General features: G+C 42.9%; 4 protein-coding genes and 1 long non-coding RNA gene across 8 annotated transcripts in view; 3 read left to right on the plus strand and 2 right to left on the minus strand.

The window, feature by feature from the left end:
• The first annotated feature begins 3,366 nt into the window (after positions 1-3,366).
• NIM1K (NIM1 serine/threonine protein kinase) lies at positions 3,367-78,884 on the plus strand. The gene is made up of 4 exons (XM_070476651.1): positions 3,367-3,633; positions 51,262-52,268; positions 74,605-74,873; positions 78,018-78,884. Exons 2-4 carry the CDS (start codon positions 51,977-51,979, stop codon positions 78,765-78,767), a joined length of 1,311 nt encoding a protein of 436 aa, XP_070332752.1. The 5' UTR covers positions 3,367-3,633; positions 51,262-51,976; the 3' UTR covers positions 78,768-78,884.
• LOC110149743 (magnesium transporter MRS2 homolog, mitochondrial-like) lies at positions 60,140-62,048 on the plus strand. The gene is made up of 2 exons (XM_020912318.2): positions 60,140-60,641; positions 60,718-62,048. Exons 1-2 carry the CDS (start codon positions 60,378-60,380, stop codon positions 61,282-61,284), a joined length of 831 nt encoding a protein of 276 aa, XP_020767977.2. The 5' UTR covers positions 60,140-60,377; the 3' UTR covers positions 61,285-62,048.
• Positions 78,885-87,991: 9,107 nt separating the features above from the next.
• On the minus strand, positions 87,992-115,156 carry HMGCS1 (3-hydroxy-3-methylglutaryl-CoA synthase 1). Of its 4 annotated transcripts, none has more exons than XM_020912319.2 (11): positions 114,936-115,156; positions 102,089-102,149; positions 96,421-96,878; positions 95,980-96,105; positions 95,310-95,474; positions 93,777-93,942; positions 92,796-92,966; positions 92,212-92,318; positions 90,994-91,119; positions 90,718-90,881; positions 87,992-89,782 (listed from the first exon to the last, which is right to left on the minus strand). In XM_020912319.2, exons 1-11 carry the CDS (start codon positions 114,994-114,996, stop codon positions 89,693-89,695), a joined length of 1,695 nt encoding a protein of 564 aa, XP_020767978.1. In that variant the 5' UTR covers positions 114,997-115,156; the 3' UTR covers positions 87,992-89,692. The 4 variants fall into 4 exon arrangements, with proteins under 4 accessions (XP_020767978.1, XP_020767982.1, XP_020767983.1 ...); XM_020912323.2 differs by lacking the exon at positions 114,936-115,156 and adding an exon at positions 107,118-107,248; XM_020912324.2 differs by lacking the exon at positions 114,936-115,156 and adding an exon at positions 107,004-107,104.
• The window catches only part of LOC139038255 (uncharacterized), a 40,207-nt gene continuing 3,537 nt past the window's right edge, over positions 107,510-144,179 (plus strand). The window contains exons 1-2 of the long non-coding RNA XR_011491207.1: positions 107,510-107,629; positions 143,839-143,910. This is a non-coding gene — a long non-coding RNA (uncharacterized lncRNA). The remainder of the gene's footprint in view (positions 107,630-143,838; positions 143,911-144,179) is intronic.
• The window catches only part of CCL28 (C-C motif chemokine ligand 28), a 17,452-nt gene continuing 17,034 nt past the window's right edge, over positions 143,762-144,179 (minus strand). The window contains exon 3 of the mRNA XM_070476652.1: positions 143,762-144,179. This exon is cut by the window's right edge and continues 121 nt beyond it. Within this exon, the coding sequence (XP_070332753.1) occupies positions 144,108-144,179 (72 nt within the window). The 3' untranslated portion in view covers positions 143,762-144,107.

Genomic DNA, 144,179 nt, shown 5'->3' on the forward strand with positions numbered 1-144,179 from the left:
GGTTCTTTAAAAGTGCCTATAAAATTAAGGGAAAAGATTTTAATAAATCCTAATTGTTGTGATTCAATTTGGTTTACTAATTATACTTGCATTGTCAAGGCTTGTGAGGTTACTGTGCCAATTAAACAGCTGATTAATTGCAGTACAAGAGACAATCTGTGAAATAGATAGATCTGAAGAAACTAACCAGAATGTGAAAAAGGTAAATAGAAGATAAAAATCTGGAAAAATGCAAGAAAGACATGAGATAAAATGAGAAGGTCTGACACATAATGTTCAACTGGAATTTCTGAAAGATAAACATGGGACAGGGATCATAGTCAAAGAGATATTGTCTGAGAATGTTTCTGAATTGTCTCTAAGACATGAAGTCTCAGATTCAGGTAGCACTTAGAATCTAAACAGCATAAATAAATTTTCCTGAAACAGGGTATGCCTTTTGAGTTATAGATTCAACTCTGCAGCAATACAGTCTTAAAAACTTTTGCTCTGTGTCTTCTCCCTGACATTTGTCAAATATCCCTCCCATATCTCTCCAAATATCCCTCCCTTCCACTAGCCAGACTTCTGGTTAGTGGAAGAGGAAGGAGAAAAGCAGAGGTAGGAAAACCTCATGAACAGCTCAGGTTCACATTCAATAGGGATGTTCTGTACCAGGTAACTTAAAATTAGAGTAGAATGTACCTATATTTGCTAGAACAGCACTAAAGGTGGGGAGATATGTCAGAACTTGAAATAATAATGCTACCATTTATTAAGCATTTATTGAGGGGGTTCTGACATGTGGGCCCCAACTGCTTAGAGACTGTGATGAAAGGAGTAGACAAATATATTGTCAATGGGGGAGCCTCCTGCCAACCATCCAAGTCCATGGGACTCTGGGTTAAGAAAACTTAGTTCATTGTTTACCAGAAACTTTGTCTCATTAATTTTCACAACTCCCAGATTACAGATGAGAGTACAGATGAAGGTACATGAAACCAGAGTGTCATGTAATTAGTAAGGAGCAGAGCTAAGAGGCAGGGTGTAGCTTTATGACTCAAAACTAAAGTTTTAGCCACTGTCAGTGCTTCTCAAAGTATAGAACAAGGACCTCCTGCATTAGAGTCAGTTCTTCTATTAATAATTAGTTGTTTCTGAGAATGTACTTGGCTATTGCTAACACAAGGGAGCAGGGTTTAATACACTAAATTTTAATGAGCTCTCCAATAACCTGAAACTATACTGTCTTTATAGGTTTTACAGTTTCATCAATTCTTTTGGAAAATAATATTTTTCTGACATTAAAGTTTTTTTTCTGACATACATCCCATTCTAGAAAATGCAAACAACACTGGAAAGTATTAACATTGTTTAGATCACCTGAGGTTCTACCAGATAACGAAAAAGTATTTCTAATGTCTGGTGTATTTCCTTCCAGTTATATATATCACAAATCTGTGTCATTCTGTTTTGTAACTTTTGCTTTCACTTAACATGTTGAAAGTATTTCCCCAAACTATTCAAAAGAAAAATGTTAACTTTTCTATATACTGTTACATTGTAATTAGCCTATTGTTGAATGACCCTGTCTAGGAGAAAAACAGTATTTTTTTCAAGTGAAGGGAATTCAGTGTGAGGTCAGTCCTGTATGGCTGAGTATCCCAGGACCCCCAAGGGAAAGGAAGGCATGAAGGAAAGGTTTATATTTTGAAAAGGAGCAGGCCCTAGCAGTCTTTCTGCAAGAGGAATGCGGGTGACTCCTGCAAAAAAGTCTGGCTAGTGGACTTTAGAAGTGGTTTCTGAAGCTGAGTTTTAAGTTTTCCTTTTCTGTGGTAGCCTGATGTTTTCAGTAACCTCTTAATTCTCTGGAATCCAGGATTGGCTTTGCCAAGCATTGCTCTACAGGGGCACCATGTGATGGCCTATGACAGAGTATGTGTCACCTGGGAAATTGAGGCTCTTGGTTTCTAGGCTGTTTCTTTATGAATTTTTGTTCTGTGTATTGTCATGTTGTAGAATTCAAGGAGTCTTTTGTATTTAAAATATGCAATGATTTATCCTGTACCTCATTGTTTTAGAAAGACTGATAGCACGTACTATTTTAAGATTATTCCTTTAAAAAAAAAGTCCTTTTGTCTTTGAGGAGAAGGCCTCCCTTTAAAGACACTTTTCTCACAGAGAACCTTTATAACCACTCTTATAAAACAAGAAAGAACTTTTTCCAGGTTCTCTTGGTTTTCCTGCCAATCCCAATGGTCAGTCTGTGGAGCTGTCCAAGGTTTTATTTCTTGCCCTTCCTGCTCTGGCCCCTTTAATCATCATACAAAGAGGGAGCACAGGCTACTGAGGGAGACCACCAACCTTGAGTCAGACGCTCAGGTCTGAGTCCCAGCATCAGTACTGGACAGCTGTGTGACCTCGAGCAAGTCAAATAAGTTTCTGGGCCTCAGTTTCCTCATCTGTCAAAACAGGGTGGTAATCAGAACACCTAACTGAAAAGGTTATTGTGAGGATTTAATCAGTCACTCTGTGAAAGTATTTATAACAGTTACTGGCAAGTAGCAAAACAAGGAATCTTTGGATTCCCTAATTTCTACCATAAAAGGGCTTTAAACTCAGTTTATTTTTCTCCTTAGCTGTTTCGCTTTTGTAAATACACCCTAGCAATTATGGAGGATCCAGCCACATGAGGAGGTGGAAAGATTCTTCACAGAGCTGTGACTTAGGGCCCCCAGTCACGGCCTTGCCATTAACCAGCCCTGTGGCCCTTGTCAACTGACTTCTCCGACTCCAATTTCTTCCTCTGTAAAGTGAACGACGTGAACTTCAATAAATCATCTCTATTCTTTAGTATTCGGGGAATCGCATTCTCTCCTTGTTCGTAAACTGGAAAAACGTTTGGCACCTACCATGAACCGGAGAGCCGTAGCTGGGGAGCACACAGGGCACTGGGGATCTACTGCCCAAGGGGCACCCGAGGAGCCGTGCCCAATGTATTCGAGGAATCCGGGCTGAGGGTGGCGTTAGCACTTCTTTCTGCAAAGCTTAAACGCTCCCAGACTCACCTGAGGACCTGTCACGGTGGTTTGCTAGAAAACCCCGTTCTCCCCGTTAGGAAGATTACTGGGTCTCCCAAGGACACGGAAACCCTTTTTATCACGAGGCTGGAGCGACTCAGCACGCAGCGGGAGTTGATGGGAGCCGTGTCGCCTCTTGCCATCCATGCTCCGGAGCGCTCCTCTCTGCGGCAGGGCCAACCCCCCCGCTCCAGTGTGTACGATGGGTGTCCCCGCGCCGCGCACCCCCCCCAACCTCCTTTCAGCCCCTCCCTCCCGGCTGCCATAGAAACCGGCCTACGAGGTCCAGGCCCGCGTCCCGCTGCCCCTCCGGCCTCCCCTTTCCCCCTCCCCCGGGCCAGCCCCCCGCTCCGGATTGGTCCTTCGGGAAACGCTGCGGGGCGCCTGAGTCCCGGCTGCGGAGCCCCGGCCGGGCCGGTGGGCGGGGTCTGCCACTGCCGCCCCTGACAGCTCCGAGCCTTCGGCGCGGCCACTGCGCTCTGACACCGACGCACCGCCCGCGCCAGAGCCCACCGCCCAGAGAGCCAGGCCGGGCGCCGCGCAGCCGAGCCCGCGAGCGGAGCTCGCCACCAAGGTAAGCGAGGGCCGCGGGGCTCGCAGCCGGCACCCCACCCGGCCGCCCCTTCCTCCGCCAGGCTGCCGACTTGGGTGCTGAGCAGGGACGCTTCTCCTCCCTGGAACCCCGGGGCATAGAGAGACCCAACTCCCGGCGGGGGTGGGCGAATTGGGGTCAGGAGAAGATTAGCGCTCTTTAGGGGCGCCCCCTCCGAGGCCCATCGCGCTTGGGAGGCGAGCGCGTTGGAGGCGGAGGCCGGGGTGCGCCGGCGCGAGCAGTCTGCCCGTGCCTGGGGGCGTGCGCCCGGGGTGTGCGCGCCTGTGTCCCCGAGTCCCGGCTGGGTGCAGACACCCGGGTCTGTGCGCGCAGCCCCAGCCTCGCCCCGCTCACCCCAGCTGCGCGCCGCCAGCGCCCTCAGGCGCGAGCCCGGAGCCGCCGAGTTTGAATCGAGTGCCGGGGACCTGCGTGACCCCGGCGGGCAGTCGGTAGTGAAGGGCCCTGACAGCGAAGGGGCGGAGGTCCAGAGGAGTGGACCCTCCATCACACCCCACCCCACGACGCGCCCTAAAGAAAGACGGTCCTTTGGAAAGACTGTACAAGTAAAGAAGAGCCTGTCTTCTTCCTTGAGGTCCCTTCAGGAATATTAGGAGCCCGAGGATTCGGCGACACGACCCGGAAAGGATCGCAACAGGGTTTTTTAAATGCCGTTTCCGATGAGCTCTGTGTGCCGGACCCAGTATCTGAGCAGATGGAGAGGTCAAGGCACCCGATAAAGGTGCTCTTAGCCCCAGTAAGAGCAGCGGAGATTCAGCCATCTGCGCTTTTTTCTTCCCGTCTCTCTCCCTCCTCCTCCGTCCCTTCCCGGCTCTTTTCTCCACCCCCTCCCGGTTTTCGTCCTCCCGACTTTATTAGACAAGAGGGCTCTCTGTTATACCCACCCTCCCCCACCCCCTTCTTCACCCGGTTTCAAACCCAGAGCGAAGGAACCACATTTTAAGCTTTCACCCGTGCAATTCAGACAAGTTTGGAAGTTAAACAAATCGCCTTTGCACTCGAGGCCGCGGGAATCCAGAAGGGAAACAAACAAAACCAGACCGAAGGATCGATTCCAAGGTTAAGATTGCAAAGGGGACTCTAAAACGAGATTTGTTTGTGGCAATATGATTTTTTTTAATGTTTGTAAAATATGTATCACTCAAGCTTGCATCATCAGTATTCAATGTGATTCACTGAAGAGCTTCAAAAGATGGTTTCTGTTAGTGTTGCAAAAGCACTTCTAATTTTGGTTGCCATGGTAACCGGAGAAGTCGCCCGGCACTGTTGAGAGGCTGCTTGGATGGAACCGGGAACCGTTCTTGAGGAGACCTCCCCAAGCCCCTCATGTTACCATGGTAATAATAATTGAGCCTAGTAAGATACTTGTTTCTTTAGGGTACCGAAGGCCCGAGGCGTGGTGGTGTTTAATTTTACCTTTGCAGAGTTTGCAGTTTGTGAAGCAGATCTTCCCTCGCAGACAACTGAGAGTAAACACTGCCCTCGGCCAATTGGTCCCGCCGGCCCAGCTCTCTTCCCACAGTTCAGCTGCCCCACGGAAGGGAGACCGGGGAGAGTGTTTGATGTGAAAGGAATCCTGGCCTGGGACCAGATCTCTCTCCCCATTTAGCGTTAAATTTGGACTCCTAATTAGCTTTCTAATTAGGAGGTGGAGGAATGCGAGAGGAAAGCCCAGAAAGAGGCTAATAGGGAAAAAGTCCAGCTCTCCACGGACTGGTGTTTTGTATGCTGTTGAATTTGCCTAGTAAAGTCCTCATAGGTTTATTTTTGGCTTGACCACTGTTAAGTGGTAAGCCTGGAAAAACCTTCAGAGAGATCTCCTGTGCTAGGGGGAAACGTGGATTGATATTTAGTTTGAGGTGTGTGCTCTTTTCTAATAACAACTGCATTTAGAATAAAGGCAGTTTTGTGTGAAACCTAAATTTCCCAGTAATAACTACAGATAGGCCACAGAGCCCTTTATGCTGTTGGTTTGGCCTTAGATTTTCAGTTAAAAAGGTTTAATTTGGGCAGAGTAATGGTCCCATTCAAATACTTTTATTAGTACATGTTGATGTCTTTAAAGGACCCTAATTCTTTGCACATTCACAAGTCCTAAGCATTGAAACCTATACATTAAATTTACATATTGATAGCATATGATTGGAAATTTTTAAAGCCAGTCCTTACACTTACAGTTTTTTTATTTTTTGTTTTTTTTAAAGAGCGTGGAGCTTCTCTGGTCGTCCAGTGGCTAAGACTCTGTAAACTAGGGATCTGGGGTTTGATCCCTGGTCAGGGAACTAGATCCCACCTGTCCCAACTAAGAGCCCATGCAGCCAAATAAATACTAAAATTTTTTTTTTAATTAAAAAAAGAACTTGTTTTAATAGGTTAATGTTTTCAGCCAAATATCTAGTTCCATTTTGAGAAACTTAAAAATTAAAATATAATGTGAAAATCCAACTGCATTCTTTGAACCTCATTATATAGTATTTCTCTAAGGACTAAAGACTCTTAATTCATTTGCTGATTTTCTTTCAGTTGTTGAAATGACAACTAAAATTAGTTTATAAAATGAGTCTCATTCTATGTTTTCACTTTTCATGGTCATTCTAGAAAATGTTCTCTAGAACTGAAGTTATAAATTTCAAGAAAAGAAGAAAATAGTCCAAGTTCTTATGATGACAGTGTCTACAATTTGAATTAAGCAGATCACAGTTCTTAAATAACTTTTTCTCAAGAACTTCAAAGATAGCTCAACCATTGTCATATATAGCATCCTGAGGAATATTAACCAGTTTTATGGATAGGCAAGTTGTGTTCAAAAGACTCAAGTCATTTCAGGTAACTACTTGGAAAATTAAGAGATGAAAACTAAAACCACCTGGCATGTGTTGGAATATGAGTATCAGGGAGGACTGAGAAAATCTAGGCGAGAAGCGAGACAAGGTACAGTGGCAGGAAGAATTTGGGATTAAGAGAAAAATAGAACAGTAGGGGGAAAAGAGTCTTAAATGCGAAGAAAACTCACAGATTAAAGGGAAGGGAGTAAAAAGAAAAAAAAAACTAGTGTAATGGGAGCTACACAGAAAAACAAAAAAACCCAAGTTGGGAAACAGGAAGCTAAAACAAACTCTACTCTTCGCCTTCCACGGAGAACAGAGAACCTGATGCTTTTCAAGAAAGCTCTTGCTGTCCCATTTAGCCAAATTCTCCAATTTAGAGGCTCTCTGGGAGGACTGAGATTGGACCAAAATTCACTTCCCAGTGGTATGGCCTTCCCGTCTGCTGGCTAGACCTGCTTCTTCTCAACCCTTCAGCCACCAAGAAAGCTTTCTACTCTGCGTTGGCTGGATCATTTAGTCGGGTCATTCTTAACTTTAAGTTGCAAGCTTCACTTTTAAAAACTGCTCAAGTTGTTATCCACCGAGTGCATTCATCTATAATTTTATGGATTAGAGCATGTTAAAAGATTCTAAAAAAAAAAAAACAGTCCCCCTCTTGGGTTATGATTGCTCTGCTCTTTCTTAGCTGTTTGATCACATCCTTCCCTAGCTGGAAATAATGCTCTTATGTGGCTGGTCCTTGAGTTATCAATTTTAGACAGAATCTGTACACTTTCTTTTATTACAGGGGAGGAAATAGCTCTCTTACTCCTCCCCTCCAACTTCCCCTTCCTCCATTTTTGCAACACAGTTGGTGGGAAAAAATCAGCCAGAGCACCATTAGTATAATCCTTTATTTACAAACGCCAGGCAGGGGAATGCTCCAGAGAGGGAAGGAGGACTGGATGTTTCCTAGGACTCTAGCCAGAGCAGCCAAAGTTCAGTTAATTTCAGAAATAGTTAGGGAGTTTGGGATTGACATGTACACACTGCTATATTTGAAATGGATAACCAACAAGGACCTTCTGTATAGTGCAGGGATCTCTACTCAGGGTTATGTGGCAGCCTGGATGGGAGGGGAGTTTAGGGGAGAAGGAATACATGTATGTGTATGGCTGAGTCCCTTTGCTCTTCACCTGAAACTATCACTGTTAACTGGCTGTACTCCAATATAAAATAAAAAAGTTAAAAAAAAAAAAGGAAATAGTTGATCAAGGACAGAAAATGGAGGAATTGCTCTTTCAAGTTGGTAGCCATTGTTTGAGTAAAATGGATTTTCTACAAGGGAGTGGGAAGGAAGAGTCAGGGCCTAATATCTTGTGCTAGGATGGTGAGAAGGGAGGGTGCAGGAGGAAAGAACTTGCACACGTCTCCGTGCAAAGCTCTGCCCTATTAGTGCTTCTCACAAGTGACATCACAATGTTAATTACATCAACATTGCATCTGCATGACAATGACTGTGTAATTATTTTTCACTGGAGCCAGGTTGTGGACTGTGGATGTATTTCTTTTTCTGTACAACTTTTTTGGGGAAAATAGTTTTTCGTTTGTTTGCTTTTTAGAACCTATCACCATTTATTCTAGTGGCTCTTTAAAATGCCTCTTCTTGGTTTTTTTCACACAATGAAATGCATCTGCCAATCCTCTTCCTTCTGGGCCCCACCCCAGCCCTCTGAATGTCCCCCCTCAGTTCTCCAGTCTGAACCAGTTTTCTGATGGCCAGAACATATTAGGGGTCTTCTGAGATTTCTCTTCACCCCGCCTTTGCGTTGATTACCTGTTCTCCCTGTTCCCTTGTCTTTCTTCTTTCTTGGTTTATGCTTTTCATTTTATAAAGCATGTTTTGCTGTAAATAGCTTCTTAAAAGGGGGTATAGGAAGTAAATTTGGGGGACTTTGCATGTCTAGAAAAGTCCGTTTCACTCTCACACTTAATTGATGGTTTGCCTGAGTATAGGATTCTCGGCTGGAAATTCATTCCTGCAAATTTCCGAAGGCATTGATTTATTCTTTTCCAGCTTCCAGTGTTTCTGAGTTCAGTGTCATTCTGGTGCTAGATTCCTGGCATGAGATCTGTTTTTTCTGTCTGGGACCTTGTGGTGGTCTCTCATTTTTGAAATGAAATTTCACTGAGTACAGATTCACTTTCTCTGGGCTATGTTCATTTACCTGGTGGAGCCAAGAAACACGTCCTGCACTTTCGGGGAAGTGATGATGTAGACATACTTGGAAAATTACTCCACTTTATTAGTTTCTTTTCCTTGTCATGTGTTGGTTATTGTTAATTGTATCAGCTCAGGATTTTTACCTTTGAATAAATTGGTTGCTGTCCTTTGGAATCATGCATGCTGCCAGACCAGTTTCTCTGTTCTCACCACTTTTTGTCTTTCAGAAACTGATCTCTTGTGTCAATCACATAGGATCATATCCTTCACTTTACTAATAATTTTGGTGCTTTTTGGGCATTTGCTTTATGTACATATTGGTTTAAAGATGTTAATCTAAGCACAAAGACAGCAAATTTGTTATAGGATATGAAGGCCAAGTCTAAAATGCTGGTATAGCTTTCAAATCTCACGTCAATTATTGGTAATTTGCAGAACTGGTGTCTCTCTAGAATGTAGACTTACATGCCTTCACATTTTACAGTGGAGAAAACCAATCCAGAGATGTTTAGCATGGAATCATTTCTTCTGACTTATTGCTAAACCCTTATTCTTTCATCCTGTCTCTTCTCTCTCCCTGGTTACTTTGTCTTATATTTCTTTTTCTTTTTATTTCTTAATCTTTTAAAAAATAATAATTTATTTTTGGTTGTGCTGGGTCTTTGTTGCTGCATGGGCTTTTCTCTAGTTGCGGCAAGTGGGGGCTAGTTCCCTAGTTTCTGTAGTTGCAGCTGTCTAGTTGCTGTGTGTGGGTTTCTCATTGTGGTGGCTTGTCTTGTTGAGCGTGGGCTCTAGGTGTGCGGGCTTTAGTAGTTGCAGCTCCCCAGCTCTAGAGCACAGGCTTGACAGTTGTGGCAGTCAGGCTTAGAGGCACCACGGTGTGTGGGGTCGTCCTAGACCAGGGATTGAACCCATGTCTCCTGCATTGGCAGGTGGATTCTTTACCGCTGAGCCACCAGGAGGCCCTTATTTTCTTTAGTCTTAAAGAAACATAATTCCTTACTATAAGACATTATAAAATATGTATTCAAAAGCAGTACATATTCCAGAAGCAGCAAGTAATAGTGGCTAAAGTCTAATTCTGGAACCAGCCTACTGGGTTGGAATCCTGTCTCTGTGATTTACTGTGTGACCTTGGCACATTATTTGACCGGTTTACGCCTCAGTTTTGGGGACCTATAGTGATGCCAACCTTCTCACATAATTGTGAGAATTAAATGAGTTGATTCATGTGAAGTTCTTAGAATGGTGCCTGGCATACAATAAATATCAATGTTGCTAGTATTATTGTCAAAAGTACAGAAATAAATGTTAAAAGAAATAATCTATTATTCTGTCTCTACTACCATCAATAATTCCAACTAGAGGGATGACTGTGGTTAAAATTTCAGAGGGTTGTTTTTTGGTAGTTAAAGCAAAAAAAAAAAAAAAAGAAATGTACATATCATTTTATTGTTTATTTTTCCACTTGTCTTTATAGTTTGAGCTTTTTCCCCATATCGTTGATTATTCGGTATTCTTCTGGTTGGTATTGATATATTGGCTTCCTGTATTCATCCTAACACACAGCCTTACAAATTAGGTTCTTCATTAGAACCAGCTGACTGGGAAGCCAGTTCTTCCTTCTGGACCCCTTCGGGTTTAGAACAGGTGTAGAGAGGGGTCCTCCCACCATGAATTTGAGAAGACCCTGTTACCATGAAGAGAGGCCTTCTCGTTCTCTACACAATGAAAGTATTCTGGAGATGGCACCTGAAAAGGTGCATTAGAACAGAGTGAGGGGGGTGCTTGTGTGAAGATTATGGAGGAGGAGGGGAAGGGCTGGGTAAGAACCAGATGGCAGTGTTGGGGTGGCAGTCAGTGGGGCCATCACCCGTGGACCTGTGGGTCTCCCCACCCACACAGCAGAGCCCACATGGAATGTGGATCTGATCTTTTGAATTTTCCTTGGAACCTCAGCAACTCCGTGAGGCTGGGAAGCCAATGAAAAGGCTTCTGTGTGCAAACACATCCTGAAAGCTGGAGCTGCTTTGATCTCCTGGGAGAGCTGACGTGACTTGGCCTCTCCCCAGGACATGATAGTCACCAGCCTGCTGTTCTCACACAGGACCTGTATGGCCAGAAATAGGCAATCTAGCAATGTGTCCAGAATTTTGGAATTGAGCCTTGAGCAGCCCAGTGAAGAGCCATGCCTCTTGAGAGCACTCCATGTAACACTGAGACAAATGGATGTTAGTGGGTGTGTGTTCTGTCATGTCACATGCACTAGAGAGTTACTATCTTCCCAGCAGGCAGAGAAGTTCTGCAGAGGATTGTGGCCAGGTATCTGGCTTTGGATGGAGAGATGTAGACGGTGATACAGAAGGTGAGGAGGGACGCTTCTGTCTTGCCTAAACTCAAGCTTCCTTCAGAGTCACCCTCTCCGGATGGCGCATCATATCCATGTGAGAACCAGCCTGTGTGCTTGGGTGACCACTCCTTGCCAAGAAAAGTAAAAAAAGTTTACCAAAACCACAAAACGAGGGACATGGTTAATATCTGTAGGAAACGGGATGCAACGAGTTTCAAAGGGTAGTATATCGCAGTTCAAAGTCAGTAGACTCTTGGCGTAAAGCTGTTTGTCTCATTGCCGAAATGTCCAGTGAGAGTAGAAAATTGGTGACTTTTTGTTCAGTGCTAGATTGGTTGAAAGTTGCCCATCAGAACAGAGACTAAAATTCAAATACAGACTATTACTCCCATTCTTGGGTAGTAAGATATACTTTGATCATATTTAATTATGAAAAAAATTTAAAACCTTTTAAACTTCTCTGAACTTCTAGTTCAGGCAAATACATCTTGGACATGATCAAACAGCACTAGTTCTTGTAGCAGACAATGAGGTACAGATTTTCCCACCCTTTACATTGTCAAGTTCAAGTTGTACATTTACTAACAAGTTGTACATTGTCAAGTTCAATTGTACATTTACTAACAATAAAACATATTCACTTTCTACTTCCCTGACCTACATTTCCTTATTTTAGCCCTTGCTGAATCACAGGGGCAGATTCTTTCAGGCCAGATCTCTTTCAAGTTTTCCCTGAGCAGGGCCCGTGCCACCTGTTCTCTCTGGGTACCCATCCTTGCTGTATAAATGTCCAGCCCAGTGCTTTGAACATTGTATTTAGTTATCTATTTATGTATTCACCTTGCCCCGCCCCCCCAGCTGATGATTTAATCACATCCAGGTGACTCTTGGGGAGGGACCTTGTACCATTGGCTTAAAGTAGGCAGGCCCTTGAAAATAGTCTGCTGAACTGGACACTTGGTCCTGTTATTGGATGAATATTCCGCAGTGGAGTAAGAGTGTAGCAACCTCCCATTGCTTAGGTGAGAGCAAGAAAAGGGTGGTGCTAGTGGTAAAGAACCCGCCTACCAATGCAGGAAACATGGGTTGGATCCCTGGGTTGGGAAGATCCCCTTGGAGAAGGAAATGGCAACCCACTCTAGTATTCTTGCCTGGGAAATCCTATGGACAGAGAAGCCTGGCAGGCTACAGTCCATGGGATTGAAATGAGCCAGACAGGACTGAGCACGCTGAGAGAGCAAGGAAGTGGGAGAGGATGACCTCTTGTTCAACCCCATCCTTTCCTGCAGCATCTGTTCCGTAAGGGCACCCAGTGAGGCACACAGGGTGTGCTCAGCTGAAGCACAGGCTCTGAGGTCAGAGAAGCCTGGACTCTGATGCTTCTTGCCTGTGTGACTTTAGACAAGTTACCAAATTCTTCTGAAGTTCCTGAAAAAGGAGGAAAACTGCAGGCACCTTTCAGGGCTGCTGTAAGGATGGAAGAAAGTACATACAGACCACTTCTGACTTAGGATTTTTCAACTTTACGATGGTGTGAAAGTCACACACGTTCAGTAGAAACCAGACCTCCAGTTTTGAATTTTAATCTTTTCTCAGGCCAGCGATACTCTCTCATGATGCCAGGCAGGGGCAGCAAGCTGCAGCTCCCAGTCAGGCACACAATCACAAGGGCAAACCCCTGAAATCCTTACAGCCATTCTCTGCACTGACCACCTTCTGTTTTTCACTTTCAGTACAGTAGTCAATCGGTTGCATAGGATATTCAACACTTTATTATAAAATAGGCTTCATATGAAGTGACCTTGCTGACTGTAGGTTCCCAGGTGGTGCCAGTGGTAAGGAACCTGCCTGCCAATGCAGGAGATGTAAGAGACGCCAGTTCGATCCCTGGGTCGGGAAGATCCCCTGGAGGAGGGCATAGCAGCCCACTCCAATATTCTTGCCTGGAGAATCCCATGGATAATGGAGCCTGGTGGGCTACAATCCATAGGGTTGCAGAGTTGGACACGACTAAAGGGACTGAGCAGGTATGCACACAGGTTAATCTAAGTGATTAGACCATGTTTAAGGAGGGTGAGGCTAAGATATTATTTCAGCTAAAATAAGTTTATTTTTCTTGCTGAAGAGCAGTTCTAGATGGATGTATGTGTTTATTCAGGCTGTCATAACAAAATGCCATAGACTTGGGGACTTAAGTGCCAGAAATGAATTTCCTCATGGTTCTGGAGCCTGGAAGTCTGCGATCAAGGTGGCACGCTGGTTGGGTTCTGCTGAAAGTGCCCTTCTTGGCTTCTTGCCATGCCATCACATGGGAGGGAGGGAGAGAAAAAGGCAACACTCTCTGATCTCTTCTTATTAGGTCACTAAACCCATCATGAGGGCCCCACCCATATGACCTCATCTAAACCTAATTGTGGGCTTCCCAGGTAGCTCAGTGGTGAAGAATCTGCCTGCAGTGCTGGAGATGTGGGTTTGATCCCTGGGTGGGGAAGATCCCTGGAGAAGGGAATGGCAGCCCACTCCAGTATTCTTGCCTGGAGAATCCCATAGATGGAGAACCTCGGTGGGCTATGGTCCATGGGGCTACAAAAGAGTTGGGCACAACTTAGAGACTAAACAACAACAGATGGTTGGATGGTATCACCGACTTAAGGGACACGAGTTTGAGCAAACTCCTAGAGATGGCGAAGGACAGGGGACCTGGTGTGCTGCCGTCCATGGGGTCACAGAGGCAGACACAACTTAGCAACTGAAAAACAACAACTCCAGGGGGTTTTCCCAGCCCAGGGATCGAACTCGCATCTCTTGCACCTCCTGCATTGGCAGGTGGATTCTTTACCGCTGAGCCAGCAGGGAAGCCCTCATCACTGCCTGACAGGGCAACCTTATGTCCCAGCTGGTCACGGGAAGCCCTGGTTTACACCTGTTGTCCCAGAGTGATTATTACTATCACTCCCTTCAACTCTCAAAAGTGCCTTGATTTGAATGACAAATTCTATGTCTCCCTACTTATTGAGCACTTGTTATTTATTATAGACTCTCATTAAACAGTAGTTATTAATAAGGGGACTAGACTACAACTATAGATAAATAACACATGATGTTATTTAACACAAGATTTCACATGATGTTCTAACCGCAATTCACTAGTCTTATCGTTTTGACAGTCTGGCTGACTATTCTTCAACTCCACCCCTCCACTCCCATATCTGCTATGACTTCCTTTCTAAGAGACATCCCTGATGTTTTGCAACCATACTTGACTATCACTTTGAATTTTGAAAGGAAAGACTTAGAATTGAGATAATTTGCATGTTCAAACATCCCAACTAGTTTTTGTTTTGGTTTTCCCATGGGAAATATTATGTTACCAAGTAGATGAATATATTAGTATCCCAATATCACACTGCTACTTTAAGGAGTAACCATGTCATAGATTTTGACAGTTAAGTTGCCTATTGAAATGGTAATGCTGGACTGATGTCTTCAAGGTACCAAGGAATAGGAATTCCTGACCCATTCCATGCTCCCATCCCTGACCACCCTTAATGTGGTTTGGAATTATTTTTAGGAATTTTTCTTCCCTGGAAGTTACATCTCTACCTTCTCTGCTAACCTCTCTTCCCCATTCATAAAAAATCATTTATTTTTATGAAATCTTCCTCAGGTAAGATTTTTGTTTCTTCAGCTTTTCACTTATCAGAAGATAGTATCATCTGCTGAGTACCTCCTAATTGAGCAAACTGGTGGAAATACTGAGAAAGATTCCTCCCCGTTTCATGCCCAGGACAACTCATTGCCTTCTTGGAAAGTTGCATAAAACTGCATTTCTGTGGCTATTCTGAATGACTCATGTAACAGTTTTGCAGATACCTCTTTTAGAGGGTACAAAAGATGTTTGCTCACCTGAAATTTGGAGATGAGAGCAAGTGTACCAGTCTACAGCTTGAAAATGAAACAAGTGTGCTTGTGTGTATGTGTTACTGAATACGATTCAATATAACGTTTTAAGCATACTCATACATAAAACCAAAAAAACTGAACTTTGCTAAATTTATAGATTCATTTGGGGATGAGTTTACATGTTTTTGATAGTATTGTCTTATTAATGTCGTATTTTTTTCCCATTTGTTAGGTATTTTTAAAATATTCTCCAGTAAGTTTCCATAATTCTCTTTATTTATGTTTCTCTAACCTCCTTTGTTAGATTGATTCTTAGGTATCTCATGAATTTTACTGCTCCTCATATGAATGGAACATGTCTTATTATACTTCCTTGTTATTACGAGATTATTATTGGTGAATTAAATGTTACTGAATTTGCAGCAATGTTGTCCCCTGCAACACTGTTAAACTTACTTATTAGTTTTAACAGTTTGTGAATAGAGTCTCTAGGATTTTCAATGTTTAAAATCTTTGTGTAGAGAACAGGCTTGTGGACACAGTGGGAGAAGGAGAAGGTGGGACAAGTTGAGAGAGTAGCATGGAAACAATTACATTACCGTATGGAAAGTAGATAGCCAGTGGAAATTTGCTTTAATACACAGGGAACTCAAACTGATACTCTGCGACAACCTAGAAGGTTGGGATGGGGTGGGAAGTGGGAGGGAGTTTCAAGAGGGAGGAGACATATGTATACCTGTGGCTGATTCAAGCTGATATATGTCAGAAACCAACACGATATTGTAAAGCAGTTATCCTCCAATTAAAAATAAATTAAAAAAATTTAAAAAGAACAGCAAAAGAGAAGGTCTAAAAAGAAAAACCTTTGCAAATCAGAATAGTTTTGTTTCTTTTCAGTATTTAGTTCTTGTCTTCTTTCAATGGCTAGTTGCTTCAGTAAATATTGAATAGAAGCAGTGTTAGCAGGCAGTTTTGTCTTCTTTCTGATTTTGTGGGAATGCTTCTAATATTTCGTCATTTAAAAAGATGATTGCTATAGGGTTTTGGTAAATAGCCTTAACTTGGTTGAGCAAGTTCCCCTCTATACCTAGTTTGCTAACAATTTTATTGATAATGAGTATACATTTTTATAGAATGCTTTTTCTGCACCTGCTGAGATGCTTTTTTATTTTTCTCCTTTAATTGATTCATGTGTTAAATATGCACATCTTATATAATTAAGCCATGCTCAAATTCTTGGGGGAAGTTTCAGTCAATCATATTTTTATAAATACACTGCCAGGTTTGATTTAGTACTGTGTGTTTTACAATTTTGGTATTTACATTAGGGAGTGAAATTGGCTTGTAATTTTGCTTTTTTGTTCAGTCTGCTAAACTTGCAATAGATATTCTATTCCAAGATGGCCTGAGCTGTGATCTAACTTAAAGTATAGCTTGTTTCTTTTCTGGTGTATACATATGCAGCAAATATTGCTCTGCATTCTTATTTATTTGTAGCTTTCTTTGAGGCACTAGGACTTGTTCGGCAATCATAATCACTGTGAATTATTATTTGCTTTTTCTCTGGGTAGGTTGTCATCCAATAGCATAGGGCTATCTAGAGTTTCATCAAGTCAGTTTAGATCCTTATGTCGTTGGGAACAAAGGATACTTTCATTTGTATTTGTACTGTCACTGATATTCATCAGGCCCAATGGTTTATTAAAAAGGAAAGCACTTTGAAGACTCTTCATTAAGGAAGGAAGCTCAAGATGGAGGAGATATGTATATATAATTATGACTGATTTGCATTGATATACGGCAGAGACCACCACAACATTGTAAAGCAATCACCCTCCAATAAAAAAGAAAGACTCTTCCTTTCCGATTCTCCTGCCTGCCTTTGCTGTTGTCTCTGGCCCAGGCCCAAGCTTGGACCTCAGGGCAGGGGCCTGTTCCTCTGTAGTGACCCCACGTGGAGGCAACCGATGGAGTCAGGAGGGCCTGGGGCCCAGGCTGGCCCTGACACTCACTTGCTCTCTGAGTTTGGACAAATTGTGCAACCTGTATGTGTGTGTGCTCAGTCACTCGGTCATGTCCAGCTGTTTTCGACCCCTTGGACTGGACTGCAGACCGCCAGGCTCCTCTGTCAGTGGAATTTTCCAGGCAAGAATACTGTAGTGGGTTGCTATTTCCTCTTCCAGGGGATCTTCCTGACCCAGGGATCAAACCTGCTTCTCCTGCGTCTCCTGCATCAGCAGCTGGATTCTTTACCACTGAGCCACCTGGGAAGCTCCACTCAACCTCTGTAAACCTTAATTATTCCATCAGTGCAATGGGAATTTTAGTGTCTGTCTTAGAGTGTTAGTCATAACGATTAATCAATAATATAAGCAACACAGGGTTGGTATATAGTAAATACTTAATAAAAGTAGCTTTTAGTATACCTTCTCTGTTGTATTGAATAAAATGCTAGTAAGACTGTGCTAACACCAACTAAAAGTATGACTGCTTCCAAATGACCTTCCAAAAGTACCATTAGTTTATGGTTTATAGGTTTATATTAGATACATCACCTTTTATATATATTATGTTTTAAGTCTTTTTTTTAAGCAAATATTGATTTGGTGCCTACCACATCCTAGGACTGGCTGCTGGAAAATATTGAGGATGTAAAGTAAACAAGCAGCAGAGGTCAGTCTAGAAAGGCCAAACATAATTAGAATATGACCTGATAAGGGATCAGATATGAGATGTCAAGTTAGAATATCAGAATGAGATCTGAAAATATCAAAAAATGAATTTCAGGGACTTCCCTGGTGGTCCAGTGGTTAAGAGTCCACCTTCCAATGCAGGGGACCCAGGTTCAATCGCTGGTTGGGGAACTAAGAGCCCATATGCCAATGGACAACTAAGCCCACGCGCCACAGCTGCTGAGCCAGCGCTTGCTCCTGAGCAGCTGAGAGCCAGCACGTGGTGGGACACATGTGCACCCATGGCTGATTCATGTCGACGGATGGCAAAAGCCACTGCAGTGTTGTGAAGAAATTAGCCTCCAGCTAAAGTTAATTACTTAATTAGAAAAAAGAACCAACACAGCCAAAGAAGTGAACATTAGAATAATTATTTGGGCTTCCCTGGTGGTTCAGTTGGTAAAGAATCTGCCTGCAATGCAGGAGACCACCTGCAATACAGTAGACCCAGGTTTGATCCCTGGATGGGGAAGATCGCCTTGAGAAGGAAAATATGTAGTAATACTAAATGAATATCTTTTAAAAAATAAATGGATTTCAGAGGGCAGAACAGCTGGTTCTGTCTGGTCTAACACTGAGAAGGTGGTATTTCAGCAGAGCCCTGAAGACTGAGTGAGACAAGGAGCAAGTGTGCCCCAGTCAGGGAAGCTGGGTTTGTCAGGCTTCCTGGGCGTGAAAGGATGCTTTCCGATAGGAAGGGTAAAGATGTAGGAATAAAGTGCATGATAGATTCAGATCTCAGAATACCCTTCCGGGCTGCATAGTTAACTGTGAGTCTTCGGGCTTAGGGCGAGGGAGGAGGACTGCCTTGGAATGCTGGGAAAACACTGACCCTCTAGTGTCCTAGCGGTGGGATTTAATTCACTGCTAATTAGTGTTGGTGTTGGCTTCCCCAGGGAAGAGTAAACACAGAGAAGGCAAGGAGTAGAGAGAAGGGCAGAAGCAAGTGCATGGGTGTGTGTGTTTGCAGAACCATTTTGGAGGAACTGAGGAATGCAGAGAAGGTTTTGAAAATAGAACAGGGATTAGTCCTCATGCTTTAAAGACAACAGAATCTGCTGGAGGCTACTAACGTGTCACATTCTGAAAATAAAAACGAAGGGAGATGGAGCCTTCTTGTTCTGTGATCCTTTTTAACCTCGGTAACCTTCCAAAGGGAAGCCATAATCAGGTTGTTTTTATTGTCTATGGGCAGGAGCAAGCCTTGGTCTGTAAACATTGGATGCTTCCAACTCAAATAGCCTTCTTAGGAATGTCTACCCACATTCGAGGTGTGCTTCACTGGGAACCTTAGAATACTGTACAGAAGCAATGGGGCATCTCATCAAACCCACACGGTTTCAGAAATTTTCCAGCCAGAGGTGCTCGGGTTACGGGCACTTGTAACAAACATGCTCTTGTTTTAGGAGACAGCCTTGAGAGAGTTTTGGTTTTTTTGTTTGGTTGTCTTTTTGAATTTTTACCATATTTTTCTTCATGATACAACATTTGTTTGTGGTGAGGTTTTTGTTTTTTAGCCAGAGAAGGATGTCTATGAGATAAATATCTATTTTTGTATCTCCCAGGATCCACACTACCTTTTAAAGTATCTGTATGATTCAATTCAGTTCAGCTAGCATTTATGGACTCCTCCTGGGTGCTGGGTGCCCACAACCTTGAAATTAATAAGAATAAGGACCTACTTCATAGAAACCCACATTCTGGTTGGGAGGACAAATGTGTACCCAAGTAACTCAAACATCAGACAGGATTTGAAGATGTTGAGAATGTTGGAGTTCATGGGGAAAACCAGAGAAGGAGCTAAATTCTTGCCTGGAGTACCAGAGGAGAAGAGAAGGAAAAGAATGGGAAGAGAATGGAATTTAGTCTATATTTGAATGTGTAGAATTTCAACTATTGGGTGACTGAAATAAGAAAAGCAGTGAAATTAATCTCTTGTAAAATGAGAATTTAAAATAATTTTCTGCTTTTCAACAAAAGAAACCTGTTTTAATTCATTTACTCACTTGTTTACTCCACAAACATACATTGAGAACCTATGATGCGCCAGGCACTCTTTAGAGATAGAGATGAGATAGACCATCTCTGCTCTTAGCTCCGTCATAGTCTAAAGGTGGACAGAGATGTGTGCACATTGACACCACAGATATACACAGAGGAATGCACGAAATACTTTGAGAGCACCATGGATATAAGGGATTCACGGATGGGCTTCCCTGGGGGTCCAGTAGTTAAGACTCCATGCTCCCAATATGAGGGGCCTGGGTTCAATCCCTGGTCAGGGAACTAGATCCCACACGTTGTAAGTAAGAGTTCACATGCTGCAACGAAGACCCATGTAGCCAAAATAAGTAAATTATTTTTAAAAAGAAACTCAAGGAAGACTTCAAGGAAGGATAGTGTTTTGCAGGTTTGATGGTGAGTGGGTCATGGAAACAGTCCATGGAGAGGGCATGTCATGTGCAAAGGGAAAGGAGCATGACGCAGCCTGGGATGTTAATGGGATCTTGGGTATTTTGGTATGCCTCAGGCTTAGGGCTTCCCTGGGGGCTCAGGTGGTAGAGAATCTGCCTGCAATGCAGGAGACCCAGGTTCGATCCCTGAGTTGGGAAGATCCCCTGGAGGAGGAAATGGCAACCCACTCTAGTATTCTTGTCTGGAAAATCCCATGGATGGAGGAGCCTGGCAGGCTATGGTCCATGGGGTCATAAAGAGTCAGACGTGACTGAGCGACTAACACACACAGGGGAGGAAAAGTTCAGCTGGGTCTGGAAATTAAATGATAAAACCAGATTAACAGGAAAAAAGATACACATTTATTTACTATATATTTTATGTGACATGGGAGCCTTGATAAGGAAATGAAGACCCGAAGAAACAGATCTAAGTGTTTTACGCTGGATTTGATGACAAGTGGACAGTCATGGAGGAATGAGATAGGCTGAGGAGGAGAGTTGAGTGTAGTCAACTTAGCAAGACCTGTTTGTTAGGATTCTTCTCTAAGTCCCTTTGTCTTCAGAGATAAGGCTGCACCTTTCCTCCAGATACAGGGAAGGCTGTCTCACCTGAGGGTTGTATAACATGTTTCAGGGAAGAGAGCTAGAGTGACCCTCCTGCTGAAAATACTAGGGTGCCATATTTTGGGGTAGCTTGTCCTGAACCCCATCAGGGTATATGGAGGGGGACAAATGAGAGGGAGCCTGGGAGATGAGAAATGAGGCTGGAAATAAAATCAAGACCCAGACCTTGCAGAGTTTTCTGTACTGTGCAATGGAGATTGAATTTTGTCCTATAGTCATTTTAATAAAGGACTTTAAGTGGGAAAGTAATATCCTCATTTTAGAAAGATCCTGCAGGTGGTTTGCTGCAGAATAAAGCTGAACTGGGCAAGACAGGAAGTAGAAAAGCCTGCTAGAAGACTGTTTCAGCCAAGTAGCTACTAGGGGGATTAAGACCTATAAAGGCTATCACCCTCATCATCTCCTACATGCAAATCAAAATTTAAGCAGAGACTCCGCAGTGAAGAGTCTGCCTGTAGTACAGGAGACCCGAGTTCAATCCCTGAATCAGGAAGATCCCCTGGAGAAGGGCATGGCAACCCATTCCAGTATTCTAGCCTGGAGGATCCCATGGAAAGAGGAGCCTGGCAGGCTACAGTTCATGGGGTCAGGAAGAGTTGGACACGACTGAGTGACTAACACTTTCACTTTCAACCGTAAAATAAGAAAACCCAAGTTCTGATTTTTCTTATAATGATTGTTTAGATGCATTGTAAAAATTATGTCAAATATCAAAATATCTTAAGACTTCTATTGCCTCTTCAGTGCCCTAAAGCATGCGCATCTCTATGAATTGTGAGATCCAGCCCTGCCCTATAGAAGTGGTGGTCAGGATGATAGGTAAAAGGATTGGGGTGGTTTAAAGTGGGAGGATGAACAGGATTGTGTGACTGGGTTCAGGAAACAGAGAAGCCAGAGACAGCGCTGAGATTTCTTTGATACACACACACTCACATATGTAATTTTATTTATTATTTAATATTTTTGTCTGTGCTGGGTCTTTGTTGCTGTACAGGCTTTTCTCTCATTTCTGTGCACAGGCTGCTCATTGCAGTGACTTCTCTTGTTGTGGAGCACGGGCTCTAGGTGCGTGGTCTTCGGTTTTGTAGTGCATGGGCTTAGTAGTTGGCGCTTCTAGTATCCAGAGCACAGGCTCAGTAGTTGTGGCACATGGGCTTAGTTGGTCCATGGCAATCAGGATCTTCCCGAATTAGGGATGGAACCTGTGTCTCCTGCACTGGCAGGTGGATTCTGGATTCTTTACCCCTGAGCCAGGGAAGCCCGGCCCTTAGATTTCTGGCTTGGTTGGCAGAGTGGTGACCATGGATATCTACCATTCTTCACCCCTGACATGTGGCAGAGGACCCTCCCAGCAGGCACGCCTCCAGCATCTGTTCCCCCTGCAGAGTTCCTCCATCCTTTGTGCTTAGTCCAGACTCCCATGGGTATTTTAAAATGCCCTCTTCTTAGGACCCCCAATAATTGTTTACAAACTTGAAAATCCTCACTGTCAGATTTAGCCTCTGACATAACCGCTGTCTCAGCACAGCTCTGTCATGAGGCTCCTGGCTCAACGTTGGCTCAGACAGGAGGGCTCAGCAGGGACCCCCATTTCTTTCTCCCATCTCTTGTCCTCTCCTTATAGGTGGCTCCTCCGGGCAAAGGTAACCCTGTTTCCTTGTTCACTCTGGCACCGTGGCCCAGTGACAAAAGGAGAAGATGCAGCCTGATGGACATAGTCACCCATGGTAAATCCACCACTGGCCCCCAATTTGTCTGGGAACAAGGTCCCAGACAGCAGCTAAATATATCTCTGGGATTGTTCTGAAATATCAAGAACTCAGTTGGGAAGAGAATTCCCCCCATGATCCTGGTCCTCACTGTTCATTGCTCTGTTTTCTTAGGGATTCCCTAAGCCGTAACTTCTAAGAAACAGACAAAAACAAACACACACCAGCACATATTCTCCGTGAGAGCTGGAACTCCCTCTCCAGGCCCGCTGTCCAGATGCTGGCCCCGTAGTGCCATGTATTGTCTTCCATCACCCTGTTCTGCCTGGGGGGTGTATTCTATAGTCCATTGGTTATTATGTCACCATTTCCACCATGCCAGGTGGGTGGGCCAATTTACTGTGTCAGAGATGAGTTACTTTTATATACACAGTCACCAGAGAGAGGCCGCATCCCCCGGACATCAGTGGAGATGAATGTATATTTTAGTCCTTAAGACAATCACTATCACAATCAATCATAAACAGTCCAACTAGCAACAACCACAGAAGTAAGCTGGATGAAATGTGGAAGAGCTTCTTTATTCTCCATATCTACCCCTATTTCATTGCCCTCCTCCCTAGCAACAGTTGGGTACTGCACATCCAGAGCTTTTCCTGGACTTCGTAGGTATCTTTCCTTATATGTGCAATAAGGAAATGAATAGTGACTCTTATCATGAAGGTCCCAAAGATGTGCCCATTTCCTGGGCCTCATGGCTGTTCCCCAGTACACCCCTTATCTTTACAATGATAAATAATTCATAAAACTCCAACTAGAAGGTCGTACAGGGCAGGGTGGAGGGGGAGTGTGAGCTGAGAATCACAGCAGAAAACTTTCTGATGCATAATGCAGAATCTTTCCATGTTCAGTCTGTGATCTTTTCACAGTTTTATACATTTGAATAATACCTGGGTCTCTAGAGCTCATGCTCTACTCATGGGCTGCCCTGTGAGATGAGAGATCTTTGTTATATGCTTTCACTCACCTCCTTGGGGAACTTTTTTTCAGCCAGAAATACCAAGTCAATTAGCTGAAGCACCGTGGAACGGTATGTAATTCTCAGAACTGGCTCTGAAAGCCTCCTGCTCCCTGGTGGGCACCACTTAAACTGCCTCCCAACACTGAGTAATCACTCCTTCAATCAGCCCCAGATTGGTCCTGCTCTGGGAAAGGCGGCATTTCTAATTACATTTGTCTTTCTCCTCCTTAGTCAGCATGGTCCTCTGCACAGACACTGGTGCCCAGCAGTTCCTAGAGCAACAAAGGCACAGCCAGATATGATAAGACCCTTCCTCTCCTTTTAGAGAGCAGTGAATTTTGCTTTTCCAAGCCAAATAGCCTACATGGTCTTTGACTTTGTGACTCATGTTCTTTAATGGGTTTGCCTTATTATTTACTACATTACTCCCTTCACATGGAAGGTCAGTTTGGTTTTAATGTATCTTCTCTTCGTATAAAATCCAGAATGACTGCTTGTACCTACATGATTGATGAATTTCTTGCCTTTCTAGAGAGCCTGCAAGACCAGAGGCTGGGGGGTTTGATCCCTGGGTCAGGAAGATCCCCTGGAGAAGGGCATGGCAACCCACTCTAGTATTCTTGCCTAGAGAATCCCCATGGACAAAGGAGCCTGGTGGACTACAGTCCATGGGGTCGCAAAGAGCAGGGCACAACTGAGTGACTAACACTTTAGAGAATTTTCTGTTTCTCATCAAGATAAATATTTATTTGATTTAAAAAAAGCAACTTAATATTTGATCCTGGTATACCTATGGGTATCAACCTATAAGGACATGTAAGTACCCTTTGTTACCATGTTTTTTCCCAAGGGCATTTAAGAATGTGGGGATGCTGTATTTATATGCACTAAATTGCTCTTTACTGAAGACCTCAGGAATGGTTTTCTGTGAAGTGAGTTGAGGGAATGTCCTTTATGGAAACCGGGTGAGGAGTTTGTCCTGAGTTTGTTCCTGGCTGGTCCAAGGCCAGCTTCCTGTGAAATTTGAATTGTTCATGACAGCTGAAGAAGGAAAAGCTACGGCAGCTGAGACGTCAGATATAGTGGTCATGGAGATAAAACGGCTGCTTTTTTCTCTCTGGGCTGCAAAATTTGACTTTAAATGTGAATGATGTCTTAAGATCAATGCATTTAATACCATTCAGTAGTGCAATAAAGAATGGTGTCACAGATTGGGTAGAGAGATAAGGAAGTGTTCACTCAATGAATGAAGGCTTTTTGGAAGAGGTGAGCCAAAGACAAAGTACTGAGTTAACCAACAAGTTCGTTTGGGGTTTTCTGCAAGGTGTTGTGGAAAAGCCTCTATGAACTTGTTGGCCAACCCAATATTTTGGGAACCAGGGATACGTCATGTAACCTCTCTGGGCCCTTATCTCCTAAGCTCTAAAATGAAGAGTTGGGAGGGGAGGAGCACTAAGGGGTCTTACGTTTCTAAAGAAATGGAATATAAATATATTCCAAGATCGAGTAATTCTTTGTTCCAGCCATTTTGGACAGGGTGGGTAAAGGACTGTAGGCAAGACCTAAATAAAAGTGTGAAAGGGAAGATAGCTATTAAGACTGTGAGCTGGAATGGAAGATATGGTCAAGATGTGAGTGGCAAAAAGAGATCATGAATCTTTGGAATCAGAAGATTGTATTTAATACAAATATATGGTCAGGTAGGGAAAAGATTTGAAGGCAGCTGACTGGGTAGTTTGCATTAAATGAAAATTTTGTAGTATAAGATTTTAATTGCCTTAATTGTTTCAAATGTAGTTTAGCAGCTTTGTCAAGATGTAATTCAAATAGTATACAATTCACTCATTTGAAGTATACGATTCAGTGACTTTTAGTTTATTCACAGAGATATGTAGATTTACATCATCACAATCACCACAATCAACTTTAGAGTATTTTCATTACTCTAAAAAGAAATACTGCTCTGCTTAGCCACATTCCCCACAAACCCTAACCAATCATTAATCTACTTTCTGTTTCTATAGATTTGCCTATTCTCTCATCATTTCATGTAAATGGAGTCATACAATGTTTAGTCCTTTGTTTCTTTCACCTAGAAGAATGATTTCAAGATTTGTCCTTGTCGCAGCTTATATCAGTACCTCGTTTCTTCTTATTGATGACTAATATTCAGTTGTATGGATATACCACATTTTATTTATTTATTCATCAGGTGATGGATGTTTGGGTTGTTCTATTTTTTTAGCTTTTATGAATTATTATATGCCAACATATAATAAAACCTTATTATATGGTTTGGTGTGCACATGTTTTCATTTCTCTGAGGTATATATACCTAGGAGTGGGAATGCTGGGTTATGAGATAACTATATTCAACTGCTTTAAAAACTGACAGACTGTCTTTTCAAGATGCTGTGCCATTTTACATTCCCACCAGCAGTGTATGAAATTTCCAGTTCCTGGGAGGGGGGACCGGGATGGGGAATACGTGTAAATCCATGGCTAATTCATTTCAATGTATGACAAAAACCACTGCAATGTTGTAAAGTAATTAGCCTCCAACTAATAAAAATAAATGGAAAAAAAAAAAAAAAGAAATTTCCAGTTCCTCCACATCCTCTCTAATACTTGTTATCACCTACTTTTTTTATTCTACCATCCTCGTGGGTATGAAGTGGTATGTCATTGTGGTTTTGCATTCCCTGATGGCTTAGGATGTTGAGCATCTTATATATATAGGACATATATGTATATATATATATGTATGTATATATGTGTATATATATATATATATATATATATATATATATATATATATATATAATATGTGCTTCCTATACATCTTCTTTGGGGAAATGTCTATTTAGATCCATTTTTAATTGGGTTATATATTTTTTTTTATTCAGTTATTTTTTGAGTTACCTTCTATTTTTGAGTTATTTTATATTTATTTTATTTCTAGATACAAATCCCTTATCAAAAACGTGACTTGCAAAAAAGTCTTTCTTATCCTGTAGGTTGTCTTTTCACTTTCTCAGTGGTGTCCTTTGAAGCATAAAAGCTTTTAATTGATGATGTCCAGTTTATCTGCCTTTTCTTTGTTTCTTATTTTTTGGGTGTCACATCTGAAAAATTGTTGCCTGCTCCAAGACTGTGAAGATTCATGCCTATGTTTTCTTTTAAGAGCTTTATAGTTTTAGCTCTTACATTTGGATCTTTGATGTATGTTGAGTTAACTTTGGTTTATGATGTGAGGTAGGGGCCTAACGTCATTCTTCTGCATGTGGATAGCCCTTTAATTATTTTTTTACTATATATTTCTACTTATTTTCCAAGTCATTGCTGTAGGGCTTAAAATATACATTTTAATTTATCAGAGCCTAGTTTATCTATTTATGACTGCACAGTGAGGCTTGTAGGATCTCAGTTCCACTACCAGGGATTGAACCCAGGCCATGGCAGTGAAAGCACTGAATCCTAACCAGTAGACCACTGGGGAACTCGCCAAACCTAGTTTAAATTTATATGAACTCAATTTTAGTGAAACCAAAAAACTTTACTCCTTTATAGCTCCATTCCCACCTCCCCTTTGCTGTACTATTATTGTCATAATTATGGTATCTATGTTAAAAATAAAACAACATATTGTTATAATTGTTAGTTTATTTAATTTAATGTCTTTTAGAGAAGCTGAGAAAAGAAAGGAAAACAAATGTAAATAGACTTGGGGGTTATTACAAATCCCCCCAATGAAGAAATGCTCTCTACTTTGCGCAGTCATATCCCCTGCACCTGGAACAGTGTTTGTCACATAGTAGATGCTCATTAAATATATAAATGAATGAATAATGATCTCCATACAGATAATAAATGAACTCCTAGAGAAAGAGAGTCCCAATAAGATGTAGAGATGAATAACAAAGACATTAAGAGAGCAAGGTTGTGTGAGTTGTGCTTATTGGGGGAGAGGTAATAATCATACTGAGAAGAAAGAAGAGAATGTCTTTCTCATTCAGTTTCACATGTAACTGAGGTTTAGCAGTGTTGGCACATAGCAGATGCTCAGTAAATGTTCAGTGAATGAGTGAAGCATCCCATGGCTGGTGCACATCTTGGAGAATGAGGCAAGGGAGCATCAGTCTTGTAAGTCTTTGTGCTCCCCAAACGGGTGCAATCTCTGCCTCAGTGCCTGTGGGTCTAAACTGGGGCTTCTTCTGAGCTGGTCTCGCCTTGTGTCCCACATCCCCACTGGACCACCTGCTCCCTTAGTGGGTCCTAAGCAGGATGTCCAGTTATTGAAGGATGAGACGTGCAAGCCTGTTGGCTAGGTCTGAGCAGAGGGAAGACAAAATACATTTACCATTAACCAAGTTGGTAGAATGAGGGGTGGGCAGTGAGAAAGAGAAGAAGACAGCTATTGGTGATAGATGGAAGCAACCGAGAGAAAACCTGTACTCACTCACTCATTCACCCACAACATTTTGTTGAAAGCTTGCTTTGTACCAGGTTAGAGATGCATAGAACAAAGTGTCAGCTTTCCCTATGCCAAATATTAGATCCTAGACATAAAAACTACTGTATGATAAGAACATTTTGGAAATAACTATATAGTCCACTGTAGTGGTTAAGATGAGTCCTGAGACTGGAGCTTCCCTGACGAGGCTTGAATCCTGGATGGATAAAGTCGCCTGACCTCCCTTTTCTGTAAAATTGAGATGCTAGTACCTACCTCCCAGAATGCATTGAAGGATTAAATGGTTAATACATATAAAGCTCCTAGAATAGTGCCAACCACATAGTATGTAATATGTAAGAGCTAGCTATTATTACTGATGTAATAACATATTAAAGACTAGAATAGTTAGTTGAGATTTTAGACTTCTCATTTTCATACTACCTAGGTACCTAGGCATCTTCTTGTGTGTGTGTGTTAGTTGCTCAGTCGTGTCCAGTTCTTTGTGACCCCATGGACTGTAGCCCACCAGGCTGCTCTGTCCATGGGATTCTTCAGTCGAAAATACTGGAGTGGGTAGCCATGCCCTTCTCCAGGGGACCTTCTCAACTCAGGGATCGAACCCAGGCCTCCCACATTGCAGGCAGATTCTTTATTGTCTGAGCCACCAGTAAAGCCAGGAATCTTCTTAGTAGCAGTCAGTCATATAAATACGGATTTATCATTTTACAGCTTGAGTCGTTATGAAGCAGCTCTCTTCTTAACATTCGCTTATTTCATTTTGTTAAGCAATTACTATGACAAAGAGCTGTTTTCTCCCTTTGGAAAACCGTATCTACTCTTAAGATTACCAGAACAGAGATAATAGATAGATAATTCAGAGAGCAAGAAAGCAGTTGTTTTTCTTTCAAATTAGGTTGCTTTTAATGAATTCCTGCCAGAGATTTCAAAGCTGTGTCAGATCAATGAACTCAGGAATCAAAGTCTCCACAGGTGATGTTCCTAATGTAAATGCATGAGCCATTCACAACACTAATTAATGCCTGTTCCTAGCTGGTTTTATCTTGAAAGACAGCAGCACCATGAAAGTTTCTGTTTTTAAGGCTTAAAAAAATTCTTTAGAAAGACACAGTAGAAAGGTTGGATATTTATTTCCATTACTGAATGCAAGAACCCTCCCCACCCCCCTACTCCGTCACTCCCCATCAGTGTTCTATAACCCACTTGTATTACTTGGACCCTTCAAGTACCATTCACTTGTACAATCAAGATTTGTCTTACTGTAGAACAGCAGGGTCCCTTCCACTCAATTTTCTCTGTAGAAACACAGAACACACTTCAAACTCCAAACATTGGGTCCCAGTGTGCTTATCTGAGCTGCAGATTGCCTGTTTTAAGCCATGCATGCTCATGAGTATCCAGGTCATTGGATCCTTAGTAAACTCATCATGTGGAAAGGGGATTTTTGATACATAACAGGTGTTTAATAAATGTTCGTTAAATGAATGAATGATGGTGGTGATGGTGAGCTGAAAATAAATTTATTATAAATGGGAATCTCATTTCAATTTTTACCCTTAATGATCCCAGATAAGTCATTTAACCAGATCGTTCTCTGCCTCAGTTTACATGTCTTTAAAAGAAAGTATTGATTAGAATATAATTAGTGGCTTTAGGAGTAGAACAGAACTATGTTCATTCAAAATTGATTACACTGAAGACTTCTACTGCTCAATTTACCCGATTAGAGCAAGAAGCAGGGAAGCAATCCAAACATCAGGTTACACACTTGTCAGTAGTCTTACACAGGTCAATAGGACAGTGAGCACTCGCTCTTATTTGGCCTGGAAGGACCCTCTCCTTCCAGGAATGGATGCTAATAGGTCGAAGAAGTAGCACAGTGAATACGCAACTACATCAGAAGTCTCCAACTTTTTGGTACCAGAGACTGTGGAAGACAATTTTCCCATGGGTGGGGCGGGGGGTGGGGGATGATTCGAGCGAATGGGAGCCACAGATGAAGCTTCACTTGCTCACCTGCCACTCCCCTCCTGCTGTGTGGCCTGGTTCCTAATAGGCCATGGACCAGTACCAGTCTGTGGCTCAGGTATTGGGGACCCCTGAGCTACATGATTATCTATCTTCACTGAGTATTCAAACTAAGAGATAGAAATAACACATTTAAGTAAAATAATCACAATATATATCATCCAAACAAGGACACTTTAGTGAATAAAGAGATGATAATTAATCACATTGGGAAACAACTGTACATCTTAAGTAAACCAGAATGTACAGTCAGCTTGGATCTGTGTCATCCACAGAAGCAGTCTCAAGTGTTCAGGATCAGTTTTGCCCTTTTTTACCTAACTAGAAATTTTCCCTTCCTAACTCCACCCTTTGCCTGTGATAGAACTCTCAAGATCTCAGATCTAATCCTCTTAATATCTGAGGTAGATCTCTTGTGAGTGTGTGTTCAGTCGCTCAATCGTGTCCAACTCTTTGAGACTCTGTGGACTATAGCCTGCCAGGTTCCTCTGTACATGGGATTTACCAGGCAAGAATACTGGAGTGGGTTGCCACTTCCTCTTCCAGGGGATCTTTCTGACCCAGGGGTTGAACCAACGCCTCCTGCATCTTCCTGCTTTGGCAAGTGGATTCTTTATCACCGAGCCACCTGGGAAACTCTAGATCACTTGTAGCTTCACCTTTATTGGCTAGTTGCAGCATCTGTGTTTCTCATTATAAAATCATTAGCATTATCGAGGCAACTAAGAGTGAGGCATATGCTTTCTGCTCCGCTTGGTGAAATTCTTCCTGTGTTTTTAGCTAATTTCCTGAAGTGAGTGTTCTCCTGTTACTCAAGCCTCATTTTGTCTGATTTTCTACAGGTCTTGGTGACCTGCACACATTTTCCTGAATTTACTCACAACCCATTGCATTTCTACTAGTGAATCATGATCACTTTCCTTCCTTCAGTATGGTAGATTTCCCCTCTAACTGGCACTGCCCACTCAATAGTCATAGGATATTGATACCTCAGCTGTATGTGAAAAGTAAAAGTGTTAGTCGCTGAGTCATGTCTGACTCTTTGGGACCACATGGACTGTAGCCTACCAGGCTCCTCTGTCCATGGGATTCTCCAGGCCAGAATGCTGGAGTGGGTTGCCATTCTCTTCTCCAGAGAATCTTCCCAATCCAAGGATCAAAACTGGGTCTCCTGCACTGCAGGCAGATTCTTTACCATCTGAACCACCAGGGAAGCCTTGTACTGCTAGAATATTCATGTATTTTGGTGGAAAAAAGTCAGGTGTTTTGTACCTTAGCTCAACAAATATTTAATTGAGCTCTTAGTGTGTGCCAGATACTGTTTAGAGTCTTGGATATATAATCTAGTCTCTGATTTGTCTGTTGGTTTTTCTCTCTCTCTTTTTTTTTAATGCTTTTTAAGTGTGTTTTCTTCTAAAGACCTAAGAAGTTTTTTTACTTAATTTATTTATGGCTAAGCAGGTCTTTGTTTCTGCTCAAGGGTTTTCTCTAGTTGCAGCCAGTAGAGGCTACTCTCTATTTGCCACGTGCGGGCTTCTCATTTCAGTGGCTTCTCTTGTTGCGGAGCACAGGCTCCAGGGTACATGGGCCTCAGTACTTGGGGCACATGGATTAGTTGTGGGACCCAGGCTTAGTTGCCCCATGGCATGTGGAATCTTCTTGGGTCAGGGGTCAAACCTGTACCCTCTGTTACTGGCAGGTGGGTTGTCAACCACTGCACTGCAAGGGAAACCCCTATTGGTTTTCTTCATGGTATCTTTTGATATCCAGACATGTTAAATGCCAATGAAGTTAAACTTAATTTTTGCCCTTTTAAGGTTTATGCTTTTTGTATCCCATCCAAAAATCTTGTCCTACTCGTTCAGTTCAGTTCAGTCACTCAGTCATACCTGACTCTTTGCGACCCCACGGACTGTAGCATGCCACACTTTCCTGTCCATCGTCAGTTCCCGGAGTTTGCTCAAACTCATGTCCATCGAGTCAGTGATGCCATCCAACCATCTCATCCTCTGTCGTCCCCTTCTCCTCCTGCCTTCACTCTTTCCCAGCATCAGGGTCTTTTCCAATGAGTCAGTTCTTCTCATCAGGTGGCCAAACTATTGGAGCTTCAGCTTTAGCACCCATCTCTCTGGTGAATATTCAGGACTGATTTCCTTTAGGATTGACTGGTTTGATCTCCTTGTAGTTCAAGGGACTCTCAAGAGTCTTCTCTAACACCACAATTCAAAAGCATCAATTTTTGGCACTCAGCTTTCTTTATGGTCCAACTCTCAAATCCATACACGACTACTGGAAAAACCCTTGCTTTGACTAGACAGACCTTTGTCAGCAAAGTAATGTCTCTGCTTTTTAATATGCTGTCTAGGTGAAACATGGCTTTTCTTCCAAGGAGTAAGTATCTTTTAATTTCATGGCCACAGTCACCATCTGCAGTGATTTTGAATCCAAGAAAATAAAGTCTGTCACTGTTTCCATTGTTTCCCCATCTATTTGTCATGAAGTGATGATGGATGCCATGATTTTAGTTTTTTGAATGTTGAGTTTTCAATGTTGAGTGAAAAGGCCAGTTTTTTCACTCTGTTCTTTCAGCTTCATCAAGAGACTCTTTAGTTTTTCACTTTCTGCCATAAGGATGGTGTCATCTGCATAGCTGAGGTTGTTGATATTTCTCCTGGCAATCTTGATTCCAGCTTGTGCTTCCTCCAGCCCAGAATTTCTCATGATGTACTCTGCATATAAGTTAAATAAGCAGGGTGACAATACACAGCCTTGATGTACTCCTTTCTCAGTTTGGAATCAGTCCATTGTTCCATGTCTGGTTCTAACTGTTGCTTCCTGTCCTGCATACAGATTTCTTGGAGGCAGATAAGGTGGTCTGGTGCTCCCATCTCTTTAAGAATTTTTCAGGTCCTGGAGATATTCTCCTATGTATACTTATAGAAGCTTTATGGTGCTAGGTTTTATGTTTAAGTCAATGATCTATCTCAGATTAATTTTTATGTATGGTGTAGGATAAGGTTAAGGTTCAACTTTTATTTACACAGACATCCAGTATTTCCAGCACCATTTGTTAAAAAAAGACTTTTCTTTCCCCACTGAATTGGCTTGGTGCCCTGGTGGAAAATCAATAATGGACCATATGTGCGGGTCAGTTCCTGGACTCTTTTTGATCTTTCAGTCTATCCTTCCACACTGTCCCAATTGCTGTAGCTCTTATAGAAATAGTCCAAATAAGAGAGTATGATCACCACCCTGAAGGAGCTTACCATCTGATTTATGAGACAGACAACATAGAAGTCTTAATTGTACAAAGAGATGGAGAAATTCACCATGCCAGCTACAGGTGTTGGACGTATAAAAGAGAACTCCGCCTGGTTTAAGTGGGTGGGTGCACAAGCATCCTGAATGAGGTAACACCTAAAGTGATCCTGAAGTAGTTTGTGGGGGACTGGGCCTGGTACCCTCAAGTAAGAGAGAGGAAGCCAGTGTGGCTGGGGTGACCTGAGTGAGGTGGAGATTGGAAGAGATGACATCAAAGGGGAATTGGACTGTACTGGGCAGAACCTTGAATTCAGGTCATTTTAAGGGCCTCGGCTTTTACTCCAAATGAGAACAGAAGGTATCCAAGGGTTCTGAATAGAGAAGTGACATGATTTGACATCTTTCAGAAGGATCTTCCTGGATGCTCTGTTTGAAAGAGACCATGTCTGAGCTGGTTTCAGAGCTTCTGACTTGCCTGGCCGGGGGGCGCCAGATAAAACAGAAGCTCTGAGACCACCTAAAGAGACTAACTATAATCCAAAAAAAAATCTGATGGTGAGACTTCCCTGGTGATCCAGTGATTAATAATTCATCTGACAATGTGGGGGACATGGGTTCAAACGATGGTCTGGGAGATTCCACATGCCAAGGGGCAACAAAGCCGACTCGGTCCCAACTGCTGAGCCAGCACCCTAGAACCGGTGAGCCGCAACTACCAAAGCCTACTCACTTAGAGCCTGCGATCTGCAACTAGCGTAGCCCTCCCTGTCCTCAACTAGAGGAAGCCTGTACGCAACAATGAAGACCCAGTGCAGCCAAAAACACATACATGTTAATAAATAATTTAAAACATCTGCCAGTGTCTTGGACTCAGTGATAATAATGAGATGATTTGGATGTGAATAATATTGGGGCAAGGGCTTCCTAGGTGGCACTAGTGGTAAAGAACCTGCCTGCCAATGCAGGAGACATAAGAGACACAGGTTCGATCCCCAGTTTGGAAAGATCCCCTGGAGGAGGGCATGGCAACCCACTCCAGTATTCTTGCCTGGAGAATCCCATGGACAGAGGAGCCTGGCGGGCTACAGTCCACAGGGTTGCAAAGAGTCGGACACGACTAAGCACAGCACATAGTTGCTGCTGCTGCTAAGTCGCTTCAGTCGTGTCCGACTCTGTGAGACCCCATAGACGGCAGCCCACCAGGCTGCCCCGTCCCTGGGATTCTCCAGGCAAGAACACTGGAGTGGGTTGCCATTTCCTTCTCCAGTGCATGAAAGTGAAAAGTGAAAGTGAAGTCGCTCAGTCGTGTCCGACTCTTAGCGACCCCATGGACTGCAGCCTACCAGGCTCCTCCGTCCATGGGATTTTCCAGGCAAGAGGAGCGGAGTGGGGTGCCATTGCCTTCTCCGACAGCACATAGTAGACGCCTGAGAATTGATAGCCAGTGGTAGGTGTTCTATGGGAGGATAATGACACAATTGTGAGTGAGACTCTCTTGATCCCACCCCACTCCCATGTCCTACTCTTTCCGTGGCCTTTGCCCTTTCTTCTTTCCTGGGTTGTCTTCTAATGCTTCTATAAGAAACCTTCAAATCTGGCTTTCTAAATTGTTTATGAGCGGAAAGGGGACTCTCCTATTTCCGCATGTCCATGCAGGCTTCTGGATTTTTTTTATCTCACTCATGCGAAGACTACAAAGGCCCAGAAGGGGGCGAAGTGACACTTGGACTTCAGGAGGGCCTTTTTTCCTCCATAAATACTTTGGAATTCATTCTCCATTGTTAAAATCAACAATATCAGGTCAGGGCTGGAATGATCTATCGCTGTCATGGGGTCCAATACTCTCACTTGCCAGTAAAGACGCTAAAGCTCAGAGACCAGAAGGGACTTGCTTATGGCCCCACAGACTTTAGTGGGAGTTGAGATTTGAACCTCATTCTGACCTGAGTCAGTGCTAATTCCACAACCCCATCTGGTCCTTTGATTTGGGAGAATCACTGTCAAAAGCCAAGTTTCTCAAACTTATGTCATGTAGAAATTACTTGTAAAGGAGTAAAATTCTCACAACTCCTTGGACTTAAATTATTTAGATAACTATAAATAAAAATTCTACTTTAAAGACACCAAAAAATGTATGAATATGAAACTCCATTTATATTCTTTTTCCTTGTAGCTTATAAACAGCTATAAAACAAAACAAAGTTTACCAAATTAAATGTAATCAGAAATTTAATGAAATTTAGATTAACAATGTTACCTGAAAATTATGGATGAAATTCTTTTGACGAAGTTGGTTTGTTCCTCATAAATTAAGTAAATATGGTAGTTTTAAAAACAATGACATACTTTTTCATATCACCTTATTTTCTTTCATATGACCAGTCCTCAATAAGTATTTGTGACTTTGTATACGTGATTTGAAATCTTTTGAGATACCAGAAAACCAAAATCTGAAGTCTCTGCAGTTGCTATTTCTATCATTGACCCACATGTTTTCTATCTATCTAGTTAATTTTGGAAGTAATTATATGTTTTATAAAAGATTCAAACAATACAGAAATACATGAAGAAACAAGTTCATTCTGTAAACATCGTAAAAGTTGTATAACATCAGGTCAGACTGATAGTTGAGTAGTAATGTGTCCAGATTTTAAAAAAAAATTTTTTTTGGCCATGAGATGCAGCATAAATAATAAAATAGAAATATTTAGTCCCCTTACCAGGGATGGAGCCCATGCCCCCTGCACTGGAAGCACAGAATCCTAACCACTGGACTACCAGGGAAGTCCCCAGATAAAACTTTAATGTGGTAGAATAGTGGTTTTCAAAGCTGGCTACACAACACAATCACTTGGGAAGCTGAAAAACAGATAAAAAGGCATGCCTTCCTCCAAGACCAATTAAATCAGAATCTTTGGGACAGGGCCTGGGCTTCTGCATCTTTAAAATAATCTCTGAGGTGATTTTGGTTCAGTCAAGGCTGAAAGCCACTGTAAGAGAAGAAAGAAAGAGCAGGCAGAAGGGGGATAACTAGCTTCCTCCACCACACTCCTTTTCACTACCCCCAGTTCTGTACCACCCACTTCCCTGCCCCTTTCCAGTTGTCATCCACTAGTTCAAAATGTATTCTTCCAGACGTTTTTTCTATGAATACCCAAATATACATATATACGTGGTTTGTCCCAGCACCAAATAGTGACTCCTGAATTTGCGTATAGTTGAGTCTTGGGTTAGTAATATTACTGGAAGAGGTGTGTTTCCATGGCCCTTTGCATTCATCTAAGAAAATATGAATAATCTGTATCAAAGAATCGGAGAATTTGATGGAGAATTTAGATGGTAGGAGAGCTAAAGTCTACACAAGTTGCCTCCTGGTTCTGTCCCTACGAGCATCATAAACTGAATCATCTTTTGCCAGTGGTTTGAAATGTCATCTCTAGTACACATTAAATTTCCATATCTATGAAGATTTTTAAAAATTCTCTATTCTATTAGTGCAAATCACTATTGCATGCTGAGATTTGTTCACTTTTTTATATTTAGTCATTTCTCTCTTGTCCCCTGCCACCAACACCCCTTGCTCACTTACCTCCACTGCTGTGTAAATATTTAAGAATGCTCAGATGTGTTGCTTATCCTGTGTAAAGGGAACACTTATGAGAGATGTGAGGATCTTAATAACGATTTCTAATCCACCTGAAATTTTTACGATGATGAAAGTAAAAGCTTTGTTCTCCTGTATGACTAGCCTTCCAGCCCCTCCTGCCATGTTAGACTTTCTGGAGTTCTGCTCAAATAGAAAAAAAACGTTTTCTCGAACATCCCCTACGGCCATCCCTCAAAGTTTATTCCTGCTTCTTAGTGAACACTGCATTAGAGTTGAAGAAAGTTATAAGGCAGTAAAAGAGCAGTTTCTGCTTTGACTTGCAAATATTTTTAATCCCCTAAAAATAAGCCATGAGCTGCAAATAGGCATGAATGTTCCTGTCCTGCATTTCCTAAATTAGTTATTTCTGAGGAAATGTAGAATACATTTTGTTTTTCTGCTCAGGGCCACCTGCTTGTGATTCAACCCATGATTTCATTCTGTATCTTAATGCCTTTCCTTATTTGTTTGGAGGCAGGCATGCTCTCTCAGAAAAGCTGGGAAGACCTGTGTTTTGGAAATGAATTATAACTGAGGTTTATATCTTTATGGGGAAGGGCTTGAGTTTCTGCCATGTCACTACTGGAACATGTCCCCATTCTCTTGCTCATGTGTTTAAAATTCCTGGTTTCACATGTTGTAAGGGTGACTTAAATAGGCACTCTTCACTGTCTTTGAGTAAACTGTCAAGACATCAAGGACAACTTTCTTAATTTCAGATAGCCTTGGTTTTGTTTACTGTTTTAATCGGTGGAAAGGAAGTGACAGTACCTCACCTCACAGGCTTGTCATGTCATTCATCCATTCATTCACTCAGTCATCCACTGCGCTTTTGCCTGTTGTAAAATACTGTAAATATTATATTTTTTGATCTAGTAGATTTTAACAATTTTTAAAACTGCATTATATAAAAATTTAATACAGATACAAAAATGATGTATTTTCTTGTATAGATACAAAATGGATTTGTATCTATACAAAATGTACAGATGCAAAACAGGTTTAAATACAGATACAAAAAAATTTTTTGTACAGATAAAAAAATGATATATTCCCAAGGTTAAAAGATACTTATTTAATCACTAAGAAACTATGTCATCCTACACCTTACGGAGGTGGGCCACCCTCACCCAGTTAGCTACATTTGTGGATTAAACTAGGTTAATCTATTTTCTGTTTCATTTTATAGTGAAGTGTTTTCATAATTTTCCTCTTGGGACCCAAATTTTACAGTTGTCTTACTGACAGTTAATTGAGGATTTTATAACTTTGTCTAACTCTGAAATCAGAGTTGTAAGAAAATGCCAATGAGATAAAGGTATTCCGTAAGAATGAATTCCACGGTCAAATAAACTCTGAGAACACTGAATTAAACGAACAAACAAAAAACAGATTTTATTTGTGTATTTGTTTTAAATACCTCAAGATAGTGAGGTACTAACGCAGAAATCTAAGAAGGGTGAGCAAGCACCATTCCCAGGTATATTTGACTATGGATCTATTGACTCCCCTTGCCTTTTTCTCTGATGATGTTCCTATAAAACCTAGAGCAGAATTGGCAAATTAGCAACCTGAAGGTCAAATCTGGCTGGAGGGTTCTGTTTCACATGGCCACACAGTGTTTTTAAAATATTTGAACCACCATTTAAAGATTGAGAGAATTGACTACAAATTTATTGATTTCCAGTTGCCCTTAAAGGATTAAAACGCTTAGGAAAAGCAAGCTTGCCTTGCAGCGTGGCTGTCCATGTTGTTGCTGGGCCTGGCGGCTGTATCATGCTGGGGTTGGGGGCTGCACTATGCCCCACTGAACATCTGCAGAACCCTCCTGGGCATTGGAGTCTGTGACCTTGATGGTCAAGAGAACCTCAACGGTGGCAGAGCTCAGTGTGGAAAAAGTCGATTGATGTAAGCCCATCAGCCTGGGTGGACGGCCATGGTCACAAGTGTAAGGGCAATGGGGAGACCTAGCCTGGAGGCTGGGAAAGTAGCTTGTGAATGTGTCAAGGAGCCACGTTGCTGTTCATCTCCAGGGCAGAGTCAATACGTTCATTTTCCATTTGCAGTTTCCTAACTGCCGACATCCCTGCTCGTCACCTCCCATGGGGATCTTGACGGCTGTGTTGGGGAATACAAAGCTGGGGCCAAAAGCTAATAAGGTGCAAATAATTTTTAAATGTTAAAATAGATTTTCAAATGGAGCATGTTTGCTAATGATCTCCCCCGAGGGTCCACCGCATCTGAGGAGGATTACAGGAGCTTTGGCTGTCCTCCCATCCTGTCGCCACACGGAGAGAAAACCCAGCTTTTTTTTCTAAGCAAATCCGTGCCTGGCCTTGCCGACCAAAGAAGAGGTTGTCTGTGAGCCTCGCCCAGAAGTTTTATAATTTAAACTCAGACAAAGAGAACAAAGACGAAATGGTTTTCTTTGATATTATTTTCACAGTGGGTTACAAGTCAAGAAAATAAATGACCGAGTAAGCTCCATTTTCTTTAATCTTATTTAATGCATTGCTATGTAGCCACAGTAAGCTAATAATTAAGAACCATTCTGCCTCCTCCAGAGGCTTTGATCTACAGTGAAGCGACTTGTATTTTTGGCTGGTTGGGTTTCTAAGCTCTCATTAATGTCCATAAAAACTGGTTAAAATCAAAAGGGCAGAGAGTAAAACAATAACAGCCCATGCTATCATCTAAGAAAAGGGAGGATTTTGTCTGCAATTAGGTATGTCATAATTTCCATTATTTGCTTATTTTCAATATGATATAGCTTGATATTTTAGAACACTACTAGAAAGCAGTCCAAATATAAACTATAGTAATTTCACAACCTCTAATCAGGATTTCTGCTTCCAGACATCTAAGAGAAGTCTTTAGGAAAAAAAATCCTGCAAAATAAAAATGAATATTCATCGCCAAGCAGGATGTATCTTTCTAGTTAGATTTTTTTCTTCTACTTTTATATTCTGTTGGAATTTGTGAGAATGTGGACTTTTGCCCCATTCATCACTAATTTTGAAGTTTCTGAGATTTGCAGGCAATTCAAGTACAATAGAAACCGTGTGTCTTTATTGGGAGCACAATAGTGTGAGTCCGGGAATTCTGATAATCAGATGTTGGACTTTGTGAATGGATGGTCCTCTGTTTCGCGGTCTCTTTAAACCTTCAATTGAATTCCTTAATTTTGGTTTCCAAGAGCTCTCTTTCTTGTTCTCTGAGGGTTTTGGTTTTGGTTTGGTTTCAGCATTTTGCTCTGGTTTTATGGATGCAGTATTTTATCTTTTGTCCTGTGTCGCTTTCTGTTTTCTTCAGGTTCCTTTTGGTCGCTCCTATTTGGGTTGGGTTCGCTTGCTTGCTTTCATTTGGGAGCCTTTCCTCAGGTGTCTGGTGCCTCTTGACCGGACATTCATTCTAAGCAGAAGGCACTCAGATCTGATTGGAAGCTCCTTGCCTGCAAGTGAACCTGGCTCCTGGGGACTGCGCGGTGGGTGGTCAGGCGGGTTGGAGAACCTCCTTAATATGGGTTTCAGGAGGTCTTTTCTCTTTACCCAAAAGAGAAACCCCCTGCCAGGCAGCTTTTGTACCTGTTTCCCTTTATTCCGGAAGCTCAGAACTTCGGGCCGCAGGGAGAAGAGGGGACGGGAGATCCCACATCCGAGTCTGAGCTAAGGGCCAGTCCCGTGCCTTCTGCGCCTGAGCTGCTCCGTGTGAGCAGAGAGAGCAGCCGCGCTCTGAGGACAGAAAGGCTTGGGCGCCCACTGCTCTGTGTTCAGACAGCCCCCATGGTTTTGGTCTTCTTCACTCCTCCAGACCCTGAGGTAGCTGGTCTCTTACAGTTTGAAGTCTCTCGAGTGTTCAGAATGCTGCATCTCACTGGCATGTCCTGATGTGGAATTCCAACCAGTCCATCGTAAAGAAATCTAGTCCTGCATATTCATTGGAAGGACTGATGCTGAAGCTGAAACTCCAATTCTTTGGCCACCCGATGTGAAGAACTGACTCATTGGAAAAGACCCTGATGCTGGAAAAGATTGAAGGTGGTAGGAGAAGTGGACAACAGAGGATGAGATGGCTGGATGGCATCACCGACTCAATGGACATGAGTTTGAGTAAACTCCGGGTGTTGGTGATGGACAGGGAAGCCTGGCGTGCTGCAGTCCGTGGGGTCACAAAGAGTCGGACACGATTGAGTGACTGAATTGAACTGATGTGGCATTTTAGGTTGCAGTTTTCTCTACCTTCTTTGCGGTCATTAACCACTCTTCAATTTGCTTTCCATCTCCCCAAAACATGTGGACTCCTTGCATCTGTCTATTACTTCTCTTACACTGTTTATCCTAGTGGGTTTATGCTTTTTCCCCTTCCTATTCCTACTGTGGAGTTTTGGAAGGAGCTAGAGATAAATGAAGGACTTCCCTGGTAGCTCAGATGGTAAAAAAAAATCTGCCTACAATACAGGAAGCCCAGGTTTGATCCCTGGGTCGGGAAGATCCCCTGGAGAATGGGATGCAACCCACTTCAGTATTTTTGCCTGGAGAATTCCATGGAGAGAGGAGCCTGGTGGGTTACAGTTCATGAGGTCACACAGAGTCAGACACGACAGAGCGACTAACACACACACAAAGATAAATGAAAGTGTAAAATTATGTATTTAACTGGACAAGTTCAAGTTCAGTTACTCAGTCATGTCTGATTCTTTGCAACCCCATGGACTGCAACACGCCACACTTCCTTGTCTATCATCAGTTCCCGGAGCTTGCTCAAACTCATGTCCATTGAGTCGGTGTTGCCATCCAACCATCTCATCCTCTGTTGTCCCCCTCTCCTCCTGCTTTCAATCTTTACCAGCATCAGGGTCTTTTCCAATGAGTCCATTCTTCACATCAGGTGGCCAAAGTCTTGGAGCTTCAGCATCAGTCCTTCCAATAAATATTCAGGACTGATTCCCTTTAGGATTGACAGGTTTGATCTCCTTGCAGTCCAAGGGACTCTCAAGAGTCTTCTCCAATACCACAGTTCAAAAGCATCAATTCTTCAGTGCTCAACTCTCTTTATGGTAAAACTCACACCCATACATGACTGCTGGAAAAACCTTAGCTTTGACTAGATGGATGTTTGTCGGCAAAGTAATGTCTCTGCTTTTTAATATGCTATCTAGGTTGGACATAGCTTTTCTTCCAAGGAGCAAGGGTCTTTTAATTTCATGGCTGCAATCACCATCTGCAGTGATTTTGGAGCCCAAGAAAATAAAGTCTGCTACTGTTTCCATTGTTTCCCCATCTATTTGCCATGAAGTGATGGGACTGGATGCCATGATCTTAGTTTTTTGAATGTTGAGTTTCAAGTCAGCTTTTTAACTCTCCTCTTTCACTTTCACCAAGAGGCTATTTAGTTCTTCTTCGCTTTCTGCCATAAGGGTATTGCCATCTGCATATCTGAGGTTATTGATATTTCTCCCAGCAATCTTGATTCCAGCTTTTACTTCATTTAGCCCAGCATTTTGCATGACGTACTCTGCATACAAGTTAAATATGCAGGGTGATAATATACAGCCTTGATGTAGTCCTTTCCCAATTTGGAACCAGTCCATTGTTCCATGTCCAGTTCTAATTGTTGCTTCCTGATCTGCATATAGATTTCTCTCAAGGCAGGTCAGGTGGTCTGGTATTCCCATCTCTTTAAGAATTTTCCACAGTTTATTGTGATCCACACAGTCAAAGGCTTTAGTGTAGTCAATGAAGCAGAAGTAGATGTTTTCTTGGAATTCTCTTGCTTTTTCTATGATCTAGCAGATATTGGCTATTTGATCTCTGGTTCCTCTGCCTTTTCTAAATCCAGCTTGAACATCGAGGAGTTCTTGGTTCACGTACTGTTGAAGCCCCACTCGGAAAATTTTGAGCATTACTTTGCTAGTGTATGAAGTGAGTCCAATTGTATGGTAGTTTGAACATTCTTTGACATTGCCTTTCTTTGGGATTGGAATTAAAGCTGATCTTTTCCAGTCCTATGGCCACTGCCGAGTTTTCCTATATTTGCTGGCATATTGAGTGCAGCACTTTCACAGCATCATCTTTTAGGATTTGAAATAGCTCAACTAGAATTTCATCACCTCCACTAGCTTAGTTTGTAGTGATGCTTCCTAAGGCTCACTTGACTTCCCATTCCAGGACATCTGGCTCTAGGTGAGTGATCATACCATCATGGTTATCTGGGTCATTCAGATCTTTTTTGTGTAGTTCTTCTGTGTATTCTTGCTCTCTTTTCTTAATATCTTCTGCTTCTGTTAGGTCCATACGGTTTCTGTCCTTTATTGTGCCCATCTTGCATGAAATGTTCCCTTGGTATCTCTAATTTTCTTGAAGAGATCTCTAGTCTTTCCCATTCGATTATTTTCCTCTATTTCTTTGCATTGATCCCTGAGGAAGGCTTTCTTCTCTCTTCTTTCTATTCTTTGGAACTCTGCTTTCAGATGGGTGTATCTTTCCTTTTCTCCTTTGCCTTTAGCTTCTTTTCTTTGCTCAGCTATTTGTAAGGCCTCCTCAGACAACCATTTTGCCTTTTTGCATTTCTTTTTCTTGCGGGTGGTCTTGATCACTGCCTCCTGTACAATGTCACGAACCTCCATCCATAGTTCTTCAGGGACTCTATCAGATCTAATCCCATCAATCTATTTGTCACTTCCCCTATATAATTATAATGGATTTGATTTAGGTCATACCTGAATGATCTAGTGGTTTTCCCTACTCTCTTCAGTTTAAGCCTGAATTTTGCAATAAGGAGTTCATGATCTGAGTCACAGTCAGCTTCTGGTCTTGTTTTTGCTGACTGTGTAGAGCTTCTCCATCTTTGGCTGCAAAGGATATAATCAATCTGATTTTGGTATTGGCCATCTGGTGATGTCCATGTGTAGAGTTATCACTTTTTGTGTTGTTGGAAGAAGGTGTTTGCTATGACCAGTGCATTCTCTTGGCAAAACTCTGTTAGCCTTTGTCTTACTTCATTTTGTACTCCAAGGCCAAACTTGCCTATTATTCTAGATATCTCTTGACTTCCTCCTTTTGCATTCCAGTCCCCTATGATGAAAAGGACAATTTTTTTCGGTGTTAGTTCTAGAAGGTCTTCAAAGTCATTGTAGAACTGTTCAGCTTCTTCGGCATTAGTGGTTGGGGCATAGACTTGGATTACTGTGATAGTGAATGGTTTGCATTGGAAATGAACAGAGATCATTCTATCATTTTTGAGATTGCACCCAAATATTGTAATCCAGACTCTTTTGTTGACTGTGAGAGCTACTCCTCATTTAACAGGAAGCTCCTTATTTTCTTTTGATTTTAAAAGAAATCCATTAGTATTAGAGAATCAAGTGTGAGGGTGCAGGAGACATAAGAGAGGCACGTTTGATCCCTGGGTCAGGAAGATCCCCTGGAGGAGGGCATGGCAACCCGCTCCAGTATTCTTGCCTGGGCAATCCCATGGACAGAGGAGCCTGGTGGGCTACAGCCAATAGGGTCACAAAGAGTCAGACGCAACTGAAGTGACTTAGCATGCATGCACGGATGGCAGTCTCCCTATATAACCAAAAGTAAAGCAACAATTTTGTACACCAATTGTGTAAGATGGCAACACATTACATATTTTTTCTTTTTTTTAAAAATTATTTATCTTTGGCTGCACTGGGTCTTTGTTTGCTTCAAGGAGGATTTCTCTAGTTGCAGCGCATGGGCTTCTCATTGCAGTGGCTTCTCTTGTTGCCAAGCGTAGGCTCTAGGACCCACAGACTTCAGTAACTGTGCTTCCCAGCCTCCAGAGCAGAGGTTAGTAGTTGGGGCACGAGGGCTTACTTGCCCGCAGCATGTGGATTCTTCCTGGGCCAGGAATTGGACCAGGAATTGAACCCACGTCCCCTGTGTTGTCAGGCAGATTCTTAACTACTTGACCATGAGGGAAGTCCTAACTTTCTTTTGTAAAGGTAAATGCACGCACATGAAAGAAAAAAAGTAAACCATGTAAAAGAGTAATGAAAAACACACACCTTTTTCTCATTCCAATTCCCAATCCAACAACTCCCCTCCCCAGGGGCAATAGCTATTGCTAGTTTCTCAGGCATACCCTCCTGTTTCTCATTTTTTAAAAATATTTTTATTTATTTATTTGCTGCTCTGGGTCTTTGTTGCTGCAGGTGGAATCTTTAATTGTAGCATGGAGGTTCTAGTTCCCTGACCAGGGATCAAACCTGGGCTCTGAGGAAGGAGTCTTATCTACTCAACTACCAGGGAAGTCCCCTTATACTTCTGGTATCACATTATGTATACTCTGCTGACCTCTTAACAATATTTCTTGGATATCATAACTCATTCTTTTTTTTTACAAAAGCACAGTAATCCATTATTTTTGTATATGTATGTAGTGTATCTTATTCAACTGATCCCTTCTGATGGGCATTAATGCAGTGTCTTTACTATTTACTCTACTATGTACAATTACTGTAAAACAATGCAGCAGTGAATATGTATTTTTATATTCAAAATATGTGTGTCAATACACAAAGACAGACGTATCCTACACACGTATAGGATAAATTTTAGAAGTAAAATAGCTGAGACAAAGATTACATACCCTTGTACTTTAATAGCTATAGCCAAATTGTCCTCCAAGGAATTGTACCAATTTATATCCTCAGTACCAATGAATACAAGCTCCTGTTTCCCTCCCTAACCAGTGCATTATAATTTTTTTAGTAGTTTCTAAATATAGTACAAAATCTAATTTCGGGGACTTCCTTGGTGGTCCAGTGGTTAAGACCCTGCCCTTCCACTGCAGGGGACATGGATTCCATCTCTGCCTGGGATCTAAGATCCTGCATGCCATGCAGCATGGCAAAAAAACTCACATAATTTCAGCATAGTTTTGATGTCTATTTCTTTGGTTGTGAGATTGGGCATCTCTTTGTATGATACAAAGCCATTTGTATTTTCTGTGAAATGTCTGCTCAGGCTCTCTGTCACTTTCTTTTGGAATATTGTTTTCTTTCTTATTAATTTGTAAAAAATAGTTCCTTATTTAGAAAATTAGCTCTTTGTCTTTCATGTGCATTGGAAAGTTTTCTCTACCAGTTTATCATTCAGTTTGCTTTGTTTTTTTATGATACACTTTTAGCAATGGAAAGTTATAATTTTAAAAAATTATTTTATTGAAGTATAGTTGATTTACAATGTTGTGTTAACAGAAAGTTATAATTTTATTTAGTCAGACAGTATTTTATTTTATGGTCTTCTCTGAGATCATTAAAAAGTTTCTGATTTTTTTCTAGTATTTTATGGTTTCATTTATTTTGCATTTATTTGGTGATTTATTTTGGAATTTATTTGAGAGTAGGTATGAGATAGGGGTTCAGTTTTTTCTAGTTGGCTTGCTAGCTCTCCTAACAAGTTGAGATTCATTCTCAATACAATCCCACAGCACTATTTGCAAAACTGTAACAACTTTATTATCTGATCTAAACAGATAATTAAAGTCTCTGGACTTTAAGGCAAGACAATTGATTCAAGGCCACTGTGTAAAAAATTTAATGTGTGGATATAGGGGATGTAATCCAAAATAGAGCCTGCCTACACTTGGCATTCGTGTCAGATCCCTCCTCCCTCTCGCTGAATTAGAAAGGCAGGAGGCAGCAGTCCCTGGGGGCGCCTGAAGTCAATCAGGTAGCAAGTCTAAAGCTCCATTGTAAATCCCAGGCCACAGTGAATCTCAAGATATAGACCCCAAAGTGAGAGAGTTGGGGAACCAGGAAAGCAGAGAAGCCCTGGCCAAGCAGTGCCCCAGGGAGTTGGAGGGCAATCCCAGGAGGCATGAGGCCTGGGTGCTTGGGGAGACTTGATCCCCTGAACGGGGCAGGTAGGAGGAAGATTTTGAATTTCTTTTTTTTTTCCCCTCTCTCTTTTTTTTTTTTTAAACTTTGTTTTAATTGGAGGCTAATTACTTTACAATATTGTGGTGGTTTTTGCCATACATTGACATGAATCAGTCATGGGTACACATGTGTTCCCCATCCTGACCCACCCTCCCACCTTCCTCCCCATCTCATCTCTCAGGGTCATCCCAGTGCACCAGCCCTGAGCACCCTGTCTCATGCATCAAAGCTGGACTGGTGATCTATTTCACATATGATAATATACATGTTTCAGTGCTATTCTCGCAAATCATCCTCCCCTCACCTTCTCCCACAGAGTCCAAAAGTCTGTTCTTTACATCTGTGTCTCTTTTGCTGTCTCACATATAGGGTCATTGTTACCATCTTTCTAAATTTCATATTTATGTGTTAATATACTGTATTGGTGTTTTTCTTTCTGATTTACTTCACTCTGTATAATAGGCTCCAGTTTCATCCACCTCATTAGAACTGATTCAAATGCATTCTTTTTAATAGCTGAGTAATATTCCATGGTGTATATGTACCACAGCTTTCTTATCCATTCGTCTGCTGATGGACATCTAGGTTGCTTCCATGTCCTGGCTATTATAAACAGTGCTGCGATGAACATGGGGATACACATGTCTCTTTCAGTTCTGGTTTCCTTGGTGTGTATGCCCAGCAGTGGGATTGCTGGGTCATATGGCAATTCTACTTCCAGTTTTTTAAGGAATCTCCACACTGTTCTCCATAGTGGCTGTACTAGTTTGCATTCCCACCAACAGTGTAAGAGGGTTGCCTTTTCTCCACACCCTTTCCAGCATTTATTGTTTGTAGACTTTTTGATAGCAGCCATTCTGACCGGCGTGAGATGGTACTCATTGTGATTTTGACTTGCATTTCTCTGATAATGAGTGATGTTGAGCATCTTTTCATGTGTTTGTTAGCCATCTGTATGTTTTCTTTGGAGAAATGTCTGTTTAGTTCTTTGGCCCATTTTTTGATTGGGTCGCTTATTTTTCTGGAATTGAGCTGCAGGAGTTTCTTGTATATTTTTGAGATTAATTCTTTGTCAGTTGCTTCATTTGCTATTATTTTCTCCCAATCTGAGGGCTGTCTTTTCACCTTGCTTATAGTTTTTATTGTGCAAAAGCTTTTAAGTTTAATTAGGTCCCATTTGTTTATTTTTGCTTTTATTTCCATTACTCTGGGAGGTGGGTCATAGAGGATCCTGCTCTGATTTACGTCAGAGAGTGTTTTGCCTATGTTTTCCTCTAGGAGTTTTATAGTTTCTGGTCTTACATTTAGATCTTTAATCCATTTTGAGTTTTTTTTGTGTGTATGGTGTTAGAAAATGTTCTAGTTTCATTCTTTTACAAATGGTTGACCAAAGATTTTGAATTTCTAAGCAGTCCTGTAGCAATTCTCAGTCATATGGGGGAATTCAAGCTAAGCTTTTCCCTACAAAAGAAGGCGGGACCAGGAATCCTATTGCCCACTAGAAGGTAGCTTGGGTCTTGAAAATGTGGAGTGAAATATGCTGTCGGAATAACTCAAGTAAATGTTGTAATAGTGTTGTGTTTGTACTAAGTCACTTCACTTGTGTCCGACTCTTTGCAACCCTCTGGTCTATAACCGGCCAGGCTCCTCTGTCCATGGGATTCTCCAGGCAAAAATACTGGAGTGGGTTGCCATGCTCTCCTTCCCGATGTAGGAATCGAACCTGTGTCTCTTGCATCTCCTACACTGGCAGGTGGGTTATTTACCACTAGTACCACCTAGGCAGCCCCATTATCTGTCTATAAATAAAAATATTCACCTGTACTAGATAGATCATACCTGAATATAATGATCGATGACTGGGTAAGTTAATTCATTCCTTCTTCACCAAATGTGTATCAAACAAATGCCAAGGACTGGACTGAGCCCTGGGAGCTGGAAGAATAAGGTGCAGGTTCCTGCCTCCAGGTGCTTATCCAGTTGGGGTACAAGTAGGTCGGCAACGGTGACAGCACCATGGTGAAGTGCTTGGAGGGATGAAGGCCTGGAGTCCTGCAGAAGGCCCAGGAAGGGCATAGAGCCAATCTGCAGGAACACCAGGTGATCAAGCGCTGCATCTTGTCGGAAGGCTGTACTCTCTTTGTGACAGCGAAACTAAAGTTTCTTACAGAATTACTGGGTTGACCAAAAAGTTCATTTGGGTTGGCCAAAAAGTTCATTTGGGTTTGACCAAATGTTCATTCCATAACATCCTATGGAAAAGCCAAAGGAAACCTTTTGGCCAACCCAATACAATTGTTACCCCACTTCCTGTCGGGGTGGTCTCGCTCTGTCAGGAATCTGAGGAGATCTTCATAGCACTTCTTCATCTGAAGTACAGGGGTGTTCTCAGAGGGTCTGTGAACCCATAAAGCTGGATGCAGACTTTGTGTGGGTGCTTCTTCCTGGAGGTAGGGTCACAAACTTCTTTAGAATCTCCAAGGAGTATGCAACTTCAGAAGGCTTAAGAACAAGTGACTTAGATTTTCCTCAAGCGGATCAAGGCTCTTTTTATCTTAAAAAATATTTTTTAAAAAACCCTAATCACTCTTGGGCCTTCCCAGGTGGCGACAGTGGTAACGAACCCTCCTGCCAATGCAGAACATATAAGAGATTCGGGTTCAATCCCTGAGTGGAAAGATCCCCTGGAGGAGGGCATGGCACCCCACTCCAGTATTCTTGACTGGAGAATCCCATGGACAGAGGAGCTGGGGTCAGTCCATGGGGTCACAAAGAGTCAGATATGACTGAAGTGACTTAGCATGCATGCAACCAGACTCTAGCCTGGAGATGTGTGTGGTTATTGGTACCTGGCCCCTTTATCCTTCGTCCAGCTTCTCCTCCCCCATGTAGGAACAGGCACAGTGCTGGCAGCAACCTCCTCTTTCCTGTCCTTATTTCTCTTTATTCAGCAACCCCATACTTACACACAATAGCAATGTAAACCATGCTGTACCTAATTGTAATAATTCGATATCATCAAACAGAATTGGGAATTCCCATCTCCAAGGCAGTTTCTCATGTTTTTGCTCAGGTTTTGTTTCAGAATGCTTAAGTCCAAAAATCAAGTTCAACACACATTTAGTGAACACTTTCTTTATACAGGACATCATGCTCCATGCTGAGAAAGACAGGAGAGGAGCAGGATACACAGGGGAATTAAACCCCATTCCCACCTTCAGGGAAAGGAGACCCATTGGAAACTGTACAGAGTGCTGTGGGGATCCAGAGAGGAAGTGATTATTTCTTCCTGGAGGCTACATAGAAGAAAGCATGAAGATACCCCAGCTGGGCAATATTGCTCATCACAGAGGATGCCATAGACAATTGTCCTCCAGTGACATTACCCTGTTTCTGAACCTTTAAAATAAGCTGCTGGGCCTGTAGACTCACTGCTGATAGAAATCCTAGAAAATAAGCCTCGGAGAAAAATTGGCCTGCATTGTAGAATACCTGTCTTCCAGGATGGTCCAGTGGTAAAGAACCTGCAGGAGGCACAAGAGACTCAGGCTCCATCCCTGGGCCAGGAAGATCCCCTGGAGCAGGAAACGGCAACCTACTCCAGATTCTTGCCTGGAGAATCCCGTGGGCAGAGGAGCCTGGTGGGCCACAGTCCGTGGGATTGCAAAGAGTCAGGCTCAACTGAGTGACTGAGTATGCACATGCATGCACAAAGAATACTACAGAAAGAAAGAGCAGGAGCAGCCCCTATAGGAAAAGTCCTACGAGAACATACAGGGTTAAGGGAATATTTGTTGTTGTTGTTCAGTCACTAAGTCATGTCAGACTCTTTGCGACCCCAGGGACTGCAGTCTGCCAGGCTTCCTGTCCTCCACTGTCTCCTGGAGTTTCCTCAAACTCATGTCCATTGAGTTGATGATGCCATCCAACTATCGCATCCTCTGTTGCCTGCTTCTCCTCCTGCCCTCAAACTTTCCCAGCATCAGAGTCTTTTCCAATAAGTTGGCTCTTTGCATCAGGAAATACATTGTTATTTGAGTCAATGTAAGAACTTTTGAAAATGAATATTAATAGGAAATCTTTATCATCATGACTATTATATAATTTTAAAAGTCTCGCTTTAAAGCAAGCCAAGGCAACCTGAATATTTCCCTAAACATCAAGAAAAAGAAAAATTGTTTTACTAGAAACAAAAATAGAGATGTCATTTTGCTAGAAATACTACAGCCTGTGAGGGATTTTCTGAAATGTTGACAGGTGTGTTTGTGTGCATGTACATTTTCTTCTGACTAAATCATATGTGATCAAGCATTTACTATGATATGAGTCAGAACTGAAATGTGTAGATGCTTTTCAATTGTTGCTTCCCCAGCAGTTCTGCATTCATTATCAATGCTGTCCAATGTGTTAACACGGGCCAATGTATTTTCTTATTCTCTATTCTTAGGATGAATCAGCACCCACCAAATTTTTGAGACCGCTCACGGCTTAGAGGCAAGCTCGTCTAAATTAAGGCCGGCTAAGGTGGCATTGCAGGGATTTAATCCTCTAGCTGCCCGTGTGACCGGAAGGCTGATTTGCAAGTTTCTTCTTTCCTGGAGTCTGGATTGTCAGGTCTCCCGGGACCCGCGACTTGACAGCAAAAGTGCAAAATGAAGAAGATCAGAGATAAGCGCCAGCAGCGGGGACCTGGGGGCCTGCTGGGGGCTTTTACACACCAGGGCAGAAGATTCTCTGACCATCAAAGGAAATAGCAAACTGGAGCCTCTGTTTTGGGACGGAGCCACCTACCACAGAGCATCGGCACAGCCCGCCAGAAAGTTCTTGGAGCCTGAGCAAGGCTAGGGTACCTGGATGTGTGCCTGATGGTCCAGTTAGAGTGGGGAAGTTCACTGTAAAGGAAGGTGTGAAATGTCTCAAGTGAGGTGGGTGGCTTTGGGCTTGGCTGGGTAGGCAGTGCTGGGGTTGGTCTCTGCCTTCGGCTGACTGAAGCCCAGAAGGGGGTTTGCGCATCCAGGAGTCTTTGCCCAGCTCTCAAGGACACAGGGCCCTTATAGCCTTTTAAGTCCCATCTCCCGTCCCCCTTGGGCCCTTCTGCTCCTCCCCATCCTGCCCCTGCTCGGTGCCTCTGCTGAGATGGAGCGGTGAGCCTGCCGTGGACGATGACTGCTGTGTTTGTGAATGGAGGCGGCCTGGTGAATCCCCACTGTGCCAGATGGGGTCGGCGGGAGAGCGAGGAGAGTGGCTGTCAGACGGAGTTGGCCAAGGAGGACGAGGAGGGAGAGCCTCGCCAGCTGACGCCCTTTGAGAAGCTGACCCAGGACATGTCCCAGGATGAGAAGGTGGTGAGGGAGATCACTCTGGGCAAGCGGATCGGCTTCTATCGCATCCGAGGGGAGATCGGAAGTGGGAACTTCTCCCAAGTCAAGCTGGGGATTCACTCCCTAACCAAAGGTAGGAACTGACCTCTGTGGGTGATGTCTAGGGTGTGGGGACCTGGTTTGGGGGGCGGGTTAGGAGTCTGGGGCCAGGGAAGCCGGTGAGCAGCATCACTGAGTCCCTGCTAAGGGCAAGCATTAGGGCAGCTGCTGTCCGTCATTATCGCAGTTCATTTTCACAGTGATGGTATGAGCTCAGTGTTTTTATTTTCACTTTGTAGATAAGGAAACTAAGATCCGAAGGAGTCTAGTGTGGCTTTAGCAGTTTCATCTTAGATGATTTTGACTCCAAAAACTCTTCTGCCATACCGGGCAGGTGAACTCAAACACTGAGGGTGTTCTCTCCAGTTCTGCCTTCGAGAAGCCGAGTGCAGTGTGGCTTGGTTCCAAGGCCACCCATGTTCCAAGTCCTTATTTGTAACGTCTGTCTGTATCTGTGTGTCAATACCAATGGCACAGGGACCCTCCCAGATGGTCAGTGGATAATGGGGTCCAGCCCTTCCTCCTTACCTGAGGCTGCAGCCTCTGTGAGGTTTGGGGAAAAGGCACTTGATCTCAGGATCTTCTCTGCTTCGTCTGCCCTGCACCAGTCCTCACTGTTGTTAGCTCCTTGCTTTCTACAACAGACCCATGCTTGCTTGACTGCTGGCCCCTCTGGGCTCTAGACCAGAAGTGCCCACTCCGCTGGCCTCAGGAGCTGTGAGGAGAACCCACGTGGGCACTTCTCCAAGTTACCTGGAACTTAGCTAAGCTTGGCGATCGACATAATGGCGTTACAAGGCAGAAAAAGAACACCTGCAATTCAGTATCATCTATGGACTTTCTAAAGCCCACGGGCTCTGCTGTCTCCCTGCAAGTCCCATACTGACATTTATTCTCCTTGGACCCAGGCTGCCACCACGTCTTCAAGGGTGTTCTTTCTTATTTTAGAATTTTCTTGTCTCTTCTCTAACCTCCAATCCCACTCCACTCTCATCCCTGTTGGATCCCTATAGAGAAAGCACCATACACCCCCTTCCCCCCACAATCCCGCGCCCACACACACACCCAAGTCACTGCAGCTTTAGGTCCCCTTCTGTCTTGCTCTGAGCCTAAGTGTCTGGGTTCATGCCTTCACATCTTGGCTACTTATCTTACCTACCTGGGTGCATGACAGCATTGCTTGGGTTCCTCACTGACAGAATGCAGCCAGGAGCACTGATTACATAAAAGTAAATCGCACGCACGCACATGTGTGTGTATGTATGTGTGTGTGTTAGTTGCTCAGTCATGTCTAACTCTTTGCAACCCCATGGACTGTAGCTGTCCAGGCTCCTCTGTCCATGGAATTCTCCAGATCTTGTGTGTGTGTGTGTGTGTGTGTGTGTGTGTGTGTGTGTGTGTGTTAGTTGCTCAGTCATGTCTGACTCTTTGCAACCCCATGGACTGTAACTGTCCAGGCTCCTCTGTCCATGGAATTCTCCAGGCAAGAATACTGGGGGTGGGTTGCCATTTCCTTCTCCAGGGCATCTGATCTTCCCGACCCAGGGATCAAACTTGGGTCTTCCATATTCAGGCAGATTCTTTACCGTCTGAACCACCAGGGAAGCCTATAGGATTTAAATCTAAATTAGGATAGATGTTGCTTTTCAATGGTCTAGAGGAAGAGTGAAGGGCAAAAGAATTCTTCAGTGGTCTAGAGCAAGAGTGAGGGGCAAAAGATAAAACACATAGGGAGAGATGAGGGGCTGGAGATTGAGACAGCAGTTGGAAGACTTAATCAGGAAGGGGAGACAAGAAATTGCATAAAGGCAAACCAGGAGAGGAGTTCAGAAAGGAGAGAGTACCCAGGGTGGCAGACAGGACACAGGGGCTGATGTCTGAGCAAAGCCTACTGGATGTGGCCAACTTGGAACTCTTTCCTGAATGTGGGTTCAGATACTTGATTCTAGTGGAGAGGAATCAAGAGAGAGTGGAAAGAATGTGGGCTTCAGAAACAGACAAATCTGAAAACATGGGCTTCAGAGCATGGGCTTCAAATCCTTGTTCATTCACTTGCTAGGTATCTGACTTTGTGCATATTATACTCATTCTTTTGGTCCTCAGTTGCCTTAGCTATAAAACAGAGATAATGATTCTTAGAATTGTTAGGAAAATTAGGAATAACATAAACTACATGGAACATAGTAGCCACTCAATATATGGTAGCTATCACTGTGCACGTCTATTTTTTACTTAAACTTATTACAGATGGGAATTTGATATTAATGTCTTGAAAACCTATGAATAGAAGATAGTGGTAAAAGTAATACAAGGCAAACAAATTTCAAAGTTGTATTTATTTTTCCAGCTTTATTGAGATGTAATTGATGTACAACATTGTTTAAGAGTACAACGTTCTGATTTTATATATGTATATCCTGCAAACTGATTACCTGGATAAGGTTATTTAACACATTCACCCCCTCATGTACTTACAATTGTGTGTGTGTATAGTGAGAACTTTTAAAATCTATTCTCTTAACAACTTTCAAAAAATTGTAATGGGAGGATTCTCTGGCAGTCCAGTCGTTAAGACTCCACATGTCCACTGCAGGGGATACGAGTTCAATCCCTGCTGAGGGAACTGAGATCCCACAGGCCATCCAGGGCGGCCAAATTTTCTTTTCAATTTTAACAATATTTTATTTAATACCCTATGTCCAAACTATTGTCATTTCAACATGTATCCAATATAAGAAATTACTAGTGTGATATCTTACATTAAAAAAACATTTTTAAAGGAAACCTAACAAGTGACTGAAAGTAATTTAAAACATGCCAAAAACCCATCTGAGTTTCTCTTTACCTTACTTAGGAGAGTTGAGGGAGAACTCTTAACTGATACTCTTAACTCTTAAATGATATGAAAATACCGTTTTTATGCTGTGGTTCGGTGCTATTTAAGGCTGTTTCCTTGCACTAAAATCACTGCATGCCCCACAAGTGTTCAAGGTTCCGCTTTGGGAGACACTGACCTCATCTCATCCTCCTGTGTTTTACAAATGGGAGTAATAGAGGTTCAGGAGTGGCTGTCCTGAGGTCACAGACAGAGGCAGGGTTAGAACTCAGCTTCCTTTTTTGCTGCATCCAAGCTGCCTTGGGATTTCGGTGCAGTGACGGGGTGACTCGTGTGCAGGGGATCTTTGTGGCCCCACAGCAGGGTGGTGGAGCCAGGTTTCAGGAATGGAGGTTATCCTCTCCACCTCTCCTTTCTCTGGGGCCACATGGTTTCTCATTTCTACTTCATACTTCTTTCTGCAGAGTGGTTTTCTGTGCTTAATTATCCAAAAGCACATCACCAACAATAAGTGTTTCCCAAACCTACGTAATCTCTCAGCTTTATTGCCCATCTCCATCCGACCAGCCTCATCCTATTGCAGCTCAGAATTTAAAGAGCGAGAATATAAGTGCTCGCTGGCCAGCCAGTGATGGGCCACCGCTGAGTCAAGGGCCTGCCTGCTTCAAGTCAGTGGCAGCCCCTAGGGTCCCATGGCCCACCTCACTGTCAGAAAAGCCCAGAGTCCAAAGAAGCATCCCTGAGAAGGGAGAGCACATCATCATCACACATCATCACAGAGACTGTAACCAGCTAAGCAGGGAACTGCCACTAGCCAACGGCAGCATAGCATCTAATTCTGTAGACAGTGTTATGTGAGGAGGGCAGAAGAAAGCGGATCAACGACAATTGGCATTTACATAGTGACTGCCTTCTCGAATGCCAAAGGCTACTTGCCTGTCGTGTTACAGATTTAACTTAATTCTAGTCCTTTGGACTTCAGAGAGCGTGGCTTTTCCTGCTTGTGCTGACGGTGCCTCCGTGGCCTCACTGTCATGCTCTCCTCACTCCTAACCCTCCACAGAGGAGCCTTGTTATCAAAGGTTCAGTGTTATCCTCTGTTTATGGAACGGTATGGGGGCAAAGGAGGGAAAGACAGGCAAAGGAAAAACCAGTTCAACAAGTTCAACGTATAAACAAAGCCAGAAAATGTAACGGCAGGTCACTGCACACCTGTACAGATGCAACAGGAAAATGAATCCTGGACTTCACCTCCTGACTTGCAGACTTGTGCCCTGATGGCCTCATCCTGGTCCCATGCTCATCTCTCCTCTGGTTCTCCCGGAACAGAGCCCAGGAAAGAATAGGAAGGTGAGAACAAAAGGAACTGAGAGTGTGAAGAAGGGGGACCCAGATGCAAATTGATGTGAGGATGAAGATAGAGCCGGGCAGTTTATGTATTAGGAAGCAAGAACTCAGGGAGGATGACAGAGTGAAGACCAGAATACTGTGGGACTTCCCTAGTGGTCCATTGGCTAAAACACCCCACTTTCAAGGCACGGGGCTCGGGTTTGATCCCTGGTCAGGAAACTAAGGTCCTAAATGCCAAAACTAAGAGTTCACATGACGCAGCTAAAGATTCTGCAAGATTGAGGGCAGGAGGAGAAGGGGGTGACAGAGGATGAAATGGTTGGATGGCATCATTGACTCAATAGATGTGAGTTTGAACAAACTCCAGGAGATAATGAAGGACAGGGAAGCCTGGATTTCTGCAGTCCATGAGGTGGCAACAAGTAGGACATGACTGAGTGACTGAACACCAATGCTGCAGTTAAGACCTGGTGCAGAGTCAAATAAATAAAGAATTTTTTTTTAAAGGACTGTGACTTGTGACAAGGAGGAGGACATTAGGCTACCTGGAGGGGACTGGGATAGAAAGACAGAGGGACATTCCTCTAAAATCTTCACCTCTATAATGGGAGAAGATTCATCAGGGAGTGGTTTAGCCTTGCTGGGAATTCCAAATACCCTGTCCCATTACCAAGCCGTGTCAGATGACATCATCTGAAGAGCTATTTGTTTAAATGTGGTTCCCATACAAAGCCAGCTGGCCCCAAACTGTCATTAGGTTTTCTAGGAAACGTGGACAATCTGGATAATATCACAGAGTAGATTGCAGGGAAGTGGAAGGTTTCAGTGCTGGGGGTAGCTCCCAGGACAGTGGTTTATAAAAAGGCGCCTGCTGCTCATGATCCCTAGAGAGAAGGCTCCATACAGACCTCCCACTGGCTGGAGTTTATTTTTATAGCTAATGGCTCAGATTCTCTTGGGCCTTGCAAGTAGATAGGGCAGGCTGAAACCACCACAAGTCCCCTTTTAGCTGATGAGAAATTTCTCAAAAGAGATGACACACTCGGCTTCTGAATATTTTATGTCCCATCTGTTGCCTCAAACAAAAGCAACAGCGGCCACAGTGCCTGGCCCTTTCTCTGATGCTGACATTCCTGACCCCTTCTTCCCTGCCTTCTTCTCTGTCACTCTGGTCTCATGTTCCTAGAGCCCTTCCTCCTTCTTTCTTGATTTATTTATTCATCGGTTCATTCATTCTTTTTAAAAAAAAGTATAATTAACTCTCCCGTGCCTTGCAGAGGTGAATAAGATACAGTTCTTGCTGGACAGGAACTCTCAGTAAGTAATGGAGATAAACAGGAAACAGTTGACAAGTGCTGTCACAGGGTGAGGGACAAAGGGTGTGCCCGACCGTACCTGAGATCAAGAAAGGGTCAGCTGATCAGGAAAGGCTGTGTTATGTCTTGAGGCTTGCGGAGAAATGATACAAGGGGAAGGGGGATGGCAGGCAGAGAGAGATGTAAAGTGAATGGAGGTATGAGCCAGAGTGAGGAGTGTTTGGAGATTTAAAAGTAATTCAGTGAGGGGGACTTCCCTGATAGTTCCATGGCTAAGATTCTGCGCTCTCAATGCAGGGGCTCAGGTTCAATCCTTGGTCAGGGAGCTAGATCCCACCCCCTGCGACTAAAGATCCTGCTTACTGACAAAAATCAAAGATCGCGGGTGCCACAACTGAGACCCAACACAGCCAAATAAATGAATGAAAAGTGAAAGTGTTAGTTGCTCAGTCATGTCTGATTCTTTGTGACCCTATGGACTGTAGCCCACCAGGCTCCTCTGTCCATGGAATTCCCCAGGCAAGAATACTGGAATGGGCTGCCATTCCCTTCTCCAGGGGCTCTTCCTGACCCAGGGATTGAACCCGCATCTCTTGTATCTTTTGCATTGGCAGGTGGATTCTCTCACCACTGTGCCCCCTAGGAAGCCCCCAAAGTGATTAACTATTAATTATTTTAGTGAGGAAAGTGAACTGAAGTTGAAGCTTGCCAAGAGTCAGGGATGTCAGAACAAAATATTAGTCTAGTGGTCCAGACGAATGACGATGTCCACCTCAACTAAGGAAGTGACAGTGAGGATGGAGAGAAGAGGACGCATTTGAAGACTCTTTCAGAATATTGGAAAACCTGTGGTCGACTGCATGGGGGAGAAGGAGGAGGGGACAGGCAGGGGAAGAATTAAAAATGTCTCCCAGGTTTCCAGCCTCAGTGACTTATACTGAATAGTGACTACTGGAGAAGTGGATTTGAGAGTGCAGATTTAGAAGCCCTGACTTAGAGATACACAGAGGTCATGAAGTAGAGGAGCTGAACGACCATCTTGGAGCCCAAGAGAAAGTATGAATGAATGATAAAGGTTTGGAGCCTAACAAATCCAGATAGAGTGAAGGTCTTGTGTGTCCTGGTCACAGGCTCCTTGGTGTCAGACACTGTGTCTTACAGATCCTCAGGCTTCCCAACCACGTGCAGTATAAGTAATAAACATTCAAACAATACTTGGTGAATGAAGTCAGTATAACAACGTCCTCTGAAAATCCAGCAGTAATGAGAAGAGATGTGGGAGGGAGCCATGCCTGGCAGTTCTCTCTGGTGGGTTCCTATGCTGTAATCTCCCAGGAGAACAGAGCTGGAAAGACTCACACAGGCTCTAGTAAAGCTTAACCAATAAGGCCTACTGGTGTTTATTTTTTTATTGTATTTTTAAAAATTTATTTTTATTTATTCGGCCACATCGAGTCTTAGTTGCTGCACTGGAATCTTTAGTTGCAGCACGTGGGATCTAGTTCTCCAACCAGGGCTTGAACCCGGGCCCCCTGCAGTGGCGGCACAGAATCAGCCACTGGGCCACCAAGGAACCCCCCACTGGTTTTTAAAGGCAATCCCTCCTCTTGGGTACATTCATTAAAATGGCAATTTAAAATGATGCTCACCATGGAATATTACTCAGCCATTAAAAAGAATTCATTTGAATCAGTTCTAATGAGATGGATGAAACTGGAGCCCATTATACAGAGTGAAGTAAGCCAGAAAGATAAAGACCATTACAGTATACTAACGCATATATATGGAATTTAGAAAGATGGTAACGATAACCCTATATGCAAAACAGAAAAAGAGACTACAATGTATAGAACAGACTTGTAGACTCTATGGGAGAAGGCGAGGGTGGAATGTTTTGAGAGAACAGCATCGAAACATGTATATTATCTAGGGTGAAACAGATCACCAGCCCAGGTTGGGTGCATGAGACAAGTGCTCGGACCTGGTGCACTGGGAAGACCCAGAGGGATGGGGTGGAGAGGGTGGTGGGAGGGGGGACCAGGATGGGGAATACATGTAAATCCATGGCTAATTCATTTCAATGTATGACAAAAACCACTACAATATTGTAATTAGCCTCCAACTAATAAAAATAAATGAAAAAAAAACTAAAAAAAAAAAAAACTGTTTTGGAAAAATGAAAAAAAATAAAATAAAATGATGCTTGCTGGGTGCAACTAGAGATTATTGTACTAACTGAAATAAGTCAGAAAAAAGAAAGACAAATAATGTATGATATCACTTTTCTGTGGAATCTAAAATATGATGCAAATGAACCTGTCTGTGAAGCAGAAACAGACTCATAGACGTAGAGAATAGACTTGTGGTTACTGGAGGGGTAGGGTAGGGAAGGGATGGACTGGGAGTGTTATTACACATCCCAAACAGGTGAATAAACAAGGTCCTACTGTATGACACAGGGGACTACATTCAGTGTCCTAGGATAAACCAAAATAGAAAAGAATATTAAAAATAATTAAAATAGAGTATGCCTCGGTCGCAGCTCGGGCGCCGGCGCGGGGTCGCGAAGTGCAGGCCGCCGCGCCACTGTCCGGCATGATGGGCTGGGGTCCCGCAGCTCCCTCCTCCTCGCTCCAGCGCCATGGAATGCCTGCGGAGCCTGGCCCAGCTCCTGCCCCACGTGGTGGGGCTGCCCAGGCGCAGCCTGTGCGCTCTGGCCTTGGGCCTGACCCCAGGCACTCGCCCCGTCGTCGCCTACGGCCGCGCCACCGAATTGCTCGGAAGGAGGCGGGCCGCACCGCTGTGCTGGCCCCGCCGGCTCCCCATGACAGGTGAAATTTACCGGAATAGAACTTCTGATGTGTCTCAAGCCACTTTAGCCAGTGTATCCCCGGTGTTTACTGTGGTGAAATCATTGTCTACCAGGAACACTTAAGACAATCAGTTGATGCTATTTGAAATAATGTGAGTTCCTTTACAAGACAAAATTTGACAAAGAAGGAAAGGTGACTTCTTTTGAAAGGAAGAAAACTGACTTATATCAAGAATTAGGTCTTCAAGCCAGAGATTTGAGGTTTCAGCATTTAATGAGCATCACAACCAGAAACAATAGGATTATCATGCGAATGGAGTATTTGAAAGCTGTGATAACTCCACAGTGTCTTCTGATACTCGATTACCGTAATTTGAACTTGGAGCAGTGGCTTTTCCGGGAGCTCCCTTCACAGTTGGCTGGAGAGGGCCAACTTGTCACATACCTTTTACCTTTTGAGTTTAGAGCTATAGAAGCACTCCTGCAGTATCGGATCAACACCCTTCAGGGGAAACTTAGCATTTTGCAACCACTGATCCTTAAGACATTGGATGCTTTAGTGGATCCCAAACATTCTTCCGTAGACAGAAGCAAACTGCACATCTTGCTACAAAATGGCAAAAGCCTGTCAGAGTTAGAAACAGATATTAAAATCTTCAAAGAGTCCATTTTGGAGCTCTTGGATGAAGAGGAGCTGCTGGAAGAGCTCTGCCTGACAAAGTGGAGTGACCCGTGAGTCTTTGAAAAGAGCGGCGCTGGGATTGACCATGCAGAGGAGATGGAGTTGCTGTTGGAGAACTACTACCGATTAGCTGAGGATCTTTCCAACGCAGCTCGGGAACTCAGGGCACTGATCGATGATTCACAGAGTATCATATTCATCAATCTGGACAGCCACCGTAATGTGATGATGAGGTTGAACCTACAGTTGACCATGGGAACCTTCTCTCCTTCGCTCTTTGGGCTAATGGGAGTTGCTTTTGGAATGAATTTGGAATCTTCCCTTGAGGAGGACCATAGAGTGTTCTGGCTGATCACAGGAATTATGTTTATGGGAAGCGGCCTCATCTGGAGGCGCTTGCTGTCATTCCTCGGACGACAGCTGGAAGCTCCGCTGCCACCTCTGATGGCCTCTTTACCTAAGAAGACACTGCAGGCAGACAGAAGGCTGGAAATGAAACACAGTTTCAGGCCGGATGGACTTGGATCAGGCAGGGGTGTCCTAACAAATCGTTAGGAATAACCCAATGGAAACTGAACTATTTTTTATGGTAGTCACAGGGAAATTCTAGTATCTTTTTATTATTTTATGGAATCAGAGACTTGAAAGAAAATCACTGACACTTAAATTATAATGTCTGATGATAAAAATATTATGGCAGTCAAGGTACTAGAACTTAATTGTATTTTTGTGCTTGCTTTGTAAAAGACCAAAATTCTATTTCCTACAAACTTAAAAGACTGTTTTTATAGATGTAAGACATGGAGAGATTAACTTAATCCAGGATTAGATTGTGGTATTGATTTTATTTAATTTATACATGTTAACAAAACTGCAGCCTTATGCCAAATGAAGCCTGGAAACTTGACAAATCTGTAGTTGTGAGATTAGGTAACCACAGTTCTTACTGTAAGGAATCATGTTCTTGTGAATTTCCTGACTCTCAGGTGAAAAAGCTAGCATAATATATATTAACCATAAACTTTAAATAAAAAATAAATAAATAAAAATAATGAAAATATGTGTACAAGTCATTTTGCTATACAACAGAAATTAACACGATATTGTCAATCAACTGTGCTTCAGTTACAAAATAAATCAAAGGGACTTCTCTAGTGGTCTAGTGGTTAAGACCCTGCCTGCCAGTGCAGGCAATGTGCCTTACAGCAGCTTAGTCCCAGCACCACAACTACTGAGCCCGTGCACTCTAGAACTCTCGAGCTGCAACACGAGAAGCCACCACAATGAGAAGCTCACACACCAAATCGAAGACCAGCCCCCACTCCCTGCAACGAGAGAAAGCCTGAGCGCAGCAATGAAGATCCAGTGCAGCCAAAAAAATAAAATGAATATAGATAAAATTATGTTTTCTTGCTTTAAGAATAGTTATTGGCTTTGGTGAATCCATCCTAAGAAAAAGTCCAGAATTACTATAACAAAAGAATGTTCTATATTTATAATGCAAAAGACTAAAAATAATTTATATGATCCAACGATACAGGCATGCTCAAGGACATTAAAGCATATATACTGGATGGAAGTCACACAAATATTAAAAAAATCACGATTATGGGGAGTCTGTAGTAACATGGAGGATGCCTGGGACATGATAGTAAATGAAAAAGAAAAATTTTACTTCAATGGGGATACTTATCCTGGGCTCTTGTGAGCATTAAATGAGATCATTTATTCAACAAATATTTGTTGATCACCTCCCATGTAACAGGCAGTTTTCTAGGGACTGGAAATACAGCAGTGAACAAAATAGGTAATGGTCTGTCCTGTGGAGCTTATGCTCCCGGGGAGAGAGACAGACAAATGTGAGCCAGGAAAATATTCATTATGTTATGTAGTGATAAGAGGCAAGAAGGAAGATAGAGCAGAGGGAAGGAGGTGGAGCCTTGGGGACTGCAGTTTTAGACAAGATGCCCAGGGACAGCCTTCCTGAGGATCGCTGATCCTCAGTCCAGTGATCACTGAACTGAAGAGAATGAGGAAATTGGCCACGGGGCCCATGGGGGAACGTGGTCAGGCAGAGGGGACAGTCCGCAGAAGAGCATCAAGGTGGAGAGTGCCTGTAATACTCTAGAAATGGCCGAGGCAGGTCGTAGCAGAGAGCAGCAGGGACCAGATTATGGAGGGCTAGTGTGCAATACAGCATTGTCAGGACTTTGGCTTTTCCTGCAAGGGAAACCAGAGCCCTTGAAGGGAGCAGAGAAATGATGCGACCTGGCTTATGCTTAATAGGATCACCCTGGCTGCTCTGTTGAAAATAGGCTGCAAGGGGTCAGAGGCAGAAAAGGAGAGATCAGCTGGGAGCCTATCAGAATAATCCAGGCAAGAGAGAATGGTGGTTTGGGCCAGGAAGAGGGCAGTGAGAGGCTGAGAAGGGGCTGGCTTTTGGCTATATTTAGAAGTAGAGATAATAGGATTTGCTGACAGATTGAAAGTGGAGTGTAAAAGAGAAGAGTCAAGTACTCAAGGTTTTTGACTGCAAGGATAGTTTCCATTTACCAAAACTGGGAAGACTAGGAGGAACGGATTTGGGGTGGAAGAGATCAGTATTCAATGTACACGTTGGACGTGCCTATTACACAAGGACAGTAGAGGCTGTTGGTGCCTCACTTGTGCCTCTTTGGGTCTTACCATCTCAGTGCATGCAAGCCAGACCTTTGTCGCTCATCTCTTTGCCTCTGGGCTTTCTCTAGCTGCTGAGGTGCTTTTCCTGCATGCATGGGAGGCCAAAAATACAGGGGAATTAACATCTGTCAAGAGCATCCAACAACCAGTTACTGGCAGTAGTTGATGTACCCCCGCTCTCTCACTCTTCTCATAGTAAGACTCAAATGATAACTTGCAGCAGGATTTTTGGAGGATGGAGGGAACAACAAAAACAACAAAAAACCCCACAGAAAAATGAAGCAGTCAGGTCCATAAACCTTATGGATCAGTTTATTAAAGGGTAACTTACTCATAAGGTGGGAGCAGGATTGGACAGACAATGATCTGGAAGCATTTGTAGGATGTACTCTGCACTGCAGGGCCACTGGGACAATTTTAGAGCTAACCTAGGATATGGGGTTACGTATGCGCTTAAAACAGGAAGTGTGTTCCTAAATCAAGATGATTGAAAAGGTAATGAGTCTTGTGGGAATATGTCAGCAAAAATCTTTATCATTATTTGGGAACTAACAGAGCATAGAGGCCATCTGAACTTAACAATCCTTAAACAATATCTATGGGGTAAAAAATCCGCCTGCCAATGCAGGAGACCTGGATTTGATCCCTGTGTTGGGAAGATCCCCTAGAGAAGGAAATGGCAACCCACTCTCATATTCTTGCCTGGAGAATCCCATAGACAGAGTAGTCTGGCAGGCTACAGTCCATGGGACACAAAGAGTCAGACACAACTTAGTGACTAAACAACAATGTTAACTACAAAGCTCTTGACAACAGAAAAGTAATTTACTGCATGGTGAAGTCCTGGATAGGGTCAGTGGAAGGACAGGAGGAATTGTATGGGCCCAGGATGGTGTCAGTTATGCCAACAGTCATGCAGAATTAACTGATAACTTGCTTAGTAACACATCCTTAATTGGCTGCCTTTCCTTTCCTCTCTCACTTCCTCATTCTTCCACCACTGTTTGCTGGTACAGTTGTATCATTCCTAATCAACTGTTTGCAGTTGAATCACCACCTAATGACCTGCTCCGGAACGCAAACTGAGGCAACCCCATGGAGAGGTCTTATAGGCAGGTGTATTTATGCACCTGGGATCACCGAGGAAATGATTGTAGAGATGGCTGAGGACTAAGCCTTCAGGTGTCCAACATTTAGAGGCTGGGCAGATGAAAAGAACACAGCAAAGGAGCCTTAGAAGAAGTGGCGGGAGGTAGGAGGAAAACCAAGAGTGTGTGTTTTCTCAGAAACTAAGTGACAAAAATGTTTCTAGGAGGACGGATGAAGCCTGAGAACTGGCCATTGTTTTTAGCAACTTGGAGGTCATCGGTGACCCTGAGAAGAGCATTTTTAGTAGCATTATCTCTTAGGTTCAAGATATAACGAGGGTGGGACTTCCCTCGTGGTCCAGGGGTTAAGCATCTGCCTTGTAATACAGTGACACGGGTTTGATCCCTGGTTGGGGGACTAAGATCCCACGTGCTGAGGGGCATCTAAGGCAGCATGCCACAACTAGAGAAGCACGTGTGCTGCAAAGAAGAGCCCGAGTGCCGCAACTCAGATTTATTTGGCAACTCAGCCAAATAAACAGATAAATTAAAAAAAAATATAGTGGGAGAACCGGAGACAGTGACATAGAACCAACTCTCTAAGGGAGCTTTTCTATACAGAGAATGAGAAAAAGAGGTCTAATGCTGAAGGGGGAAGTGAGGTCAAAAGAGGTTTTTCTGTGGCTTCTCAAAAACTTTTAAAGATGTTCAGTGTACATAAATACAAAAATGAAGGTTTTAAATCTGAAATATTCAGTTAAATGAATTTTCCAAACTAAAAAAGACCTATATAACCACCACCAAGTTCAAGAGAAAACATCCCCAGTACTTCAGAGGCTCCCCATCCCCACTTCTATTTACTACATCCCCATGTATAACTGGGCTCTCCTGGTGGCTCAGTAGTAAAGAATCCACCTGCCAATGTGGGAGACCTGGGTTTGATCCCTGGGTCGGGAAGATCCCCTGGAGAAGGAAGTGGCAACCCATTCCAGTATTCTTGCCTGGGAAATCCCATGGACAGAGGAACCTGGTGGACTATAGTCCATGGAGTCTCAAAAGAGTAGGACATGACATGGCGACTAAACAAGTGTAACCACTATTCTGACTTTTAACATCACAGGTTACCTGTCAAACTTGATGTAAATGACCTCATAGAGTGTGTCTTCTTTTGTCTTATTTCATGTGCTTAATAGTAAATTTGTGAAAACCAGGGACTTCCCTGGTGGTCCAGTGGTTAGGAGCCAACTGCCAGGGTTCCAAGTTCAATCGCTGATGCAAACCGCACAGCACAGCCAAAAAAAAAAAAAAAAATTGGGGGAAAACCATTTCCATTATTTTTGTGTAGTTTAGATGCTTCATTCTTATGCTATACAGCAGCTCATTGTATGAATATATTATAATTTATGCAATCTACTATTGATGAACATGAGGATAGCTTCCAATTTGGGGCTACTATGAATAATGTTACTATGAATATTTTAGTAGTCTTTTGCTAGCGTGTATGTATTTGTGTTGGGAAGATTTTTTGTTTTTTTTTTAGATGGGTAAATAGCATGAGTGTATGCAGATGGAAAAGATTAAGTACAAAGGTTAAAGCTGATGATGCAGGAGAGAAGGAAGAAATTTTGGATGCCTATTCTTGAGTAGATGAGAGTAGATGGAATCTATTCAACACATAGAGGCATCTTAGCCAGGCCTTAGATAGGAGCAGGGACCATTTATCCAGAGGAACAGAAAGGAAGACAGTTTATGAGCACAGATTCAGGTAGGTTGGATGATTTGAGGAAATTCTCTTCTATTGCTTTCTTTAATCAATAAAATAGAAAGCAAAGTTACTCAGCTATGAGCAAGGAGAGAAAGTATTAAAGAACTGATGGGAGAAAAGAAGCCATGAAAGTATCATCTAAAAGTGTAGGAGTGTTATTGGACCAGACAAAGTGTTTACCAGGAGCATTAAAGATGCACCCAAGGTAATAAATCATGAATTCAGAGTGAGACAAACCATCATCATCACTGCATGGGCACATCGCAGAGAGTAAGTGAGAGGCTGGGTGTAACCAGGTATGTTTTAGCTGAGTGAATAGGATGAGAGAGAGCAGAGATGCTGAGGGAACACACAAACCCATGCCAACAACAATAGAGATGCTTCTCCAGCACATGCCCTCATCCTCCCAGTTCCTCAACCCAGAAACCTTGACCTCTTCTTCAACCCTAAACCTTAGCTGAACCCTCCGTCCTACTGACTCCGCCTTCTAAATATCTCACGCTTTCCTAGTTGATTAAGCTGTTGTAATCTGTCTCCCTCATCCGTGTTTATCCACACTGCAGCCAGAAGTGATCTTTTAGAAAATGCAAGCCTGGTCATGTAAGCGAGCTCTGCTTGAAACTTTCTAGTGGTTTCTTTTGGTTACCAGAGGGGAAGGGTGGGGGGCAGGGGGGATAGTTAGGGAGTCTGGGATTGACACTGCTATATTTCAAATGGGTAAGTAACAAGGCCTTACTGTGTAGCACAGGGAACTCTGCTCAATATTATGTAACAACCTAAATGGGAAAAGAATTTGAAAAAGAATGGATACATGCATAACTGAAATCACTTTGCTGTTCAGCTGAAACTAACACAACATTGTTTATCAACTATGTGCTGCCCTGTGCTTAGAGACTCAGTTGTGTCTGAATCTTTGCAACCCGGTGGACTGTAGCCCACCAGGCTCCTCTGTCCATGGGGATTCTTCAGGCAAGAATACTGGAGTGGGTTGCCATGTCCTTCCCCAGGGGATCTTCCCAACCCAGGGATTGAACCCAGGTCTCCCCAGATTCTTTACCGTCTGATCAATTACACTCCATTATAAAATAAAAAAAAAAAAGTAAAGGAGCTTTCCCATGGTTTCTCAATGTCCTTAATCTGAGGTCCAGAATATGACTCAGGGACTTTGGTCCTGACTGACTGTCCAGCTTCATCTTGGCTTATCTTTCCCTTTATTCCCCGTGTGCCAGCTCCACTCTCTGCTTTCAGTTCCTCAGAGGCAGTGGTCTCCAAAGTAGGGTTCATGTACCCCAGGAGGTGCCTAAGTGGGGGTGCCCACTGGAATGAGGGAGGAAAATATTAAAGCCTTTTTAATATTTATTTGTAATTGCCTGGTTTTTAATATCTATGATTACATATATTAACAGTGTGTATATTTATAGTTACAGTTCAGTTACAGTTCAGTCACTCAGTCATGTCCAATTCTTTGTGACCCCATGGACTGCAGCACGCCAGGCCTCCCTGTCCGATCACCAACTCCTGGAGCTTACTCAGACTCATGTCCATTGAGTCGGTGATGCCATCCAACCATCTCATCCTCTGTCATCCCCTTCTCCTCTGACAACATGTGGCCCACTGGAAAAGGGAATGGCAAACCACTTCAGTATTCTTGCCTTGAGAACACCATGAACAGTATGAAAAGGCAAAAAGATATTAATAGTGCATGCATCTAATTTATAAATATACATATATTAGAGCAGTGCTTAAAAATGTTTTATTAGTAAGGGAAGCTAATCAAAAAGGTGTATAGACCAGTCCCCTAAGGTGTCAGGGGCTTTCCTGCCTCAAGGTCTTTTCTCCTATACATCCCTATACACCCCTATATATATACCCACCTCCATATATATATCTCCTTATTGCTTCTCCCCTCCTTCCCTCTAGTTAGCACTTAGACTCCAGGGAAAGTGTTAAAAAGTCTTCCCTGACTCCATGACTCGGGGTACCTCCCCTTGTTTTTCACTCGACTGCATCCTGCTCTCTCACCCTCCAAGCCTGCTGTGCTGGACGTCTCCCATCTGCTTCCCCAGGTCCATTTTCCACCCCTCATTTTCCTCTCTGTCCCAGCCTGTCGTCCTCTAGGTTCCAGCTGGCTTTGGTTTGTAGGGAGATCTTGCAGGGGATCAAAGGAAGGAGAGCGAGAATCTGAGCTCTGTCCCCCCAGCCTGGCTGTGAGGTTGATTTGGGTCAGCTGTACTCTGGAAGAATGGTCTTGGCTCCTCTCAAGGCAGCTGTCTCTACACAGCGCTCTCTAGGTTCTAGTATCTTTTCCTTCCCCTTATCTCTTTGGTCCTAAAGACAGATTTTTTGTTAATCCACTGTAGGTTTGAAAACTTTGAAGTAGTTGTTGACACTTAATGATTAGAATGATTGCATTACATTCCAATGTCTCTTGAAAAACATTCAATTTGACAACACTGAGTCTACATTCCCAATAGTAACAATTGTCTGAAGTTGAGTAGCTGCTGCCCCTTTGCTCTGAGGCATGTATTCCTCAGGACGCCACAGTCCCCACTACTCCCTGTTGCCTTACAGTAAGCCTGCCACCTTATTTCCACCCTAGCCTCTAGAGACATTTGAGTTTGCAAGTCCTTGTTTAAAGAATGTGCCAGTCTTTTCACTAAATTTAGAGAAAGGGGAGTAACCTTTCAAATTTCTCTGCTTCTTTCTTTCCTCTCTGCCACTCCCAAGAGTCCTGTCTCTGCCATTGCCATCATCACCTCCGAAAACACTGCCCTGCCCTTAGGCATCCTCTGCTCCTATCCATTCCCCACACTGCAGCCTGAGTACCCATTTTAAAGTGGAAATCAGGGGCTTCCCTGATGGTCTAGTGATTAAGACTCCACCTTGCAATTCAGGGGACGTGGGTTTGATTCCTGGTCGGGGAACTAAGATCCCATATGCCTCAGAGCAGCCAAGCCCTCACACCACAACTAGAGAGCCTGCACATTCTAGAGCTTGTGCTCCACAACAAGGAGAAACTTTAAGCTGCAACTAGAGAAATCCTGCTCACTGTAAGGAAGACCCAGTGCAGCCAAAAAAAATTTTTTTTAAAAGAATAAAATGGAAATCAGATTATGACAATCCCTTAAAACCTTAAAATGTCTTCCCACATTTTAAGAATAAATGTTAAGAATAAAATGTCTTATTCTTCTCTAAAAATAAAGGCAATTTTTCAAAAAATCTGAAGTACAATTAACTTACAATATTATAATGGGCTTCCCTGATAAAAAGAAATTATATTACTTTCAGGTATACAACACAGTGATCCAATATTTTTATACAATATAAAATGATCACCATAAGTCATCTGTCACCATATAGAGTTATTATAATATTATTGACTATATTCCCTAAACTATATATTACATCCCTGTGACCTTTATTTTATAACTGGAAGTTTGTACCTCTTAACCTGTCCTTGTCAACTGAAAATGAAAAGCACAGCCTAAAAGTTGAGAATTATCTTTTATTCAGCAGACAAAACCGAGGACTTAAGCGGGGGACACAGTCTCTCAGATATGTCTGAGAGACTGCTCTGAAGTGGTAAAGGAGGAGCCAGGATATATAGGAGTTCTTGCAAGAAAGACCAGATAGTCAGAAGTTCAAAAGATTACTCTTAAAGAGAACCAGATATCCCAAGTTAAGGAATTCAGCGCTCTTCTATGTCTGGGAAGATGCGAGTCTGGACTCATTGAAATCTTTCCTTGGATATGCACCTCAGCTAATGGAGCCAATATCCTGTGCTTTCTCATCCTGAGTCTCCTCGGGTGCAGGGGGCTGGGGCTGCGGATGGGGGTGATTGCAGGGCTGACTGCTTGATGGCTGGCATCCCATTTCCATCCTCAGTTCCCTCAGGGCTCACCTTCCGCGGCTGTAATGTGAAGGCTTGATGGCTGCAACGTTCTTTGTTTATTGATAGGTCAGGCAACATTTTTTTTTCATGTATAACCTATTTCTTCATTTCCTTCCTTCAAAGCTACATTTCTTTCTTTCTTTTTTAAAAAAATATTTCTTTATTTGGCTGCATCAGGTTTTAGTTGCAGCATGTGGGACCTTTCGTTGAAGTGCACAGGCTTCTCTCTAGTAGCAGTGACAGGGTGTGGGCGGGCTGGCTTAGTTGCCCTGAGGCACGTGGGGGTCTTAGTTCCCCGACCAGGACTCGAATTTCCCCTGCATTGGAAGGCAGATTCTTAACCACTGGACCACCAGAGGAGACCCAAGGCTACATTTCTTGAAAAAACTTCTAAAGCTCTGGGTAATGTGACACCTGCCTGCTGCTCCGGGCTGGTTAGTGACTCCTTCCCCTCCACCCCACCCCTCCAATTCTCAGTGTCCAACAGTGGGATCCTCAGACACAAACACGACATCTTGCCCAGACCTGGCACACCCTCTCCTTCCCGAGGCCAGGTATTGGGCCTCCTTCCTCACCGCCTGGTCACAGGGCGTGTCACTTGAGTGGGGAGCTCTCTGTTCTCCCGTCTGCACCCCTTCCTAACACGGGCCACAGTGCACTAAGGTTTTTCTCAAAGCCCCCCTGTCTCACATGGCTGTCTGCACCATCTGGAACACCCCAGGTACTGCCCGAACATTTGTTGAAGGGGTGGCCTTAGAGACCTAGTTCTTCATGGAACTGCGATTTCTACCACTGAGTGGCAATCCAGAACACCAGCGCTTTTTAAATTTTCCTATGATTGTACATTAACGTTAGAGGAGGCATGGCTAGAATCTGATTGAACAGGAAGTGGAGGCAGCAGGCTGGGACTAGAGTGAGCAGGCAGAGGGTGTGGAATTTCAGGAAGGGCTTCCCCCCACAGCTCCTCTCTTGCCTCACTCTGATCCCGGCCCCGGGAGGGCAGCCTCTGCTCACAACCACTCAGGTATACAATTGAAAAACCAAAACCGCAGTGGTGTTAAAGGGCGGTTTGAGACAGCCGCCTGACCTGCACGCAGTGCGAGGAGCCAGCGTGCCGCTCCCGGGCGGGAGGGGGCGGCAGAGAAGGACCCGCGCCTGAACTGAAGCCGGGCGGGCGCTGGGAGGACCGGGCGGAGAGGCGGCCTCTCCTAGGGGCAAGCTGCCAGACTCAAGGACGGAATTCATTATTCCAGCCCTTAAAAAGAACAGCTCGCGCCCTACATCCAGGTGATCTTCCCGACCCAGGGGTCAAACCCAGGTCTCCTGCATTGTGGGGGTGGCTTTACAATTCCAAGTGTACTAAAAAAAAAAAAAAAAACCATGGAATTGCACACCATGGGTGGATTGTGTGCTGTGCGAATTACAAAAAAATTAATAAATAAAATAACAGCTTGCCTAACGGGCTACGCAAAACCAAAATTTCTGTTTCAAGTGAACAGCTGCCCGGATTCTTAATCCCAAAGACTGAAGAATAGGAAAGCCACGACGGGGGCGTGGGTAGGGAGGGATGGTTGAGGGGTAGGGCCCCACCCTACCCCGGGGGGGCGGGGGCTGGCCGTGGCCGTCAGTCCCTCTGCCTGGAGGATGGCCTGCGGAGGGAGGGCGCGGGAGCCCTCAGGGTTCCGCTCGGTAGAGCCTCCAGGATGATATTACAATATTGCGTACACCCTGAGCCAGCGTGTGCATCCCAGTACATCAGGCACCGGGAAACCCTGCCGCTGTCTTCCGGGCAGGAAGACCTACTTTAACAAAACCGCTGACACTCTTACTTTAAACTAGCTGCTTCCATGTTCACGCCTGTAAGATAGAAGCTCAGCTGGTAGCTCAGCTGGTAAAGAATCCTCCTGCAAAGCAGGAGACCCTGGTTTGATTCCCGGGTTGGAACGACCCCCTGCAGAAGGGATAGGCTACCCACCCCAGTGTCCTTGGGCTTCCCTAGCGGCTCAGAGGCCACCCGCAATGCAGGAGACCTGGGTTAGATCTCTGGGTCGGGAAGATCCCCTGGAGAAGGAAATAGCAACCCACTCCAGTATTCAGCCTGGAGAATTCCATGGACAGAGAAGCCTGGTGGGCTACAGTCCATGGGGGTCACAAAGAGTCAGACATGACCGAGCGACTGAGGACAACCACTGTGCCAAAGTTCTTCAAAGAAGTTGTTTTTCAAATAGGTCACACAGGTGCCTTGCCGTCCTGTGTTCTCCGAAGTTTTCTTGCCTAGAAAGTTCTTATCAAAGTCTGGTCCAGTTTGAACAAAAAAAAAAATGAAGTGTCAGTTTTTAGTAGAGATTCATTCATTTTCAAGCATTAACCATTTTTAATACATAATTTATTGATGTTAATTGTATAATTAATTGTAGGAAAATTAACAAAGGAAAACCATCCATGATCCGCCTACTAATAACTATTCTAAGCACTTTGGTGTATTACCATCTTGCCAGATTTTTTTTCCTATGCAAATGCATATTTGTGTTTTTCCTATGTTCTTTGTTTTTCATGTTTATTTATTTGTTGGTTGCGCTGAGTCCTTGTTGCTTCACGCAGGCTTTCTACAGCCGCACCGCAAGCGTCTCATTGCAGTGGCTTCTCTTGTTGCGGAGCACAGGCTCTAGAGTGTGGGGTTCAGTAGTTTGGCTCATGGGTCTAGTTCCGCAGCATGTGGGATCTTCTAGCACCAGGGATCCTGCCCATGTACCCCGCATTGGCAGGCAGATTCTTAACCACTGAACCACCGAACCACCAGGGAAGTCCCCTCACATGTTCTATGTTGAATATCTTTTCATGTCCATCAATAAAGATCAGCATCATTATTTTAATCACTGTACATACCATTTTGATAGCTCTGTACCATTGTGGAGATAGGTGAACCACACTTTAACTATATCTCTTGCTAGACACCTAAGCTGTTCTCTGTATCACCAAAGTCTTCTTACACAAGCAATCTTGTATATGCATCAGATTATTTAAGATTAACTGCCAAAATGGAAAAAGTCTGGGTCAAGTGTTCGGCCATTTTTAAGGCTCTCAAGATGTAAAACCAAACTACAATCCAGAATCATCTTACCAACTAGTCCTCCCACCAGCGGCACCCTGCAGTGCGGATCTCCTCATAGCTCTCTAACACTTCACCCACACTGAGCACTGATGTTTCCAATGCTGGTTCATGGTGTGCCAGGCACTGACAAAGTCAAATCAGAACACAGCCCAGTTAGGGAAGGGGGTGGGAGGAAGAAACGAGTAAGGAGTCATCGTTTACAGGGCAGGGTGCTGAGATTATTGTACAGAGAATTCACAGAAATTGGATGTCATCTTCCAGGGACAGGTGTCATAGAAGGCTTCCTGGAAGAGGTTGTTTCTGAGGCTGGCCATGAAGACTCATCTGTCATTAACTGAGTAAAGTAGGGAAGGAGTGATGAGCCGGATAGAGAAATAGTCCTGGTAGATGCAGGTAGAGAAGAGATCCCGGGTGTGAATGTACAAGACCTTTTCAGTGAGCTGCAAAACATTCTGTAACAGACTGAAGGGTACATGGGGCGGTGGGGACCGTGGACAGGAGTGATGGACAGTGAGGCTGAAGGGGTGGCCTGGACCTGATCAAGAGAGTCTCTGTTGGCTACGTAGAAGTGCTTTATCCAGAAAACTGGATAAACCTCCCCAAACTGAAACCTCCTTGGGAGGCAGAAGTTGGCATTAAAACCTATACATGGTAGAGTCACACCAATCCCAGGGACCAGCATCGATGTTGAACTCGAAAATTGCTAGGAGCTCTCTGAGCTAGAAACAGCCACTTAACCTCTGTGTCTATTAAAATAAAAATAAAAGACTAGGTTCCTTCCAGTTCTAGGCAGCTATGAACTCAGGCACATCCTTTGACTTTTTTTCTTTTTTTCCAGAAAAGGTGGCCATCAAGATCCTGGATAAGACCAAGTTAGACCAGAAAACCCAAAGGCTACTATCCCGCGAAATCTCCAGCATGGAAAAACTGCACCATCCCAACATCATCCGCCTTTATGAGGTCGTGGAGACTCTATCCAAGCTCCACCTGGTGATGGAGTATGCAGGGGGAGGGGAGCTCTTTGGGAAGATCAGCACGGAAGGGAAGTTCTCAGAACCAGAAAGCAAGCTCATCTTCTCCCAGATTGTGTCTGCCGTGAAGCATATGGTGAGCGGGGTGAGGAGGGAAGATCTAGCTCCCATTCCCCCACGATGGAAGCATGGGGCTTTAGTTTACCTTTGTGTAAGCCAGCAGTCCCCAAACTTTTTGGCACCAGGGACCAGTTTTGTGGAAGACAAGTTTTCCATGAACCAGGGAGTAGGGGGTGGTTTCAGGATGATTCTCATTAGGAGCTTGCAACCTAGATCCCTCCCATGCACCGATCACAGTAGGGTTCGAACTCTTTTGAGTGTCTAATGCCCTTGGCAGAGCTCAGGCAGTAACGCGAGTGATGGGGAGCAGCTGTAAACACAGGTGTTGCTTCACTTGCTTACCCGCCACTCACTTCCTGATGTGCAGCCTGGTTCCTAACAGGCCACAGGCCAATACTGGGGGTCGGGGCCCCCTGATCCAAGTGTCCCTGAGGGCTTCAGTCCTTTATAAGGGCAAATAGCTGTCCCTTCTGTGAGAGTCCGGGATGTGCTGGGATTGTGCTCCTGACCTCCTAAGCGATGCCCAGGAGCCTCAGTTACAGGGCAGCCTCCTGGCTTCTGCGGAAGTTGGCAGGTGTCACTCTGAGCAGCTGGATGACTGTCATCCATTCCCTGGCCACACCCACTCCTCCATCCCCGTCTCCTGGTACTCGGAGAGCTGGCTTCTGGCTGCTTCTTGGCCTTGCCTTCCTTCTGCGTCTAGGATGCCCTCGCCCCTCTCCTCACGCCTCACATTCCCGATCTCATCCGAGCTCACCCAGCTCAGCTTGTCTCTCTCTCTGAAGCTTTCTTCAGTCTGGGCTCAGCCCGCACTGGTCTTCATGCGTTTGGTGAACTCTCCTAGCTCTCCACACCAACACTTCGTGCTCAGCACACGAACACTTGCTTGTGTCTTTCTGATTTTAGGTCTCTGATTATTTCTTTAGATAAATCTGGAACTCCTTAAGCACACTCCCCAGGCCCTCCATGAACTGATTCTCCTGTGTCCTCTCTATCAGCAGCCATATTCCTGGGCACACAGGAGGACTGGGACTTGCAGTCCTGACCACCACTTGTACCACTGTTAGTGCAGAAGTTTTGGCCGCCCTGTTTGCCCAGCTCTCAGTGTAACTGGCAGGAAGAGACACTTGTCTGGGGTCTGTGTTAGCTGGGAAGCTGTGTCTAGTTTGCTCCCTGCTTGGATGTCGTGAGATAAGAACTGGGATCAGTGAGCTCCTGGCCAAATTATTAGCAGGTTATTAGTGACCTAGGGACCCTGAGATCACGTTTGGGAGGGAGAGGGGGAAGAAAAAGAAGTGAGCAAGGGAGAACCTAAGCTTGATAGTGGTGCCTGTTTCAGACCTGTGGTCCCACCAATTGTCACCTAAGTGACTCTCTGCTGGGATGGACTTTCCCCAGGCCGAGAACTAAGCCAGACCTATACCACGCATAATGCTGAAGCTGAAGCTCCAGTACTTTGGCCACCTGATTCAAACAGCCAACTCATTGGAAAAAACCCTCATGCTGGGAAAGTTTGAGGGCAGGAAAAGGGGATGACAGAGGACGAAATGTTGGATGGCACCACCGACTCAATGGACATGAGTTTGAACAAACTCTGGGAGACAGTGAAGGACAGGGAAGTCTGGAGTGCTGCAGTCCATGGGGTCACGAAGAGTCAGATATAACTGAGCGACTGAACAACAAATACGAAGCACTGGAGCAGATGGTCAGAGTCTTCCATATTCTACTTGGAAAAGAGATTGGGCAGGAGAGCAGAGAGGATCCAGCAGTCGAGAATGCAGGCTGAGTCCTCTGAGGCTCCATACCATGACTTTCTCCAGCTCTCGGGTCTCCAAGAGAGAGGATGACAGGCGTAGATCTGGATTTTATTGGGTTTGCCTGCTCTATGCCGGGACCATGCTGGACACTGCAGATACAGCATCACTTACAGTTCAGCATCACTTAACAGTTCTCACAAGCATCACTTACAGTTCTCACAAGACCTTTGTGTGTGTGTTAGTCCCTCAGTCGTGTCCGACTCTTTGCCACCCCATGGGGTCTAACCCAGGCTCTTCAGTCCACAGGATTTTCCAGACAAGAATACTGGAGTGGGTTGCCATTTCTTTCTCCAGGGGATCTTCCCGACCCAGGGGTTGAACCCGGGTCTCCTGCATTGCTGGGAGATACCATCTGAGCCACCAGGGAAGTCCATACAAGAGCCTTAGGAGGTGGTACTCAGTGTTCTGTTTTACAAAGAAGGAAGCTGACACTCACATACACGGCCGGTATAGTTGAACCTAGAACTAATCAAAATGTCAGGCTCCAAAGCCTGGATTCTTACCCCAGAAGGTCCACCCGGAAAAGTAGCATAAAACCATTTCCCAAGTGCCCTTGGCATTAAACTGGTCAAGAGTCTTCAAGGTTGTCTGGATCCAGAATGCAAGGGTGGGATGGGATCTGCTGCCAGAAACTTGCCCACTATAACTTGCTCCCTTCTCCTGAATTGTATAAAGTTAGAGGAGCCCATCCAAAGGAGCAGGGGTAAGGGGTCGGAGGAGGGCTCTTTTACTTCTTGAGGTTGGCCCTAGTCAAGAGATTGCTCAGCCAGGAAAACCCATATATGGTCTCAGAGGTGAAGGATTACTGTTTCATCGTGTTTCACAAGATCTAGGTCTTTCTCTCTCTTTAGTTGCTAAGTCATGTCCGACTCTTGTGACCCCGTGGACTGTAGCCTGCCAAACTCCTTTGTCCATGGAATTCTTCAGGCAAGAATACTGGAGTGGGTTGCCATTCCCTTCTCCAGGAGATCTTCCCAACCCAGGAATTGAACCCAGGTCTTCTGCATTGCAGGCAGATTCTTTACCAACTGAGCTATGAGGGAAGCCGATCTACATCTTACTTCTGGCACTCATTCCTGAGGCCATGTGTGTGGGACAGACTTCAGTCTTGACTCCATAGAACGGAATCTTTGGTCTGCTTGGAGGGTTCAGGTTTTACATTTGGCTAAAGATTATACCAGGGCAGCTCGCAAGGTCTGAGGTCTGCCATGACTTAAGTTGATCTCCATTAAATTTCTATTGTTATGCCAACATCACCTCACTGTTTCAGAGCAACTACTGTATCTTTAATTTGGTTTTTACTTTGAGAATGATGACTTTCCCTTCTTTGTCTTCTTCCACAGCATGAAAACCAAATTATTCACAGAGATCTGAAAGCAGAAAATGTGTTCTATACCAATAATACTTGTGTGAAGGTGGGCGACTTTGGATTCAGCACAGTCAGTAAAAAAGGTGAAATGCTGAACACTTTCTGTGGGTCTCCACCCTACGCGGCGCCTGAACTTTTTCGAGATGAGCACTATGTCGGCGTTTATGTGGACATCTGGGCCTTGGGGGTGCTTCTCTACTTCATGGTGACTGGCACCATGCCATTTCGGGCAGAGACGGTGGCCAAACTGAAGAAGAGCATCCTGGAAGGCACCTTCAGCGTGCCTCCGCACGTGTCGGAGCCCTGCCTCCGCCTCATCCGGGGAGTCCTCCAGCCAGTACCCACGGAGAGGTACGGAATCGACTCCATCATGAACAATGAGTGGATGCAAGGGGTGCCATACCCCACCCCTTTGGAGCCTTTCCAGCTAGATCCCAAACATTTGTCAGAGACCAGCAGCCTCAAAGAAGAAGAAAATGAGGTCAAAAGCACTTTAGAACACTTGGGCATTACGGAAGAGCACATTCGCAATAACCAAGGGAGAGATGCCCGAAGCTCCATCACAGGGGTCTATCGAATTATTCTGCATAGAGTCCAAAAGAAAAAGGCTTTGGAAAGTGTTCCAATAATGATACTACCAGATCCTAAAGACAAGGACCTAAAGAAAGGATCCCGTGTTTATAGAGGCATAAGACACACATCCAAATTTTGTTCAATTTTATAAATTGCGTTAGACTGCTGGTAATTAACTAAGATCGTTGTTGCTGCTTTTAAATTTTTTTCACCAACTTGAGTGGAGACTTTTTGTAATTTTTAAATAAATTTAAATTGAAGATATGCATTTCCCCCTGCCCCTCCCAAATGTTTGTTAGCTCAGATTCTAGCTTGGTTTGCAATCTTGTCTTGTTCTCAAACTCTAGCCTTCATTCAGTTAAGTGAGGAATATTTACACAGTGCCAACCACGTGCTATGCATGCTTTAAGGTGCTGCAAAATAGGATGGCCAAGCAGTCCAGGGTGCTGTGTTCAGGTTGCAGTCTCCCCTGGAGGTGTGGATTTGAATCCCACTGCTGAATGAATTTCCCAGCTAGCTCAATGGTAAAGAATCTGTCTGTCACTGCAGGAGACACAAGAGACATTGGCTCTATCCCTGGGTTGGGAAGATCCCCTGGAGGAGGAAATGGGCAACCCATTCCAGTATTCTTGCCTGGAAGATCCCCATGGACAGAGGATCCTGGCGGGCTGCAGTCCACAGGATTGCAAAGAGTCAGACAGGACGGAGCACACACATTGTGTTACATTACCATATACCAGGTATTGTTTAAGATCCTGCAAAATCAAAAATAGGCCAAGTCCTTCCTCTCCTGTGTGGAATAGTCTCGTGCTAAACAAAGGTACTAACAACAGCAACAACATTTTCTAAAATATCAGATAGTAATAGATGCTACACAGATAATTCAAATACAGTAATCTGATGTCAGAGAGCTGCCACTTTGTATTAGATGTTGGGGAAGGCCGGTTTGAGTAGCCGACGATCTGAGACCTGAATGAGAGCAGGAGTGACTCTTGGAAAGCCAGCCGTGAGCTTTCCAAGCAGCAAAGCATTTGAGACGGGGTTCCTTCCAAACAGAGCCTAGGACAGAGGCTCCATGTAGAATGACTGATTTGGGAAGTGATCCTAGAGAGCAGGAGGGAGGGTAGAGGAGAGAAGCAGGGAGGATCACTACAGGGTGGCCCGTGCTCCAGGTGACTGTTACCCAGTCCTGTGGATGCTCTGAGGAGCCTTAGGAAACACATCTGAGGAGTCTGCGCAGGGTAGGCAAAGGGAAAGTGTCTATCCAGCAGCTCCTGGGGCCCCACAATCCCACCTGCACCTCCAGATTGTGATGAGAGAGGGCCACGGGGGTTCCCCATGCTTCTCATGCCTTAGAGCCAGGGCAACCCCAGGGCAGGAAGTAAGAGGTACACACAGTTGGCCCTGAGACAAGATGCGGTCAGGTGGGGCCTGCATGAAGCCGCCCGACTTGCCCCAATGGTTGCTGCATCAGTGGCTGGAGAAGGAAGTGTGGCTGAAAGGATCTGAAGTCTGTGATCGGACACAGCCCACCCCCAGCCCTCCTCATATTCTTCCTCCATTAAATCTGATCCATTGCTGTCAGTCTCCTTCATGGGGTGAGAGCTGGAAGGACTTAATGCAGTAGGATTAGTCAAATAAGTCCCAGGAGTGATTCTCAAGTTCCAGGTCAGAAGAATCACCCAGAAGGCATGTTAAAACAGACTATGAGGCCCTGCCCCCAGTTTTGGAGTCAGAAGTGAAAGTGTGAGTTGCTCAGTCAGTTCAGGTCAGTCATTCAATCGTGTCCGACTCTTTGTGACCCCATGGACTGCAGAATGCCAGGCTTCCCTGTCCATCACCAGCTCCCGAAGCTTGCTCAAACTCATGTCCATCGAGTCAGTGATGCTATCCAACCATCTCATCCTCTGTCTTCCCCTTCTCCTCCTGCCTTCAATCTTTCCCAGCATCACAGTCTTTTCCAATGAGTCAGTTCTTTGCACCAGGTGACCCAAGTATGGAAATACAAAGTCTTCAAGAGGGTCCTTGACTGTCATGGTGAGTGGGTGAGTGAAAGTCACTCAGGCATTTCTGACTCTTTGCGACCCCATGGACGATACAGTCCATGGCCTTCTCCAGGCCAGAATACTGGAGTGGGTAGCATTTCCCTTCTCCAGGGGATCTTCCCAACCCAGGGACTGAACCCAGGTCTCCAACATTGCAGGAGGATTCTTTACCAGTTGAGTCGACAAGGGAAACCCAAGAATACAGGAGTGGGTAGCCTATCCCTTCTCCAGGTGCTCTTCCTGACCCAGGAATCGAACTGGGGTCTCCTGCATTGCAGGTGGATTCTTTACCAACTGAGCTATCAGAGACTGTCATAGTAAGAAAAGTCTATACTGCTTCTACCCATTGGTGCCCAGACTGGTATATTTTAACAGCAAGGAACATATATTTATGAGCCAGTGTTAAAGCATGCATACTGAATCCTGGGGGTCACCACCCCAGCCCTGCAGGATGCTGTCCTATGGCCAGTGTCTTAATTGAGCCGCTCCATCACTCTGTCTCTGCTGGCTGCTTCTGCTGCTGAGATACTTAGTAAGAGAAGTACATCCCATGGTCATGTGCCCATCGCCCCCTCTGCTTTTCCCAAAGATGTGGTACTTGAGGCAGTGTTATGTAATATACATGACAATGGATCAGGTATTCTCTAGGACCTAGCATGATGGTCTTGGAGGATTCATGGAAGACAGGAAAGGTGAACCTATATCCTGTGTAGATATCAGCTCTGTGAGGATGAATGATCGCTTTGTCTATCTGAATGTATGACTGTGGATCTGATAATGCTCAGCTCATGAGGAGATCTGCTTGGTCCCTTGGTGACCCATAATCAAGTGTTCAGTCTCTCCTAGGGCCCAGAAACATGCCGAGAGCCTGAGAAATTTTCTGTTGCAGAAAGCGTGGCCTCACTCCCAGATCCTGCAGGGTTGTGCTATAACCTTCTGCAGGGGTGGCCAAAGAACACACCATGTTCTTAAGCACCACTTAGACAGTCAGAGTAGCAAGGCAACTTGCACTGAGGCCTGAAACTACTGTAGGTCTTTTTTCTGTGGCATCCCTTGAAACCAGCAGCCCTGATAAATGGGTTGGAGGAATATACCAGGTGCAACATGTGTGTTTCCCAAACCCAGAGAGGCCTGCTAAACCCTGTGTCTCTATCTCAGTGATAGAGGGTACAAGGTGCAACATACAGAGATGTGCCTCAAGTCACTTGTCCCCTACACACTTCATCAGTGTGGCCTGGTCCCTGCCTTTTCATAGAACTTAACACCCACACTCTGACACACACAGGCCTCTGGAGGACTGGCTACTTTCTGATGCCACATCCGCCTAGAATGCTGCGGCATGGACCAGCATAAAGTGCTGCAGGGCCTCAAGATGATGAAGGTCCTTCTAGACTCTCTTGTGACGTAGAGCAGCAGATTTCACCTTGCCTCCCGGCAATAGAATAGATGAGAATTTCTGTCTATCCCAGGAAACTGTGACCTGCTTTTTGTCTTAATTTTATTTATTTTTTAATTGAAGGCTAATTGCTTTACAGAATTGTGTTGGTTTCTGCCAAACATCAACATAAGTCAGCCTGAGGAATACACATGTCCCCTTCCTCTTGAACGTCCCTCCCACCTTCCTCCCCATCCCATCTCTAAGTTGTTACAGAGCTCAGGTTTGGGTTCCCTGAGTCATACAACAAATTCCCATTGGCTATCTGTTTTACATATGGTAACTAAGTTTCCATGTCACTGTCTCCATATGTCCTAACCTCTCCTTCTCCCCAACCCCTGCCCCCGGTGTCCATAAGTCTGTTCCATATGTCTGTGAACTGTTTTTAATCCTCCCTTTTGATGTAAAATGAGAATGAAAATTTTCCCCCAAATAGCTGCACATCGATGCTAGAGTCTTTGTGTAAAATTCACATCCAATATGGCAGTGAAAACTGAGACTAACAGCGGTCTGCCGTCATCCTTCATTAGCCATCTGCTCTCTTTAGGAGTCTGATGGGTAAATTAAAGTACGTTAACGAGGTTATGATGGAACCCATAACCTTTGGGTCCTTTATTCTCCGATGGTGACCCTGACAGATGCATTTCCTCATGTGGTTACTTACGAGTTATTAACATGGCTGGGGAGATGACATACTTTCAGAGGTCTCCATGTGGTGCCTCCTCTCAAAATGGTTCTTACTCCACAGGTCAGGAGTCTAAATGTGTTTATCCCAAATAGGTACTTGGAGACAAAGGAAAGGACCCCAAGATGAGCCCCCCAGTGTGACACAGACTTTGGCCAGAACTCAGCCACCACCTGGTGTCCACAGGTCTCCATCCCCTCTATCTACACATAGGGCTGTAACGGTACTTGGGTTCTCTGGTGTCTACTTCAGTTCACACTTTTTATCCAACAGGCCTTAAACATTCGGGGTGCACATATCATATGCACTTGTAGCACAGCCTTTTGTCACGGAATCTTGGCTGCCCCCTCACTGTGCACTGGATCTCTAAATTAACTCAGATCTGGAATCATCATTTTCTCATTGTGACAGGCTACACCAGCCTTCTGCTCACAGCTTGTCTCTTTCCTTTTTGGTTATAAAAGTCAAGTAACGCTCTACAAATTGTCACTCAGAACTCTGATCTGTTAGCCATTGTCCCAAAGCCCTGCAAACCAAACACCCTGACTCCCACTCTAGCCTCACTGCCCATGTCCACCTTGCCTCTGACCTTTAAGTATGATACATGGCCTCTGCCACTCTGGAATCCCATGCATGCCCCGTTTCATGATGGCATTTCCTACCGTCATCCCTGCCTGCAGGGGGCGATCGTCACTGAGCTTGTGGGAATTGGGGCCCCCCTCCCCACTGCAGTCTTTGTTGCCTGTGTGAAGGCAGTAGCCTGGGAACTTAGGTGGTTCTTCAGACACACATAATGAATCCATTCTAACAGTCACACCTCTTGGAACTTTCTGAGCCTTTCCTTAATCGTATAGCACAGCAGTTCCACCATCTCCACCTCGCTGGTATGCCAGACTCACATCCAAACCTCAGCAGCCATCCCAGCAGTAATATTAGGACCAGCTTCAGGTGTCCTTCACCTCACGGGGACAGGCTCCCATGATAATAAACTCTCCGTCATCCTGCCTCCACCTCCATCCCCGGCTCGCTACCCTCAGGATCCACTCGCACACATTCCCCTCTGGTTCCTGACAGTAGCATATTAGCCAGGTTGTGTAATCCCCTCAGTGTCCGGGTACTTTCTCCCTGATAGAGGTTGTATTTCTCTGCTCAGACTATGTTGAGACAGGACCAGTTCCTTGTTTGGAGAATAAGGGTGTTGGAAGAACATCTTGAGGAGGTCAAGCATCCTCGGGTGTCGGTCTCACCAGAGGTCTCGGCAGGCTCTTCAGGAAAGGAAGTATGAGCCGTTCCTACCAGCCTCACACTCTCGGGATCCTGGTGTTCAGCATTTGCAGGATCATCTACCCAGTTTACCCTGCCTTGTCCTACTCTTGTTATTGAGGCTGCAACTTTGATAAGGAATGGTCAAGACAGAGTATTTTATTTCCTTTGCAGCTCAGCCTGCCTTACAATAGACCCTGTGCCTGTTTTATGTAGTTTTCTCTCTGCTGCAGGAGAGAAGCTCTCCTTAACTCACTTCAAAGGCCCGTGGGCTTTCAGTATACCTTGAGCTGATTGTTGTCATTGTTCAGTTCCTCAGTCATGTCTGACTCCTTGTGACCCCATTGACTGCAGCACGCCAGTCTTTCCTGTCCTTCACTATCTCCTGGAGCTTGCTCAAACTCGAGTCCATGGAGCCAATGATGCTGTCCAACCATCTCATCCTGTCACCCCCCTTTTCCTCCTGCCCTCAACCTTGAGCTGATAGTTGACTTAAACCTGTCATTGCCCCCCCAACCCCCCACAGGTTTCCAAAACAGTTAACAAAAGCTGGCCAGATCCAGAGGCTTTATCATTGCCCCATTCCATCAGGTGCCACAGGTGCCACATGATCCAGTATTTCATCTTCCGTCTGTACCTACAGACCACAGTCTCAGTAGTAATTGTGCTGCTCCTGCAAGCCAGGGTTGTCAGCACCCTGCTTACCAATAGCATATTAGTGTTCTATTGACAGTGCTGTGAGAGGGAAGTCCATCATGTGTCTCTTTGGGCTAAGATCCAGGTGGCATCAGGCCTGGTTCCTCATCAGGGGAGCACCCACTGCCTTGCTTTTACCTGCTTGTAGAGGTGGCCCATATGCCTTGGCTTGTGATCTCCTTTCCCCATCTTCAAAGTTAGCAATGGGCCATCTCTTTGGTCATCCTTTCAGTCACATCTCATTCTGACTATAGCCCAGAAAGGTTCTCTGCTTTTAACAGACTCTGTGATTATGTCGGGCCTATCCGGACAATCTAGGATATCTCCCCATTGCAAGGTCCTCAACCGTGATCACTTCTGGTTTTGTCATGTAAGGTCACATATTCATAGGTTCCCAGAGGCAGAGATCTTTGGCTAGGGGGCAGCAACCATTCTGCCTACTACAAATAGCAGTGGGGTTTTTGCCATGACTGTCAGTAAACCAGCTCCAACCATCTATCCTGAGGGTCGGGCTGTTCTGGGTACCAACTGTATTAGCCTGGCTTCTCCAAAAGAACAGAGCCTGAGACAGAGGCTTCCATGTAAGTCATTTATTTGGGAAATGTTCCTACAATGCAGAAATGAAATATAAAAGAGGCAAGCCAATAAAAGGATGTATTGCCATATTGGCTGAAGTGAAGTGAAAGTCTCTCAGTCGTGTCCGACTCTTTGTGACCCCATGGACTGTATAGTCCATGGAATTCTCTAGACCAGATAACCGAAGTGGGTAGCCTTTCCCTTCTCCAGGGGATCTTCTCAACCCAGGGATTGAACTCAGGTCTCCCATATTGCGGGCGGATTCTTTACCAGCTGAGCCACAAAGGAAGTCCAAGAATACTGGAGTAGGTAGCCTATCCCTTCTCCAGGGGATCTTTCCAACCCAGGATTGAACCAGGGTCTCCTGCATTGCAGGCAGATTCTTTACCAAGCGAGCTATTAGGCGACTGGAGTTCAGCAGAGGAACTACCAGCCTGGAAGGCTCCCATGCCCAGGCGAGGGAAAGGAGGACGCATTTATCGACCAGCAAGTAAGGGTCCACTGTTGTCAAGAGTGGCCCTGTGGGAACTTCTCTGTACTTCTGGGCCATGAAATTATGAGTTCCAATGACCTCTGTTTGGACTTCATATCACAGTGAGACCAAAACGAGGGGTGTGCAGCAGGAATCCCAAGAGAGGTACCATCATATTCTCTGAGATCCTGGTCAGAGACTGCATGGACACAGCTGTCACAAATGTGACTGCTGTAGAAGGCAGGGCAAAGGAGGCCTGAAGTGGGGCCCACAGATGGAAGGCTCTAAGGCTGGAGTAAGTGAAGTGAAAGTGTTGGTCGCTCAGTCATGTCCAACTCTTTGTGACCCCATGGTCTGTAGCCTGCCAGGCTCCTCTGTCCGTGGAATTCTCCAGGCAAGAATACTGAAGTGGGTAGCCCTTCCCTTCTCCAGGGTACCTTCCTGACCCAGGGATTGAACCTGGGTCTCCTGCACTGCAGTTAGATTCTTTACCCTCTGAGCCACCAGGGACGCCCAGGGTGGAATAAACTTGGCATATCTGAGGAGCAGAGAAGGCGCAGCAATGAAAACATGGGAGGCCTATACTGAATAGGCAGGGGCCAGATGCCTCAGTACTTGACAAGTTTGAATAAGGAAATCTGATATGTAGGGTGAGAAGTGCTTACTACTCAGGTAGTCCAGGCAGCCTTCAGGGAGGAAGCAGATCTTGAGCAGAGATCCCCAAAGGTCAACAAGGCTTTGCTAAGATGAAGTGGAGGTGCTAGTTTAATAGCATGCAGAAAGAGTTGGCGGCAAAAGGAAGCTTTAATTCAAAACTTTCATTATTTTTTACTCTAGATGCCTGCACAGTAATGAAATAAGACAAAGAAAAGGTGAATTCTTTGTTTTGCACTTCTAAACATTTAAAAGTACATTTTTTGTTATAAGCTAGACCGCTGATAATATATAAACTTCCTGAAGCTTGGTATTCATCATCTTCAGCACCACAGTATTGACTTTGTACTAGTTTGGGGGGGGGGAAACCCACAGGTCAATTATTTCTTTCTCCCACTAACTAGGAAAAAAATAGGAACTTCTAATTTAATTAAGAGTGGTTGCTAGAAATTTTAAAGAAAGTGTTTGCTTTTATATGAAGATTACATAGCTCTAAATTATTTAAAGATCCTGTTACATTCCTTGGTCTCTCCACTTCTACTTTAGTGCGTCAGGACATTTCAAACAGCAAACAAGAGATGAAGGGTTTCAACCAAGTCCCAGGAGGATCAGAAGTAGCAGTCTGCATCTGTTTGAGTTCTGTCTAGCATTCCTCTTCAATGTACCCATCACTATTCATGAAATAAACAAAATCCAGAAGGTAAAAAAAAAAAAATTAAAAAATTAACTGCAAAAATTCCAAAAAGCAGAAGGGGAAGGATTGAATTCTCAAAGTCATATTAATTAGGATCTTAGACTTTGCAGAATCAGGATCTAGAATTCCTAGAACTGCAGGATTTGAGAACACAGGCCTTATCTTCTAAATCACCCAGAGAAATTGGGAGGCTGGCCCAGAAAATAAAATCATTACTAAGTATTGAATCTAGACATGACAGCATGATAAAATAACTGATCAGTACTAGAAAATATTCTGATTTAATTCCCGGTTCACATAATCCTAAAAGTTCATAGCGATTGAGATTATCTCATCCAATATTACTGCCAATGTAAAAGTTCTCTCTATAAAACATCTGGGAGAACACCAGCATCCTGAGACACTCAGGGTGGAGGCTCTAGTTGGTAGCAGGCTGTTCTATATTGGATATAAAATCTGCTTTTAATGTTTAATTGCCAACCCTTAATCTTTGGTTGTTGTTAAGAAAACACAGTAACTCTCTTCACAACTATTTGTGGAAAAATTTATACATGTTAATTTGGGAGTTAATTTCTTTGTTTGAAGTATAAGAATAATAAACTATCAGTATATGTTCCTCCATACTAGACAATTGCTCCTTGAAGGCAAAACCATATATCTTGTAAATCTTTGTTTCTGACGTAAGTGATGTAAGTAGAGTACCCTGCTTATATCAGGTTTACAAATTTTGGTGAAAGAGTTACTGAATCAGTGAACTGAAATGAAATGGATGCCTGCATTTAAAAATAGCCTATTAGCTGCTTTCTTGCCTAAACTGTTAGTTCAGGAGGGAAAAAAAAAGAATACTCAAGTATCTGAAATATTTCTCTAAAACTTTATTCAAAGTTATCCACCTCACTGTTAATAAGGTGTACAATTAATGTTCTGTGCCAGTATTACTAGGCCTGCCCATTGCCGGCAATGGACTTTGAGAAAACCCATTTCCTGACACCCCAAAAGTTAAATTACTCTTTCAAAACTTACTGAACTCCCGATACTTGCAAAAAGTATTACATGCACCATTTCCCCATCAATCTTTAAATCTGAACTTACATTATTAATCTACATCAGTGTATGTTAAAATGAAGTCATTTCAACAAATCATGACTGTACAAATCAAAACACCACTAGTTAATATTGAGTATTTTACAAACACTACATTACATATTACCTTGCAATCTGAAACATTACATTTCATATTTGTGTAAGTTTATTTTAGATAACTGAAACTTCACAGAATTCAATGGCAAATAAAGTTTAAAAAATTTAATTCTGTACATTAGTTCCAACTATCTCTATTTTACAATCTATAAGGCTCATGTCATAGTTCAGCACCAGAAAGATCTAAGAAACTGTCGAACCAGTCTTCTTATTCATTCCATGTGATAGTTTGCTATTGTTATTTTTAAGGTAAAAGTCTGAGAAAATGCTTTATATATCCTACTTCCAGACCTTGAGAAGTGGAATACTTTTTGGCTGGTCACACTATGTAAAAAAGTTGAGTTGAATCTTTTAATTTTCACTGAACAGATACAAAAACAAAAAAGGAAAGGAATACTTACAACATGAATTTAGGCTGTCAGTCTTAAAAGTTGAATTTATAATACTGAACCATTAGAAATAACTTCACAATGCCCTGTCCCTATCCTCCTTTTTGTTTTAAATTTTTGAAAGGCAGCCAGAAAAATGTTTTATTTATTCCTCAAAATAAGGTACAAGGGAAGGATCACAGCCACAAGCTTTCTCATACACAGCTCCAATAAAATCTCAAGGCTCTTCCACAAAATACACTTTGAACTGAGTCAGGAGCAGACCTAGGGAGCAGATCCATAGCCCTCAAAGGTACCATGTTTTCTATACCAGAGTCTGCTCAGTGCTGGCATCCCTCTGTTCAGAGGTCATGACAGTAACTCATCACTGCCGGCCTGGATTTAAAGCAACAGTTACCAGAACGAGTGTTACCATCCCAACTCTTCCCTCTCTCGAGAATTCACAAATTCTAGAAAAAGAGTGTGTTTGTCTTGTCATTTTCAAACCGGGTTTGTGCATATTACATTAAAACACACATTCCCTAAACTAAAAACTTTTTTTTCAAAAACCACAGGAACCTTCAGGAATCTTGTTTGTTCAAAGTATAAAATTCTTACATGTTTAAAAAAACTAAAATCAGAGACTAGTACCACTGCTTTCCTTGCCAGAAGTGCACGATTTCAGGCTACATTTAAAAACTAAGCTTCATGCATACGTATGGCCAGAGAGGTATGAAGTCTTACAGAGCCCTTAACATCCATCATTCGGGTACAGCAAGCATTGGCTAGACCACAACAGGAAGCATGTTAGCAAACTGAGCAAAGAGACTTTCTCAAGAACACAACAGTTTTCCAGGCTCCATGTCAGTCACGTAAAAATTTAAGCAACATGTAATCTTTTAAAATTGACCCCAGATGTCCCGTTCCCCTAACCGTTCCCATACGCTCCCCCAACCCCCCCCGAAGTCCTCCACCTCACAGAAGTATCTTAATGCTCCCCATTACTGATGACAGCTGCTTCAGGTTCTGCTGCTGTTGCAGGGAGTCTTGGCACTTTCTTAGCAGGGCTTGGAATATGCTAAAAACAAGAGAAAAGAAAAATGTGGTTGCCCCTTAAGAGTTTTCTTCCCCCAGGAAGAAACATGTTGCTAACCAAAGTTCTAACAGGAAAAGGGCAGCTCTGGAAAGGCTTATGCTAAATATATATTCTATAGAACTTTTCATGGAGGGAGGAAAAATGTCCATTCTTTACCTTATGGTGAACCTATGATATGATTACCCCTATAGCAAGGGATAGGAGGGCCACGGAGATCTATCTACCATACCCAGTATTTCCCTTGTTATATCTTGCCTTTGATTTCAAACACTCGTGGCTTGATCTGCTACCTCAAAAAGCAAGACTACGCATTCAGCACATTTGTGCTGAGTGGATAAAATAAATAACCTCCAAGTTTTTAAAGTCTGTAGTTTGAAGCCTGGCTTGGTCAAGTCATTTAACTTCCTTCAGCTTCATCTCTAAAATGGGTACAGTAGCATTTACCTCAAGGGGGTTTCTCTAAGGGTTTACGTAGACAACCTAAAAAGTGACTAGCATGTAATAGGAATTCCAGTCAGAGCAATTACTATTCCTTCTTGACACATGGAGATAGATTAGACAACGGCCTGAGAGAAGGGATGTGAGGGGCTCAACACCTACGCCCTGCTTAATCTCTCACCAAGACACAAACTACAGGTGAGCCTTCTCAGTTTTGCTTTAAACTTTGGTATTGCTTAAAAAAAAACCTAGTACTTACTATTCACTAAAAAATACTAATAACTGCAAAGCACTGCATACAACTGGAAAATGGCACAGTTGGAACCCACTCCCCAAGCCCAGGTTCTGAATCACCCTGATTTATTGACATTCCTTTAAGTGGATAAATCTCAGTGAGGTCACCTCAGTCAGGAGGTCTGGGGATGGAGATTTTCTTATCCAACCAAAGCCCAAGACCCAACCCAATGAGCTTTACTCACCTCGGCTGTACTGCTCGAGTGCACAAGACCTACTCCCTCCTCCAAAGTGTCGTCGTTCAGCGAGGGGCGCCGAGCGTAAGTTCTCCTGTGTTTTTCATCTACTCGAACCAGGTACCATGTTCCTTCAAAGAGGGACTCTATGGAACTCTGGGGAATATAGTTGGCTAAAGGAAAGGCAGAGGATATGAAAAAGGAGTTATAACACATAACTCATCTGGTAATAAAAGAGCCCTCCAGTAGGCTTCTGGGTGTATATTAACAATTTAATGCTTTTACCCAAGTGATGAGTGTCCTCTCGGAGCTTCATGTTTTCAGCAAAAATATCTGGTGCCACACAAGTTCTTGAGTCAAGCCTTGACTTAAGATCACATATGCTTGCTACTATTTTATCAAGAGCGGACCCTAAAATAGCAAATAATTGCAACATTAAAACACTAAAAATAGTATACATATCCCAAAGCCTGAACAGAATGCTGCCAAAGGGAAAAAACAACTTTTCATTTCTTTCAGAACTACAGGCTATTGTTTAGTTAAAAGATAAGATGTTATTTATTTGACATGGCTTCCTATGAGCCTTGACTAGACATTTGTTCAGCCTTGGCCAGTAGACAGCTGAGGAAATAGGTGGGATGTGAAACTATAAATAACTTGTCTAGAGTCAACCAACAGTTTCAGAATAATGCCAAGTCCATTTTTCTCTGTATTTTTGCTCCTTCCTGCTCAGGGAGGGCACAAAAGTATCCTTAAATACAGCTAAGACCACATCCCTATAGACATTAGATAACTTAATAAACCACCAAGCCTACAAGAAATGGCCTGGTATTATTCACTCCTATGATCAGTCTCAATTATTAGTGTGAAGACTCAAAAGCTGCCCGCCTTAAATAAGGACACTTCCCTTTCTCTATCTATGCTTTAAAAATGCCATAAAAGGGACTTCCTGGGTGGTCCAGTGGTTAAGAAACTGCCTTGTGATGCAGAGCAAGTGTTTGATCCCTAGTTGGAGAACTAAGATGCTACATGCCTCAGAGCAACTAGGCTGGCATGCTGCAACCACAAAGCCCAGGCACTGGGGAGCCGAGCACAGCTCCGGAGCCTGCACACCACAACTAGAGAGTCTAAGCACTGCAACTAAGACCCCACGTGGCCCAATAATAAATAAATATTTTTTTAAATGAGATAATAGATAAAATAAAATTACTTGCCAAAGAAAGAAAAGTCAAACACTATACCATTAAAAAAAAAAAATCTTTAAGCTCATTATACAGGTTTTTTTCCTGACTTGGAAAGAAGGAAAGATATTCTGACTCAGACATAATCCTGCCATTTACCCAGTTAAAGCAGAATTTTTGGGCAGAGTGTTGAAAGAAGTAATAAAGATTAAAATGTCATAAACATCTATGGAAGAGAGTTAAGCGTTCACTTGAGAAGCCTGCTGTCAGCCTTACCACAGTAGGTTCTCAATACATTGTTGTTAAAAGACTCAGCATTTACCTGGTGTGGCATCTTGTGTGACTTTGAGGGAGTAAAGAGTGGCAGCCAGACCAGAGCCGTAAGAAAACACGCCAATCCTCTTTCCTGCCAGCTGCTGAGGTGAGTACCTATGTAGGAGGGAAAAAAGCTCTTAAGTTAAAGTTTAACTCATCCTACTACAGTGGGCAGAAAACCACAGCTGGAATAAACTTCATCCTAAGCCTAGGGATCTGACCTAAAGTTTTACTGTTTACAGTAAGCAGACTGAAAACAAAAGAGTTCTCATCTCTCTAGGAATGATGGAGTTGAGAAAAGTTATGCTCTAAAATAAACTACTTTGTCAACTGGGGATTTATGGTTCAACTGTAAGTCAAGAAAAACAAGACCATGAGAACAACAGCAGGGAAAGCTAGTGTGAAATTTAGTACTCTGGGATAAATAACTATAGCCTCATTCCATATCGCCTTCAAGTCAATAGAGAATAGGTTAGAGGACCTGAAAGTAAAAGACCATTCTGTGCCACCAACATGCTTGATACCAGATCTGGTCTCAGAAATGTAACATCCCCAAACAAGGGGACTGAAGCAATGGAAATCTATACTTACTGAGCAAGAACAGAAGCCAGGGAGCCGTACACTGAAGATGTGTACATATTTCCATTTTGATTCGACACAAGCAAAGATGCCTTTGTTTTCTGATTGAAGAGTTCTGAACTAGCTTTCATAAATGCCTTTTCCACATCTCTGTCAAAGTAGGTGTCTTCTAACTTAACATCCCTGAAAATTTTAGAAAAAAGATAATATTACAGTGTCCAAAGACTCTATTTTTACTATATTAATTACTGGACCTAACTACTATTCTAATAGAAGTATATGATGCTGATTTCCCATTTATTAAACACCAAGTAGCAGTATGCCAATTGCTAGGTAAGACCTAGCAGCTGTACAAATATGGTCCTTTTTCTGAAAAGTTTTTTTTCTTTAATAATCAAGAGAACATAATTCTAATGGGTTAATAATCCACTACAGCTCTGTCATTACCAAACGGAATATACTACTATTTCAAGTCCATAATATTGTCTATTTAGTTAGAAGAGTCACATTCATAGGAGCCAAGTGTTAAACAGTTAAAAAATACTTTATCAGATGGAGAAGGGACACAGGAGAAACAGCAAGAGTTTAACAGGCATAGCAGGCCAGGAGGCCCCAAAAGTGGGGAAAACGGAAGGATTATGAGAGCAGATATCAGGAGTGGCCAAGGGCAGAACGGATGTGGGCAGAGGAGAGGCAGGGAGAAGAATGAAGACACTGCTGTATAAATACAGGCACTTGAGGGGTTATATTATCAAGGTGACAACAGGAACAGATCTAAAAGGAGGAAATAAGAAAATCTGAGTTTGGAAAAGACTGAAGAATTCACATAGGTGAGTGACCACCTCTCTGGGACTCGGTTTCTTCACTGATTAAATAGGTTAGACAAGATGACTTCTTTTGACTCTAAAATTTTCATGTCTGTATAAACAGTGGTTTAATTAATATAAAAAAATACTCTCACATAGAAGGGAGAAAAATCGTAATTCCTCTTACCCAAAGGCCTCTAGGCCACTGTAGATACTATTTTTATCTCTGTTCTGGTCATTCAGGAAGTCGTTCAGCAACATCCGAGCTAGAGATTTCTGAACCAGCTTACAATAGGGTGAGTGGAAGATCATGAAACCAAAATCATTCAAGGTGAAACCTCTGTCATTCCCCTCTGAAATGACAAAGGGAAATCCAAAGAAATTAGGAAATCCACCTAAGCCACTAACTTTTGAAATCTGGTTTTAGAACAGGACCGGGGTGTCTTTATATCTTTAAGTAGCAATAAAAAATATAGTATATAATGAAATATCTCTATGATTTAAAATTTGTGTCAAAAAGACATCCAGAAATAGAACAACATACACTATTATTGGTTTTCAAACTAAAGTATCACAATCCATTAGTGGGCTGTGTAATCAATTTAGTGGATCAAGGCCAGTATTTTTTTTTTTAATCTTAATAAATTAAGAGGTTGTCTTTTTGGTTGAATGAATAAAAGTAGAAAAGAGTAAACTAGATAACTTGCAGCATGAGCAAAAAAATTTGATGACATTAGTTTCCATGTAACTGCATGTAACAATGCAAAGTCTATTTCTTACTGCAGATTCTAATAAATGTTAGACAATCACTGTACTGTTAAATACTGGTAAACAGTATATATTACATACTTCAAGAATGCTTCTTATCTAAAGCCACTATGTTTCCTAATATCTGTTATTGAATCTTATTTTTAACCCTCTCTCACAAACCCTATAAAGCAAACTTGGACTATGGAAAAAGCATACTTTATATAATACTATGTGCTTTCATGGTTTTAATTCAAATACTGTCCTTCTCAGTATCTCAAGCACTTTCTCAGGGTTAAAGATAGAGATTGATGATGACACTAAAACAGCAAGTTTTAGTTCACAGAAGTGAAGTGAAAGTCACCCAGTTGTGTCCAACTCTTTGCGACCCCATAGACTATACATACAGTCCACGGAATTCTCCAGGCCAGAATACTGGAGTGGGTAGCCTTTGCCTTCTCCAAGGGATCTTCCCAACCCAGGGATCAAACCCAGGTTTCCCACATTGTAGGAAGATTCTTTACCAGCTGAGCTACAAGGGAAGCCCATGAATTCACAGGTCAAGTACAAAAAGACTATGTGGGGAGTCGGGGGTCACTTTGGTAATTTATTTCCATTCATTTTCTCCGGATCACAGTTGCAAACTAAAATTTATTTGCAACTGTCTACCTCTCTCAGAATATGTACCAGATTCAAGTTACTTTCTTTTATCTTACTTTTGATATTCTTACTGGGTTAAGTCATCCTAAGTATTTTTACAGAAATAAACTTCATTTGCAAAGTTTACCTGTTCTCTTAAATTACATGTTACCAGAAACTGTGGGAAAACTATGCTATTTGGTGGGTGAGGAAGCAATGGTTAAAGGAAAACACTAAAAAAGGATGCCCACGAAGCAGTTTCTCACTAAAGACAGTGAGTACGTTACACTACCCTCGACAGATAGCAAAACCAAGGAAAATTGATAAAGTCCACCTTTCTGCCACCGGGCACGGATCTTCTTGCGGTAGACAGAATAGCAGCGGTCTAATGCACTGAGGTAGCACTGTATGGACAGTTTTCCATCTACTATAGGATATTCAGAAAGCATATCAGGCTTGTAAAAGTCATAGGCATGTTGCATATGTGTCCCACGAAGTCCTATTAGAACAAAAAAGGAAGAGGTCCATGTAACTCTGCTTCCTGATGTATGTTAGTAAGCAAATTGCATTATCTGGGAACTTTTCTTAAATCTAGTCAACTCATCACTTGCAGAATAGAAATCACAAGGTGAAACGAGTATGTGATTGAAGTGAAACATAACAATATCCATGGACAGGCCTAGGCCTCCTGATATACATTTTATGCAAGTTTCATACACCTAACTGGGAGATCACAATTGCTCTGAATTGAAAACAAATTACTATATGACTATGGGCAAGTTACTTCTCCCAGTTGTTAGCAACCCTGCTTAAACCTATTTTACTCCTCTGTAAAATGGGGATGACATCACTTATGTCACAGGATTGCTATGAAGACTAAATATGATAATGCACGTAAAGCTCTTAGCAGGTAGTGCCTGCATTTAATGAACACCAAGTACAAGCTTCTAATTTTTAAGTTTCTCAGCATATTGTACAAATAAAAAAAAATACTTCCCACTCACCTCGTTCAAAAATTAAAGGTGCATTAGGCCCAATTAGCATAGCAACGGCTCCAACTCCACCTGTAGGTCTGGCATTTCCTGTGGCATATACAGCAATATCCCCTGCAACTACCAGGGCATACCGTCCTGAAAAATATTATTTGTTAGTATACAAGGAGGTGATTGACACCCTATCATACATACAAACTGAAAGTATTGTATTTTCCCAGAATGTATCATAATTTCCCATCTTTGGAAAAGAAAAAAAAATATTCTGACTAAATTTTGATAGATAATTTTATCCTACATGATAAAGAGAACTAATTTGTAAATCAAATAAGTTGAAAGTCATAGCTATCTTTCTGAACACGTTCAAACAAGCATAACTGGTAAAAGTCTGCAAATGGTATTTGGGCCTATTCATCCTCAAGGAGAGTTTCTTTGGAAAAATATGCAACATACCATCCCAAGAGCTGGACTCAATCCAATTAACAGCATTGAAGACAGCGGCTGTGCCTCCATAGCACGCATTAGTTGTGTCTATTCCTTCTATATCTGTATTCCCAGACTCCTCAAAGAGCTGCATCAAATTCGTCTTTACTGACTTTGATTTGTCGATGATTGTCTCCGTTCCAACTTCTAGCCTCCCAATGCAGTCATAAGAAAGGCTATTTCTCTCCATAAGATTCTGGACCACAGTCATGCACAGAGAGTTGATATCTTCTCTATCTGTGCAGAAGCCCATCTTGGCCTGGCCCAAGCCAATAGTATACTTTCCAGCATCTACACCATCGTATTTTTCCAACTCTGCTTGATCAACATATTGAGAAGGAAAATAGATCTCAAGGGCAACAATTCCCACATCTTTGGGCCAGCAGGCTTCTGCATTCAAAGGAAGTGACCCAGGCATGGTGAAAGAACTTTAGAAAGAAAAATAGAAAAAACAAAACATTGTTTTAGATTATAGGTTGTAGACTGTCAAGTTCAAACTTGAGAAATCAACATTGATATTAATTTCTAAATTTAGTATATTCTTAGGACAGTCAATTTTAATATGTGGAGGTAGCAATGGTAGTATGAGCAGAGTTACTGACTCTATTATTATTTAAAGTTATCATCTTTTAGAAAGACTTACAGGTTATTCAAAACTAGGTATCTTTAGATTGATGGGGAGGGAGGTGAGAGGGGGAATCAGGATGGGGAGCACATGTAAATCCATGGCTGATTCATGTCAATGTATGGCAAAAACCATTACAACACTGTAAAGTAATTAGCCTCCAACTAATAAAAATAAATGAAAAAAATGATTATTAGAGGTAAAGAAAACTGAAATAAGACTCATCTATGTTGTAAAGAACTATAAGATAAAATGAGAATTTAGTAACATGGCCCACAGATCAGAACTCAAGTATCTGATCTATTCCTGGCCACTCAAAAAGTTTAAGTCATTCATTCATTTCCATATATGGATTATTCACAGCTATTGACTTTATGGGACTTTAAATACTCACAGTTTTAGTTAAACTAACATACTAAACCATAAACCTGTTACATACTAACAGTTTTAATTAGATCAAACAGTATTGCATTCTTTATTGATCTAAACAATCCCAATATGTAGAAAAGCCACACTGTCAAGTCTGCCATGGCACTCTATTTAAGGCCCCTGCTATTAAAGTCTCAGCCTTCCAAAGTAACCCCCACCCCCAACCTACCATCTAGAACCCAAATGATTACAATTTAAAGCAAAGACAAGTTCCCGGACCCATAACAGGTCAAAAGTCAATATTCTGTACTTTCCACAGCTAGTGTACAGGTGATAAATGATCATGAGAGCACAAGATTATCATTTACCTTCTACATTGGGCAAAACAATACAACTGATCCAAATCTGAAAACTGGTACCATAACCCACATGTTATTTGCATGGCATCTTAGACAACACCTCTTAAAATAATCCCTTTTTTTAAAAAAATGGCCTTTAAAAGTTGCACTGTTGCCACACCAACGTTCAGTAGTGTTTAGATTTATTCACCAACAGTGCAAAGAAAATGTGCCAGCCACTCAAGAGTGTTGCTATGACCTATGGGCAAGTCACATAACCTGTCAGAGCCTCAATTTCTTTAGAGGTTAGTTCAATCAGAAAAAGAGAAATTACTAGAGATGTTTCTAACAAGGAGGAGGATTTTAATATAGGGAAATGGTTACCACTCTGTTGGCCTGGCTACAGGAGCAAATGGGGGGAAGACCGTTACTATTCGGATCCCATGAGCGCACACTCCTACTGAGGCTGCACCCCGGCTGCTGAGTGAGAGCCAAAGCCCCACACTCTCACTGCTGCTCACCGACAAAAGGCACATCCTGTATTTATGGCATTTTTCTTCTGCCAGTCTGCCAACACAGGTGGAGCACTGGAGATAAAAGAAATCACAGGCTGCTGCCATAGTGAGTTGTTAATTACTGAAATCTTGAGAAAATATCTCAAGCAGAGATGCTGTCCTTAAATCACGAGATCTACCCTTAGCCTGTAGGTTATCAAGATATGAGTGTATTAAAGCCTGAAAAATAAGCACCTGGAAACATAGTCACAAAATCTTAAGTTAAAGGCCTTAAGGGACACCAGTTGAATCTTCCTTCTAAATATTAGAATCTTATTTATATTTTTTCATCCATCCAAACAATGACAACATGTTAAATGCCAAACATTCGGGATAAGTTTTATAGGAGGTAATCCTTGCCCTTTCAAATATTCACTGTCTGGTGGGATAGGAAGCTACAAATATAACAATAAACAAGTGAAACAACAGAGACATTCCAGTCTCATTCTGTTAGAACTACCTAACCCAACCAGGGAAGGAACGAGAAGAAAGGCTTCTTGGTTACTGGGGCCTGACCCAAGTCTTAGGAATGAGTTGGAATAATCAGTAAAGTTCTGCAGAAGCAGATGGTAGTAGTTTTCACAGGATGGACAATATAAACAAAGGCACAACACAAGGAACCATGAAAAGTTATACTAATTAACTGAAGTGAAATGTGAGCCCAATGAGTAGATCAGGCAAGTAGTGGGTCAGGAGAGCCAGCTAAGGGTTGAGTCATAAAGGTTCTGGCATGTGATGTTGGCGAACTTCAGCATCATCATGAAGGCAGCAAAAAGCCATCGAAAGAGTTTTAAACAACATGGTTACATTAATGTTCAGATCAGTCTTTTTCCAATTCTGGGATCAATTTAGTGAGTGTCAAACAACATCTTTTAAAAACAAACAAAATATCAGATTGCACAGCACATGGTAAATGCCAAGAATTTTTCATGAAAATTTTGTTTTAATTATTCATACGTATCCTGGGTTGCAATACAACGTGGATTCCTTACTGAGGGTCACAGCCAGAAAAGTGTGAGTCTCCATTTTACACAGTCACTGGTGCTACATGGAGAATGGATCCGAGTTAGGAAGTTGATATGGAAGCCCAATGAGATATAGGTCATGAAACAGAGTAATTACTACATGAACAGAAAAGGAGCAACTTCAGAAAATTTTGGAAGCAAAAAAATGGCAGAAATTGTGATTGACCAGATGGTAGGAAAAAGATGAAATATTTAGGGTAGATAACTCCCAGATTTCTAGCCTCCACTGTTGTAGTTCTTGACAGAATCACTCCCTGTCAAGATACACTAAAGTGAGCAGAGAACCACCTCTCCACTTTGTCCCATCTCTTCCCTCTTATAGGCAAACCCATCGATTTTACAATAATCTAAACTCAGCCACACTGAGGTTGAAATGAAGACCTAAAGAGACTAATGTGTCACAAGGCATATTCTAAATTTATAATAAAATATGTTTAAGTCATCTGCATAGTCCACAGAAAAAAACTAGTGTTAAAAACAAAAAGCAGTCCATATACTTATAAAAAGAACCCCTCCTATATGCTACCCTTTAAATCACCAAAACAGAGGTGGTAGGATTAACCACTTTTCCAGCCTTTCCCACAAGGTTACCCTTTACATTCTTTTCAACTCTTCAAACTGCTCTAAACATGATGAGGACAGTATAATTTTCCCTGCCTGGTCCAATAGCTTGCAGTGCTATTGGAAATAAAGTGGAAAAATACATATAATCTTCTGAAGAGATGAACCAGTTTACGCCATAAAGCAAAGCTCTAATTCCAGAATTAATCTATGTTTATCATAACCAAACCAGCTCTGATTAGTTCTTATTATATGGTACTTACTAAATAACGTATAACTATTATTAAGTCTCGTAGAGTTAAAACAAGTGACTTGTTTCACTTTGGGGGGGAAAAAATGTACCTAAATTAACCCATACCCATCAAAGTGAATCATGAAGTAAATCATGACTGACTTTGGTGTGGAAAATTTTTTATATTATCTAATTCAGTCAACATTGCTCATTCTGTGAGGATTTTTGATAGCCAAAGTATTTTTGTTACATCCTTGATAAAAGTTAGTGAAGTGAAAGCTGCTCAGTCGTGTCTGACTCTTTGCGACCCCATGGACTATACAGTCCATGGAATTCTCCAGGCCAGAATACTGGAGTGGGTAGCCTTTCCTTCTCCAGGGGATCCTCCCAACCCAGGGATCAATCCCAGGTCTCCCACATTACAGGTGGATTCTTTACCAGCTGAGCCACAAGGGAAGCCTTGGTAAAACACCATCTAATTTTAAAATATTTACCTTTTGGTTGAAATTGAGGGAGAGTGAGAAAAGTAGAAAGAGAGGAATATTAAATCAGAAAGTAAACTAGCTTCATGGCATTTAAAACAACAAAAAGATTGATATAGTTTCTGGTCTAAAATCTTTACTTTATTCTATTAAGTGTGTGCTCTTATGTCATCCTCTCAAATGTCTTCTGATATAGGCCAGACATAAACTAGAGAAAGAAAAAAAGACCAGCTAAAGATCTGAGATTTTCAATAAAAACACATAAATTTTCATTTAAAATTTCTTCTTTACAAAGGAGGAGAAAAATACACTTTTACCACAGAACTCTGTGAACCTTCCAAAGCTATCTTCCAACAAAGACCAAAAGAAGACTCAATCTGTCCTAAAGTGAAAGCTCACCCCCTCTGGTGGACAGGAAGAGCTCCAGGTCCCACCTTCCTTGTGAACAATTTGTGAATGCTTCCTGCCTAGGAGGACACAAGACGGACCAATACGATCCCCTGAGAATCTTTTAAGTTTGTGAATGACAGACAGATGGGAAAAGAAAAAGGAAAAAAAAAAAAGGCAAAAAAGCAGGGAAATCAGCTAAGGATGCTGATATAAGGGCAAACCTAGCTCCTCAGCGCCCATCAGGGAGGGACCTTAGCATCAGTTCCCAGGACCATGATGCCAGCCTCCTAACTGAGCCTCTCTGCCTCCATCCTTCCCCTGTCCTAGGATCACCTTTCTAAAATGCACATCTGACCTTTAATAAGATGCTATTTAAAACTATTCCAAGCCTCTTCCTTGCATTGCACAAGGAGCTTCTGGAAAGCAAGAAGTGTTACCTTGTTTGTCTGTGTCCCTAGTCTCAAGCCCAATGCTTGGCATAGGATAGAAGCTGGATGTTGAATAAATGAAATTCTACTAGCCTTCTAGTCTAAAATTAGTAACAACCATAAGAAATCATAAAGCTGAAGCATAAAAAAGCAGAATCATAAGGGGAGCTCCATGGCTACAGAAGTAAGCAATAGCTGCAAATAATTAGATTATTGGTTCAAACACATTTATAACTACTGTCCAGTCTCACATAATTGTAAACATTCATCCATAGCCCAGATGGATATCTTTTGAGGCTGTAATTCAACATGCACTATTAGTACACGGGCATACCTGTGACTGTTTCTGATTAAGCAGTTTATAGGATAACATTTTATTCTCTACATTTTTTTCCTCTTATGAGCAAACACTAATTTTGAAAATTAGTTTCTAGATTTTAAACATTAGTCTAATAAAACACAAAATTAGTCTTCTGAAGCATTATGGCATTAATATTTAAAAGAGAAAATTCTATAATGGGTTTTAAGAATGTGTAGTGCACACAATGGTTATTTGTCCTAGCATAAAAATAAAAAATTCCCCCTTCCATTAGAGAGGAAAACTCTCCTTTAGCAGCATGACAGGATGCCATACCTGTGTGAGGGATAAAGAACTGCAGTCTCCAGGTCTGTCACTCTGTCTCCTCCTTCAGGCACTAGGAATTTCAAATAAGAACCTCTTTTAAAGTCATATATCAAATAATGACTCCAATTCAAAGCAAGTTAAAATAAACATTTCCTGATCCAATTACATTATAGAGAACAGAATTTGACTTTGCTTAAGGAAAAAAAAATGGTACTTAAAGATTATAAAACTTTTCTCTCCTCATTTTATTAGCTCTTACAGTGGTAGTTTCAGTCCTGGTAATAAGTTGATACATGTAGTTCATATGACTGATTCAGGCTTTAAACCAAATATGATGCTGGGAGAGTTGTAATCTTCTTTACTAAACTAAAGAGTTTTCAAGAATTGGGGGAGAGGAATATAAGTTGTACTAGGCTAACAAATCTCTGGAGTAAAGAGACTTACACATTCAAGAGCTTGCTCTGCACTTAGGAGCTTGAGACTTTAATGACAGTCTGTGCCTTTCTGAGCTTCAATTTCCTCATCTGTAAAATGGAGTAATACCCGCCCTCCCAGTTCATTGTAAAGGATGCTTGAGAAGATAAAATTTGTAAAAAATATAAAGCACCAATACACTGATTGTTATCTTACTTCTTAGTATTTTTCAAACAAAAACAAATCTTTCTAGCAAGAGCTAATTACCTTCATTTATTTAATCTTATGCTCCTGGTTTTCAACATGGTCACTTCCACCTACCCCAACCTTTTAGAAAGTGATTTTCCTCTTAGAGCTTGGGTTAAAAAGGTAGATATTTGATATCAAGACCGAGGATCATTAAGCTTTATCATCATTTAAATTATGTGGAAACAAAATGGAAGGTGACCTTGGAGCATTTTCCTCTGTCCATTTACTTTGGAGGGTTGTTACTTGGAACAGTTCCTGTTGGACGCAAACACAATTACCTTTGGTCTCTATTTAATTGTTGGCGAATACAGCATCTGCCCTTGCCTGATTAACTGGAGAGTACTCTCAGATGCTATTCAGTAAAGCTCTACTGCTTTCACATAATTAGATCATTTAAGAGCTTATAGACTTAGTTCCTTTTACTTCATTAATCTCCCCCCACCTTAAATAGATTCTGAGTTTTATCGGAAAAGATAAGACTACTGTATTCCAAAAACCTGATGACAGGACAATATATACAATGAGAAAAGAACGAATTTTGTGTTCTTGATTACCTCAAATTATGCTTTTGTAATCTGCAAATTAAGCATTCCCTGAAGACTAGTTGGGGGGGGGGGGGGCATGGTTACCTCCTCTCTGAAAAATGTTGAAACTATTTAAATAACACAATATTTCTTCTTGAAACCACGTATGTATATGCATTTGACACTACTTTAATCAAGGGAATTTCTCCTGAACTGCCAATATTCCTTCTTTCAATTTTGATTATCTACATCAGGGAGGGAGCTTAGGTGGGAAGGCATAGAGCAAGCAGCAGGGAGAAGGGAGGGAGTGAACTCAGTGCACAAGAGAAAGGAGGAAAGACACAGAAGATAAAAGATCTGCACTGAACTGCCAAGCTACTCAAGTTCTCAGGAGAAATAGAGGCCTGGAGTCGACAGGAAATGGAGGCCACAAATGCCGCTTTGGGAAAGAATCAATCCGAAAGGGACCTCCCCCCAACCCCGCAGCTTTCCATTCTCTTCTGCAGCTGCTAGGAGGCTTCTCTATCTACCGGGACAAAAACAGCAGTGCCAAAGGCTCAAGCAGGTCATCAGTTTATTTCTAACAGGTCTTTTCAGAGCAAGCGATAGAGGCAAGCGGTATGGCTCAGGAGGCAGTTAATGAATCATAGGCATTTTGAGTTTGGCAGAGATCTCTAAAGATGGAGAAGGAACTGGCAAACCACTCCAGTATTCCTGCCTGGGGAATCCCATGGACAGAAGGCCTGGAGGGCTGCATTCCATGGGTTCACAAAAAGTTGGACACGACTTGAGTGACTAACACACATACACATACCCCTGAAGAATGATGAGACTGCCTAGGGCCAACCAACTTTCTCCTGGGGTTTATTCAGTGTTCTGAATTCCTCCTCTGGCCCCCTTGTTAGCACGGATTCAAAGAGGTGGTCAGAGAAGTTCACCCAGTACATATTCTGGTACAGAATAAACCACACGCAGTTACCTGCTGATCCTTTTCACCATTACAGGAAAGAAATTCAGGAATCCTTTTTAACTGAGAATGAGCTGGCAACGTTTCCTCCTTAGGAGGGCCGGCAAGCAAAACTACTGTTAGGAAAGCCTTGCTCACATCTGTACAACTCTGGTCTAGTTCCCTAAGAAAAAAATACAGACACCCTGCCTCCCCCCAGAGGTACCGGTCTGCTTATCAGATACTCTACTCATATTTCAAGGTCCTGTTCTAGACTCCCTCTCCCAGGAAGAGCTCGAGCTTTCCAATCAGGCTCTGCATTCACAATGACACTGATGACTTCACAGTCTACTGTCAGTGGAAAGCTAGTTTCTGGCCGTCTTCTTAAGCATACGGGATACTTAGACTCCTGTTGGGAGTAGGGCTATATTTTGATTCTTTTAAAATCCCTTTGAGATGCTGGAATAAAGGGCAAACAATTGCATTTTTTGAGTGGCTGAATTTGGAGTTATAATAATTAGAGGAAAAATCTTTTAGATTCAAGTAGTTACAGCAGCAGCCCTCATTAGTGAATTCTTTTCACTATCCCTTTAAGATGAGCTGCAGCCCCAAATGGTGTCCAGAAGCTTAAAAAAAAAAAAAAAGGTTTTTTCTGCTGCTCTTCAAAGCAAATGGTAGGTTTCAATTATTCCCTGAAAAGTGTAAGGTATTCATATGGAATCAGAAGAGAACACTTGTTGGTCTTATGTCATTCCCAAATGCACACTCCCCCAGGTCCATGCCTTTCAAAGATGAAGCCTGTAAGCTCTGAAAGACTAGCTTCTCTACTGCTCTCACTACACTTGGTTAACAAGCAGCAAGCGGGCACTACCACAAGCCCAGCATTAGGATGACTAGATTACTAAGAACTGAGTCCTATAGCCTTCACATTAGATTGGGTAATATGTTTTTAATCTATACCACTGTCTTGAGAAACAAAGTATCACATCCTATGATGCTTGGTTTTTTAATAAACCCAACATAAAATTATGACTATTTTCTTTTCCAAATAAAACTAAATAGAGATTCTGATATTTAGCCCATTAAACTCCTCCATCCACAGCCCCAATGCATCTCGCTGCATTCAGTTCTACTGGATTGCTGTTTTAAATAATGCTAGCATCCCCAGGAAACACATATTACACCAGTATCAGGGTTTTGCATTTCCCGTGAGAAAAGCTATCTAAAACGTCAATCCAAAAAAAAAAAAAACAAACCTCAAAATCAATCCCTCAGTTAAGAGAAACAAGATGTAAAAGCACTCTGGAGAAATATTAAAAAAAAAAAAAAAAAAAATGAAAAAACAAAGGCCCAGATTAGTTCAACAAATGACGTGGACGTCTATGGCCCCAAACATAATATCCATATAACTCTCCCCATCTGAAACACCTTTTGAGAACTGGGATTATTTACTAAACTAGAATTGAACTGAACTACACTGGAACTGATTTACGTGCAAATTTACAAACTTAGGAGAGAGACCTGCAAAGTTTAGACACACAGAAAATAAAGTCTTTCTCCTTTCCCATAAGATATGCTATCCCTGCCCTCCTCATCCACACAAAAAAACTAACTCAAATTTTAAAAATAAAAAACCACAGACCTTGGATATCTCAAGCTGCAAAGAACCATTTGGCCCAGATACAGGGTAAGGACTTTCAGTTAGCCTTCTAACAGAAATCTGTGCGAAGAAGTCCAAACTCCACCTCAGAAGGAAAGATCTGCTTACTAGCCCTTCCTTGTGTCTTAATCTTGTCATTTATCTTGCCATTGTTTTTCATAATTCATCCCTGAAATACAGCAAATCTTACTCAGCAGCGGCTAGAACATCTCAGGTGCAGCAGGTTGGCAAGAGCATCAGTCTGAGGGAAGAGTTGCTGCAGAGGTAAGCAAAGAAGCCTGTGATGCCCTAAACCAAGGCCGCTGGGCAAGTGTAACCAGCCGGGACAGCCTCACATTACCTGTTGTCCAAAACTCTCCTCCAGGGTGGGTCAGCGTAATCCCTTCTCTACCACTGGTCAAGGCAGTTCACACGTTTTTCAAAGACTCCATATATCGAGTTTTGAAAAGTCCTCGGTTCAACCCAAAGCCTACTGTGTGTGAAGCCCTATTGGTGCCTGCCCATTACATCATCATAACAAGCTATTAATATTAGCAGGAGGGAGATACGGACTTTCAGAACACGGAGGAGACATATATATGGGCTTAAAAAATATGGAGGGAGGAAGGTGGGAGGCAGGAACCTGTGATACTGGAAGCAAGCACAGACCGAAGCGGTCAAGAATTTGAAGTACTCAGCCAGGTTAAACCACGGTTGTGATGCTTTCCCGCACCTGAGCTAGGGACTAAGAGCAACGCTGCCCACTTCCCTTCCTCCCAGTCACTCTCTTTAAGTAGCAAGACGACACACCCCCTGCCAACCTACAAGGCTCCAAGTGTGATCCTCCGCATCCTTCGGCGTCCACCCTGAAGCCAAGGCTCAGCTCCTTTCTCGTCCCCCTCATGTACCCACCCCCATCCCCTCAAGGTGGTCACAGCCACTCCCCTGGCACCTCCAGCTCCTGACTATGTCCTCAGAAGCCTACCCCTTAATACCCTCTTTCTCCCCTCTGCAACTCGCCTGCCCACATTAATGCCCCCGCCCTCAAGGACCCACCGCGGTCGGCCCCAGGTCCCTGGCAGGGGAAGCCCCGCACGGCCCCCGCTCCCGACGCCCTATCCTCCAGGTCCAGGTCCAAACCTTAGCACTGACCCGGACGGAGCCGGAGCTCTTTCGGGCCTAGTCAAGGACACCAATCCGCCGTGCCCTCACGCTGCCTGCGAGGACTCAGCAACCAGGGTCGCCTCCTCCACTCGGGACACTCACCCAAATATGACCGGGCGGCGGCCGTAGAAACTGAACGACCAACGAAGGGGCAGTGCGAGACGCCTCCCCTCCGCCACTAGCTTTATAGACGCGGACCCACCAGACTCCGGCGAGGCCGGGAGTCCGTGAGAGGCGGGACAGTGGCCCCAGCAGCCAATCGTGGCCGGCAGAGGAGCCCCGTAGTGCCCGCCCCCTAGTCCGGCTTCAACCAATCCGAAGGAAACTAGAGGAGGCACTCGCTGAGGGTTTTCCCTCGTGGCTGGAAGGGCGGGGGAAGGGGCGGGGACAAAGCCGGAGGGCCGAGAAAATGGGGTGAGAGAATGACGTGTGGTGGCCCGAGAGCCGGCCTACCAATGACAGAGCGGCGAGACACGGCGAGAGCCAACGGGAGCGGAGTGAGAGGTTCTCCGGCCAATTGAAGCTCAGCGAGAGGAGATGAGAACCAATGAGGCCTCCGCGTCCCACCACTGGGGAGAGATGGTCTAGTGTGGGAGGCAAGTTGGTCCCTGCTGGTGAGTCCGCCAGGTTGCCTAGCAACCAGAGCTACGATTCACCTGTAAGATTTCTAAAATACATGATTTAAATTCAATCTTAACGTTTTCTAGTTTCCTGGAGCAGCCAGGCGTGCCCGCATTACAAGCTGGAGCAGAATACATCACCAAGAATTTGTAAACTTATTCTAAATACCAGATTTGTAGATAGTATTGTAGCCTCTATACAGACTAAACCTCAAAGCATGTTGATTTGGGATTAGACACCAGTGAGAAAGGTACGGGGCTTGCCTAAGCAGGGAGTTTGTCCTAATCCTTGGATTTTTGCTAGCCCATATCATATACTCTGAGGGAAGTGACTCCACCTGGCCCATTCTCCACTGTATCTGCTGAGCTTGGTATGTGGTAGTTGCCGAATAAAAGGTTGTTGAAAGAAGGAAGGGGTCTCGTAATTCTCAGTATAGCAAACCCACAGGATAAGCACCATCTAGTTCCCCCAGGAAATAGAGAGGAGCAGTTCAGGCTGCAGGAAAGCACTGAAACACTGGGAGAATCTAAAGGAGGATAATTATGGACTTAAGTAAGACTCTGTCTCATCTCCTCAGATAGGGAAACTGTAGTACTTTGGTGGGAAACGATGAGAGTTTCTGAGTTGTTTGTATCTCCCCTTCAGTTTCATTATGACACAGGAATGCTGTTGATAAGCGGTCACTGATGATTCTATACATCACACAACTAACGTCATGTGAAATTTCTTATCCACTATAGATAATAACCTAGTAAGAGGCATTCTCAGCAGGAAAGTGGCAATGGAACCACTGTGGAGTGGTGGTGTAAGTTACTTGGCAGAGAGGACCACTCAATAATGGTTATACTCCATAATGTTGCTCATGACATTCGTTCTGTTCCAGAACCAATGTCACTGATACCTTCATAAAGTAACTAGGTGATAGAGACACCATTTGATTGTGACCAATAGCAATTTGAGGATGGGATTTAAACATTTTGGACATGCTAAAATTCACTGAAAGACAGTAAGGACAGACACGAGAAAGAAGACAGCTTTGTCCTTAGAAAAATATTTTTAGCAGTGGAGCAAATATTTCCAACTCCAGGAGAACACAATAGGAAATAATTAGCTAGATAGTCTTGAAGATTATTTTGCACAACAGGAAATTCCCACTAAGTGCAGACTGCCTTTTTGATTGAATTAATCTCCAATTGAGCAAAGTGAGCATGGTTATTGATTATTGGGAAGTCAAGCAATAGACAATGAAACAGGTTGATAATTAAATATAGAACTTGTCAATTGAATTTTAAAACACAAGCCTCTGTGATTCTGTGAAATATAATCGTAGATTATACCAGGCTACATATGTATTAGCTATCCATGCAACTGAGGACAAAATATACATACATTTATTTTGGTTGCAAGTGTAAGGATTTTTTGAGCTACAATTTGACATAAGCATGTCACACATGAATGTGCATTTTTAAGCTTGTTAATATATGTTTAATTATATTGTTTCTAAATTTAATGCCAAGTAGTATCAGTAAATCACTGTAGATGATATATATCAAAGGGAAAGTATACTTTATTGTTCTGCCTTACTTTTAATGGAACAAACTTTAAGAAGCAAGAAATGAAATATTGCCTGCCATATCAGTAAACAAAGTATGTCACAGTCGTCACTGATTGTAGCCAACTGCCATACATGAGATGGTGAGCCTTGAGGGAACTCAGGAAGGAATGAATACCTGCCAACTGTAGCCATGTGACTGCAGCCACTCCCTATGGTGAGCCCTGAGAAAACTCAGAATTTTAAAATATAGAATACTGGCCCCAGATAGCTGAGCTTGCATATCAGAGGAATAATTTCAGTGAGTCCAGACTCTTGCTTCTTCCCATACACAGAAAAGCCCTAACTTCCTTAACGTGGGATATCTGTTTTTCTTTAACAGTAAACTTTGGAAGTTCTAACTACATGGTCTTTATTGCAAAATTTCTGTATAACCTGGCTCCCCCATTGATGCCTCAGAGCAGTTTTTTCAGGGTTTCTTAAGATGCTGCCTCCCAGGCTTAAAGTCATAATAATTCCTACCAAATAAAATATAACTCTCAACTTTTAGGGTGTTCCCAGGTAACACTAGTGGTAAAGAACCCACCTACCAATGCAGGAGACAAAAGAAATGGGGGTTCAATCCCTGAGTTGGGAAGATCCCCTGGAGGAGGGCATGGAAACCGACTGCCGTATTCTTGCATGGAGAATCCCATAGACAGAGGAGCCTGGAGAGCTACTGTCCACTGGGTCACAAAGAGTTGGACATGACTGAAGTGACTCAAACTCTTGCACGCTCAAGTTTTAGGTTGTGAATTTTTCTTTTGGTCAACAATGTAATGATAACATTTAGTATTATAAATTTATCTATTGAGCAAGCATTTACTTTTTACTCTGTGTCATGAATTGCGCTAGACCTATGCTGTCCAATAAGGCAAGTGCTACCTATACATAGCTTGTGAGCACTTGAAGAGTGCTAGTCCAAAGTAAGCTGAGCTGTACTATAAGTGTGACATAAACACCAAGTTTTAAAAACTTAGTACAAAAAAGGAACTCTCTCACTAATAATTTTTATATTGATTACTTGTTGTAATGATACTTTAGTTATATTGTGTTAAATAAAAATTATTAAATTAACTTCACCTGTTTATTCTTACTTTTTTGCATGGCTGCTAGAAAATCAAAAACTACATATGCAGCTCCATTTATGACTCCTAATGAGCTACAGTAGAAAGATACAATTGGAAGACAGACTCTGTCATTAAACTGTTTATAGTCTCAAGAGTGAAGGAGAGAAAAACAAAGGGCTGAGTTTCCAGCCACTGTCTCACTAGATAAAGGGCAGGAGAGGATGGGATAGAAGAAATCCTTAGATTTTTCAGTTAAAGTTATCTCTGTCTCTTCAGCTCTAAGCAGCTTTATTTGGCTTAAATATTCTGTCAGTTCAAAAATCAGTTCCCTATCAGGGCTCTATCTCTTGAAGCCCTTTTGCTTGGCAAGATGGCCATTGCCAGGGCTCACCAGGTTGTTCTACATCAGAAGAGGGCTCAGTCCTAGCTGTGGGTTCTTGTACTGGCCTCCCTTTGATGAATAGGACTTGGCTTTGGTACTGTCTTGTGCTGCAAAATCCCAGAGCTCACTTTCATTTATACCCTACCCAGTAGTGTGCACTCAGCAGCCCACTACTAGGCTCATTCAGCCCCTTTTGCAGCAAAACTCCTCAACAGTGCCAGCCAGAGTTTCAGCTGGCTTCTTTCCTCTGCATGGCCTGGGCATCTCTGTAGAGATAATCCTTCTACATGACTTAAGAAGCTGAGGGAGGCTTAGGGCCCAGTCCCTACCTGACTGCAGACTGACAGTCTGACAACAGCAATTCTGCTGCTACAGCCAGAGATTATTCTCTCGCCAGAACCACTTGACCACCCCTCATGAGAACTTGATTGAGAACCCACCGATTTAGCACTCCCACCGAAAAAGCCATTCCTGTTTCCAACACTACTCCCCTCCAGGGTTTTACCTCTTACTCTTCTCACCTCTGAAAGGGTTACTACCATTTGAGGATTCTGAAAAATATTTTTAAAATAGCATAATTAATAATTATAATACTACAGTACAAGTGCTACATAAAGCATGATGCCCAAGGATTTCCCTGGCAGTCTGCAGGGGACATGGGTTTGATCCCCGGTTGGGGAACTAAAATCCTGCATGTGGTGCAGCATGGCCAAAAAAATCATGCCCAAATGACAATGGAGGTCCAGAGAAGTATCTAGTCAATCCCAATAGTTAAGGCAGGCTTTCCAGAGCAGGTGATGTTCCTTCATTTATCATGTTCAGGAGTCTCTACTGAGCACAACTGTGTGCCAGGTTCTGTTCTAGGCTCAGGGCATTCCCCGTGCTAAACAAGACAGACACAATATCTAAGCCAATCAAGTTTAGTTTGTGGAGACTAAACATTGTGTGAGAAAATCAGTTGCAGTATCGTCAGGTAATGATAATGCTATGAAGAAAATAATGCAGAGTAGTGAGACAGACACTGGCTGTGGGATGGGAATGCACTCAAAGTGGTTGGGAAAGATCTCCCTGAGACAGTGACACCTGGAGGATGGGCAGGAGCCAATGTACGAAGCTCTGGAGGCAGAGTGATGCACAGGGAGGAACTGGCCTCAAAGTAGGAAACAGAAGGCCTATGTGTCCCAGCTGAGTTTTGAAGAACTAAGAGGTTATCTGGGTTGTAGACCAGAGGGCAGGAAGGAGAGGGATGGGGAGGAGAGTCATTTCTGGAAAAGGGATCCATCAGCTATATATGCAGGAGCTGCAGCTTTAATCAAGAATGATAAAAATAAGTGGAAATTATGGTAACAGTGAGCTCTCCCTTGAGCTGGACTTTTCAGGTAAAAGGAGTGTTAATGGATCAGGGTTAAACATTTTTCTCTGTGTTATTGGGAAGAAAAGGAGTGAGTTCGATGGAACTTCTTCCCACACTGTAATCTGGAGGGCAGTCTGCAGCACCCTTGTCAACATCTGTAAAGAGAATTTACTGAGCATCTACTCTCCATTTAACCCCACTGAATAAACCCCAAATTACAAATTTGGAAATTGAGGCCCTGAGTGGTTAGATAGCTTGTTTCAAGTTTATTACAAAGTAACAAGCTGGGATTAAAACCTAGGTCTAGCAACTTCCCTGGTGGTCCAGTGGTTAAAGAATCTGCCCTGCAATTCAGGGGACACAGGTTCAACCCTTAGTTTGGGAACTAAGATCCCACATGCCTCAGAGTAACTAAGCACGTGCACCTAAACTAGAGAGTCTGTGCGCCACAATAAAAGATCCTGAGTGCTGCAACTAAGATGTAACACAGTCAAATAAACAGATACTAAAAAAAAACCCTGAAGTCTTAGGATGCAAAACCCATACTCCTTCCACCATTCTATGTACAGAAACATATTTGTACTCAAAGTTAGAGTGAAGTGGTAAACGTCAAATAAGGAAAGGTGGGTAACTTCTCCTAGGACAGCACTATAACCCTTGGGGAATCTTATTACCGTAGAATAGGTTTGGTGCTTGGTTCAGGAGCTCAGCAGACCTCTTTTATCAGCTTGCTCTAGAAGTAAGTCCTCTGAGGAGTGTAGCACATTAACCAAGTTGATAATGCACAAAATCAGAATGCCAGCCTATTAGTTATAGTACAGAAGGGACCATAACCTTCCAAGTCTACATGACTCACCCTCTAGATTACACAGAGAAAGTCAAGTCATCCTCAGATGATTGATTGGTAAACATGGAATTGGGAAGATGTTAGAAAGCTCTTTCATGCTACTGGGTTAAGATAACATGAAGTATCCATTTCTCAATAGAATGGTCTTCCCAGTAGGAGGGGACATATGCCAAGGCCATAAACCATCAATTGCCTTCACCTAGGCCCCTTTAAGACCTGCTTTGCTGATGAGACTAGAATACTTGAAATTTACTCCTAAACTCTCTTCTTCTGTGGACTGTGCTTAATCTGACACTGTTTGCCTTCGAACCTACGGCTTCCCTTTCTACAAGTCCATGGTTGATCATTTCCTTCCAGAGTTCAGTTCTCTAAACAAGTCAGTATAATCAATCAGGTTAAAGTCAAGTCTTAATTGCCTTAATTCTTTCAACTAACTTTTTCTATCTCTGCTTTGGTATGTGTCAGCTTTCTAAGGCTTATTCCTCTGCAGATATTCTTAGGGGGCACTTCACCATAGACTCACCTACCTGGCCCACACAACTGCCCTCATTCTCCCTCATGGTGGGGTATGGAAGTTACATATTAACAGCATCCAGTCCACAAACAGCCTGAATTATGCAATGCGGTTACCAGTGAGTAACCACTGCCTTCTAAACTGATGAAAGAAAACCTTTCTAAAATCAACCACAACCTGCTTTACCTTCACAACCTAAAAAAGGTGGGGTGCTGAGGGTAGGGAGAGAGAGAGGTCAGTGTCATCAGCCCTGGGAGGAGTCCAGTGTTTGGGGAAGAAGATAATTTCTTCCTGCCCTGTGGAGGAAGGGAGGGTAGGTATCCACTCTGCCTCCCCACCCCCAGGTTAAATCCAGGTTTGGAGTTGTTGATAAGAATCAAGCATTATGATGCAATGATCATAATTAGCTTTAACCTCCCCTAAAAATTGGATTCTGTTCATCAGGAGGATGGAGCAAAGGATTAAAGATAGGCAGGAAGGGTATCTGCCAATGTGGGGGAGTCTCCAGCTGGAAGCTGTTCCACTCGAGCACCCACACTTCCTATGTGTGGGTGTGGGTCTCTGAGGCTACACAGAGGGCCAGCAACCACAGGATTCTGCCAGCCAGGCTTGTAGCTTTATGACAGTTCATTCCTTTTAAACCCTAATTTGTGGCTGGTTGATCTGATTTGGAGATTCCATTTGTTGGTGTTTGAATCACTGTTCTGGTTGCAAAGGATGGAAACCAACAGGAACTAGCCTAATCAATTGGTTTCCATAAAAAATCCAGGAGGTTGGTTTTGTTTCAAGGATAATTTGATCCAAGAAGTCAGTTGATGTCTTTTATTATTTTTGTGGTCTCCATGTCTCAAGAATGCTTTCCTTGGAGCTGGCATTTTTCTCTGAAAGTCTCCTTCCTTGCTCGAGATTTCCATCCTTATAAGGTTAGCAGTTGGAAACAAGACAGAACAAGTCTTTGTTCCCAGAGGGCTTATTTTCTAGTGGAGTGGGCTAGAGAAAATGCATGGGCTTCCCAGGTGGCTCAGTGGTAAAGAATCCACCTTCCAGTGAGGGAGATGCAGGAGACTCCGTTTTGATCCCTGGAGAAGGAAATGGACAGAGGAGCCTAGCGGGCTACAGTCCAGGAGGTCGAGAAAGAATCAGACACAGCTGAGACACTTAGTATGCACTAAAGAAAACAGTCTTGTGTGTTTCCTCCACTCTCAACACTCTGCTATAACACAGCTTCACTTCTGAAACCAGACCTGGGTTTTCTACACATTAAGCAAGCCTTCAACATCAGCTGGGTGCCCCACAGTTTAACTCAGTTCTACAGGTTAAGGACCCAGTCCCACAAGACTGCCCCCCACCCCAAACCACTTCAGACACCAATCACATGTTTAGCTGGTTAGCTATGTTTCTGACTTGCCAGCTATGAAGCAGAAATTCCCATTCTGCATCCTCAGGTTCAGTTAATTTGCTTGAGTGTCTCATGGAACTCAGGAGAACAGGTTATTTACTGGATTACTAGCTTATTACAAAGGTTAGTAAAGGATACTCACCAACAGCCAGATGAAGAGATGCACAGGGTGAGGTCCAGGAGGGTCCCAGGTACAGAAGCATCTGTCTCCATGGAGTTTGGAGTGGGCCAGCCTCCCAGCATGTGGCTATGTTCTTGTTCACCAATCTAGAAGTCCTTCAAACCTTGTCCTTTGGGTGCTTTCTGGACACTTCATTTTTTAGGCATGGTTGATTAAATCATTGGCTGTTATTAACTGGATTCATCACCCAGCCCCTCTTCTTTCCCCAGAGGTGTTGGGGGTAAGTTCTGAAAGTTCCAACTTTCTAATCACCTGGTTGGTTCCCTTGGCAACCAGTCACAGCCTTAGATGCTTTTTAAAAATTCACTTTATCAATATAAACTCAGGTATGGGTTGAAAGAGGTTTGTGATTGAATAGCAAGATACCTCTATCACTCTTATGATATAGGAAATTCCAAGGGTTTTAGGAACTCTGTGCCAGAAACAGGATGAAGATCAAAAATATATTTCTGATTATAAATCACTATCTCAAACATGCAGAGGCACCAGGTAAATATATATATATAATATATATCCATAATAGGATGGAATATTTCCACATTGTATATTATTAAAAAAATAAAACAGGATAATAAGATAAAAGCTGATTGGCTGGGAGGAGGATGGTGATACCTGAGGAAGTTAGGAAAAAAATTCATTTCTGGGACAACTGATCCAGGAAATCAATGATGAGAAGAAGCCAGCCGTACAAAGCTCTGGATATTGCAAGAACAACAGCCAGTACAAAGGTTCTGAGATAGAAATAAACTCTGCCTGTTTGGAGAATGGACAAAAGGCAAGTCTGACTGAGGTGAGCTTTGAAGAACTAAAAAGAATTAGCCAGACTTGGAGCCACACATTTAACCAGAAGAGAAAAAGTTATCTTAAAAGTAACAGTGGAACTTGAGACTAGGGGAAAATGTGGAAATTATAGTCAGCAGCATAAAAATCCTCCTGTGTGTGGGTTTTTCCTCTTCTCTAATCTGGACAGAAAAAATGAGTTCAATGGCATATTCCTCCCTCACTGTGATTCTCGGCGTTACTTGCCAATCACTTGAAAACATTTTAATACTAGCTATCATTTATTGAGCATCTACTATTTTCTAGGCATTGTAATGGGCAGCTTAGGTACATTATCTTACCCACCAACCTGTAAGCAGATATTATTCCCAATTTACAAGTGAAGAACTGAGCTGCAGACAGTTAAAGTAGTTTGCCCACAGTAAATAACAAAGTTAGGATCCAAATCTAAGTCTTCTGTGTCAAAACTCACTCTCTTTTCACTATCCTGTGTACCACTCCCCCCCACACACACAAAAAAAGCACGGTTGTGGCCAAGGACAGAGCGAGGTGGTAGACGCTGGAAAAAGGGAAGGTGGGCAGCTTCTCCAGAGAGGCCACACAAGCCCAGTTTTCATTTCTTTTAGAAACGGTACATATTCAAGGACTTGGCACTTGGCCTTGCGGGCTCAGAAGCCAACTTCTGGTAAAAGGTAAACTCATCACCCAAAATTCTGATGTGTATTATAGTCAGAATGCCAGTTTTAAATACGGCTGCCTAGAAAAGCACAGAAAAATAAGTATTATATGTAATCAAGAATGCGTGTGCCTGTGTGCTAAGTTGCTTTGGTTGCATTCAACTCTCTGTGGCCCCACAGACCGTAGCCCGCCAGTTTCCTCTCTCCATGGGATTCTCCAGGCAAGAATACTGGAGTGGGTTGCCATGCCTTCCTCCGGGAGATCTTCCCAACCCAGGGATCAAACCCATGTCTCTTATGTCTCCTGTACTGGGAGGTGGGTTCTTTACCACCAGCACCACCTAGCGGAGAAGGCAATGGCACCCCACTCCGCTCCTCTTGCCTGGAAAATCCCATGGATGGAGGAGCCTGGTAGGCTGCAGTCCATGAGGTCGCGAAGAGTCGGACACGACTGAGCGACTTCACTTTCACTTTCCACTTTCATGCACTGGAGAAGGAAATGGCAACCCACTCCAGTGTTCTTGCCTGGAGAATCCCAGGGACGGGGGAGCCTGGTCGGCTGTCATCTATGGGGTCGCACAGAGTCGGACACGACTGAAGCGACTTAGCAGCAGCAGCACCTAGGAAGACCGTAAACAAGAATATGACATGCCAATTCACAGATGTTTAAAAATCATTGTTTTGAAGGTATCTTTGATGCACGGGGGTGTGTCCTGTCCAGGAAGGATGTGTTTCCTTTCTTCGGGAGAAGTGCATGGAGCTCTAAACTCTCCCAGCTGCCAGCCTAGCAGATGAAATGTTATTCTGCAGAAGTTATTTTCAAATACTGTTTATATTCTCTTATAATCTTACTCTGAAAATGAGTCCCCAGTTGTAGTAACTGTTAGGATAATTGGGATAATTATGGAGCAATATGCCCAGAACAGTTATCAACATGATTACCAAATCTGAGTACTTCAGAAAAAGACAGAAAGGAAAAAAAAATGAGAGCTTGGTGGCCATTTTTAATATTGGCTTGAGGTTCACTTTATGAACTGAGAAAAGAATGTTAAAGCACTGTCCCCACATACTGTATATGTACAGTTTAAAAACTAATAAAAATGTATGGTATAATAAACATAAGAACTATTAATATTTCTTGGTTTACATATTTTCTTGATTTGCAGTTGGAATGAAGGTAAACATTTATTGCTGTATTAACTTTTTATCTTATGGACTTTAATTTTTTAAAAGTCACACTTCGTGGGGCGTTCTCTGACAGTCCAGTTGTTAGGACTTGGCATGCTCAATGCTGTGGCCCTGGGTTCAATCCCTGTTGGGGAACTAGGATCCCACAAGGCTTGAGGCCAAAAATAAGTAAATATAAAATAAAATTCACTGTGCATTTTTAAAATTTGATTTTTAATTGGAGGATAATTGCTTTACAATGTGTTGGTGAATCGGCCATAAGTACACATATATCCCCTCCTTTTTGAACCTTCCTCCCACCGCCCGCTCCATTTCACCAGTAGGCCATCACAGAGCACTGGGCCGAGTTCCCTGTGTTACACAGCAGCCTCCCACTAGGTATCTAGTTTACACACAGTAATGTATATTTACTGTATATATATATATATATATATATATATATATATATATATTTTTTTTTTGGAAAAGTCATGCTTTGTGTTTCATCTCTCTGGTGATCATAAAGCTACTACAGAATACAAAATTGTGGGTTTCAGCATGACCTACTTTAATCCATACAAACATTTGGTTAATTTCTCCAATGCCAAAAATAGTTGGTTATCTGCACTAAAGCCAAAAAGGACAGAGCACATTTGTCATTCTTTCCTCCTGACTTCTTAGCATGCGGACTGCTTTCCTATAGTTAGGGAATTCCCCATGAATGTTTCTTTATGTCTTCCCCCGAGAATCAGATGAGAACAGCAGCTAATCACTTTTCCAGAGCACCTAAGAGTTAGGGAGAAAGGCATCCGTCAGATGCATCCACCTGGGAATTGAGCCTGGAGCTAGTGCTGCAAAGAAGTGGAGATCTGATAGTGGCCGGGCCGTAGGTTTTCCAAAGGTGAAGTCCAAAAGTGTATTCATGATCACTTCCTGACTGGCATGACTCTGGCTGTGGTGCTGACTGGCTGACCTCCCTTTCTGGTTTGAGAGGATGGGCTAGTTCAGAAGGAATGGGAATTCGAAAGCATGCAGGAATAGCAGAGAGAAGGAGCTGAGAGAGAGCACAGAAGGGGAAGCCCTGCTCCCCCAGGCTGTGATCCCTACATTCTGTTGGAGAGAGCTTGGCTGTGGCTCATGGAAGGACAGAGAAATCGCTGTGGTGCCAGGTCCTTTAATAATTTGCTGAAAATTAACTGTCTGGAGTGGTGGGGAAGTAGTTAGGGCTCGCCAGAGGCACTGGGCTACAGAACTGCTCAGGACTGGGGAGCCAGTGTAGGGGAGGGGGACAGCTACTGGCCTCTGGGGCCCACCCCCATGCACCCCACCCTCCCACACCCGCCACCATCCCCCATGCACCCAACCGCCACCCTCACCACCTTCCATGCACCCTACTCCCCACGCTCCTAGCCACCCCCCATGCACCCCAGCCCCCTATGCACCCCCACCCCACACACCTCCCATCTCCCCAGGCACTGTGTCCTTGGGAGCCACACACAGAATCAGGAAGTAAAAAACCTTTTTCCTCCTCCAATGTCTTTCTACCACTCTCTCTGCTGACAAAGCTTAACATCATGCCAGGTGGCAAAGGAAAAGTATCTAAAGGAACCAGAACAGTTTTCAAAGAGCAAACAAAAATGGTGCATTTGGAGCCAAGAAGCAGCAAATTCATAACTGGCATACCTTGATAATAATTTGATTGTATTTTGTGGTGATATCAAGTCAATTATATTTTCTGACACTCTTAACTGCTTTAAAAATTCAGGGTAACTCTCCCTAGTGCCTGGTTTCTTAACTACAAAGAATATCAGAAAAATATTGTGATACTTCTTGCAAATTTTGTGTGAAATATCTATCATTGGTATGTGTGTGTGCTCAATTGCATCCAACTCTCTGAGGCCCCATGGACTGCAGCCCACCAGGCTCCTCTGTCCTCAGGATTTCCCAGGCAAGAATACTGGAGTGGGTTGCCATATCCTTCTCCGGGGGATCTTCCCAGACCAGGGATTGAACCTGAGTCTTCTGCATTGGCAGGAGGATTATTTTACCACTCTCAGTGGTCCCACTGAAGCCTCACCCAACTTGAGGGAAGGAAATCAAAGCATACCTCCCTCCAAAGAAACTGTCCTCACTGTATTCTTTCTTAAGTCCTCCTCTGTTAACCCTTTGTCAGGTTTCAACCAGAGGTAGAGAAATAATAGGAGATGTATACTACAGGTTAATTCCAAGGTATCGACGTGGTTGTAGAGGCCAATCCTTAGGGCAGGCCTCTGGGAGGGCAGGCTGGAACTCCCTGGCAGGAGCTGAAGCTGTTCTGCAAGAGGATTCTTCAGGAAGCCCCACCTGTGCTCCTCAAGCCTTTAAGCTAATTGAGTCAGACCCACCCAGATAATCACCCTAAATGTCAATTGACTTTGGATTTAAATTACATCTACAAAGTACTCTCTCGGCAACACCTAGATTAGTGTTTGATTGAATAACTGGGGACTGTGGCCTAAGTTGACACATAAAACTGGCCATCACACCCTTATTATGGCTTGAATGCTTTTGGAATTCTGAAACCAGTGCTTTAGTATTTCCCTTGAAAAGCTGCATCTTATTCTAGCACTCACTTTGGAATTTTCAGTTACATCAGTTTAATTTCCTTCTATAACCCCATGATGCCCAGCACGAGCAAGTGAATAGTGCAGGGACCTTGCCAGCAGTCGGGTGTTTAAGACTCCATCTTTCAATAAAGGGACCACAAATTCAACCCCTGGTCAGGGAACTAGGTTCCATATGCCATGGGGTGTAGCCAAAAATTTTTTTAAAAAGAATGGACAGAGGAGCCTGGTGGGCTACAGACCAAGAGGCCACGTGACTTAGTGACTAAACAACAACAATAAATGAGCCTCTTAGAGTTTGCTGAACCTCCTAGTCTTACTATCATCTTACTCCATAGCTCACTGCTCAGAAAAATCTCTTGGCCTCCCTGGTTCTTAAACTGGCTGTAAGTTCTGTCCATTCTTACTCTGATGCATGTCCCCTTTCTCCAGGCTCACACATTTCCCTGGCTATCCTTGTGTTGTTCTACTTAAGCCCCATATTCTCATAAGACACTGTGGTTCCCCAATGTGTTCCCGCCTCGTTCAAGGGGCATTCTCTCCCCGAGTCCATTTTATGCTCTGATTCCACACTGGGGGTAAGCGTGCCTCTGACCTTCTTAACACTCTGCAGTGAAAGCACCAACCCAAGCCAGATAAAGGGCCTCCTCTTCCCTACCAGCAGCACAAATCAGGCACTGCTCATCACTTACCGGGCTTCCCTGATAGCTCAGTTGGTAAAGAATTCACCTGCAATGCAGGAGACCCTGGTTCGATTCTTGGGTCAGGAAGATCCCCTGGAGAAGGGATAGGCTACCCACTCCAGTATTCTGGTCTGGAGAATTCCATGGACTGTATAGTTAGACACAACTGAGAGAATTTCACTGTCACTTTCATCACTTACAGAATTAAATACCAAAGTCACAGGCATTTAAAGACCTAAGTCACAAGGCATTCAAAACCCTCTGTGATATTATCCTGGCCGATTGCAGAATTTTCTCCCCAAACCAGTGGATTTGCCCTTGCTTCCCTCATAGCTAAGTTAGTAAAGAATCTGCCTGCAATGCAGGAGACCCGTGTTCGATCCTTGATTGAGATTGAAGGATCTAGAGAAGGAAATGGCAACCCACTCCAGTATTCTTGCCTGGGAAACTCCATGGACAGAGGAGCCTGCCATGCTACAGTCCATGGTGTCACAGGAGTCGGACACAACTTAGCATCTAAACCGCCAACACAGTCTGTGCGCCCATGTTTCTGACTTGGCTTGTACTCTTCTTCTGCCTAGAATGTCTCCCCAACCACCATGTGCACCCATCAGAATCTCACCAAACCTTCAAAGTCCACCACGGATGATGTCGCCTCCATGAATCCTTTCTTGATATACTTAACTGGATGTCATACCTCTCTCCTTACTACTTTCTACCTCTTACTTCACATGCAACTCTTGCTTACATTACAGTTGCCCACATGCTACTGCTCTTTCCCACCCATCCCTATATTGGAAGCTCCTTGAGGATACCTACTGCTCTAGCTCATGTTTCTATTACCTCTTTGTCCAAAGTAGAGCCTTGATAACTATATTCTGATACAAATATAATTGATCTGGGTCATTAGCTCTCTATGAATTTTGTGTCATGAACTGTACATATGATATCTGAATCTGGAAACCCAGCTTTTTCAACCTTATTTTTTCTGGCCCTCATTCTCTTTATCTTTAAAATGAGAGTTTTGGGCCAGATGATATTCAGAGTTCCCACCATGTTCTTAATTTCTAAGATTTTTTAAATGCCTAAAATTAGAATGCTTTCTTGTTTTCACAGCTCCTTAAAGAAATTTCCAAAAAAAAAAAAAGAAATTTCCTTTGCTCTGAGAAGAAAGATAAGCTATTTAAGGTGACAAAGTTTGAGTTGTTGATAAGTTGGCAGTCTTGACCTGCCAGGTCTTATCCAGCCTGGGGCATCATGCCACTCACATCCACCAATCTGGGAGAGCTAGAAACAGGGTCAGATGTGCTAGGATGACAGCAGGTGACATGGGAACAAATGCAGGGAGAGAAGAGAAATTAAGGGCACCATTTCAAAGACAGGCAGGAGAACTCGATTTTGCAGGACTTGAGGAACGAGAAGAAAGAGATATGCATAAGTGAAACCAAAGCTAAAGAGCCTTTTGGAGAAAGTGATAATTTGGTTCAGATTATCTACTTTTCTAATTTTTAAAATACATTTTTTAGATTAATTTTACATTTATTGAAAAGTTGCAAGTCTTATACAAAAAAGCTCCCCTGTTCTCCACATTCAGATTTCCCTATTGTTAATGTCCTACATATGATACATTTATCACAACTAATGAACCAATAACAATACATTATCATTAATTAATTTATATTTTTTAGCCTTTATCTAATAATCCTTTTCTGTTTTTGATCCTAACCAGGATACCACATTATATTAAGTGGCTGTGACAGTTTGGGCTGTAACAGTTTCCCAGACTTTCCCTGTTATAGCTTTGTTGTTGTTGCTTTGCTTTCAAGAATTTTTAAAAAATTTTGCTTATTTATGTCTGTGTTGGGTCTTTGCTGCTGCTCAGGCTTTTCTCTAGTTTCGACAGGCAGGGGATACTGTCTATTTCTCGTGTCTAGCTTCTCTTGCTGAAGAGCGCAGGGCTCTAGGGCGCCCTGGCTTCAGTAGTTGCGTCTCCCGGGCTCCAGAACATGGGCTCAGCGGCTGTGGTTCATGGACCTAGTTGCTCCTCAGCATGTGCGATCTTCCCAGATCAGGGATCAAACCCATGTCTCCTGCATTCACAGGCTGATTCTTTGCCACTTAGCCACTGGGGAAGCCCTTGGGTATTTTTTTTTTCTTTCACTTTTATTGAGATATAATTGAGATGTAGCACTGTGTAGTTTAAGGTGTACAGTATAATGACTTGACTTACATATGTATACTTATTATGAAATGATTATCACAATAAGTTAGTTAACATCCATCATCTCATACAGACACCAAAAAAGAAGATAAGTGGTTTTTTCCTTATCATGAGAATTTTTTGGATTTACTCTCCTTGCAAATTTCTAATATATAAAACAGCAGCCCTAACTAGAGTCACCGTGTTGTGCAGTTCATCCTCAGAACTTATATATCTTAAAACTAGGAGTTTGTACCTTTTGACCACCTTCATTCAGTTCTCTTACTCCTCAGACTTTCCCTGTTTTTGATAGGTTTGAGAATGCTGGTCAATTATTTTGTAGAATGTTCCTCAGCTGGGATTTGTCTGATGTTTTTTCCCAAGGTCAGACTAGGGTTATGGGATATTTTGGAAGAAGACCAGAGATCAAGGTGCTATTCTCATCAGATCATATCAAGGTTACTTACTATCAACATGACTCACCACTGTTTTTTGTTTTTAGTTTGGTACATCATGTGGGATCTTAGTGCCCTGACCAGAAATTAAATCTGTGCCCCTTACAGTGGAAGCACAGAGACCTGACCAGCAGAGAATTCTCCATGACTTCTCACTGTTGACGTTGACCTTGATCACCTGGCTCATGTTCGTCAAGTTTCTCCACCTTGGAGTTGCTTCTGCTGCTGCTAAGTCGCTCAGTTGTGTCTGACTCTGTACAACCTCATAGACGGCAGCCCACCAGGCTCCGCCGTCCCTGGGGTTCTCCAGGCAAGAGCACTGGAGTGGGTTGCCATTTACCTTCTCCAACCATGAAGTTGAGGCAGGAGATACATGAGCCCCAGGGCAAATAGTTGGAGTTCATTCTCTGTGAACTGATACTCAAAGATGAAAATAGCAAGATGATCGAGGGAAGAGGCTGTGTCTGACCCAGATAGAAGATTATTGTGTTGTTGTTCAATCACTAAGTCACGTCTGGCTCCTTGCGACCCTATGGACTACAGTATGCTGGCCTCCTCTATCCTCCACTATCTCCCAGAGTTTGCTCAAATTCATGTCCATTGAGTCAGTGATACTATCTAATCATCTCATCCTCTGTCAACCTCTTCTCCTCCTGCTCCTTCTCCTCCTCCTCAATCTTTTCCAGCATCAGGGTCTTTTCCAATGAGTTGGCTCTTCTCATCAGGCGGCCAAAGTATTGGAGCTTCAGCTTCAACAACAGTCCTTTCAATGAATATTTCAGGGTTGATTTCCTTTAGGATTGACTGGCTTGATCTCCTTGTAGTCCAAGGGTCTCTCAAGAGTTTTCTCCACCACCACAATTTGAAAACATCAATAGATATTTCTCATTTTTGAAATATCTCAACATATTTCTCATTCTTGAAGTCAGGAGATCACTCCAACTACACATGTGCAGAAAAGCTCCTTGTAGGTCAAAAGGGGAATGATGCTAAGTGATGATAACCACCCTTAGGCCTCCTCAGTAGAATTCATCTTGGCTAAGAGAAGTGTGGCCATACATGGAAGGATCCTCTGATATACCAAATATGGACTCTGAACCAGACAAATAAGAATGATTGACCAGAGAAAACCCAGAAGAAATGCCCCATGTAAGTGTTTAAAACTCCCACCAGAATGCAGACTCTCTGAGTCCATCCATGTGTCTTTCCACACGTACCATACTCTTTTCCCTCCTAATAAGCACTTTATTTGTTTCATTCCTTTCAGTCTTTGTGGGAATTCTTTTCTGCAAAGCTGGAGCACCAGGGCCTTGTCACTGACCACTGGTATAGAGGCTAGGATCTGGTGTGCTAACAACCACAACCCAACCTCAATCTCTGTTTCAACTCGCTACATGCCGAGGCCACCTGAGATCCATTCTACTGTTCTGCTGGTGAGCAGATCCAGGTTTGGTTTCATAATAATACTCCTTTGGTTTTATTTTCCTCTTATCCACCAGATTAATCTTGTTATTCTCATAGCCTCTTTGTCACTCTAACCCCATCACAAAGTTTCTTCTACTCCATTCCTTGATATGGCAACCTTTTCCCTGTGATATATTCCTATGAATTCCCATGAAAACAGTACCCCTTGCTCTCTACCTCCTTTCCACGGAAATATGAGATCAAATCAGTCAGTCGTAAAAGAAATCAACCCTGAATATTCATTGGAGGGATTGATGCTGAAGCTGAAGTTCCAATCTTTTGGCCATTTTAATATAAAGGGCTGACTCACTGGAAAAGACCCTGATGCTGGGAAAGATTGAAGGCAGGAGGAGAAGGTGGTGACAGAGGATGAGATGGTTGGATGGCATCACCAAACGTGAATCTGAGCAAACTCTGGGAGATAGTGAAGGACAGGGAAGCCTGGTGTGCTGCAGTCCATGGGGTCACAAAGAGTCGGACACGACTGAGGGACTGAACGATAACAATGCTGCATAGATCAACTAGCACTGATATGAAATCATCCCAAACAGCAACCATCTATTTGCTCAAATGTCTGAGTGTTAGTCAAGGATTAACTGATTCAGGCTGGACTCAGCAGAACAGCACTGCTCAACTCTGGGTCTGGCCAGCTCATATCTCTTCTGTATGCGTTTTTAGCCTGGGACCTAGAATTGAGGGAAACACTATCTAGAGTGGAGGATTCTTCTTCAGCGACAGAGGGCTAGCCCCATGCTCAAAGCACTTTTTAAGCTTCTTTGCAACACATTTGCTAACCTGTCAAGGTAAATCATGGAATCATGACCAAGGTCAAGGGGAAGGGAACACACTCTGGTTTTGCGAGATGAGCTGCAGCGTCACCAGGCAAAAGTCATATCTGCAGGGAAGAGTAAGAATTGGGACCAGCAATTCAGCATTTCATGGATGATCCAAGTAGACTCCAGTTCTGGCACTGTTTCTCCCACACCACACCTTCTGTGGATACAGGAAAGGGGTTAAGAGTCACAGTCACTGATCTCCATCTGTGGCCTTGAGGAAGTAGTCTCTGGCAAATGGAAGCAGATGGAAACCAAAAACAAAGACAAGAACACTGTGAACATACCCAAATCTTGTCCTTATCTCAAAGAGCTCCAGCTAGAGTTGGCCGTTTGTCTCCATAGTTTCTGTACCTGAGGATTAAACCAATATTTTGAGGATCAGAAATATTTCGAAAAATAATTCCAGAAAGTTTAAAAAGCAAAAAACTTGAATTTGCCATACACTGGCAACTATTTAATAGCATTTACATTATAGTATAAGCAATCTATGTATTATTTAATGTCTATGGGAGGATGTGCGTAGGTCATATGCAAATACTACAGCATTTTATATAAAGGACTTGAGAATCCATGAATTTTGGTACTCATAGGAGTCTTGGACCCAATCCACCCTCCCCCGACCAGTCCCACTCTCAGGCAAAAGGATACCAGGAGACAACTATACTTTATCCTTTCCTGGATATCCTTTCCTGGGCTGGGATTTCTCCCCAGTCCAGTTGAAATAAATGAAACAAAAGCTATATCCTTGGTGTAAAACAAATAATGCATGTGACTAAAAGACCGGGACACATTATTTTGACGCCCAATTAGAATATTTTGTAATCCCACCAACAAGATAGTCATGTTGCTGCCTCAGCTACAATGTCGCATGTGAGGTTGCTGCCCTAAGGGGCACAGACACTCTCTGTTCTATTAGTAACAGCTCCCACATCACCACTCAGGCCTTGTGAAGACACTGTTCTCCCTTTAGTTATTTTTTCTAAAGCACAAACCTAAAAAAAAAAAAAAAGCACAAGCCTGTTGTTTAGTCGCTAAGTCGTATCTGACTCTTCGAGACCCTATAACCCTGTAACCCGCCAGGCTCCTCTGTCCATGGGATTCTCCAGGCAAGAATACTGGAGTGGGTTGCCATGCCTTCCTCCAGTGGATCTTCCCCACCCAGGGATCGAACCCAAGTCTCCTGCTTGGCAGGTGGATTGTTTACCACTGAGCCACTAGGGAAGCCTGCACCTGACAGATCTTCCCGCAATTCTTCACGACATGATTGAGGTCAGGTTATAATGTCCAAGTGCTAGGAGTCAGAAAGTGAAAGTCAAGTTGGAGAGAATGGCTTCACCCTCAAAGATTTTTCTCACTTAAATCAGAATGCTGTCTTCTCAAAAAACAACAAATAGGGGCTTCCCTGGTGGTTCAGTGGTTAAGAATCTGCCTTGTAATGCAGGGAACATGGGTTCAACACCCTGCTGAGGGAATTAAGATCTCACATGCCTTGAGTCAACTAAGCCCATGAGCTGCAATTGGGGAACACGCATACCATAACAAAAGATCCCAGAAAGGTCCTGCATGCTGCAACTAAGACCAGATGCAGCCAAATTCTTTAATTAATTAATTTTAAAAAAGAAATGAACAAATAGTTCCTGAGTACCTCTTATATAGCCAGCACAGTGCTTTACATTAAACCCTCACACCAATTTTTTAAATGACTTCTATTAACATAAATTTATTATCAAACTGAAGTCTGAAGTCAGTCTCACTAGGCAAAATTCCAGGTGTCTGCAGGTCTGCATTCCTTCTGGAAGCTCCAGAGAAACATTCATTTCCTTTCTTGCCTTTCCAGCTTCTAGAGGCTGCTCACTTTCATGGATGGTGGTCCTCTCCATCTTCTAAGGTAGCCGTGGTGGCTTAGAATTTCTCACAACACACAATCCTTCTCAGAGATAGATTATTCTTCTGTTATCACATCGCCTTTTGTGACTCCACAACAACAATCTTTAGAGGCTGATTTTACTATCTCCATTTGTAAATAAACAAACCAACATTCTGTGTTGTTGGTGTTCAGTCACTAAGTCATGTCATATTATTTGCAACTTCATTTACTGCAACAAGCCAGACTTCCCTGTCCTTCGCTATCTCCTGGACTTTGCTCAAACTCATGTCCATTGAGTCAGGGATGCCATCCAACCATCTCATCCACTGTCATCCCCTTCCCCTCATGCTTTCAACCTTCCCCATCATCAGGGTCTTTGCCAATGAGTCATCTCTTCACATCAGGTGGCCAACGTATTGGAGCTTCAGCTTCAGCATCAGTCCTTCCAGTGACTATTCAGGCATGTCTGACCAAAACAACCCAGTGCTTTTTCTACTACATAATTCTACACAAACAAACAAACAAAAACAAATGTCAGCATTAGCTTTTTAAAAAATTACATTCATTTTGTCCAAGTTTTTCTGTAGAAGTTTCTTTAGGTAAAAAACTGTCCTGGGGACTTCCCTGGTGGTCCTGTGGCTAGGACATGGCACTCCCAATGCAAAGGACCTATGTTTGACCCCTGGTCAGGAAACTAGATCCCATATACTGCAACTAAGAGCTTGCATGCTGCAACAAGTATATCCTGCATGACACAACAAAGACAGAAGATCCCACATCCTGCAACTAAGACACGGCACAGCCAAATAAATAAATTAAAAAAAAAAAAACTGTCCTACTTCCTTTAAAGTACAGTTCAATTTATAAAAATAAATTGAATAATGACATTTGGGGGAATATTTGGTTTATAAAAAAAACAGATTCACATATAGTTTCCAAGTTTTGTATGTTTTTAAAATAGCAATTACTAACACCACAAAACGCATGTATGATTATTAAAACTAATATCTATTTGAATTATTTACATAGCTCTCATCATGAGTATACTAGCTCCAAAAAACATAATATCTGCTCTACCTTCAATATCTCTGATTTCTCAGTCTGAAAGATGGGGAAATTGGCCTGATTTTGAGATTCGGTTTGGGGAACTAGAAATGTCAAGTTTCCACTTTAACCCCTGGAAAGTAACTTGAGCCCTGGATCATGGAGCTGTTTCTAACAATAACAACAACAACAATTGATGTGCTTATGTTGCGGGAAAGAGTGTGGCTGCACAGGATGGTTATGTCCCAGGTCTCAGGTGAGCCCCTGGGACTGCCGCCAAGTGTGGGTTCTTGGCTTTCATGCAGGAAAGAACTCAAGACTGAACCATAGTGAAGAGAAGGAAGGCTCATTCTGGGAGATGTGCACGCCAGAGACAGAGCGTGGCCATCTCAGAAGGCGAGAGACCCCAGGTAGGGGTTGTCAGTTCTTATAGCTCTAGGTAATTTCATAGGCTTAGAAGTGGGACAGTTATTCCAGCAAGAGGATTATTCTGGCTAAGGTGGCTTAGATGGTAAAGAATCTGCCTGCAGTGCGGGAGACCCAGGTTCAGTCCTTGGGTTGGGAAGATCCCCTGGAGAAGGGAATGGCTACCCACTCCAGTATTCTTACCTGGAGAATCCCATGGAAGAGGAGACTGGTGGGCTACAGTTCATGGAGTCACAAAGAGTCAGACACCACTGAGTGACTAACACTTTTCACTTTTCACTTTGGAGAAGGGATGGGAATTACTGGGAATTGGGCCCCACCCACATTTTGGCCTTTTACAGTTTTCTCAGAACTGTCATGGCATGTTGAGGTGTTACAGTGAGGATATATGAGTTTCAAGATCTAGTGGAAGTCGACTTGTCCACCATCCTGGATCTAGTTCATTCTAACGAGTTGATATTGTGTCCTTGGGCTAAGTCATTCTTTTATTTATTTATTTTTTTTAAGTCATTCTTTTAAAGGTTATATCCTCCTCCCTACTTGTCTCATTTATTTAATATGATAGGTTGCACCCTGTTGAAATAAACCTTGTTCAGACCTGTCCTTTTGGGGAATCAGAACCTTGCAATTGGTCACCTGTGATCTACAAGATTTAGATATCTGAAATAATATCTTATGCAGCCAGAAAAACTTGCTCCACTGGATTGAAATGTAAATACAGTCACATTTCTTTTATGCTTCCAATCAACTGATTGCAAATCAATTTACCTTTATTCCTTCTCAAGGCTACTCTATCTCTTCTATTTGAATAATCTAAGAATTCAATTCAAACAAGGCACGCCTGCTTTCCAAACACCAGGTAGAGAAACTAGCATCTGTAGTTGGTGTGGCTGCTAGGGTGTTGTCAATGGATTCTGGGTCCTTTATTAGTATATTTTATGCTCAACAACTCACCAAGCATCTGCTATGTACCAGTCGCTGCACCGGACACCAAGGACATAACTGGGAACACACTAGACCTGGCTTCCATTCTCATGAGACTTTCTCAATACTATGGCCCAGAGGATGACGGCCTTACTGAACCAAACCACAGACCAGAGTAGGGAGATGCTCTATGCTTTACTCCACAGTTGCGGCTCTCCTGGGTCACACAAGGGCTCAGATACTATGCCAAATTGGCCAGGCCCTGAGTGCTTTGATTGTCAACTACAATTTTACAACTACTTTTTACTGAGGTAAGAAGGATATACTTTGCCCCCAAACATGGAGCCCTTGGTATCAAGCCTGAGTCATCAGATGAGAAGAATCCTGTGGCTCAGATGAGGTTCCCTCGGTGGCAATTGGTGATGCGTTTGCCAGCAGACCTTGAGAAATTACCTTGACATTAACTCTCGTTCCAGCATTTACTAGAGTATAGGTCTCCTCTGGTCTCCTTCTGCAAATTGTATACTCATTCCCCAGAGTTTTACATAGATCAGTGGAAGAAACTGCTGCTAAGCCATAAAGGGAAGTGCGTGCCTGCTAAGTCCCTTCAGTCATGTCCAATTCTGTGCGACCCCATGTACTGTAACCCACCAGACTCCTCTGTCCATGGGATTCTCCAGGCAAGAATACTGGAGTCGGTTGCAGGGCCCTCCTCCAGGGAATCTTCCCCACCCAGGAATTGAACCTGTGTCTTCTATGTCTCCTGCATTGGCAGGCAGGTTCTTTACCACTAGCGCCATCTGGGAAGCCCAATAAAGGGGAGAGAGAGCCCTTATTGTGATCTTTGCCTATGCCCACTGATCTTACATTCATGCAGCAAATGAAAGCTACTCAGGAAACCCTCTGCAGAACCATTGAGACTAGCATATCATCATCCCAAGGTGACTTTCTGTCTGCCTGAAAAGAAACAGGCTAAAATCACTGAAACCGTAACAGCACTGTTTTATCTGTCTTCATCTTTGGGGACAGGGGGAAAGAGGAAAGTTTCTTTTCTCAACTCCAGAGAATTCTTACTTATAGGCTTCATTTTTTAATAAGCATTGTGGGTTGTTTTTTTTTTTACTAAGATATAATCAACAAAAAACGTTATATTAGTTTTAGGTGTACAAAGATGACAGTTTGACCCACATATATACTGTAAATGATTAACAGGCATCATCACACATAGTTACAATCTCCTTTTTCTTGCGAGGAGAACTTTCAGGATATACTTTCTCAGCAAGTTTCAAATAGACAATAAAGTATTGTTCGCTATAGTCACCACGCTATGTATTACATCGTCAGGACTTATTTATCTTATAATGGGAAGCTTGTAGCTAGCTTTTGATCACCTTCACCCATTTTGCCCACTGCCCCTCTTCTGCCTCTGCTGCTGCTGCTGCTAAATCGCTTCAGTCGTGTCCGACTCTGTGCAACCCCATAGACGACAGCCCACCAGGCTCCCCTGTCCCTGGGATTCTCCAGGCAAGAACACTGGAGTGGGTAGTCATTTCCTTCTTGAAAAGTGAAAGTGAAGTTGCTCAGTCATGTCCGACTCATAGCAACCCCATGGACTGCAGCCTACCAGGCTCCTCCATCCATGGGATTTTCTGGAGTGGGGTACCATTGCCTTCTCCGCTTCTGCCTCTGGCAACCAGCGATTTGCTCTCTGTTTCTACACATTTTGGAGATTTTTTAGGTTCCGTATCTAAGAGATCATATTTGATTATTTTTTAACTCAAGCAACAACTGAGCAAAGTGATGCCCTGTGGGCAGAAGTAAGGAGTCAAGAAAGAAAGGATGGTGTTGCAAAAAAGAAAGTGGGCACAAGAGGAGGCTTACGTCCCACGTCTCAGGTGAGTCCCTGGGACGGCCGCCAAGTGTGAGTTCTGGATTTCATGCAAGAAAGAACTCAAGATTGAGCCATGGTAAAGAGAAAGAAGGTTTATTTAGGGAGATACACACTCCACAGACAGGGTGTGGGCCATCTCAGAAGGGGAAAGACTCCAGGTACAGGCTTGTCAGTTTTAATAGGGCTGGATAATTTCATAGGCTAATGAATTGGAGGAGTATTCAAGCTATTTTGGGGAAGGAGGTGGGGATTTCTGAGAACTGGGCCCAGCCCACTTTTTGGCCTTTTATGGTCAACCTTGGAGCGGTCACGGCACCTTGTGGGTACGCTGTTTAGCTATTACGATGGGCATATACTGAGGCTCAAAGTCTAGTGAAAGTCAGTTCATCACTATCTTGGACCTAGTTGGTTTAACCAGTTTATGTCATATCCTCAACAGCTGTCATTCTTCTAAAGATTGTGCCCTGCCCGCTTCCTGTCTCAATAGCAGTTTTCCACAAAAGCAAAGTGTGTGTGTGTGTGTGTGTGTGTGTGTGTGTGTGTATGTATGCGCACGCGCATGCATGCGTGCGTGCGTGTGCCGTGTATTGTGTAGGCTGTTTTATATATATATGTATATATATATATACACACACACTATATATATATATATTTCTTTATTTATTTATGGCATTGTGTTCTCTATATGAAATTTTGGTTGCCCATCACTTTGCTAACCTATAAAGTTTAGAAATGGGCATTTCTGATGTCTTCCATACAAATCTTCAAGTCCCCATTCAGAACTGAGGCTGAAATGAACTGAAGTTGAACAGTTATCAGTGAGGCTGGCATGCTGAGATCTGCTGGCCAGGGTTCGGGATACGGTGGGTGTGGTGAAATACATCAGGCTTCAGCACTAGACAGAATCCTCAGCTAGATTCTTGGCTTCAGCATTTAATAGGTTCAGTCTGGGGCAGGTTGCTTAATCTCTCTGAGCCTGGATCTCATCTTTTGAAATACATGGGAGAAAAATATCAAATTTTCAGAGTTATTGTGAGAACTAAATATTACAACATTTCTGGTACAATAGGTAGTATTGAAAATAAAGACTAATTACCAGTGCAGTTTGGAGGCACAAGTTAGCTCTCTGCTGCCTAAGATTTTTGCAAACTATAATGGGTCTAAAGCTACTGGTCACCCTAACATCCATCTTCCCATTCTTCCCCTATTAAGAGTTTTAGTGGGGCATGTGACCACCAGCGAGGAATGTATGTCCTTTTTCTTTTTAAAAAAATAATTGTATTTATTTTTGGCTGTGCTGGGTCTTTGCTGCAAATGCAGGCTTTTCTCTAGCTGAGGTGAGCCGGGCCTACTCTCTATTGCGGAACACAGGCTTCTCACTGCAGTAACTACTCTTGTTGGGGAGCGCAGGCTGAAGGGCTGGGGGCTCAGTAGTTGTATCTCCCAGGTTCTGGAGCAGAGGCTCAGCGGTTGTGGGGCACAGGCTTTGTTGCTCCACAGCATGGGGCTTCTTCCCAGATAAGGGATCAAACCTGTGTCTCGCATTGGCAAGTGGAGTCTTCACCACTGAGCCACCAGGGAAGCCCTTCCTTTTTTTTTGAAGTTGGGGGTTTGTGTGGTGAATTCCCAGCAATGGATTCCAGGGAGTATGGTATTTAACCTCTAGGTCATGCCCTTAAAAGAAAAGAGCATCTCCTGCCTCACTCCCGCCTCACTCATCCTCACTCTTCTGGGTTGATTGTCTTCCCCACTGCCACATCCTTGTGTTAAAGTCCTAGCCCCTCCTCCTCAGTACTCAAGAATGTGACCTTATTTAGAAATAGGGTTGTTGTAGATGTAATTAATTAAGGTCACTGGGGCGGTCCCTCATGCACTATAACTGGTGTCCTTACAAATGGGAAATTTGGGTACAGAAACAGGCACATGCAGAGAAAAGATGATGGGAAAAGACACGGGGAGACAAGGGCCATCTGCAAGCCGAGGAGGTTGCCAGGAGCTGCTCCCTGCCCTCACAGACCCCAGAAAGACCCAAGAATACCAACACCTTGATTTCAGACTTCTAACCTCCAGAACAGGGAGAAAATAAATTCCTGTTATTTAGGTCATCCCGTTTATGCTACTTTCTTATGACAGACCTAGCAAAATTACTGCAGCCTGGGAGTGGCCCCAACTCATGGTGGTGAACCATGGGGCAGGCTCCCCTGCGGACGAGAGGACCACAGAGAAACAAGGCAAATGACACCACGGAGCCACCATTTCAGCCTCGGACTGAAGGCTGCTCTTACACCTGGAGTGCTCCGCAAGGAGAGAGAAACAAACTTCTGTCTAGTTTGGACTGCTTTTATTCCAGCATCTGAACCAGAATGCCAACTAACAATGATGCCTATACAGCCTGTTTACTGCAACTCTTAGCTAAGGGGAATGTTCTATTTTGGATGGAAGATATTTATAATTTGGGGTTGGATGAGGGGAGAAAATGGGCACACTCACTCCTGTGAACTAAATACAGCCATTCAAGAACCACTGGTCATCCAGTGGTTAAGACTCTGTGCTTACAAACAGGGGATGTGGGTTCGATCCCTGGTAGAGAAGTTAAGATCCCACATGCTGTGCAGTGTGGCCAAAACCAAACAACAAACAACAACAAAACAACTATTTAAAGGCTCGAAGTCAAAATTCTGTGAATTGGTCTCATGGCATTTCGTGGTTGATCAAAATGGTCTTGTCTAGAAGCTTTCTTCAAATAACTGGTTCTCACGCCACTCAAATGAATTCCTATACTAATTACTATTATTATTGTGTTTACTAACTATTATCCTCCTCCCCATTAGACCTTTCTTTTTTGTAAGTGTATTTTTTTAAAAAACATTTTACCCTCTGGTTTGAGCTTTGAACTTCATGGGGAACTGCCATGGATAAGGCTTCTTGATCAGAATCCTAAATCAGCAGAATTTAGGCTAAGTCTGATAAAAAAAAAAGTCAAGTAATTGTTGGGATTTTTATGTTCAGATGTATGACGCCATGTCAATGTCAATAAAAGATGTTTGATTCGAATATTTGGCTTTTATATAGTCAGAAATGAGATCTCAAATTATTATTTTTTTTCTCAAATTATTAAATAAGAAACAATTCCTCTTATTCCTCAGTGTCTTTCCTGGCATTTCAAGATAATAGCAGTTTTTCAAATCTAAATATTGCATTAATCTTCACTCCATTTGGCTTCAGATATCCTGTCACTTAGGTTTCTGCCAGGCTTGGCATACCTGTGTTTGAAGTTAAGCAGTTCCCTTTTCCTCAGTTTCTCTCGGCCTTTTATATCAATAGCTCTCACTGTAGCTCTCTACCATATTTTCTATTAAAGCATTTAAAAGAAGCTACCTCACCTGATTCCCAATCCTCAGTGTGTGTTCTTTAACTGTAGAATTTGTTGGACTTCCCCAGCAGTCCAGGTTTGATACCTGGTTGAGGAACTAAGGTGCCACATGCAGCGGGGTGCGGCCAAAAATTAAAGAAAAAACAAAAAAGAAGAAGAATGAGACTTCCCTGGTGGTCCAGTGGCTAAGATCCCATGCTCCCAATGCAGGGGGCCTGGGTTTGATCCCTGGTCAGAGAACTAGATCCCACATGCTGCATCTGAGAATCCAAAAGCTGCAATGAAAGATCCTGCGTGCTGCAACTAAGACCCAGGATGCAACCAAATAAGTAAAAGAATAAATAAACATACTTTATTTATTATATATATATAATATATATAAAAATATAAACATTTATATAAATAAAAATACTTTAGGATTTGTTACCATTTTCTCTGATTACATTATCTCTTTTATATTCATTATCTACTGCTGCATAACCAATTGCTTCAGAATTTATGGCTTGACACAACACACCTCTATTATCTTGCAGTATCTGTGGGTCAGTAATCCAGATACAGCTGAGCTTGGTCTTGTGCTTCAGACTCTCTCAACAGGCTCAAACAAGGGTGTTCTGAGATGGCCTACACTCTGTCTGGGAAGTGTGTCTCTCTATCCACGGAGTCTTCCAGGGAAGAATACTGGAGTGGGTTGCCAGTTCTTCCTCCAGGGGAGGAAGATCGAACCGGCATCTCCTGCATCTCCTCCATTGGCAGACAGATTCTTTACCACTACGCTACCTTGGAAGCCCATTGATAGATCGTATGGTAACTCTTGGGATTTTTAATTTTTATTTTAATTTCTAAAGGAACCTCCATTGTTGTTTAATCGCTGAGTCATGTCCAGCTCTTGCAAACCCATGGACTGTGGCCGGTCAGACTCCTCTATCTATGGAATTTTCCAGGCAAGAATACTGGAGTGGGTTGCCATTTCCTTCTCTCTTTTAATTTTTTAAGGACCTCCGTTCTGTTTTCCACAGTGGCTGCACCAATTTACATTTTCAACAACAGTGTAGGGGGTTCCTTTTTCTCCACACCTTCTCCATTAATGAATGTAACATTTTAAATCTATCCATTCTACTGCAGATGAGCACTTAGTTTTCATTTGTTGCTATGAATATTCTTATGTATGTGTTTTGGTGAACATATTTATTTAACTGGATATTGCTTAAGCATAGAATTTCTGGGTCATAGGGTAGGTATCTAGCTTTAGTACATATTACTAGACAGTTTTCCAAAGTGATGTTATTAATTTACATCCCCACCAGCACACATGAGTCCCAACATTTAGGATCTTCTTTTTAATTTTAGCCATTTTGGTGAGTCCAGGGTAACTCTGAAAGCTGAGACTCAAATAGGAAGTCACCTCTTTTCTTCACCTTTTATAATTCCCAAGACCCCCACTTCCTCCTAAACCTAGCTTTTCTTGGTGATTATACAATTTGCCTTCAGTGTGGTCTGGGTTCAGCAGAGTCAACCTGTCAGAAGCCGTTTCTTCTGCCCTATTTGCTTCTGCAGAGAAGGTTCTGTAATTCACTGATACAGATAATTATGACCTGGGAGAAAGGTAAACAGAAATGGAGATAAAGTTCATTTTATGGACAGGCTGATGTCAGAGCTAGAGAAGAGGTAAAAGACAAACATTCTGAGATATAGAAAATCTTGAAAACAATGGAGCCCAGTAACACTGGGTTTAGTTATTGTCACATCCCAGGCCAGGACCCTGCAGCATTTAACCCTTAGTATCCCTCTCACTCTTCAGTAGAGGCTGGTCATTACAGGAATGCAGGACTCTCGTGGTGTCTTATTTTCATGGTAATTGGCCAAACAAGAGGTCAGTTGCCTACATATTTTTTTTTAGTACATATTTATTGAGTGCCTACTATGTGCTAAGCTCTGGATGAAGGAAGGGGATGTTTATTTTTTCGGTAGTTTTTGCAGCAGTAGCATTGCAACAAGATGGATAGACTACAATACGTTAATTGATCCAATTATCTGTCAGTGAATTAAAAGATAGAGCATAGTCATAGTATTGGGGAGAGAATAGGATGAACTTGGAATTCTCTTACATTTATTTTTTTTTTCTTTTTTTTCTTTTTTTCTTTTTTCTTTTTTTATTTTTATTAGTTGGAGGCTAATTACTTTACATCATTACAGTAGTTTTTGTTATACATTGAAATGAATTAGCCATGGATTTACATGTATTCCCCATCCCAGTAGGAATTCTCTTACATTTACTACAGGGAACACCTGATTTTACAAAAATAAAAAAAGAAGAAAATTGCTACAATTGTCAAAAGAGCATCAGATCGGTTATATAAATTATGAAATGTGTCAGAGTTCTATTTGTTCATGATAGTGTAAAAATCCAGGGCTCACAGGGAGGCCTGGCCAAACCTGAGAAAGAAGTCAAATATCTAAAGCACACAAATAATGTAGAAAGTAGTTGTGTTTTATCAGGCTCAAGTTGCCTGAATAGAGAATTATGCAGGGTTCATTTTTTTGAGAAGGATATTAAACTCTAGCACACAACTTGACCTGGCAAGCGAACAATACTTACGTAGTCAGGAGGGTAAAAGAGCCACTCATTTGTTGTGCTAGCTTATTGTTACGTTAAAAAAGTTCTATGAACTTAACCACTTAAAAGAAGTGAAGTGAAAGTAGCTCAGTCGTGTCAGACTCTGCGACACTACAGACTGTAGCCTGCCAGGCTCCTCTGTTCATGGGATTCTCCAAGCAAGAATACTGGAGGGGGTAGACTATGCCTTCTCCAGGGGGTCTTCCAACCCAGGAATTGAACCGGGGTCTCCTGCATTACAGGCGGATTCTTTACCAGCTGTATTACCAGGGAAGCCCACTTAAACCACACCCATTTAGTAGCTCAGAATCTGTAAGCCAGAAGTCCAAATGGATGGTGTGACTGGGTTCTCTGCTTAGGGTAGCAGAAGGCTGAAATCAAGATACTGACTGGATTGCATTCCCTCTGGAGGCTCTGTGGGAGAATCTGCTGGAAGCTCATTCTTATCCCTGGCTGAATGAGGCTCCTTGTAGGTGGTGGTGGTGATGGTTTAGTCACCAAGTCATGTCCGACTCTTGTAACCCCATGGACTGTCACATGGGATCAGCAAGGCTCCTCTCCATGGGATTTCCCAAGCAAGGATTCTGGAATGGGTTGCCATTCTCTTCTCCAGGGGATCTTCTCGACCCTGGGATTGAACCCGGATCTCTTGCATTGCAGGAGGATTCTTTACCATCTGAGTCACCAGGGAAGTTTCTGTAGTTATAGGACTGAGGCCTCTATTTCTTTGCTATCTGTCAGCTGGGGCCCTCTTTTAGTAACTGCAGGCCACCCACATTCCTTGGGACTTGGCCTTTCTCCTGTCTTTAAAGCCAATCGTGGCATATTGAATCCTTCTCATGTTTTGAAACTGACTACTCTGTCTCTGACCTGTAGGCTCAGTCTTACAGGGCTCCTGTGATTAAGTCATTCCCACCAGATAATCTCCCTATTTTACAATCAACTGATTTGTTACCTTAAAAAGTGCAACACCTAGATTAGTGTTTGGAAGGTATATGTATACCAGGGCAGGGAATTATGGGGGTCATTTTAGAAAATTTCCAGCTACAGAGTTTTCGGTTTTAGAACCTATCTTAGATTCTAGGCTAGTGATTCCCAACTGGGGTTGAGAGTAAATTTACTCCCCTCTCCTAGAACATATTTGGCAATATCTGGAGACAGCTTTGAATGTCGTGTAGTGGATAGAGGTCAGAGATACTGCTAATTCACCTATAAAGTATGGGAGAGTCACCATAGTAAAGAATTAGCAGCCAAAGATGTCAGTAGTGCTAGAGTTGAGAGACTCTTTCTTAAAGCATGAAAAATGATTATTATTTTAGTACAGAATTATAGTTACATTAAATGTAAAAATATAGGTGATATGACACAAAATGGAAGGAACAGAAGGAAAAAAAAGGAGAATGGGGTATTTACATTTTACATAAAGAGGAGACTGAAATTCTAGAATTAATGGACTAATGAAGGAAGGTGGGTATAGTATTCAAATTATAAAGATAAGGAAAAATAACAGTGATAAAACTATCAAGATGAGGAAGGAGAAAGAAAGGGAAATAGGATGCAATGAGGAGACAATAGAAATTGCCTAAAATTGATAATAAGTAATATTTTAAGTTTTCATTTGAAATTATGGAGGTAACCACTGATGGGGTTCAGAACACACTACCCCAAAACACGGCACCTTAAATATTAAATATTTTAAGCTGAAGGAGTTCAAGAAAACAGCAGAGGCATGAAGATCTTTCTGACCTTCCCCCATCTTTCCTCCCTGAAACAGGTCATAAAACCCTCAGGTAACAGGTATCCTTCCTATATGTGCAGGAGATGAGCAGCCTTATCTCTGAAGATAAAGGGACATAAAGAAGAATCCCAGCAAACAGGTCTTCCTGGTGGCTCAGACAGTAAAGCGTCTGCCTGGAATGCGGGAGACCCTGGTTCGACCCCTGGGTTGGGAAGATCCCCTGGAGAAGGAAATGACAACTCACTCCAGTACCCTTGTCTGGAAAGTTCCATGGACAGAGGAGCCTGGTAGGCTACAATCCATGGAGTCACAGAGTCGGATGCGACTGAGCGACTTCACTCACTCTCAACAAACAGGTCTTGCTACCTTTCCCCAAGCTGGCTACACTGCCTTCATGTTCTTTGATCTATCACACTTATTCCAATGAATGACTACCCATTCGCCATCATACTCGGCGTAAAACTACTCAGGTTTGCTTTTTTGGGTTTTTATTTCCTTTTGAAGGTTCCCATGTCACACAAAATGTATATTAAATAAAGGTATAGGCTTTTTTCCCATTAATCTGTGTTTGTCAATTGAGTTTTCAGACACAGTCAGGAAAAATAAGAAGGTGGAAGAAAAAGTTTTCCTCTCACATACTACCAGAAGAACAAAACTTAAAAAGTTTAAAAGAAGTCGCATCAAAGAAGCAGGTCTGGGAAGAGGGAGGACAGAGAAAGAGGATGTTATTGTTCATGATAAATTCTGCTGCACTTTTTTTATTTTTTACTACACACTTGCATTGCTTTAATAAAAATGTAACCTAAAAAAACGTTAGAGGGTTAACCTAGGTGATTTACTCATAGTGCGGTATTGGTGACACAGTAATGTTAAAATAAGCACACATGATACCCTGTCAAATGGAATTTATTTAAGAAGCTGATCTCCCTTATAGAAAGTTTCATTTATTTGCATTGCAGTAAAATAAAAATTCTAAAATATAGCATAAAACTTACTGTCCTAATAGCTACAAAAAAGTATATAGAATTCTGGATCTGGACAGGAAGGAAAACAAAACTGAAAATAGTTCAAGTTTGTTGACAGGATTAGACACCAATGTTTTCATTTTAGCTTTTCATTAATGTTGTTCATTACTGATTAATAGTATTATTCCCTATGTTATGATTAATTAATTAGATCAATTAATTGACTTTTAAGTTACTCTCAAGTTATTATTTTATTATTTTAAATTTAATATAACCTAGACAGCATATTAAAAAGCAGAGACATTACTTTGCCAACAAAGGTCCATCTAGTCAAAGCTATGGTTTTTCCAGTAGTCATGTATGGATGTGAGAGTTGGACTATAAAGAAAGCCGAGTGCCAAAGAATTGATGCTTTTGAACTGTGGTGTTGGAGAAGACTCTTGAGAGTCCCTTGGACTGCAAGGAGATCAAACTAGTCAATCCAAAAGGAAATCAATTCTGAATATTCATTGGAAGGACTGATGCTGAAGCGGAAACTCCAATACTTTGGTCACCTGATGCGAAAAACTGACTCATTGGAAAAGACCTGATATTGGGAAAGACTGAGGGCAGGAGGAAAAGGGGACAGCAGAGGACGAGATGGTAGGATGGCATCACCAACTCAATGAACATGAGTTTGAGCAAGCTCTGGGAGTTGGTGATGGACAGGGAAGCCTGTCATGCTGTAGTCCATGGGGTCACAACAAGTCAGACACGACTGAGCGACTGAACTGAGATTTAATGTAATTACATTAGATTATTTAATTTTTAATTTACAATACATTAATTAATATTATATTTACATTACAAATTTAGTGTGAGTTTTATAAGTTTTTAGAACCTGAAACTTGAAGACACTTGGATGATAGGACTATGAGATCAAAAAAGAGTATTTAGTGTTACAGTCTGAATCTTTGTGTCCCCCGACTTGGGTTCAATCCTTGGGTTGGGAAGGTCTCCTGAAGAAGGGAATGGCAACCCACTCCAGTATTCCTGCCTGGAGAATCCCATGGACCAAGGATCCTGGCGGGCTACAGTCCATGGGGTCACAAAGAGTCAGACACGACTGAGCAATTTAAATTAAAAAAATCTCATATGTTGAAATCTTAATCCCCAAAGTGGAGGGTATTAGTGGGTGGTGTCTTTGGGATTCCTGCCCTGTAACAGAGGGTCCAGAGAGCTCCGTCTTCTCCACCACGTGAGGACATAGAGAGGGAGGAGTCAGCAGTCTTCAGCTCCGAAGACAGCCCCCGCACCCAGACACTGAATCTGCCACACCACCATCCTGGACTTCCCCACCCCCAGAACTGTGACAAGTAAATGTTTGCTGACTATAAGTCCCTCAGTCTGTGGTATTTTATTAAAGCAAGTGGAACAGACCAAGCTATTTAGGAATCATTTTCCTCAGGATTACCCATTTTATCGTATTATATTAAAAAGTATGATGGAATTGAGTGGGGGAAAAGCCTGTATTTTTGGACAAAATCTGTCTTTAGGTTGGAAAGAAGACACTAGTGAGGGAGATTTTGCAAAACAAAGGCCATGAACAGTGTGCAATTTCCTTCACTGTCTTAACTCAATAAAATTTCCTTCATTGTGCTTAACTCAATAAACTCGGGCTGGGGCACTTTCTAATTTATGAAGACGGTTTTTGCCAGGATCAGAGGCCACCAAGGCCAGGAGCAACGTGTCTTCATTCTAGACCCAGGTAAAACTGTCCGCAGGCATGCCTGGCCCTTTTGGAGCACCAGATGCACAGATCTTTACCGGCACCCTCCTCCTCTGCACCTCCAGATCGGTGCACACCGTCTAGGGTCCACTGCTGGGGCTGATGGGAGAACAGGAGACCTGGAGACGTGGGGCAAGGCTTGTCCCTGCCACTTACCATGTGCTCTTGGGGAGGTCATTTTACCCCATAAGCCTCTGGTTTCCTCATTCAAAAATTAGAAATACCACAGAGCTCACTGATGCTAAATTAGTGTTCATGAGGAATATTAGACCGACTGTCGTTTGGTGATAGCTTTAGCCTATATCAGGTTCAGCACCTCTGGGTCACCCTGGCAACGCCACTGCCTGGGGGTGGCCCACAGGAGAGCCAGACTCCTGACACTTGGCTGAGTGCACGCTCTGCCCCTGCCATCTGGTGGCTGTTGACGAAAACTACCTCTTATTCTACAGCCTCTGTGAGCAAGGAAGCCGAAAGATTAGCAGACCCACAAGGCATGGTAAAGGTGTGTTAGGAATGAAAGGATGTAGGCTCCTTATTTAGGAAGCTGTGAAATCATCTCACACAGGACCCATCTCTGGACCCCTGACAAGTCTGCTCCAACAGTTGACTGTAGGAGGCAGGTGGCTCCCAGAGCAAACCAGGTTTTTTTTTTTTAGCGTCAGAATTTGTCAATCCAAAGTCTTCTGTGTGAAAAATGAACTTCACTGTTCACAAACTCTAAATAGTGCACTAGGAAATATACAAATTCACATAGGAAGAATTCTTATCAAAAATGCTAAATCTGAATGTGATCCTGAAAAGTAAAGTTGTTAGTTACTCAGTAGTGTCTTTGCGACCCCATGGACTGTAACCCTCCAGGCTCCTCTGTCCATGGGATTCTCCAGGCAAGAATACTGGAGTGGGTTGCCATGGCCTCCTCCAGGGGATCTTCCCAAGATGGTAAAGAATCTGTCTGCAATGCAGAAGACCTGAGTTCAATCCCTGGGTTGAATATATATGTTCATATTTCATATATATGTTCATATATTAAAATATGAACGTATATATGATTATGGAATATGAACATATATATTATATCATATAGATGATTAAACTGCTGCCTTTTTAGGTATAAAGCTGATGGCACGATTCTATAGGAAATATCTTTGTTCTTAATGGATGTCAAGTTGAAACACTAAAAAAATTTAGGAGTGAAGTGTCATGATGTTTGTAACTTGTTTTCAAAATGGTTCAGGAAAAAACTTGTAACTTTGTATATATAATGTTTTATATATATATGTACAAGGAGAGAAGAAAGAGAAACAAATATGGCAGAATATTAACAATGATTAATCTAGGTAAAGGCATGCAGATGTTCGCAGTACCACTCTTTCAACTTCTTTGCAGATTTGGAAAACGTCCTAGTAAAAAAGTTGGAGAAATTAGATCTGTATGCTGCTCCTCAAATACTATGCGAAGGTAAGTATTCTCTTTTCACTTCATTTTTTCAGTTGAGTATATTGTTGGCAATGTTTGCATCTGTATAATTATCCCCTTGAAAAGTATATTTTGTTTAGCCCTGTTTGCTCCCAATAAGGAACACTCGCATGATATTTTTATAGCCAGCCACGGCCAAGTTCACTTAGGACTCATCCGTGTAGTCATCTGTACCTTCTCTAATAAGGCGTTTTATGGCCATGTGTTTCCTGCCTTTCCTGATGCGCCGTTTTACTGTTCCTCCTCCCGTG

This window comes from Odocoileus virginianus, chromosome 14, assembly GCF_023699985.2.
Source record: "Odocoileus virginianus isolate 20LAN1187 ecotype Illinois chromosome 14, Ovbor_1.2, whole genome shotgun sequence".
Lineage (NCBI taxonomy): Eukaryota > Metazoa > Chordata > Mammalia > Artiodactyla > Cervidae > Odocoileus > Odocoileus virginianus.

Excerpts from the sequence above, each read along its gene's own strand:
- NIM1K (XM_070476651.1), top strand. The coding sequence starts at position 51,977 with ATGACTGCTGTGTTTGTGAATGGAGGCGGCCTGGTGAATCCCCACTGT. Across the intron at positions 52,269-74,604 it reads GATTCACTCCCTAACCAAAG|AAAAGGTGGCCATCAAGATC; the intron begins GTAGGAACTGAC and ends CTTTTTTTCCAG. Across the intron at positions 74,874-78,017 it reads TGTCTGCCGTGAAGCATATG|CATGAAAACCAAATTATTCA; the intron begins GTGAGCGGGGTG and ends CTTCTTCCACAG.
- LOC110149743 (XM_020912318.2), top strand. The coding sequence starts at position 60,378 with ATGGAATGCCTGCGGAGCCTGGCCCAGCTCCTGCCCCACGTGGTGGGG. Across the intron at positions 60,642-60,717 it reads TATCCCCGGTGTTTACTGTG|ACAAAATTTGACAAAGAAGG; the intron begins GTGAAATCATTG and ends TTCCTTTACAAG.
- HMGCS1 (XM_020912319.2), bottom strand. The coding sequence starts at position 114,996 with ATGCTTCTGTACCTGGGACCCTCCTGGACCTCACCCTGTGCATCTCTT. Across the intron at positions 96,106-96,420 it reads TGAGTCCAGCTCTTGGGATG|GACGGTATGCCCTGGTAGTT; the intron begins GTATGTTGCATA and ends AATATTTTTCAG. Across the intron at positions 92,319-92,795 it reads CTGGCTTCTGTTCTTGCTCA|GTACTCACCTCAGCAGCTGG; the intron begins GTAAGTATAGAT and ends CCTCCTACATAG.